Genomic DNA, 144179 nt, shown 5'->3' with positions numbered 1-144179 from the left:
CAGGGAGGTGGTTGCATGGTTTCTGAGTGTGGTAAATGTTGCCGGTTTTCACTGCTGTGCTAGTACTCCTATGCGTGGCAATGGCATGCAAGACACATCTTATTGGACACATTCACAGTGTCATGCATGCATATAGTCAATTGTGAATGGTATTCGTGACTCACAGAGAATCAAAACAATGTGTGGATGATGTCTTAGTCATCCATTCCCTGGCCCTGTCTTCTGCCGGTGAACTTGGAGAAACAACAATGTCAGTGCATTGACACATGAGCCCGTCTTCCACACAGGAGTAGATGTGGATGGCCAATAGGTGTTTAAGAGTGTAGTACATTTCACATTTGGCGTGCCAATGGAGCAGTTGCCATGCAAGCATGCATTGGTCATTTCAATGTCATGTTCTCCTCGCACATGGTTGAGATGCATGTGATGGTGACCATCCACATAGCTGGCGGGTGACAATGTTGCGATGGTGATTCGGGAGATGCTGGCAACACATATGCCAGCATGCAGCCAGGGTCAGCAGATTGGCAAATCAGGTCAGACTCTCACATGTTGCATTTAGCCAAGGTCAGAGTGCTCAGATGATGCATAGACCTCCATCCATCCACTGGTGGGAATCACACTCACAATCACGTCTGTGGGCCTCATTACAAGGTTGGCGGTCTGGTAGAAATGATACCGGTAAGACAAGACCAGCATCGATTACCAGACCGGGCCATCACGACCTGCAATGCTCATCACTTGGCTGAATCCATGTACAGCCATCTCCTCCTCAGTGCTGTGGGCACCAGCCACATGTTCAGGGGAGCACCGTGGTGTGTCCTGCATGCTAGGGGTGTGTTGGCCATCCCCCAACATGGTAAGTCCTGCAGTAAGCTCATCTCCAGGCCCATCATCCTCCTGAGCGCTATGTTGTGCTAAGGCTGCCACATCGCCCATGGAACTTGTGGCCATAGAATGTGTACCCTCCACATCACTGGCCACTGTAGTTGGATCATCATCTGCAAGAGTTGTCTGCTCGGCGGCCAGTTTCCTCATTGGTGCAACCTTTCTGGCTGCTGCATCTTTATGTAAGTGGGCCTTGATGGCACATGTGTCTCCGGCATGATGCTCCTTTGCGACTATTGCAGGTGACTGCTCCTCCTGGTCTTGGGGGTGTGCACCCTGTTGGGCACTTGTGCATGATGTAGGTGTGCCAGTCTCACACGTTGCAGCCCTAGAGGTTGATGGACTGGTGGCATCATCCTCACCCCTGCCCATTCGTGCAGGTGTCTTACCTGTTGATGTGGCGTGTTCGCTGTCTGGATCCGTGCCTTTGAGGGATGGAGAGGCAGGGCATCAGTCATGGGAGAACGTACATCTGCATGCATCGATGTTGGTGCAATTTGTGTCATGTGCATTGTAGTTTGCATGTTTGAGGGGCACACATGGTGCCTGCAGGATAGGGTTGTATTAGCAACCTTCTGGTGCTGCCATGATGCCCATGGTGCCTGTTGGGTGCCCTACAGGTGTGTTGTGGCTTCTGTGCTGTAGCCATGGCTCAGGGGCTGTGTGCCATGTGCTGTTTGGTTGTGTATCACATGTGTATTCGGTAGTGGAGAGGCATGCAGCAAGCAACTTAAAGGGACAGTGGTGATGCCAGCATCACAACAGGGGTGTGTGTGTGCATGCATATGTTGTTTGTGTGTGCAAATGTGTGGTAATTTTGTTTGTGGCATTGGGTTTCCTTGTGTGTTTTTGTGGCCAGGATGTGATGTTTGGTTTAGGGATGTGTTTAAGTGGGGCTGATGGGCCATGTATTTGCTCTCATCTACTTCCCTCTTGGAGTACAACTTTGTACTTGGGATATCAGGTGTGTGTGGTGGCTTCTGTATTGCGCAAAGGGTCACTCACCCTAATTGTCCGATGATGGGACTCCTGTCTCTGCATGGCCGACTCCTTCAATTGCCTCCATATCCATCACAGAGCTACACGTCTCCTCCCACTGTGCCAACTTCAGGGGCTAGGCAGGTTCACCGCCTGTTGCCTGCCCCTGGCTGCGGTTGGCGGGCAGAATGTTTCTGACTCGCAGCCGCAGGTCATCCCATCTCTTCTGACAGTCCTTCACACTGTGTGGGGTTGCCCCCACAGCAGATACCTTCCTGGCCATCTACTCCCATATGCTTTTTTCCCTATTTTGCGCTGCATGGCGCAGGTCAGCGCAAAACAGAACATCAGAATGCTCTACGAGTGTATCTGCAGGCATGTTCAGTTCATCATTGCTGAACCTGGCTTTTCGCAGGTGAGGTATACCTTTTCTGGTTGCCTTAGCTATGATCTGGCAGGTAGGGTAGTGTGTTTTCTGATACAGGTCCTGTCTGCAGTGGATGGCAATGGATTGTGTTTTTAAAGATGGCTGCCGGCGCATTTCCTGTTCCGGCGCAATGACGTTGCTTCCTGTGCCTTTAATACCGTTACCGGTATCAGCGGTACCGTTGTGAATGATGTCGTTCTTAGAGGAAACCGCGATGCCGGTGGAGGTCTCTGCGCATTTAATGATACCGCTATCGGGGCCGGTAAAGACCTTACAGGCATGGCAGCGCTTCTGTTACCGGCATGCCAGTACCCATTGATTACGGGGGCAGAGCAACACGGACCCGCTAGTACCGGCATGCCGATAATGGCTGTTTCTTACCGTCAGACTCGTAATGAGGCCCTGTGTGTATGTATGTACTCCTCATCCTATGAGCCATGCATGTCGAATGGCCTAATTGGATCTGACATGTCTGCGGAGGTCATCGACTGCCATTCATCTGCACCTTTCAGAGTGCCAACTGACAATGTGTGATGTACGTGTGGCTACCAATTTTGTGTCTACATGCACTTTTCTGCACATATGCATGTATTTCCAGGTACTCATACCTTTGAATGTTGTTGTTTGTTCTCAGGCAGGTGATGACACAGCAGATGGGGAGCAGGAGCACCCGGTGGATGATGGACAACTGTTCACCAGTGCTGGCCTGGGCATGCAGCCTGGTTAGAATATCCTACCGCTGCAGTCGGTTGTCAGCAGGACTGCAGATATCTCAGATGATGCTTCTGAATTGGATGTTGAGGACATGGTGAGTGACATGGAGGGCAGCCCAATGGGTGGTTTTCATGAGTCCAATTAGTGGGAGGATGTGAGCCAGGGCCCTTGTCCTGGCAGCCGTAAGGCCCACCTCAATGGCTGACAGGTCTTCAAGATTACCTTCACCCACAACAGCATAAAGCAGCAGGGGCTGGTGTCCAACAGAGGCTTGCAGACCACCAGCCCATGAGGGGGCAACCACTGTGATGGCTCTTGCATCCAGTATCCTGCCATCATGGGCCCTGCACATGTGGCAGACATGTGCATTCTGGATTCTCCGAGTGGGTGCACCATATGCTGCAGGCAACCACCCAACAGGGCGAGTTCTTGCGTGAGTTGGCTATGGACTTCTATCACATGAGCGACCACATCATCTCTTTGTCAACTGCACAGGCTGCAGAGTCTTTGGCCATCAGGCACCATCAGCAGCAGTTGGTGAACACATTGACAGTGTGTCTTCCTGCAGAGAGGGCCGCCTTGCAGGACACTCTTAACGTGCAGTTGGATACTTCACGAGTGAGGTCACATGATAACACCGTGGGTACTCTTGAGGAACAACATAAGGACCTTGTTGCTACTGGGACCCTACTATACACATTCGGGTCACACTTGGGTGACTCCGCTGAAGACCAGACATTTGCACTGCGTGGGATGGATGCACCATCCCGGGATCCACTGCAGGATGGCTGACCCAAGCCACCACTCTTAGCTACGCCCCTATGTCCTTGAGCCCGTGGAAGGTTTCTTATAATTTTACATTTCAGTTCACATATGTGGAAACCCAACACCCCCCTCCAGGGTGAGCACCTTTTTTTTTTAAACAATTTTTATTATTATTTATTACAACCAAACAAATGCAAGAAACTTACAACACACATTGTAGCATTTCAAGATTTACATTGCGCTTCCAAGTCTGCTGCCCCCCTCTCTCCATTCGTGCCTGCTCCATGTATCGCTCTGCACCTGTTCCTAATAAGAGATTCCTCTCTCTGTCTCCTCCTCTGAGTCCTGGTCGGTTGACCAGTCTTGGGCGGGTCCATATAGCGTGGCCAGTAAATGCTTCCAGGCCGTCAGGGTTTCTGCCTCCTCCTCCCCTCCTCTATTCCCGGTTTCGTGCCATACTGCTGTTTCAGCTTCGGTCCATTTTTGTAGATCACTCCACCAGGCTCCTATTCTAGGTCTGTTACATGTTTTCCATCCCATGGCTATTCTGCACTTGGCAAGTATATATGCCTAGTCCTTTAGTTTACTTACATGTTTTAGTTGGCGTGGTCTAGGGAATCCTCCTATCATGCATGCCTATGCTGATTCCACATTTAATTTAATCCCCTTCTCATCAAGTCGGTGGGCTATTTCCTCCCAAAATTTCCCAATTTCAGGACATGCCCAAAACATATGTGTCATCCCCGCATTGTCTTCTCTGCATTTCAGGCATGTTTGCCATTCAGCATTCTTGAATTTGGCTATTCTTTGGGTTATATATAGCTGTATTTGCTGTAACCTAACATTCCTAGATACTTTTTTATGGTATCCTTGTGCCCGCTCCCACATCCCATCGTTCATTGGTTCCGCCACCTCTTCTTCCCAATCCTGTCTCAATTGTGTCACCTCCTTCCCCACTTTGGTCATCAGAAGTTCATATAGCCTAGATATTTCGTGCCCTCCTTCTGCGATATCATATATCGTGTCTATGGTGGCATCAGGTTGCTTCTCTAATGTTATCTCTGACCATGTTTCTTTAATCCGCTGTATCATTCTGTTATATGTGATGTACTGCCCCTTATGAAACTCTGTTTCTTTGACCAGCCCTAGAAATGTCTTAATCTCCTCCTCCTGCCACATATCTCCCATTGTTACAATTCCCACCGATTCCCTGTGCCTCCTAATTGTCTTAATTAATTGCTCGTCCTTTCCGGCTAGTGCAACCAGCGGTATTTGGAGTGAGCACGGTGTTGGGTTCTCCACGACCTGGCAAGCTTTCTGCCATATGTCCCATCCCAATAACAGCATCTTTGAACACTCTTTTATCTCTGCTTTGGGCAACCATATTATTTCTTTTAGGAAGAACGGGGCACATTGTAGTCGCAGCAATCTCGATTATGGGGTGTGGTCTTCCGACAGCCATTTAGCCACATATTGCAATTGACTTGCTAAGTATTAGATCTCGTAGTTCAGCAGTTTTATACCTCCTTTATCATGTGTATTCTGCAACTTCCAAAGAGCAATTCTGTTCCTCGTCCCATGCCATAGGAACCCCCTGCATATGCTCTGTAGCTTCAAGAAGAATCGCCTCGGTATCAGGCATGGTATGTTTCCAAAAAGATGTAATAGTCTCGGCAATACCACCATCTTGAGCAGCGCCCCCCTTCCCATCATTGCCAGGGGAAGTTTGGCCAGAACCTCATGCTTTTTTTGATTTTCTGTACCGCTTTGTCAGTGTTGTTTTGATGTTCCGCCTCTACCGTATGTTAAATGTCTATCCCCAGGTATCTAAACATTTTTGGCTCCCATGGTATTTGCAAGACCAGTAATTTATCGCTTGGGGTCCCTGCATACCTCCCTAGTGGGAATATGCATGATTACCTGGGGTTCACTGCTATACCCGATAGCGACGCGAATCGCTCCATCACTTCCAAAATATATTGGAGGTTTTCTTCAGGGTATCGTAAGTATAGCAGCATGTCAGCTGCGTATAGGGAGATTAGGTGCGGCGTCCCTTTTATTCCAATCCCTATTACCTCGTACTGCTGCCTCAGGTATATTGCCTGGGGTTCCAGTGCTAAAATATACAGCATCGGAGACCATGGGCATCCTTGTCTGGTGCCCCTGCTCAGTTGCCATCTTTCGGATATGATTGCTCCATTTTTGACTCTGGCTAGCGGTGCGCTATACAGTAATTTGACCCATTTGAGGTACCCTGGACCTATCCCATAGTGAGTCAAAGCCGCAATCAGCCATGGCCATTTGACAGAGTCAAAGGCTTTTATCGCATTGAGTGATAAGATCGCCATCTCTTCCGAGTTCTCTTTTGTGTGTTCTATAACCCGGTGGAGTCTTCTGAGGTTGTCGGAAATGTTCCTGCACGGAACATACCCTGTTTGGTCAGGGTGTATTAATTTGTTAATTATCCTTTTCATTCTATTTGCTAATACCGCTGTGAGTATTTTGTTATCTTGATTTAGCATCGATAGCGGTCTGAACGATCCGCAATCTTTGCCTGGCTTGTTGGGTTTTGGGAGAGGAATGACTATTGCTTCTCTTAGGGACTCCGGCAACCTCCCTATTTCGAATGCCTCATTTAGCATTTCAAGTAGCGGGGGTAGTACCTCATTCTTGTATATCTTATAGCATTCGCTGAGGAGCCCATCCACATCCGGGGTCTTACTAGTGGGTATTTGTACCACCACCTCTTCCAGCTCTTCTAGTGTAATCGGGGCATCTGGGTCCTTATGTTCGGCTGCGCTAGTCCGTGGCAATCCTATGTCCTCCAGCGTATCCATTATTTCCCCATTATAACTACCTTTTTCATCCCCATATAATTTCCTGTAGTATTCCAGGAACTCTCGATTGATGCCCTCTTGGGTGTCTACCAGTTGCCCTTCTTCCCCTATTATAGCTCTTGTCGTAGGTCTGGGGGTCTCTCTTTTGTACAGCCACGCTAAAATCCTTCCAGGCATGTCTCCCCCCACATGCTGCCTCTCTATATATTTGTTGTAGTTCAGGTTACATAACCTCTCCCAATATTCTGCACATTGCTGTTGCAGTCGGCCTATGGTTTCAGCCTCCTCCTTCGTGCCGCCCCCTCTACTTAAGGCTATCTCTAGTTTGGTTTTGGCCTTCTGCACTCTTTTAGTATATACCCCTGCAGCCATTTAGATTTGGCCATCGCTACCCCTCTAACCACCACCTTAAAGGCTTCCCATGGCGTACCAGCTGACTCCACGCTCCCAGTATTAATCTCAAAGTACTGTACAATTTGTTCTCTTAAGTCCTCTTTAAACATTACATCTGAGTGCTTCAGCTCTGAGTCGCCAGGTTGGTATCTTGGCCATTGGAGGACGAAATTGCCATATTAAAACCAATGGCGAGTGGTCCGATAGGACCCTCGCCTTGTATTCTGTCTGTAGTACTACTGGACTTGCTGCGCAGTATTTATCCACGGCTTAAGCAAGGCAGCCAAACGGCCCAGTGGAGATTACTTCGGTCCACGGCCATAAACTTTCCTGAATTCCACCACTGGCTTTTCTTTCCAGTGAGTCACAATCGTGATGAATTACACAGTTGTTACAAGCGTTTTCAAATATCCGGCTGCTCGCATGAATTAATTCGCCCTGTTATTAAACTGGGCCACAAGAGACAAATAAGGAAAACGTTTTTTTCTTCCTTAAAAAAACAGGCATACATCACGTGAAGCGCCACTTCTGGGAGCACTCACGACGGGATCTACTCCACCCCACCAGTTCGCCAGCCCCTGAAAATTTCAGAGGAGATTTAAGGCTCTCTTGCCACACAAACCCTCCACCTTTGGTTTTTCACCAAGAGGCAACGCAGAATTGGCGATTGCCCTCCTGTCCTGAAGAAGGTTGAATATTAAGTCACGACACGAGGGGACTGTTTCATCCTCGTTAAGAGAACTCAACCGAAACATGTTGACAATGGTTTTCTAAACCCCCTGAATACCAACAGAGGGGCACATTGTGAAATAACTGAGTGCTTAATTCAATAACTGTTTGACCTACTATTGTGATCTAAACAGAACATCACTTTTTTCTAATTCTTTGTAAACATGATGACTGTGTTGTGAACGATTGGTTTTTGAAGGGATGTATTGCAGTTGGTCTGTGGAGCTGACTAATGAATACAAACATTGTAAATATACTTTTTATATGACATATGCATTTGTATAATAAACAGAAAGCTATTATGATATGAATAATAGTTAGCTGTCATCTCTGGTCTAGTTGGTCCAATCTCTTTATTATATTGTAGAATTGCCTGGAGGGCCATAGACATTAATCAGGCTTCCCTTTCTTACCTCTACTGTAGTACTTCTGCTACCACTTCCTGTGTGGTGAACATGTAGTCTAGCCTCGTGTGCAGGTTATGTGGGGCGAAGTAATGCGAGTATTGTCTATCTTGTGGATGGCACACCCTCCATATATCCTCTAGCTGCAATTCCATAAGCAGGGTCTGCAGAGCCTTAGCTGCCGGGGCAGGCCTATCTTGTTTGTTATCCGACCTGTCTAGCTTCGGGTTTAATGTGCAGTTAAAATCTCCTCCCCAGATCACCGCCTTCCCCATGTGCGGACACAATTTGCTCTATGGTCTGAAAATATGTAACAGTGTCCTGGTTTGGGGCGTATGTATTAATTATACATATTTCTTTGTTTTCCACCAGGCCCGTATAACCACCAACCTCCCATCCACTTCAATCATGGATTGTAGTAGTTGAAATGGGGCATGCGGTGCTACCCACGTAATCTCTCCCCTGGTGTAGGCTGAATATGCCGCTCCAATAACAGTACCTCCCCCTTTTTCTGAATCATCTCCAATTTATCTTTTGTGAGGTGGGTCTCTTGCCGTAGGGTTACATCTATTTTTTGCCTTCTCAGGTACATCATGATCTTATTCCTTTTTAGATAGCTATTAAGCCCCCTGACATTCCAAGAAATTACCTTAAGGTCCCCCATGTTCTAGCCTATCCCCACCTCCTTTCGTGCTTCCCCAACTCCTGACCAGTATGCCAGAGCTGCCACATGAAGGCTCGTACCCCAACAAAAACTACCCTCAACTATTAACACTTCAACTTTCCAAACCTCCCCCCCTCCCTTCCCTCCCCACTGCATTCCCTGCCCCAACTCAATTTCCGACTCCCTCCCTTCCCTCTCCCATCCCAATTGTTGCCCAGCTCCATCCCTGGATCTCAGGCACCCCCGCATCTTGCCCGTTTTTGGCCTTCACCAGTACTCAGGGCACAGCAGGGAGATAACGCCCTACTGGCGTCTCAACTACTTTGACTACTAGGGGTTGGACGTCTTCATCTCGTGTCTCCTATTTTGACTATTATTTGCAGCGCATTTATGGCTCATATTTACAATATGCAATTCCATTTTCCAATCCAACGAGTTCGCCCACTGCATTTATCCCTTCATTAATTAGCATCTGTGCCTCCATAGCGCGCTCAGCACCCCCTTTGCTTATGTCTGCTGTGGCATCTCCCCACCCACGCAATGTCAACCATGGCATTGCATCACTTATCCTGTCCTTCTCAATCTTGGTCGTCGCCAGACTCTGGCCATCCATGGGTATCCAGCCAGCCTGTCACCTATTCGGGGGTTTCAAAGAGTGTGCTTTCCCTTTGTGTACGACCTTTACTTTTGCCGGGTACAAAAGCATGTATTTGAATCCAGCAGTCCGCAACCTCCTTTTCACCGCCACATAGCTGTACCGTTGTATCTGTACCAGCATGGTGTAATCCGGATATGCCGTGACTGTCGCCGACGCTCGCGTTATTGTTCCTCCTTTTTGAAAAAATTACAAAATCTTTTTTCTGTCTCTGTAGTTCAGTATCTTTACCATTATAGCTCGGGGTGGGGGCCCGGGTTGAGGCCTTCTCAGCAGGGCCCTATGCGCTCGCTCTATCGCAAAACCCTGGGAGTGCTTGCCTGCTCCTATTTACTGAATGAGCATTTTTTTCCACGTAGTCCGTGGGGTCCTGGCCTTCTTCTCCCTCCAGTAGGCCCACCACGCGTATGCTATTGCGTCTTGCTCTCCCTTCGGCCTCCTCAGCTCTGTTATCCAGGTTCGACATTTGTTGCTTCAATATGTGGATCTCTTTGGCATTGGTAGTGCTAACATCAGTGTTGTTTTTCACAGCACTCTCTAGGCCACTCGTTCGGTCCGCTAACGCTCATACGTCTTGTCTAAGAAGGTTGACCTCTATCCCTACGGCATCTGTCTTGGTTTCCAAAGCCGCCTTGGGGTCTGCCATTGCGGCTCCCCACGAGGATTTCCTTTCCGTGATGGCTGCCAGGATCTGGGGGTCATCTCTCTGCGTGGTCATCTCTTCCACTGTGTTGGCTGTGCCTTGTGCAGGCGTGTTCGGTGCTTGCTGTGTTTTGGTAAAGATGTCCATTGTTGGCTGCTTGCCTTTAGCTTTACCACCCTTGAGAGCCATTGCACTCAGCACTCCGAGTCCTGCCCGTATGTTACACTGGCTGCAGACGTAGCCGTAGTATATTGGTATTTGTGCTGGCCCTCAGCCTTAGCTTCTCAGGTGCAGGGCTCCTTGTGGCCCTGTCTGCATTGTATACTTAGTCTTTGGTGTGCGGGACTACTATGCACAGTTTGCTGTTCTGATCCCACAGCTTCTCAACTCCGGGGCACTTAGGTGTTCCGTAGGGTTTTCAGTGTTACACCAGACTTGTTGATTCCACTGTGGCGCCGTCGCCTTTGGGCCTCACCTCCTTGTATCTTGTGCACGTTTCCCACGCCCAGTCGGCATGCTCACTGGCGCGCTAAGCGTGTCCGGACCCCACCAGGGGCTGATGCATTGGTCTGGAGGAGGTCGTGCCCAGCACCAGTTCAGCTGCCCTGCAGGGGTTAGCAGGGTCTTTTGCTTCCCATCAGGGGTGCCCCTCCCTTCCATTCACCTCTATAGTTGCCCCCAGCTTCGTTCTGTTACGGGGGGTGCTCCGCCTTTGCGGCCGGGTACCCTGTCGTGTGCCTTCAGCTACTGTCTGTTCCACTGTCTCTGTGGGATCTTTGCTGGTCCACAATTCTGTACCTAGTCTTGCCAGCCTTCTCAAGGCGCAATACCATTGTTCATAGGTGCGCTGTGGCATGCATGTATGTTCGTGCCTACTGTATGGTGTCCCTGGATGTGTCACCGGTTCCTTGGCAAAGGCAATTTTCGTGTGCCCACGACAGGTTCCCCGCACCCTGTTTCTGTATCCTGCGGTCCTCGGACAGGGTATGCTGCTACATCCATGCAATGCCCATTATCTGCGAGGGTGGGGCTGCTCTTGTGTTACTTGATATCCTCATTTGGGAGGGCTGTGTTGTTTTGTTCATCTTTATTGGTATGACATTGTTGGGCAGTGCGTTCACTTAGTAATGTGGTCCTTCATAGTCTCTTTGTACCTCCTGTACTGTGTGTCTTTTACCCTCTGTGGCCCCGCGTTCCTTTAATGCACGCTTATATATTACTGTATGTGTCTTTCAGGTGCCTCATCTGCTTGCGGCACGTGTGGCCGCTGAATTCATCCCATTTCCTGGGCGCCTGGTGACCTTGCTTGGGGGCCTCGGGCTTCACAACACGGCCGTGCTTGCCCCTCCGCAAAGTTCCGTCCCCCGTATTCCTCTGCCCGCAGGGTCACTCCTAGCTTCTCCTGTGTCCCAGGTGCTCCGGCAGAGGCAGCGTCACTCTGCCGTTCACTCCGCGTCACTGTTGGATATGCCAGCTGTCGTTCGTCTTTGTGTGCACACGCCCGTGCCCCTGTTGCAGCTATCCCTGCAACCGTCTCTATTCACGCATCCAGGCTCCTTTGTTTAGGTTCCGCTGCCATCTTACTCCCCGGCCAGCGTCATCTGTTTGAGGCTACAAAGTTGCGAGATTCGTGTCTATTTCACATGATCCTGCTGTGGCCATGCTTTCTTTTCACATGCGCTTTCGTGTCTCTATTTAGTGTGCACGGCCGTTCAGTCCTCTTGTTTGTAGCGTTGCGTTACAGCTCATCTGGCTGCTGTATTCAGCCCTATTTCTGGGGGCTTAACATCCGTGCCTTGGGGGGTCCCCAGCTTCACTGCGCGTTTATATTGTGTTTCGCACTCGTTTGCCTCCGTCTGCGTGGTCATTCTTGCTTTTGCCGTGACACAGATGTTACATCGTGGGCACAGCGACAAGGCGCTCACTTCGTTTCTTACTGGGTACCAGCTGTGGCTCGCTCTTGGGAATACGCTCCTATACCCCTACTATAGCGATCTCCATGTTAGGCTCGGTCTGCGTTCACAGAAGTTCCTTTGTTCGGATCTCGCCGCCATCTTTTCGTCAGCCTCTCTTCAGCTGGTGGAGGCTACAAAGTGTCATAACTCATATCATTTCCACTGGATCTGCACGCGGGAACATGCGTCGGATTCTGCCTGTTTTCCTGTTTCTTCATGCTACTTTTCTTGCTATAATAGACGGTTTGTAGGTATGCGCTCATCCGGATCAGTTGTCGGATCCAGGAGCTCACGAAGAGAGCAGCCTATTCCATGGCTGCCAAGCCACACACCCCCAGGGTGAACACCTTCATTTTATCTTTATTGAAATGTTTTGCTCCATCCAAAATGGACATTTCAATTTTTTGATGTCTCCATGCAGGGTGGACTCTCCTTTTGTTATCTTTTTTTGTTACTCCAGATGAGATGGGCTCAGTGTTGTATTTTGGACCCCCATCCAGGATGGACTACTTTTTAATTTATGGTTATTTTCTCCATGTTGAAGGCCATTGCCCTCTTGATGCCATTGGGAGTAGGAGGACTGCACATGTGGCAATGTTCAGTGGAGTGAACATCCATGGTTTGGTGGACTGATGCAGCCTCCTATAGATGCACATCACATCCTACTATATTCATCGAATGTGCAGTCTGTATGACTGACTCCTTCAGCTGGTCCACACCACTGTCCAATGTTGTTTTAGGTATCCTGCCTCATCCTGTGCATGCCCTCCTAGAGGGGTCCACACAGTACCCATTATCCACCCTGGTCCCCATTTCCTCTGCTGGACACTAGCCCTCCATGCAACAATGCAGAGGCACAGTGTTAGGTGGAGGTGGTGAGGGATTCACAGCAGAACAGCTCTACCAGCTGGTGAGAGTGTGCACTCTCAATCATGGTGATGGCTGGTGACATTTGCAAACGAATAGTGGCATGCGGTGGCACATGTAGGGTTTGCATGGATTTTGTGATTTTGTGATGTTTGGGTGATGGTCACTGTTGCTGAAGTCGTGAATTGTCCTACATTTCTGCAACTCTGCATATCACCTTGATCAGTCATGCATGTGCTTTGCGTTACTGGTTGCACATCCACAAAGTACTGCTGACGCCGTAGGCAGTGCGGCACTTATCCTCCATGACATATCTGCAGCCATTGACAATATCAGCCACAGCATCCTCACATACAGATTACACTCTCTAGGCATCCGGGACGGTTATAGGTCAAAGTTTCGACTCAAAAGGGTCGAATGACAAAAGGGTCGAGTCAATTCGACTGAAAAAAAGGGTTGATTCTTTTTTTTTGGGGGGGTCCCTCCCCCAAACCCCTGTTTTCGGTGTAAAAACACATTTTTGTACCTATACTAAAGCAAAAAAAAATATATACATTTTAAAAAAAAATGTGATCCTTTTGTTTTCGGTCGAATTGACTCGACCCTTTTGAGTCGAAACTTTGACCCGACACCATCCCGGACTCTTCATGAATTTGATTCACCTCTTACCTCGCTGACCATTCACAGATCACCCTCCTTGCACCCTTCTCCTCTTACCCTATTCTGTCTCCAATGGGGTCCTCCCTATCCCCCTACTCTTCCACCTCGACCTGAGCCCCCTCCTTGTCCTTATATGCTCACATGATCTGAGTCACTACATCTATGCAGATGACACCCATATCATCCTCAAGGTCCCCAAAACCCTGGCTTCACCACATCCTGGCCTTGCCCCATGCATCACTAAAATTGGACATTGCCTGATGGCTGTCCACCTCCACCTCAATCCTGGTTACTCTGTGATCCTTATCTGCAGTGAAATAGCACTCTGCGCCCCAATCCGCCCGCTGGACATCCTCCCTTGGCAACCCATCCACAGCATCCAACTCAGTAAAGTACCAGGGATAAACCATGGATTCTGATGCAACACTCACTCACCACGTGAACGCTGTGTGTACATCCTGTCATCTACACCTCCAAATCCTTAGATGGTTCTTCCATTGCCTCTCATGCACTCAATAAGTCACAGCACTTTTGGGAATCATCCCCCCCACCTACAATATGCCAATTCAGTTTATCTGTGTGTACCTGCCTATCCCCTCATTGAACTCAAACATACTGAGAACTCCACAGCTAGGCTCCTTCTTGCTCATGGCCACTTGTTCACATAAATCATGCCTTTCAGGTGCTCCATTGGCTACCCATAGGCCAACACACCATCTTGAAGGCCATGTGCATCAACCACTGTTCCCTCCACTAGCCAGGCCCTGACTTACTGCAACAATGTCTCACAAGCTACCTACCCAACAGGAACCTTAGATATGCCTCTGTACTACCCCATGTGGCTCCTACCTTCAATTGAAGTACAATGGAAGGGCCCTCATTCTCCGTCCAAGCTCCTATACCCTGGTACTGCCTCCCAACAGCATCTGCCATGTAGAGGATCAACATCGCTCCCTCTGCACCCATGCTGCTGTACCTGCTCATCCCAGGTCAATGCACATGAATACACCCAACACAGTGATAACATCCCTGCCACCAATGACACCATACCTTGTGATCCCCTGAGCTCCATGAACAAACCTGCACAAAGTACTCACCTGGCTGCCATCTACATTATTTCTCCCAAAAACAACTTCTAAGCTTGCATAGACATGCAATGCGTGAAAGAAAAACAATTCAACAGCCTTGAGGTGTCCCGTATGGAACAAGGAAACCTGACAGCTATGATCTACCCAGTGGCACCAAATGGTGGGGTAGCATGCCTGACCATCCAGGCCCCCCCCGAATGCCTTTCAGAGTTGCCCTCCAGAGTGTGCTGTGTCCCCTATGAGGAACTCTGCTGAGTAATGTCGCTGGTGTGCTGTATCAGCGGCTGGTGCACAATTGTTGGGTTAGCACCCCTAGATGGCCAGGGCAATGGCTGGGACACATCTGAGCCATGCCCTCTGGAGACTCCTGGGCGGAGCTTGTCAGACAGGGAAAACAAGGGTACCTGCTGAAAGTGGTCTCCTCTGTCTCCCTCTCCCCCCAACTCACACGGTCAGCACACCATGGCAGGCAACCCAGGAACTGACCAGGTCATTGACCACACACACCTATATATATATATATGCACGAGCCCCTCCCAACTTGGGAGTGGAAAAGTAGTTCCCGGCCCGGAGGCTGCTGGGAGTTGTGGTCCGGAGGGCCTTTTGTCTGCAAAGGGGGCAGAGAAGTCTCCTATAAGGCTGGAGGCTGGTCCTTTGGGTTGTCTTGTTTTGTGGTTGGTCTTTCTACGTCTGGGGCCCCTCTTTGAGCCCTGGTTCCCCTTTATAACGCCCTGCACCCTGACAGTACTCCCCCTCGCACGGAAGGACTCTGGCTTGGGCTTCTCTGGATGATTTTTGTGGAATTGTCTCACCAATCTAGGAGTATGCACATTGTGTGATGGCTCCCAGGAATGCTCTTCGGGACCATATCCAACCCAATCTATTAAATAGTACAGCCCGTCTGGGCGACGCTGTGCGTTCAGAATGGCTCGGACCTCATATTCAGGATGTCCTTGAACTATGATAGGTGGTGGTTTCTCTGTGCGAATGGATGGTCGGGCTGGTTTCAACAGGGACACATGGAAAGTTGGATGGATTTTCATTTGTGGAGGTAATGCCAGCCTCACTGCCACCGGGTTAATCACATCCGAAATAGTAAATGGCCCCAAAAACCTCGGCTGTAGTTTGCGAGGTCCGGACAATTTAATATTTCGGGTAGACAACCAGACCCTGTCGCCCTGTTTGTACTGGGGACTTGCCCTTCTTTTTTCATCTGCGGAATGTTTATATGATTTTTTGACGGTGTCCAGATTTGCCTGAATGTCCCTCCAGACCTGCTGCGCGTAAGCTTGACACCCCAATAGGGTGGGTAGGTTTGTTGAATATTTACCCGGTGTTGTGGGCAATACTCGAGGATGGTATCCATAAGCTCCAAAAAAGGGCGTATGCTTGGTGGAGTTATACACGGTGTTGTTATATGCCACTTCAGCCAACCAGACATACTGGACCCATGATGCCTCGGTATTTCCTGCGTAACAACTTAGGTACTGTTCTAGACCTTGATTCACGCGTTCGGTTTGACCATCCGTTTCCGGGTGATAACCGGAGGATATGCTGACCTCCATCCCGAACAATTGACAAAATGCTCGCCAAAATCGTGAGGTAAATTGAGGGCCTCTGTCCGTGATGACACATGTAGGCAAACCGTGAAGACGAACCACATGATTCAAGAATAAGTCTGCCAGTTCACATGCAGTGGGAACTCCTATACATGGAATGAAGTGACTCATTTTGGTGAGAGAGTCTACAACCACTAGGATAGAGGTGTACTTTTGCACTGGTGGCAAGTCCACAATTAAGTCCATTGTGACTGTATGCCATGGGGCTGGTGGGGTCGGCAACGGCTGGAGTAAACCCATCGGTTTCTGATGACTAGCTTTTTGTCTGCTGCAAGTGCTGCATTCTGTTACATAAACTCGCACGTCACAAAGTAACGTAGGCCACCAAAAATGTCTGCTCACGTTCTTCTGGGTTTTGGCAATACTGGGATGTCCGGCTAACGTGGTGTCATGACACCAATGCATCACTTCTTTTCTGAGTGCTAATGTAGGCAAATATAAAGCCTTAACATAGTATGGGATGCCGCCTATTAATGTATGTTGCGGGCCTCTTGAGCACCATTCCTGCAATTCTTGGGCAGTCATGGCCTTTAATATGTCATCAAAGATGTTAGCCTACCCACTAGTCCCACTATCTGGGTGGTCGGAACTATCGGACGAACCTCGTCCAAGGTTTTGTTCTTTGGTTCTGGATATCGAGACAAGATATCAGCTTTCATGTTGTTGGTTCCTGGGCGATATGTAATCAGAAAATCGAAACTCGAGAAGAACATTGCCCAACGTAACTGGCGGGACTAAGTGTTTTTGCGGTCTTAATGAATTGTAAATTCCGATGGTCAGTCATGACAGTGACCGTATGGCGGGCTCCCAATAGGTAATGACGCCATTCGTCAAATGCTGCCTTTACCGCCAATAGTTTGCGGTCGGCTATGGTGTAATTAATCTCCGCCGGTAGTAATTTTCGGGAGTAGTACGCCACAGGATGCAGTAACCCTGTCTTGGGGTCTCGTTGAGGTAGAACTGCTCCTAGGGCATAGCTCGAGGCGTCCGTTTCAACTAGAAACGGCTCGCTCAGGTCTGGATGTCGTAGCACTGGTGCAGACGTGAAATCTGACTTTAACCGCTGTAAACCTTGTTCGGCGGCTTCGTCCCAAACAAACACCTTCCCTTTTTGAGCAAAGTTGTAATAGGCGTCACCAGGTCGGAGAAGTTTTGTATGAAACGCCGGTAAAAGTTGGCAAACCTAAAAAGGATTGCACTTCCTTCACGGATGTTGGAGCCGGCCAATCCACCACCGCCTGTACCTTCCTCTGGTCCATCTGCACCCCTGATGGGGTCCGGAAGTACCCCAAGAACTCTACTGTGGTACGGTGAAATTCGCATTTTTCCAGTTTAGCGAATAGATTGTGTTCCCGAAGCCGTTGTAACACTGCCCTAACGTGTTTAACGTAATCCTGCATGTTGGTTGAGTATATCAATATATCATCGATATACACCACAGCGAAAACATCCAGGTACTCACGAAATACTTCATCCAAGAAGTGCTGAAACGCGGCCGGGGCCTTATACAACCCGAAAGGCATCACCTGGTACTTGTACAGCCAGAATTTGGTCCTGAATGCGGTCTTCTATTCATCTCCAGTCCGCACTCGCACCAGGTGATAAGCCCCCCGGAGATCTAGTTTTGTGTACACCGTTGCATTTCGTACTTGATCCAGCAGCACTGGAATCAGCGGTAAGGGGTACCAATTTTTTATCATAATACGATTTACTCCCCTATAGTCAATACATGTTCTCAAGTCACCCGTTTTCTTTGGTACGAAGAACAACGGCGATGAGACAGGCGAATTAGAATGGCGGATGAAACCATTTTTCAGATTGGTATCAATATATTCTTTAAGATGTTCTGTCGCCGCCTCTGTTAGGGCATACACGCGACTACAAGGTAGTACTGCTCCAGGTTCTAAATCTATACGGCAGTCAAAAGGCCAGTGGGGTGGCAGAGTTTCAGCCGATTTTTTGCTAAAGACATCCATGAACCCTTGGTATTCTGGCAGCAAGTTACTGAGATCTAGTGTCTCTACATTGGCAATAGTTGGTTCCCGGACTAAGGATAAAGACTGAACCACTGCAGTGCAATGGGAACGACAGTGCAGAGAGGACATGGATACTATACCCCTGGACCAGTCCACCAGGGGATTATGTTTTGCAAACCAAGGTAGTCCCAGGATAACGCCAAACTGTGGTGCTGCTATAAGATCAAACCTGATTGTTTCTCTGTGGCCTTGTTGACAACAGAGTGTCAAGGTTTGAGTGCCATGAGTTATGGGGCCTGAACTCAAAGCAGTTCCGTCCACCGCCCTTACTGGTTCTGGTGTCCTTTTTTTACACAAGGGCACCCCCAATTTACCAGCATACGAAACGTCCATAAAGTTACCAGTGGCACCGGTATCTAAGAGTAAAGCCACCCTTACCTCACGCCCCAAGAAATGTAAAACCCCTGGCAGAGTGATGTGGGGGGCATCATTTTCCAAGTTTGAGTCTGGGGTAACTTCTTTCACTGGGCTCGGCTGTAGTACCCCTACAACCGCCAAGCCGAAGCGTTTCCCTGTGCTTTAGGTTTCGTAGGGCAGTCCTTGACAAAATGTCCTGTGGTTCCACAATACAAGCACAGCCCCTACTTACGCCGTCGTTCTTTTTCGTCTTTAGTAAGGGGACCCAATCTGCATCAGCTCATCCCTGCCTGACTTTTCCGGGGTACGAGTCAAATGAGTATGGTCTAACCTAGCTATGGGACGAGACTCCCCTCGTTTCTCATCCCCTCGCCGCTCGGCTTGGCAATGATCTAGACGCAATGCTAGATCTATCATTGCTGGGCAATCTCTGGGTTGAGGGTCGACCTGAGCAATTAGGTCCTTTATGTCGTCACGAAGACCCTGATAAAAGAGCTACATACTTTTCTCTCGGGGCCACTCTGTCTCTGCCACCAGTCGATTGAATTGAGTCACATATGTGACTAATTCCTTATTGCCTTGACGTAAGGTGAGTAACTCCCTATCCTTACACATACCGGCAGCGTGACGATTAAAGATCTTACCAAACTCGGTTTGAAATTCATCCCAGCTATATAGAACTGCATCATCCCTTTGTACTAACGGATTTGCCCAAGTCGCCGCATCCCCTGTAAGGTAGGAAATGACAAAGCCTGTTCTGGCCTGGGTTGAACAGAAAGCCACAGGTTTAGTGAGAAAGTGGAGTTGGCATTGAGTTAGAAAAGTTTGGTATTTCAGCGGGTCACCTGAATATCTTTCTGGGGGAGCTAAGGGGACTATGGACTCTGGGGTCACACTCACTTGGATGGGAGTGGGTGCGGTAGCACCTCCTGGAAGGGGAGCAGTTTGGGCTGTTAGAGAACGCACTTGGGAGGCCAGGGTAGCATAGTCCTGTCTGGTGGAAGTGAGCTCAGCTTGTAAGTCCTGCAGGACCTTGGTTAGTTCCTCTATAGCCTAGCTGGGTTGTGCCACTCGGGCACCTGTAATACTTGGGCTTGTGCTTCTGTCACGGCTCCAAAGTCCAGGTGCAGGAGTGGCGCGAACCAACTACCCCCACTACGGTCTGGGCACCTGCAAGACTATGCTTATACAGGCCTCCGAGACCCCAGCAGGGAAAGAGGGTTAGGATCTCGTTGGTTGGATGGGTCTCGAACAGCGGGTAACCGGATAGAGGGTTGGGAAAGGGAAAGTGGACAGGCAAGGGAACACATGGGAAAAAACAACCGTCACAACAATATCTTTACATACTGTCCCCCCACATACACACAGTGCAGTACAATAACTTTTGATGCAAAAGGCACTTAGCTCTGTGGTTGAGTGCTGGCCTCCTGCCTGCGCACTCTCAGGTCCGGAACTCGGAGCAGTTCGAATTCTGCAAGAGAGTTTAGTATTAGTGGCCTGTGTTAACTCACAAAGGCGAAATACAACCACTACAAACCTACATTAGTGACGCATGCCACCTTGAGTTTGGTTAGTGCTAGCACATGCACATTACACCTAGTTGGTTAATCTGCTCTCTGAGCTTAATGGTGCCCAACTAAAGGGTTGTTCAGAACATGCGGCCCAAGTTCGCCGCACCTGGCTTAAGGGAATAAGATCCTTCGTGCCGCCAAAATTTTGCCGCACGTGGCCTAATATCAAGCACTACGTGCTGCCAAAGTTTGCCGCACATGGCTGTGGGCTCCCCGTGCTGCCAAAGTGTGCCACACGTGGCTGAAGACTGGTTGGTAAACAAACGCTGCGCGCGTTAGTCAGTGAAGCATGCGAGCTAAAATCGCGTCGGTTAAATGCTATGGAGCTGATAGGCACTTAGCTTTTCCCTTAAGCAGGGGATGTAGTATGGGCGGGCGGTGCCCCCTGCGTGTGCCCCTCAGAGGATAGGAAGTTCCTATGCGTCCCCGCTTCTTCCGCGCTTTTCCCCGTAGCTGCGCTTTTAATTCCCAAGTGGGGTTGGGTCGCTAGGGCTTTGCTGTGCTTATCTCGTATATGCGAGGGGCCGGAATGGTGATTCCTTGGGGCGTGGCCCCTCACGTGATCCCAGTCAGCAGGAGCTCTGGAGGATGCGTCCGTTCCGGTCGGGAGCTTTAGCACAAGCCCCGTGCCTTCGTTCTTCACGCGTGCGTGTGCCTGAGCCCCTCCCAACTTGGGAGTGGAAAAGTAGTTCCCGGCCCGGAGGCTGCTGGGAGTTGTGGTCCGGAGGGCCTTTTGTCTGCAAAGGGGACAGAGAAGTCTCCTATAAGGCTGGAGGCTGTTCCTTTGGGTTTGTCTTGTTTTGTGGTTGGTCTTTCTACGTCTGGGGCCCCTCTTTGAGCCCTGGTTCCCCTTTATAATGCCCTGCACCCTGACACATGAGGTTGGGAGGCTGGTGGGCCATTGCTTGCAGTTGTTGGCACAGTTTAAAGTGTAATTGGGTGCAGGGATGTGTTCCCTGCTCTGATCTTGTGTTTTCCTTTCTCTGAGGCATTCTGCAAGGAGAGAGAGTTGCTGCTTCACAAGGACACAGGATTGTGGAATATCTGCATGCCACACCTCAGGCAGTGTAGGCTGGTTTTTGGCCCGTCCTGGGAAGTGTATTGGTACATGACTCAGGACGGATGGAACAGACTCTCAAGGGACAATACAGCCATGTGAGATGGACATTTTTATTGGACTTTTCTCTTTTTGTATGACTATTTATATGGAGATGTGTTTTTTTTTAGTTGTATTGTTGGCAGATAATTAAGTAGCCAATGCACCTGTATATTAGTTTGTCAATTGCCTAGAGTGGGGAGAGTAGTCCTCACAGGCATATGTTCCTGTTTACATTATATGTGGTGCCTTTCTACTTCTGTTGTCCTGTGTGTTGTTGGTTGTCTGAGTGCACAGTTACTGGTGGAGAGCATGTCAAAGTGGTAACAGGTTTAATTGATTGTGTCGTAATGAAGGTGCTAGTTCAGCGCCAGACAGGGGATGCACCAACACATAGTGGGAATAAGGGGGCGGGCCTGTACACACCCCTAGGATGAAACAAGGGGGGACACTCTATATACAGCACAATATGCACACAAGGGAACCTGCCACAAAAAGGCAAGGGAGGCTGTTCCTTTGAGTTTGTCTTGTTTTGTGGTTGGTCTTTCTACGTCTGGGGCCCCTCTTTGAGCCCTGGTTCCCCTTTATAACGCCCTGCACCCTGACACATGAGGTTGGGAGGCTGGTGGGCCATTGCTTGCAGTTGTTGGCACAGTTTAAAGTGTCATTGGGTGCAGGGATGTGTTCCCTGCTCTGATCTTGTGTTTTCCTTTCTCTGAGGCATTCTGCAAGGAGAGAGAGTTGCTGCTTCGCAAGGACACAGGATTGTGGAATATCTGCATGCCACACCTCAGGCAGTGTAGGCTGGTTTTTGGCCCGTCCTGGGAAGTGTATTGGTACATGACTCAGGACGGATGGAACAGACTCTCAAGGGACAATACAGCCATGTGAGATGGACATTTTTATTGGACTTTTCTCTTTTTGTATGACTATTTATATGGAGATGTGTTTTTTTTAGTTGTATTGTTGGCAGATAATTAAGTAGCCAATGCACCTTTATATTAGTTTGTCAAATGCCTAGAGTGGGCAGAGTAGTCCTCACAGGCATATGTTCCTGTTTACATTATATGTGGTGCCTTTCTACTTCTGTTCTCCTGTGTGTTGTTGGTTGTCTGAGTGCACAGTTACTGGTGGAGAGCATGTCAAAGTGTTAACAGGTTTAATTGATGGTGTTGTAATGAAGGTGCTAATTCAGCGCCAGACAGGGGATGCACCAACACATAGTGGGAATAAGGGGGCGGGCCTGTACACACCCCTAGGATGAAACAAGGGGGGACACTCTATATACAGCACAATATGCACACAAGGGAACCTGCCACAAAAAGGCAAGGGAGGCTGTTCCTTTGGGTTTGTCTTGTTTTGTGGTTGGTCTTTCTACGTCTGGGGCCCCTCTTTGAGCCCTGGTTCCCCTTTATAACGCCCTGCACCCTGACACATGAGGTTGGGAGGCTGGTGGGCCATTGCTTGCAGTTGTTGGCACAGTTTAAAGTGTCATTGGGTGCAGGGATGTGTTCCCTGCTCTGATCTTGTGTTTCCCTTTCTCTGAGGCATTCTGCAAGGAGAGAGAGTTGCTGCTTCGCAAGGACACAGGATTGTGGAATATCTGCATGCCACACCTCAGGCAGTGTAGGCTGGTTTTCGGCCCGTCCTGGGAAGTGTATTGGTACATGACTCAGGACGGATGGAACAGACTCTCAAGGGACAATACAGCCATGTGAGATGGACATTTTTATTGGACTTTTCTCTTTTTGTATGACTATTTATATGGAGATGTGTTTTTTTTTAGTTGTATTGTTGGCAGATAATTAAGTAGTCAATGCACCTGTATATTAGTTTGTCAAATGCCTAGAGTGGGCAGAGTAGTCCTCACAGGCCTATGTTCCTGTTTACATTATATGTGGTGCCTTTCTACTTCTGTTCTCCTGTGTGTTGTTGGTTGTCTGAGTGCACAGTTACTGGTGGAGAGCATGTCAAAGTGGTAACATGTTTAATTGATTGTGTTGTAATGAAGGTGCTAGTTCAGCGCCAGACAGGGGATGCACCAACAAATAGTGGAAATAAGGAGGCAGGCCTGTACACACCCCTAGGATGAAACAAGGGGGGACACTCTATATACAGCACAATATGCACACAAGGGAACCTGCCACAAAAAGGCAAGGGGGGCGAAATTGCAGGTAAACCCACTTTATGGGGCACCACAGGTGGGTCTCACCCAGTGGGTCAGAGTTGAACACACGGCCTGTGCGCCATGGCTGAGGGAGTGTAGATGCAGAACTCAGGCTGCTTGTCTCAGCAGACCACAGTCACTGGAAACAGCCCCGGGTGATGTAATCAAGGTCAGCAAGCCAGTCCCATGACTACTCATGGGAGCTGGGGAGAATGGACAAATCCAGAGAGGCTCTCTCATGGCTCTGAGGCGGTTTCAAATCGCCTTTTGGCCAGTGGGTATGGGAACAACAATGTCGAATGGGGGGCACTCCAAAAAAGAGCCAATCAGATAGTAAATCTTGGTGTCGCTGGAATGTAAGAAGCCCACAGAGTGTCCACAATAGTGTTTGAGAAGGTTAACACCCAGCAGGTGCCATGTGAATGACTCCCTTCCCACTAGTTCAGGGTGTCTCGCTTTCCTTTCTTTCTGGTGATGGCCAATGGCAGACAAATAAAGATCTGAAGGTCAGCACAATTATGTTGCAAATTGTTTGTGGGGAGTAGCAGGAAGCAATGTGGTGCCACAATGGGGAGGGGATGAGCCCAGACAGGGCAGGTCTGTTTGCTCCACTCATGTCTAACTACGTATGTCCAACTATAACGGTGTGACATCGTTTAACCAGTCAGCTTTGTGAGAACTGAGAAGACGTGAAGTTTGAAGTGAAACTGTTTCTGACTGCATACATATTGTATTAGCGGTATACAAAGTACTGACTGCTGTGAGCCAGTTTGTCAGCTCTCATCAACCAATTATGTTCCACTGTATTGTTTAATTTGTGCTTGCCCAGCTGTAAAAACAGTGTTACTTCTTGCGTGATGTGTGTTCCTTGTTCGACTATTACTGGTAACTTATTTATTGCAAGCACTAGTCGACCCATAATACTGTAATGCTCACCTGGTATCCACAGGGACGCTGCCCAATCTGGCTGGACTGCTTCCGACCTTGGACCCACTCCCTTGGACTCTTGTTCGGCTGAGGACCAGGTCTTGATTTTTGGTATGGTGCGCTCTCCGTCCTGCTGTTCTGTGCAGGGGTCCATTCTGGATGGGCGCATCGCAACCTAGTTGCTTCACTGGTGCGGGCCCCTTCAGAGTCAAGACCTGCTGCGACTCAGTTTGTCTGGTAAGTCTGCTGTTTTGACAGCTTGCCCTTTATTTGTAATTGCCCCATTAATGTCTTTCCTTCTTTTTTAGGTGCAGAAGGAGTTCTGGTGATGCTGTGCTGGCTGGGCTGTGCACGAGATAGTAAGTGAAAGCGCGGAGCACAGCGCTATGTGCTATTTTTGTGCTAACTTGTTTGTTGTCCCTTTCTTGCAGGCTGCCGTGAAGTTCCAGACTGTATATTGCCGAGAAGATGGAAAGCGGTGAGTAAAGTGTTGTTCGAACCACCTTCTAGCACTTATGCGTGTTGAACAGCCTTGTCTTTCTTCTTGAGGTCGTTGAAAGGCCCGGAATAGATGTGGACCAAAAGCAAGTCCAATTCAGGTAAGTGTGCAGCTTTTGATTATTTTTTAAATGTGAAGAATAAACGCTTACTAATGCTGCTTCTCTATTCTCCCCAGGTTGCAGCTTCCAAGAGAGAGAGCGAGCGTTCACCGAGATGCTGGATGTTTGGGATTCTGGCAGGGCTCGCTAATAGGTAAGCGAATACTAACAGTGTTCTTGTTTTCTTGTTCTTGCAGATATCGGGCCCGGAATGCAGAGGAAAATCTGGCAGACCGTGGTGAGCGTCACGCTGCGGCCAGCAGAGTAATGCGAAGCGTCTTCTCCAGCTTGGGCGTGGCTTATATAGCCTGCAGGTATTCCAGGTGCCCCCAGGCCTGGCCACACCCTAAATGCTAGACCGCATGGCTCAGTTCTGGAAATGAGCCATGCAGGGGCATCCATGTTGCGAAAATTCCATTGTGAGTTCCAGTTTTCCCATTTCCCATATGAGCCTGGCACCAAAGGCGCCAGGACTGACTCCAAGAGAGTCTTGGGGGACATGATGGGGCCCTTGGGGCCATGATGGAAGACCGTGGTGCAGCCCAGGTGGCCTGACTGCCAGGGACAGGGGCAATACAGTGCTGTGTGCTTTTGTGTCATCAATATGGATACTGTTGTTTCTACTTGCTATGACTGTGTCAGTTGATTTGATATCTATGGAAACACAGTTTGCCTCTCTCAGACACACATTCTCAGGGTGTTGTTATGGGCAAAGTGTATTAGCCCTGATTCATCACTGAAGGGCATCATGGATGTGGCTTTGCTGTGTGTGTTCCACAGGGACTGCTATTCAGGTGAAGTAGGTTTGCATGACCTGGTTGCGTGCATCCTGTCCCTGTGCCCTTTGGCGTGCCAAGGGGAAGGATGGTACCCATGGCTTAGGGCGATGTCCCTACTGTAGCTCTACTGGTATGCCACGCTGTGTGGCAACATTGTGCAGGACACATGCCTCAGCGATCTTGCAATGATCTTGCATACTACTGGTGGGGCATATAGAAATATGCCACCTGAGTGGTCAAGGGAGCGGAAGAGTGACTTAAGCACCCTGAAAATGCACACCACAAAGGCTCTATTGGCTATGTGTGCTGCGTTACCTCACATGGGCAGGGCAGGATTCCTCAATGGTGTGAGCAGGAATGGTGAGAGCGGGTAGGCACTGTCCCCTGAAAAGGTGAAAATGGTTGTTGCTAGCATTGATGGTCATGGCCAGTTATTCTGTTTGTCATGTGTAACGTTCCTGCTAATTATTTTTCTCCAAGTGTGGAAAGGGTTGGCTTTTCGTAAGCACTTTATTTTCCATGTGTGCAACTAACAATTTTCCCTTCCCAACCACTGCAATTCTTTACAAATCAATGTCAAAGATACATCTTACAACACGTTTTCCAAACATGTATGCTACAAAGAAAATATTTTATTTTTGATTATTGGAAGAGCTCAAAAACCAGACTGAGGCTTCAAGATCTGCCATAGTCATAATTCCTACCAAAAGTACTCATGTGCAAAGAAAAAAAACAGGTATGCACAAAAAAAGCATTATATGCTCAATATAAACAATAGGTTTAGTTGTGCCTATTCATTAGTTGACATTGCTCCGAGACAACGCAAAACATGTTTTATACCAGTGGGAAAAAAGTTTGTATTACAAAAAAAACAAATATTGCTTATCACTGATGCAGTGGTAAAACAAAACAGGCAAGAAACAATATTTACACATGGAATAATGACAACTTAAAGGAATGTGTCAGACAACCTGCCAAAAGAAGTTAATGTTCCACTGCAATTAATGAAATTCAGGGGCCAGGTGAGCATACCTCTCATAATTGTTGTACGATAATTCCATCAGAATAACTGGACCTCAGAATATGATGATCAGAATTCCTGGTTCTCTGCTTACTATCCACATTACATTGTCCTGTGAGTTGCGACAACATGTACTCAAAAGCAGAGATTCACCTTAGAGGCATATACGCCATCCATTTTTACTCCCTAAAAACAGGAAAATGCAGCCAACAAAAATGGGATACAATGTCCATATAGGAGCCTACCCTCTGATTCTCTTCACAAAGCTCCACTGATATTTTTTCAAAGCCGTGGCCAGCATAGCATTCACAAGCAACTGCAATGGAAGAAACTCTAATATCTTTTAATATGCATGAAGTATTCCTACTGGCAAAGCTAATTACTTTTTCACTCCCTCAAACATCATATGATTCCAAGTAGGGAGTGCAATCTTATCTGAGCCCTTCTTGTAACCCAGACATAAGAGATGAAAAGACAGTGCATATGATACAGCTTACAGTTTGCACCCTTCCTCACCACAGCCTAGACAAAATTCAGCAAGAGCCTTACTGCCATTTCTTATAGAGACCTGTTGAAGGAAATCACATATTTACCTTTTAATTCAATAGCAGCAATGCTCAGAGGATGTAGTAATATATATATATAGCGCTTTATAATATTTATAGCGCTTTAGAGTATATAGCGCTTCAATAAATGTGATGGCATTTTGTTGCCAGCAATAATGTGGCACACACATATAGCCATTTTTATGTTGCCAGTATAACATGTGAATAGGTTGCTGGTGGCATGCAAGGTACAGGATTCATAATGCAGAAAAAAGCTCAATGTGAAACTGCAGAGAGTAAAAGTGCACCAATTTTATTTTTCTTCTCTTGAATACCTCATGCATATAAGACTACATTATTGAACATTATTTATATAACTGACTGACTTAATTAACAATTACTAATCACGAATGCTAACCTCTTAACATTATAATGTAGTCTCATGTACAAAATTAGCTGAAAATACATATTTTGAAATTGGTTTTTCAAATGTGCACTGGCATTTTTTTTCTTCTTTCTCTGTGTTTGCAGAAAGCAGAAAGTATGAGTGAAAGGAAATAATAATTGAAACAGTTGCTCACTGAGCAAAGATTCTATTGTGTAAAAGGGAAGGGCGATGCTGCTTTTCAACCTGATTGGAGGAAAGTGTCTGCAGATATATCACGTAGGCAAAGTGAGTAGGTGCAGAGGTCTGCTAAGGGTAAAACTGACAGAGGGGAGTTAGTTTGTGTTGTCTGGGCTCTGGAGATAGATGTTCTTGGTGTCACTGGCACTGGCTTGGAAGTTTCGCCGTGCATCCCTGACACCAAGATAACAGGAACAGCTCATGCTGTTTGGGCCTGTTCTTCGGAGGCGAGTGAAGGAAGGTTGTGTGTGGGAGAGAGCCAAAAATATTTCTGGTAAGCAGACACAGTTGAAGTGAGGTTACTGTGTGCTGTTGTACGAATGACCGATTTAAAAATATCAGGTAGGCAGAGTAGCAAGGGAAATATTCTGCATCTTGATCCGTCATGTGTGTAATGTTAAAAAGCAATTCATATTTTTAAAAAAGAAAAAAGCTTGTTTGCTCTGTTTCTGTATTTTTCTTCTTTTCTCTTTGTTACAGATTATGGGAAAATGCACATGGTAAGATTTTTATTGTGACTTGTATTTGTTTGCAATACAAATAATATATTAAAGCAGATTCCGTAGAGTTTTATTTTTTTACATTGCATTTGGGATTTTATTTGTGACACAGGGGAGATTCATTCTCTTTGGTAATACATTTGTCAATTTGCCCATGCAGATAGAATAATAACCCAGAATATGCAGTGATAAACAGGTGTGTGCATGTGTGTCCTCCTTGCATGTTGTTGGAGGGTATCTAATATAATATAGATTGCTGGAGGTCCATGAGCCTGCCATGCCTATGGGCACCTAGATCGCTGGTGTAGATAAGCCAGTGATACCGGCCACAAGCTGTAGGTGGCACTCTAACTAAAAGCAAGGATAAGTATTACCAAACTAATTCTCATCTTTTAGAAGTAAGAAAATACTGCCAAACCCCAAATTTACACAAAATATCCTACAGGGACAACACATTGTGTGCCTTCTTCTTTAACTAGGGATCCCTCTTCTGCAATTCACTGTTAACATATGCATGGGGATGTTAGAGGCAATAAACACACAAAACATGATTATACTGAAAGCCTTCGGCAGCTGAGCATACAATGAAACAGAAGGTGCTGTTAACTAGACGGTTACTAGAGTTTTCTATCCTATAGCAAATGAAAAACAAATGCTCTCAACAGTACTGCCGAAACATTGGACTTGGTTTTTGAAAGGTGCTGATTTGTTCTTCACCCCGAAGGAATGTTCTCTTGTGCCTTTTCACTCGCACTCCTCCCTGGTTCCTGTGCTAGCCTCCAATACTAGTCGAAAGGGCTATGTAAAAAGTGAGGGATTGTAGCAGTAAAGCACTAACTGGGATCTTTGCATACCCACAATACTTAGTAAGCAAAACATACTTAAAGCCTCACTGTAATATCATGTGCAGTTTAAGAAAACGTCATGAATTTGCATGTGCACAATTTATTTGAAGTGCATACAAGATTCTTTGCAACATACCCCACCCTTCTGTTGTTGGGTTTTACAGGTGCTCAATGAAACCGTTCTTGTATAGGAGCTAGTTATTACACAATTTGTAAAGGTCTATGCCCAATGGAACTCTGAAAACTGGGAAAATATGTAGATTGTGGGAAAAGCATTCTAGCTGTCTGAATATCTGTTTCCCTAATACTATATATGAATAATGCCAGGCATAGTCCATTCCCAGTATCCCTTGCTGGCCAAGGAAATTATATTGCAATGTTGCTCTACTCTTATAGGGCAATGTTAGCAATGCTAAAGTTAGGAAATGCTGAACATGACATTTGCCTACTAAAAATTCTCAGAGGGCAAATTAATATTTGAGTTTTATAATGCCTTAACTTGTAAGGGGATTGCATAAAAGCATGTGTGTGCTATATGTATAAAGAATAGGACGCATGGAAGGATGAGGGTACCATCCAAGAAGCCTGCTTATTTTCAGTCACTATCCAATGTTTGAGCTGACAGTCAGGTTACATAGTGTGGGTGATACTTTTGCTAAGGCACCTCTATGAGTAACAGACATTCTGGTGCTTGAACTGTGGGATGTTTTTACCCATGCATCCTAGCCCTGCTACAAATGGCAATGCTGATTGCCAAAAGCAACCCAGAGCTGTTGGGAATTCATTTTCTTAATGTCAAGAATTTGCTAAAATCATGGGCACAAGACCACTCAAAGATTCAACCTTCTTGTGGGGGGTTCCACATCACCACTCTACTGTAAGGATGCCCATCAAAACAATAGCACAATTCTCCTGTTAAATTCAAGACAACTCCCAAAAATGGGTGCAGTACCGGTTTTGGACACAAGCCGGCGCTAGCGGTCTAAACTCTGACAGGAGTGAAGCCTGGCTTAAAGAGAGTGAATTCTGCCCGGCAACAACCCCCGACAGGATTTGAAACTTGATCAAACTGCATTCCCAGGCCTGGCTGCCTCCTGCTTCCCCACCAAAAGGAGATGACACCTCTCTGATTAGATTAGGGGAGGGGCACCTGCAGAGGGCAGAGCACAGAACAATGCACTGTCTTGGGCTCAGGCAAATGTTATATTGGGAGGGTCGTAAAACAGCTTCCTCTTGGGAGAGGTGGGAGGAGAAGTGCCTCTGGGAGCCACCTGAGCTGGAGGCGGGGACAGACAGAAGCTTCCCCCATGTGCTTTGGAACCTAAACCACGCCCATCTGGGCCAGAGCATAATTAAAAGATGGATAATTCATAGTACGGACTTGTCAGAATTATATAAGTAATATCATTATTCTTGTGATTTTTCTGTGCACGTTTTAAGAGGTGTTAGGAACCTGTGGTGTATTCTGGGGGGTTGCTAGCAGAAAATAGGGTCTTACTCCAAATGTCTGCATGTTAAAAATCTGACACTTTATCAATTAATGTCCATACTCCTTGCGCACATTTGTGTAATTTTTGGTAAATGTCCGATATTGGTAAACCGACCAAAAAGCGCAAAATGTTGTCATTTCTGAATCCCAGCTTGCAGGAACATGGGGCTTGAACAGAGACCTGTCTTAATTCATCTGTAATATGTACATGTAATGTCAACCACTTGTGTATCTGGGAAATATGTATTTGAATCAAATATAGATTTGTGGGCAAATTGACAAGGGGTGGATCCTCTGACCATAAACCTACCTCATCACTCTGACTCACAACTCAGTTCCCCCAATCAAGGGAAAGAGGAGAACTGGGCCAATGATAAGTTGAGAGGGTTGGGCATGCAGAATGAGCCGACCCACCCACTTCCAAAACACATAAAAAAGGACTGCTGGGATAGGTAGAGACATTCATTTTCCATTTCTGCTGAGCATTTTGATGGCCGACATCCCATCCAGACAGAGACCAGAACCAGGGACCCATAGACTACAGAACTTTGAACCTAGAAGGCCCACTGCAAGCAAAAGTATTCTCAGCAGGCCTTCAGAATCCAGCAAACCTAACCAAACTATTCAACAGCCGGGCGAGCTGTTTGAATTCTTTGCCAAGAACTTTTGCCGGAACCGCAGACCAGACCCAGACTGCTGTGAGCAGAACCAGAGATCTGGATCACTGTGAGCAGAACCGGTGCCTGATTGACCTGCCGAGCAGAGAGAACCGCCGCTGGACGTGTTGTCCAGATCCGTGACAAGGCCTATTTCAAATTTATATTGTGAGTACCTAGCAGAACTGTGCAGAACCAATCTCTTAGTTAAAATGATCTAATTCAAACTATTTTAGCCTATTAGAACTGCCTCCTAGAATCGTGTCATTCTGTCATCTTTAAAACTGAGAACTGTCATCTGTCATTCTGAGCTTTAAAATTTCAAATCCGAAAAACTACGTTTAATAAATCGGCCGTATCTCTGGAAGCATTTGTGCTAAGAGTTTTAACTGTCATCTTAAAGCTAAGATTCTAAGCTTTCCAACGAGCCTAGAACCAACTTCCTACTCCTTATAGTGCCTCCGTAATCGCGCTCGACACACGCGACTAAATTTGCCGCGATTTGACATTTTGCTCAATTTCAGCCACGTGTAAAAATATTTGTCCTTGCTTTGCTTGCTGAAATTCGTGTGCAACCTGACAATCATTCATAGAGCATTGCTAAAGTGATCCTGAACTGATTAAAAGTATCTATCAACTACACTGAATCCCCTATAGGGAATTCATTTTTAGCACATTTCTCACTTCATTGTCATCACATTCAAAGCATTTTGGGCCTGTGTTTCAAACTTCTACCTGTTTTCCTCTAAGCTTGCTGGGGGGGGACTGAATTTCGTATTGTATTTGATTGCATTCCTGAGAACTGTGTGCTCCTCTTTCCATCTCCTTATATTGTATAAAGGGGGGGAGTGAATTGTCAAGGAAAAGTGATTACATTGTCTTTTGTTGAAGCCATATCAAGTTATTTTCTGTACTGCATTTCATTCATCATTGCGTTTCCTTGAACCATATAAAGCATTCTTTCCCACCTTATTCTTCTGTTCCTATTCATAAGTCACCAAGAACTGTGCTACTGTAGGATTACCTCTTGCTGATTAATGCTCATATTCACAAGTGCACTATCCATTATCAATTTATTTATAGAAGTGTGATATATATATATATTGTTTAATTTTTTCAAATAAACCTTTTAAATTTGCAAAACAAATCTACTTCTTGGCTCAGTGGGGTCAGGGGGATTCTAAGAGAGGGGTGTTATACAAGGGTCGTCATCCAGAGTACTGAACTGGACATAAAAATACATCAATAAGGGTTTTCCTCAGCATCCCAGACTAGGCATTGACTTAGCTGTAGTGTTGATTGAATATCGCTTACAGAACGTTATTCATATTATAACAAACATAAAATGGTTACATGTGATTATAACAAATCCAAAATAACTAAAACCATAATAATGAATACCATAATAACCAATTCCAAAATACAATCATTTTCCGTAGTTTTTTGGGGGGTTCAACCCCACAATCCCTCCCTTTTTTGTTCTTAATATTTTTCCCCCACCTACAAAACCACTATGCCCACTCCCAAACCCTTTTTTATTTTTTTTCCAAATTCATTATTTTGGAATTCGTTATTTTAGTTTCGTTATAATGGTATCAGTTATTTTGGTATTCGTTATAATCACTGCGTACCATATAAACTAATTGTATGTAGGCACAAGTCTGTTTTGCAGAGCCAAGGTAGGCAGAGTCATAGTTGTCAGTTAAATTGTAAATGTGGACTATTGCGTAAGTTAGAGTCATACAGTATAAGTGTCGTAGAGTCAAATATAGTCAAATATAGGAGTCATGGGTGGGGAGGAACGATTATTTGGTTGATGTGTGCAGGCATATGTCACTTAGATCTTCTATTCATGGAGCAATTTTTTCATATTAGTTTTTAACCTTGTGGGTGTATTCTGTTTTTAGGTTTTTAATGTCATGCTTGCATAGAAGATTAATGTAAATAGGCTAGACCAGAATAGCAAAATTAGTTTGTATAATGTAGCTTTATTTCAAGAGAAAACAAATGTTAGGTGCCTGTTGTGGCTTGTGCCTTATTAAATCTTTTTGAATAGTTGGGAATTGTCTGTGTTCGCTGCTGAAACACTTCTGAGTGGCACCTAGAATGAAGCTGGGCAAGCACACATGCGCACAGATCAGAGCAGGGGTCCCCAACCATTTGTGTGCAGCGAGCACAATTGGCATATCAAATTAAATGAAGAGCAACATCAAATTTTCGACAGAACATATCGGCACACAGTTGGCGGACAAAGGATTGCAACCCAAATTACAAATGTAACAAAGTTAAAACTGAGTATAGAACATTTAATTTGCAGTACGAAATAGTTATCTAGACCACGTGTTTTTCTCATCAAGGAAGTGTGCAAGGCTTAACTTATTTTTCATGTTAAGTGGTTATTTACAAGAAATGTTGAAGAAATTGAATGGACAATAGTACATTTTTATACACATAGGACACGTCGAGCTGTTCAAAAATATAGTAGGACTAATTAAACATTACTTTCAGGTTTCAGAGCAAAATATTAGTGCACGTGTTTGGATAATAAAAATGGCCACAAATAGAGCACTGATTTTTCAGGTCTACTTTGGGGTTCGGCCTAGGATTTTATTGGATCTTTAATGGCAAATGGTGCATTCCTATACATACAAGATAGGCAATACTGTTCCACAGTCATGGATGACTGTATTGTGGATTGTTTTCTTCTTCAGGAATCTTATGAAATGTTGCATTTCTTATTAATCAAAGAGTAAACACAATCCTCTTGAGTACATTTTCCAATGACCAGGGTAGGCACCACAAAGAAGATGTCTGACAGCCAGAGAGGCTGGTTGGCGATGCCTACGCTTGAACAGGAGGCATTGGAAAGAATTACTAATTCACAAGGAATTACGATATTCTCTTAAAACTGTTAAACAGTTCAGAGGCCACAAAGGAAAGTGTCAGTTTGTTTGAGTCTTTAGGAGAAACTATCCAGACAAACAATGTCCCCAAGTTCAGGAGTTACAGGTTATAGAAAGGGATGCACCATGGTTCGATGCAGAATCTCAAAAAGAAAACTGAACCATGATTTAATGAGTGGTGTGTACACTTCTGGTCAGATTTATAATTTTAAAATGGCATAAAATAATTGCCTTAAGACAAAAAAAAGAATTTGAGAAACAATGGGAGCTCTTTTGAAGGACACACAATTGTTTTATATTTAATGCTGTTGTCAAGACAGGCATTATGCCATCCCCTTAGACAAGTAGTTCATGGACAACCAGCCCCTCACAGTTATAGGTCAATTCCCTTACTGGACATTGGGGCTCATTACGAGTTTGGTGGCATCTCAACGGTACAGTTACTGCCACTTGGTCCAGCGGTATCACTGCCAGATTCCAAGAGGTGGTTTGGCGGTGTTAGTCCCCAATGATGAGTCCATAGGACTGCAGGGTGGATTCTGGGGGTATTTGATTGATAGAAACATAGTGTGGCATAATTTACATTTTATTGGAGTCTGTGATAAATCTGTGGAGGCTGCCCCTTCTCCCCTTGTGGGGAGACCATTCCCATGGGGCCAGGGTGGTACGTCCTCGGTACAATCGTCCCCATGAGGGTGGTGCAGAGGGAGAGGATCACATGGGAGAGGAAACCCCTCATGGGACTAGGAACCACCCAACCCTGAGAACGCAATATCCCAGCCAATCACCAGACCCTAGACCTCCGTTCCTATAACCCAAAGAACAACCCCTTTCCTAATAGGCTCATGAGTTATAGTCGCCCTGTCATTTCCCTAGATAAGTACTGGGACTCTGAAGAGCACAACAAGGGTAGAAATACTGACACGAGGAAGAATAAGGTAGACTTGAAAGATATGCTATTGACAACCATCGAGATGATGACGATTCATGGAGGAAGGTAGAGTGCTCTGCATAACCAACATGAGCATTCTAGACAACTTGGAATATGTACTGGGATGAAGAGGAGGAGTGGAGGCATGAAGAGTACTAAGAACCACAAGGAGCGGTCTAGTTGGTCAATGCAGAGTAGAAAATGAAGAGAGCCTCAGGAAGAAGTTGTCTAGTCCTCCATGGTGAAGCTGCAAGAGCCAGCACAGTGCAGGAAGATGCAGGGAAGCACACCAGGATGCCAAGAGGGGAGCTGGAAGGACAAGGGCCAGTCCACAGTGAAAGGGTGAGCTGGCAGAGAGAAGCTACCGGTGTTCCTGAAGACTGGGAAACATGTGAAAGTAAGACCACGTTGCCCAGGGAAGATTGACACTGCAGTGTTCCCGGGCAGATCAGAGCCCATTACTAGGCTCCCTGGAGATAGGGGGAGCACTCAGGCTGGCTGGTGGGAATCTAAGAAGGTTCAGTCAGCATCTTAATAGTCACAGTACCTGGCAGGCACGTGAACCAGGTCTGTCCCACAACAAGAGAAACTTAAGGGTCTGGGACCCACCAAACGAAAGCAACATGAGTCCTCTTCCTTGTGGCGGTACTTGGGAGGAAAGGGCTCCAAGTAACTGTACACAAAGAAGAGGTGTCTGGGACTCTGGGACCCACTACATGAAAACCACACAAGTCCTTTTCCTTGTGGTGGTACTTGGGAGAAGAGGGCTCCCAGTTCCCAAACATAAAGAGGGGTCTGGGACCCAATCCCATGAGAAGAAGGGAAACCACAGAGTAATTTACTAAGGACCATATTTGGTAGGGAAGTGAACCACGTTGTCCCAAGCGGAAAGAGGGATAATTGCCCCTAGTTGTGGTCTAAGAAATAGAGAATTGCCAAGAGAAGGAACCACAACAAGGGACTTGTTGCCCCTCGTTGTTGCGAAGTGTCTGCAACAGAGAAATAGCTAAGAACTTTATGGAACTTTGTTTTACATTTAAGTACTTTGGGTTTGGAACCTTTGTTACTTGGAACAATTTGATTGGAACTACAACCTATTCTTCTGAATTAAGAAGACCTTTTGTTTTTTATAGTTTAATTAACAGTGTGAGGAATGGAAATAGGCTTTGGACTTGTAACAGTGGACTATTTACTTTGGACAAAGACATCCTGACAGTTTCTTTAGTTTTGGTTGAGGTAGGGAAACCCCTCTTAGCTTTAGGGAAAGGTAGGAGTTTCCCCAATAACCCACCCTTTTGCTTTCAATAAAAGTATATGGCAATCAACATGAGCCCACTTTGTTTGAGTCCTACTTCTACACTCTTACAGGTTACTAATTTTATTAAGTCTTATCCAACAGTGATACGCAGACATATCAGTAGCTGTCCAATATACAAGATCGTGGAATTATACATTGTTTTCCACTGCCAATAAAGGTGACAAGTAGGGATATCAGTTTGTCCCAATGTATTGCTTTTGGGTGCTGATTCTAGTACTTCTCTTAGGAAAGTTAATCCACCCTCCACCCTTCTTATGCAGAAGGCACAGCTATTTTGGACTTCCCCCCGGCAGGTCTCCAGCAGAGCCTGCTAAACACAAGTTACTATTTTGGGAACTATATTTTGAAATTAGATATGATCAAAACAAAAATGGTGGTGTTCAGGCAAAGGGTGCAACCTTGTAGCTAGTTTGTAAATGAATGTAGAGATGAGTGGGCAGTCTCATTTTTATTTGAGCCTACTCTTCTCAAAGAGCGGTGCTTGCGTCAATCATTTTATGAAGATAGATGAAAAGGCATCTTTAAGGATTAAAGGGCTTTTTTACATAGTTATTTGAAGTTTGGGGCATTCTGATTGGAGAAGTGCCTGGAGGTATATAAGGCAAAGGTATGTTCCATGATATTAAGGCAGCAAAATCTAGGTTGGTTAGAACTTTCATTTCCTGGAGGGGTTGCTAAATAAATTCCTGTGCCAAATAGCAGGTCTCCCTATGAATACACCTGGTAGCGCCTTGTGAGCTGAATTGAGGGTGTTCAATTTGAAAGTGTCATGCCAGTTAAGAATGTTATTTATTTTTTAAAAGTATATCTAGGATGTTCTGCTAATCAGAAAGTGTATTTCAGTGCTAAGTGCGACTGTAGCTTCCCCTGGTGCAGAAAAATACTTGTGGTTATGGGTGGTTGTAAGGCACTGTTCATTTGGATAGTCATGCGTTATAACTAAATTTGGCGTATTAAGTCACCTCAAAATAACTCCAAAAGCATGAGCTTGTCTGATGGAAAAAGAGTCAGATGTCCAAAATATGCATAGGCTGCCCACTTTAGCCTTAAATACAGATTTACGTACAGATATAAGATGGCAAGGAGAAATCTGTGAAATAAGATCCCCTGAATGAAGGAGGCTGGTGGTAATGGTGTGTTTAAATGTACCCACTACTCAATAAATTAAGAAGGTGTTCAGGAGGTAGAACAAAGTGCGCTTGCAAAATGGGAGTCAAATATTTGGTTCATTTTCTGTTAATTTGCCGTTGTTTCTCAGTTTTGCAGAAGCGTGCAATGCAATGTAGCTATGTTTTATATAATTAATTGTAATGATCAAGCTTTTATTTATAGCAAGTTTGAATATGTTAAAGTTGCTTTTTAACTTTGGGCTTGTTCTGTGCGAATTGTATGAAAAAAATGAAACATGTTTTTAAATGTTGCTAACTTAATGGAGAAATACGATCACTTCATTGGGCCGTTTCGAGGTTACCTCCTAAGAATTATTTGGGAATGTTATGGCAAATAGTGTGTTTTAAAGCTCCAGACAGCTGTCACATTGGTGAAAAAGTGCTTAGGAATACACAATAATACCTTTATGAATTATTTGGAGCCTATTTTCTCTGTCCAAAAGGGATTTTACACAGGACTTAGTGGCAAACATTGGTCAGACCTTTGTGCATTTGATGACCAGTTCATGGAGGTGTGTGGAGTATTTGAATTAATTAATTGGCTTGTAAGTTTAAACCTATTAACATTAACTTAATTGGATTGGAATACAGGTCAAATTAAGAAAAATGTGGCATGCATTTACCTTATCTGCCCATTAACCATGTGTCAGATTGGCAGAGTATCAAACAATGACCATTTTACCGCTAGGAATCTATGTAATAATAAATGTAGATGACACCAAAATTAATATTGTCGAGAAATATGCATGTTGGCATCAAACACAAACTTCACTTGTACAGAAAGCAGTGCATGCACATTCTTTAATAAAGGAAAGTTGGTTATGCATACCACCTCCTTGTCCATTATGCTCCTACTAGCTGTACTAAGGAACAGAGTATGAGAATTTTCTCCATGACACAAACATGGTTCAAATATTGTACTCATTAATACATTTATCAGCTGGGCAAAGTAGCTGAAGATGACAGGGCTTTAACAATGACACTACAATAGAAGTAAGGACATTTACTGAAAAATTATTTTCATGGCGGCACCAAACACAAATCTTGCATGTATAAAAATAAGCCAGCTGGAACCACAACGGCTCATTGGCCAACATTCTTGCACAGTCCACGACTCTATCCTGACTACAGGACATTTACTGAAAAATTATTTTCATGGCGGCACCAAACACAAATCTTGCATGTATAAAAATAAGCCAGCTGGAACCACAACGGCTCATTGGCCAACATTCTTGCACAGTCCACGACTCTATCCTGACTACAGTGCTAATGAGGTCTCATGCCTTCAGCACCTTCTTCTAGGCCTCCACACCATGGCCCAGTGCAACTGGCGAGCAACAATTTAGGGCGATGCGAGCAACATGTTGCTTCCGAACTACACATTGGGGATCCCTGGCTTAGAGGAAACATTATTTAAACGGTGGATAACACTTGGTTGAGTATATTGCAGGTCTAGATCAACCTTTAGCTGTAACATAGTCTTACATATATGTGTCCCTAAAGTGGGGGGAAGCTGTGCTCTATTTTATTGATTTACATGTGTAAAGTGTGACATTCACCTTGCAGTATCTTGGTGCTGAGAGGCAGGGTGAGAGTCGAGGGCAACACCTTTTATGGCAAGTGTTTGCTTTCATTTTACTTCTAGCATTTGGGTGGCTGTAAAAAATCGAGTAACCCCATGGAGAGTTCCAACCCATTCACTGCATGTGGTAATCGTAGGAATGGCATATGTGGTTAAATACCCTTTGTTTTTACCTCTACCGCCAACCCTTTTATTGATCCTTAAGTCTATTGAGCCTTGTACTCCCTTGTGGATTGTCATGTTTCCACAAATTTTGAAATCCAGAACTTTGTATTTCAAAATAAACTGAGAATGCCCATTCGCTTTTCTCATCTGGCGGCTGTTCTCGCCAGTGTCTTTTCTACTTGATGTCCCATTGCTGTCAATATGGCTTTTCATTTTCAAAATAATTATTATGCTTCTTTAAAAAGTCCACTTGTGTATTTGAAACTCTTCTCTTTCTACAAAGGGTCTTTAAACAAGCATTGGCAATGCCAATAGTTTGGGCTTTTGCATAGGCATGGTAAAGGCACTTGCCAGGCACTGTTGTAGCGGTAGTAAGTGCCCATTGATTGTAGCAGGTGCAACATGGTATAAGCACCTGAGCATCTAATAGCAGTGCCTGGCAATGCCTAATAATTTAACACAAGCCAACACTAATGGATTTGCCAATGCTTCTGTTTAACAGACTTCAGTGAAGGACACAAGTGCACATTTTGATGGTAAGGCTTGATTAAAGCAAGCTCAAAGAGTTCCCTTGAGGTGTTTTGGTCGGAAAGGGACAGGAACTGGGTGGGAATGGCCATATGGATTGGCATGGCCATGGACAGTCAATAGGTGGGCAAATAACCAAACACTACCTACAAGCTGTGTGTCCCTCCTCATGTGCCATTTCTCCCTGTCTGTACTCTAATGCAACAGTTTCGGCTTATAGGTGTCAAAATAGCTCTGATTAATAATATGCCTTAACTCCTTAGCCCTTTTTCCACTCTGAATGTTTATGCAGTGCATTTTTTCATTTACAGGTTTCCCCAATTAACATACCGCCAAAGTTATTTATCTGCAATTTTTCTAAAAATAATATTTCTGCATTGTTTATTGTGCATCGCTAGCTCTGTCATTTAACATTGTAGTGTTCGCAAAAACGACCTCCATCTTTTGTGATCAAATCTGCCTGCAGCTTCTATCAAGGCATCGTATCACATAGCATCCATAATTCATAAAAACGAATTTACATAAATTGCCGCCGTTTTTTATGCCCCTTTAACCGGGACACAGCCTGCTCTTTTTTTTTTACGATTATTATCATGCTTGCTAACTGAATTCGGTGAGTCTTATTTCTTCCTCTCTGTTCTGCTTCCGGTGTCATAGGAAATTGTAATGCTGCCATTTCGCATATTATACAGTGATTTCCTTCCAACCAGGCAGGACCATGTTGTATGAAAGAATTAAAGCTGGGTCGGACTGGGCCATGAAATAAGGGTAGTCACCAAACAAAAAACATAAACTACAAAAGTCGCCAACATTTGTGAATCGCAAATCAAGACTGTTTGTGGCAAACTATGTGCATATGTCTTGGAGCACATTTTGGGGTATATTTGAGTTAATCAAGAATTTTAAAACAACATGGGCGCTGCAGTTGTCAGGATTCGCAGTTACACAGCTCAAATCCTAAAATAGGTCTCCTTGGTCAACACAATGGATTCATATGAGGCTGCTGGCCATTACCCAGTTGCGGTATAGGCCAGTGTGAACCTGAATGTGGTTATTCCCAGGATTATGCTGTATCGCATGCATGAGCAAGCACACTATCACAGATATGTTTCCTATCTTCATTATTTAATTACATTAGGCAAGTGCGACTCCGTAAGGACCGGATATAATTCCCCACACTGACAGCACTCGCATACCTTTGCAACGACTCCCACAATACCCAGTTAAAATGTTAGCAATGGGACTTTTTGAGTTTTTACCAAACAGTAGGGCATACAAGATGTAAACCTTTGATGGTACTTTCTTTCAATCTAGTGGTGGCATTCATTCAGTGCTGTTGCATAAAATGACTTCCATGTTGTTGGAGATTGAGGAGCACAAGAAGCCATCTTTGCCCTTTGGTCCACAGATACATTTGTCTCAACTCCTCGGTGAATACCAGGTGCAATGTTGACATTTAGGTCTCAACACCACAGACCTTAAAGCTGGCCCAGAATTCCTAAAATGGGAGCATGAAGCTGAGGTACATGTTTCCAGGCCACCACAAAGAACTCTGGGTACAATGCCGATTACTTGTGAATTTCAGGTAATTCTAAAGCTCCAGCTCTTATTTAACCCAGAGGTATGGGTAATTCCTCCCTGGAGCCATTGCACTGCCTCTGTAATAGACACAGCCTAGGCTAACCCGTTTTGAGGGGAAAAGCGCCTAACTTGAAACTTTCTGCTGGATCAGACTTTTGAGACCCCTTCAATAAGGACCAAGAGATAAGGAGAGCCAAGGGACAAATGGAGACAAGATCAGTAAGAGGTACAATTCACCTTCCTTCTAGCTGGAGGCCCCATATACTGCAACAGGGCCACACAACAGGATAGATGTGCAACCATCACTCTTCCTTGGGAGGATTTCAACCATTCAATCCATAGGTGAAACATATAACAAATGTTAGCAGACATTTAGGACTGGGAAAAAATAACACCTACCATATCACCACCAAGCATCTGGTGCTAGCCACCAAAGCAATTGTTGCTATTACCAACCTCAACCACTGTGGTCACGCACTTGACGCTGATCGCATACATTTCACCACTTTGCCTTGGGGCACCAGTATGACTGTGATGCATGCTAGCTTGATGCATAATACATATTTACATGTTTATATTTTGTTTTTATTGAGAGTTATCCACTAAATATAGGAAATAATATTGGAAAATAGATAGTTTAAAAAATGTAGTCCTAAAGAAGCTCAAGGGAGTGGGGGGACATGGTGTGCCACCAAGCAATATAGAGAGATATAGCTTGGGAGCTCTCACTAAAGCAGGATTGTCCTATCTGATATATCCTATTGCCAGCGATATTGTGCCTGGTCTACACCCTCCTCTGAATCTGGTTCCTTGCTGGATCTGCCTGCTGGTGTCTGCGAGCCTGGCGATACTGGTGGCAGAGCACTGGAGGTAGGGAGTTGCCATTGCATTGTGGACCAATGGAAGTTGAAATTATTTGATTTCAATATGGCCAAACTAAAAATCGAACAGGCAGAAAACTGCCAAAATGTTCAAAGGGTTGATTCCCTTCTTGCAACCATTTATTTTTCAGGTAATATATTGGCTAGCAACTTCAGCACCAGGGTTATTATGCCCTACATTGGAGAGCCATTATTATGGTTTCCCCCCTCCCCTATCAAGGGTAAAATGTGTGTTTTTGGAGGGGAGTCTTTATCTGGTCACCTGAATTGTTAAAATGGTTTCACTACAGCTACCACAATTCCTAGAGACTGCAACAGCAATTATATTGGATTCACCTGAACAGAAAGGCAACTCAGCCTCCCTGAAGAGTGTTGGCGACATGAAAGCGCTAGGTGGAGAACAGCAGTGCAAAGAAGGGAATCAACCCTGTGAATATTTTGGCAGCATTTGGGATTTAACCCTGTGAATGTACTGAAAACCTTGGGATTTAACCCAGTAACTTTTTTTCACGTAATATATTGGCTAGGAACTGGAGTGCGCACCTCGCCCCTTCTTGTTTTTATACATAAATACACTATCAGCACGTTTATTATTTTGTCATTAAGCTCGCTATAGCACAGCAGAAACGCAAGAAGCAAAGAAGAACTTGTGTATATGCTTGCAGATGCCTAATTGCAATTAACCCTATGGAAGGACAGGAACACCCGAGGGACCTGACCAGCCATAAAACTCCTTCTATCCAATGGACACTATGAGAACTCCATAATAGAAGCCAGAGCAGGCCTTAGGGAAATACAGTAGGCCATAATGGTCACAGAGAAATCTCAAGCCTCAAGGTGCTGTGCTAGCAGAACAAGCCCTGGCGAGAGCAACATCCTGACAAGGCCACCATGTTGCAAAGTGACATTCCACATCCCGAGCCAAGGTAACATTGGCTGCAGCAAAGACTAGTCCCTGCAAAATACATGTTAATTCGAAGCAATTAATCCTGCAAGACTGGTGTCCAACCATGTGACTCAGTCGAGCTGAGAACGGGGGCTGGGAATGAGCAACCACCCCCACGGCCAGACAGCGGCTCGCAGCATATTCGTTACCTCCAACCATCTTGTACGATGGGAATGGAACACTGTCATGGCATTAGGCTTTCACACACTATTGTAATATGCAGACACATAGTTGCACCTTGCGGAGACATAGTTGACATGTAGCGGGAACAGGTGCCTTGACTTGGGGGCCCGCAGCCTGACCAATCAGGACACTGGAGTCAGGGGGCAGATGGCGGGGGCTATCAGCCAATCACTGGGCTTCCGTACTGTAACATTTTAGAAGTAGCAACTTTCGGGGATGATCCAAGTACACCACTTGACACAGTAACATCCAATAACAATTCTCCTCTATAGGTTCCTATACTGTAACTACCACTTAGGTACCAATGCTGGGCCCTGATAGGTTTTGTGAGGGAGCCTGCTGAGTTACAAAGGTTATCGTCACAAATGTACAAAAATGGCCTGCGAGCCAGATTACGATGAGATGTGCCTGGATCGCTCTGTGCATATGACCCCAGTGCATTTTGCATAATAAACCACAGTAACTCTTTGCTCCATGTGTGGACCTCGACTTCTTTGGGACCAGGGAAGGAGTTAGGGCCTTCCGTGAGCTGGGAGTCCGCGGACGCTTGGCATGGCTCTGCCGGCCCCAGAAACTACCCTAATAGATGGACTTTTAAAGATTTGTTAAGCAGGGTTAATTGAAGTTGCAAGTGTTGATCTAATATTTGCTACTAAATACCAATAATTTATCTCACTTTGTGTTGCTTTACAGTTTGATTTAAATTGCGCTACCTTTTATTCTATTGTGATTTAAAGTGTGCTATCTTTTATTCTACTGTAATATTAATGTGTGAATAGCATTTACTTACCTTACTTTTCCAGCCTTCCTGTATAAAATAATTACTATTCTTATATAACTTCTAGTGTGTCAGTGTTTCCTTGAACTAAGTGTACGTTCTAAGTACTGTGTGCATAACTACAGCCCTGAGCCCTACTTAGACTAAGCCTGGATGCTCAGCCATAGCTACAAAGCCTTTGGGTAGTACAAGCCTAAACTGAAAGGTGTAACCCTGCCACCTAAGGTGGGCTTTTCCAAGCTCTGTCAGCAACTTGTGTAAAACTCTGTAACAATGGGCAATGCACTGATTTCATGGCTGTAACAGTGCATTGGGCATGCTTTGCCACTGGTGGTGGGCAAAGAAAGTCATCAGGGCAGCTGCATAATACTGTCCACCAGTAAGGCACTTAGTGTATACAAGGCTTTGGTTCTAGGACGACGCAGGAGCAGACATCTGGTATAAAGTTAAGCACATGCTGGCAGAGTGGCAAACTCGCTGGCAACAACCATTAGGCTTTGTGGATGCAGGCAATAGCTCTAATGCCATTACTGCAATACGGCTGGGGAATACAAATCATGTCCCATGTTTTGCACATGTTCTCTACTTTGTAGTGAGACAATTTGGCAGCATAATTGCTCCCCTGTCTGTGATATGCTTGCTATCACACAGAAAAGCTGCTCACATTTCAGCCACTAATACAGTGTCAGAAATGCTTCGAATGGATAATTAAACCTCACATCACCTGCTAAAGATTTCTATGCCAACCCGCTGGAATTCAACATTGTACATGCTTGACTGGATGTGTTAGCAAATCAATGCTGTATGTGATTACAAATACAGTCACAGTCATAATTGAGCATTGTATAGTGTCTTCTTCGCTCCAATTCAGTGATGCCTTATGCACAATGTCTGCAGTTTACTAAGGCCCTTTCAAGAGTTCACACATAGTATGAGCCAAAGCTCAGTGTAAATGAGTAAGATAGTTTCATTGATCTACTTGCTCAAAATGGACCTGCCCAAAACAGCAAAGGAACATGATAACTTGAGCGAGCCATACATTGCACAGCTTGTGACAGAACTACAGGCAATCTTTTACGATGGCCCATGTATAAAACACATTGTCATTATTCGCTGATCCCTGATTTGAGGTAAAGTGTCTGCATTCCAAACTGTGGGCAGTATCATGAAACATGCACAAGACATCGTTGGAATGTGCAAGACTGTACCTGACAGGTCTTTGAAAGATATCTTGCTTGCAGAGCAAAGGCTTGAAGGACAGGGAACAAAAACATAATTTTCTCTCTCCTCCCTCTCTCCTGTCACACCTGAGGAGGTCTCTAGACAAGTCTTGTCCATTAAAGCCTTCTCCATACAGGTTGACCCATGCCTTCCTAAACCATCAAGGACAACACTGATTCTCTTTCTACGGCCTTGCCTGACCTCTGCAACCTCTCTTTCACCTCCAGAGTTTTCCTAACTTCTTTCAAGCACTCTCTTGTGCACCTTCTGCTCATAAAACTCTCTGCTGACCTTTCTATCCTGGCAAACTATCGCCCAATCTCTATCACTCCGTGTCTGGGCAAACCTCTGGAGAAATTAGCTATCGCTCAGCTTACCCTCCACACTGAATCTGTTGGTTGTCTCCATGGCCATCAGTCTGGCTTTATAGCATCCAGACGCACAGAAACTGCTCTTCTGAACACCTGTGAAGACCTGCTCTCAAATCTTGACTCTAATTCTCCTTCTGTCTTCATTCTTCTCAATCTCTCTTCTGCCTTGGACACAGTAAACCACAACATCCTAGGTATCGCAGATCTGGCCCTGGTGTGACTTGCCTTTTTCTCTCTGACCGTCCTTCCCATGTGGAACTTGCGTCCTTTCTCTCCTCTAATCATTCTCTCTACTTGTGGTGTAGCCCAGGGATCTAACATATCCCCTTGGTTCTTCAAAGTCTACATGGCCCCTCTGACCCACAGGCTCTCTACCTTCACCTCTAACTTTCATTGTTATGCGGATGACACACAGCTCTCTTTCAGGCTACCCTTGGCCTCTTCCTCCTCCGCGCTCATTCCTGACTGCTTGTCCTCAATTCACTCTTGGTGTGCTGCTAATGATCTCTGCCTCAATGCCAGTAAGCCAGAGATCATCCTCATTGGGACCGTGCTCCTGCTTTCCCAATTTCTCACTGGGCGGCCTACCTTGGCCCTGCACCCCCACCTGCTAGTGAGGCAAAAAATCTGAGGTCATTTTAGACTCCACTCTCTCCTTCTCTTCTCACATCTCGAACATCTCCAAAAGTCCCACTACCAGCTGCACCTTCTCAGAGGTATTCTACCTTTTCTCACTTTCCCCCAAAGGCTCACCATCTCCAGAGCCCTGGCTCTCTCTAGGCTGGACAACTGCAACAGCCTCTTTCTCAATCGTCCTACTTCTACTCTCCATCCGCTACAACTCATCCAGAACATAACCGCAAGATATATCCTTGGCCTCAAGCCCAGGGACTGCATCTCTCCGGCACTGAAATCCCCCCACTGGCTCCCCATAGCTGCTAGGATCAAGTTCAAGACCCTCAACATAGTCCACAAGGCTTCCTGGGGCCGGGGCCCACAGTATCTGTAATGCTCTCTTCCTAAATACTCTCCTTCTAGAGCCCTCTGCTCGTCCTCCTCCAACTGTTTGTGGGTGATCAATTTTTCTAAGCCGAGATTTGGGGGTAGATCATTATCCTCTGCAGGTGCCTCCCTCTGGACTAGCCTCCCTGCCTCTCTCTGCCTTGAACCAAAGCTCCTTAAGTTCCAGAAACTTCGCAAGACCTTCCTCCCCTTTTCCTCTTTCTCTCTCCCTCTCCTCTGCTAACCTCCTCTCTCTTTCTCTCGTGCCTCACTCCTCCATCTCCTCCCTAACTCACCTCCAGAGCCTCACAGATCCCAGGCTCACCCGCCAGTCTTCGCACTTGCCTCCAAGCCTTTGCACTATGTTCAGCAGTGCTGCACTTTCAGAATTTTTTCCACGAGAGGGGTAACCTCTTGCACTTAACCAAGAGCCCTGAGGCACTGGGTGCACATGTTCCCCCAGTCCCCTCCCTTGCACTTCCATCTCTACACTTGTATTAGTTGAATTTACTAGGCCTTGTAAGTTCTGTCATGTCCCCCCTTTGTTTCCTCTCCCTTATCTAGTACGCTACTTAATGTTTTGTTAGAGCATTCGGAAACCTCAAGGCCTTACAATGACTACTGTATTCCCATGCTCCCTTCCCACCTTGAAGTGCATGGAAGCACTTCACCTGTGTATCAGTGCAGTACAAATAAACAATTACAGTTACAATTACAATGGAGTCCTACGGACTCCAAACATGGGGTCTTACAGCACCCTACCAGCACTTGTAATCCTGCTGTAAACCTGCAGGACCAAGTGGTGGTAACACTAATTCCATTTGACAGTATGTCAGCAGATTTACCACCAAAATCACACCAAACGTGTAATGAGATCAATGTCTAAGTTAATGTCATATGATTCAATCCTATCCAAAATAATTCCATCCTGATTTCTGAAGTAGGAAACCTGCTTTTCAAGTTTCTACCCTGACTTAATTGTTTATTATTCACCACCCAAAATCGTACACCAAAATAAATTGAGCACATTTTAACATGTTGATTTTTGGGGTGTTTTTTGGTTTGTAATTTTTTATAAAAATGTATCCTTTGTAATATTGAAATACTGTTTTAAGAGAGGGAAGGAGAAAACAACATAAATAACCCCCCTCAAGAAAGAAAACAAAAAATATTTAGACAGTGCCCCGTGCCACGCCAGCATAGCAAAAAAAACTGCATTTTTAAATACACTTGAAGTGATGCTTCTCAAAGTGATTCTCTGCCCATTATTGCCTTATACACCAATTCTACCTTTTTGAAGACATGCTTGAATATGAGGTACAATATCGCAATCTGTCAGTCTATGTTGTCACTTGCTCAGCCCCCTAGGACAATAGTCCTGTTTCCCACACACCCTGCATTGGGATTTGCAGGGACCTTTGACATTTAGGTACCAGCCCTTTACTGAGTGAGCAGGATTCCCTCACTGCCTGGAGAAGCCAACACTTATGACAGTGTTGCAATTCCCTTTTTTCCATGGAGGTCCCTGCTGCAGTCTCATCATCACTGGCAAGGGTTTGTGGAAGGCGTGACTTGTTGTACACATCCTGGCGCTAGCAACACAGGTGGTTTTGGAGGGTGGCAGTGATCTTCCACCTTCTAACACTCTTTGACCCTGGGTACAAGGTGCACTGCATGGATAGAGTCTCTGCTGCTGATACTCCATCAGGAATCTTAAAGTAATCCCATGCCCAAAAGTATTATGCAACGGAGGGATTGTCTTCCTGCTCTCCCTGTACTTTTGGTGGGATTCCTTGGTCCTGCTTGAACTCTCACTGGGCTTTGTACCTCCTGCTGACTCCTGCAGACCTGGCTCTCCTCCTGGCCCATGCAGTACTGACTGTGCCACCAGCTTCGGCTCATCTACTCTTTGGCTCACCATCAGTGCCACCATGCCTCCCCAGCACTATCATCATCGCACCATCCACTCCACCAGTAACTTCTGCAGCAGCATCATCTGCTGGAGGAGGCAGATTGCCTTTGTGCCTCGGCCAAGGAATGTTCAGGAATTCTCACTCCTCTTCTTTAGGGTACAAGTAGGAGGATAATGGATCTGTGTTTACCAATGAATCAAAATTGCTATAATCATCCTGCAAAGACATCACAAGGCCAGGTATTTCCTCCACAAACCTGACATTTTCCTCCAAAAAGAGATTCTCTTAAACAAATGAAAAAGACATGTTTTCTCAAAACACACACACGTTCTTGCCCCTTAAAATCAGAAGAAATATTCTCACCCGAATGGCCTTATACAATGGGCAGGAAAGCATAACATGTACGACATCTTCCACCATGTAAAGCATTGGAGTCTTTGTTTGAATTGCTCCACTTTTGTTTTTCAGTGGGAGAATATTAAGAGGCCGATTCATGGAATTAATGTGCGCTGAAAATTCCTGCGCAAGCGTGCGAAAGCATGCGAATTGCAGCGCAAGTGCGAAAATCTCAGCGAAACCCACACACAGCGATTCATGGAAGTCCGTGCGCGTGTAAATCCATGGATGTGCGCTAAAATCCTGCGTGGTGCACATTGGTGCACACGTCTTCAAACAGCGCACACAGCAAAGCGCACACAACAAAAGTAGGCGTAACACGGGGCGTAACATGCGGAATGTGGAATAACGCGTGAAAATGTGGGCGTCACGGGGGACGTACAGGAGGCAAATGCGCGGAACGCCCACACGTGCGCCTACAACACGTATTCATGGAATCGAACGGGGCTAACGCGTGCACCAAAAAAGACGCGCTAATTCGGAAACACGTACACCAGCAGGAAGCAGGCTACGTGGACCCGTGCAGCATAAAAGTGCGCGCAAACAACAAACAAGCTCAGATGCCAAGATGAATATACCGTTCCTCGCAGCAGTGGTTGTGGAATACCGCAGGAGGAGGAGGAGAATAGTCAGGGCCAGAATTTTTACACCCAGAACCAGCCTTTTTGGGATGCCTGATGACCAGGTGTATGGGAGGTACAGGTTTCCACCTCACATAATACTCGACCTGGTGAGTGAGTGGGAGGATGACCTCACATCACCCACCCTGTGCTCCCAAACACTGAGCCCCTTGGAAAACTTCTTGGCCACTGGTTCATTTCAGCAGACAAGTGCCATAGTGGAGGGGGTCTCACAGGCCACGCAGTCACGCTGCCTGCACCAGGTGTTGACCATCATGACTGCACGCCCATCAGTCCGCAGGCACATATACCTGCCCAGAACACCTGCAGAAAGGCAGGCTGTCATCCAGGATTTTTACGGGGCGGCACACTTCCCCAAAGTGCTAGGTGCCATTGACTGCACCTATGTGGCTCTACATCCTCCCAGGGCAACTGAGCACATCTACAGAAACCGCAAGCACTGGAATTCCATCAACGTGCAGGTAGTATGTGATGCCAAGGAAATCATCACCTCAGTATATGCCAACTATCCAGGGTCCACCCATGACAGTTTCATTTACAGAATGTCAACCCTAAACAGAGACCTAGAAGCTGGGCGGCATGGTGATACATGGCTGCTTAGTGAGTATAAATGCCCCTGCACATGCATGCATGTCAGATACTGAGTAATGTCACAACCCCACTAATGATACCCATCATCACCTCCCCAGGGGACAGTGCCTACCCACTGAGCACCCACATGATGATGCCATTTCGGAACCCCACCACACCACCTGAGGTAAGATACAACACAGCCCATATTGCAACTTGGGGCATAGTGGAGCGCACATTCGGAGTGCTCAAGTCACGCTTTCGCTCCCTTGACCGCTCTGGTGGTCAGCTGCTATACGCGCCCCCAGTAGTGTGCAGGATCATAGTGGCAGCATGTGTCCTGCACAACGTTGCAACACGCTGGGGTTTGCCGGTGGACATGGTGGTGCCCCTACATCCCCAACCACAAGCACGGCCGCTGCGCATGGGAGGGGAAAGGGCACATGGTGAGGCAGCCCGTACGCAGCTGGTGGCTAATTACTTCACCTAAAATCACACCCCTGTGGCGTGCACACAGCCCTGGCACATACCAGCTGACAATCAATGATGATGACATAAGGGACAGTCAACTGTCACAACCATACCAGCCTTAGATTGGTCACCTGGAATTGTTACATTGTGTGCATCCCTACCTGCCGAAAGACAACCAATGCTGTGTCACAAAAAACACACATTTATGCTGCATGAATGACTACCCCCTTGCAAAATACAACATGAAAATAGCGCCATGTCACCCAACCCCTCCCCAGCTCCGCCACCCAACACACCATGGCATGTCATGCAATGTGAAAGCAAACAAAGCAATGCACAAGACCTGACACAAGTGTCCCAAAGTGCGCTGTCCCAAATGGAAACTGCCCACAGACAATATGCTTCCAGTAATCAATAACAAACAGCACACATACTTACCACCAACACAATACAGCAACACACCATGAAACATTGCAAAAACATGACAGTACTAAGTCAAAGTAGTGGTAGTCTTACAACCTGATTAAGCCAGCACATCGACCCCTTCCAACTGTAGAGTGTTGCTGCCACGCAAATGTGTCACTGTACTGCAAACAACATGAACTCCATCTGCAAAGGAGACGGCCTTGTGAAGACATGAGGAAGGAACCTGCGAATTAGGAGGAAGACATGGATGCACAAGCACATATCAATACACCATGCAGTGTACAATACAACAACAATACCCACTAGGGATGTACACACAGTATTGACTGCAGACTGCCCACACAGCTCATGGAAGCCCAATGTCACTGTGTAGGTCACTGTAACTTGGTCACACCCTTTGCAAGCCCATGGAAACGGGAAGCAGGAGGGGTGTGTGTGTCACAAACCCAAGCATCTAACCCTAACTCAGGACAAGCCTGCATGTGCCCAGCCGGAATGTAGTGGATGCCCATGGGAGCCACACAAGGCAACACACTGTAAAAATAAATAAATAAAAAATGGCCATGTGAGGGCAAGGGGGGGAGGCCGCCCATGAGGTTCAAGGACAGGGTGCACAGCAAAAACCACCTGCGTGGATGTTGCAACAAAAAAAAATACCTCCATGGGCTCATGGCCTGCATGGCTATGCCATTGTGGGAGAACTGCTGTCGCTCTCTTCACCCTCTGCTGCTGCATCAGGAGGTGGTGGCACTATAGGAGGCAGCCCACGCAAAGCCCTGGTATGGTCCTCCATGGAAGCAAGCATGCGGGTCTGGAAGGTCTGATTCTGGAAAATTAAATTGCAGAGATCCCCATGCAGCACCTCACGGGTTGCCTGCACCTCTGCACGCATGGCCTCGCGGGATGCCCGGAGTGAACGTGTGAGCTGCTCCAGCTGCTGTTCTGCCCTAACATTTCGGGAAGCCTCAAGTTCAAGCAGACTCTGCCTGAGGTTATGGATTCTAACGTCAGAGCTTCCCTGTGCCCCTGTGACTCTATTGATATGGATTCGCGGAGAGTCTCCAGTGCCGCCCATCGGTCCCGGTTGGATGACAACATGTCTTCCCTGTGTGATTGGCAAATGGAGTCTGTTGCCTGCTGTTGTTGCTCCATCTGCCTTTCAGGGGGGATAATGGAAGTGGCCACCCTCTCCATTGCCTGAGCCATCATTTCTACTGATGCTGCCTGTTGGGTTGCCATACCGTACATGGAGTTTTCCCATACAATATTGCCTGGTGGCGCACGGCCACCGCGTCGGCGGGCACCACACCTGTTCGGGGCAAGGCGATCTGCACCTTGCTGTGCTGGCACTGCCTGAGGCTGCAGGACTGCATTCCCCCTCTGATCTGCTGGCCCAGGAACAGGATCAGATGCTGTGGATTGTGACCCTGCATCCGTAACCGCCAAAGGCTGACCTACCAACACTGACATCCCCATAGCGGGTTCTACCCCTGGTGCAGGTGGGTTGACCTGCAACAGCACATAAGTGTCATCATCCGACTCAGCACCAGAATAGAGGTCTGGGGAGCTGCACCCAGAGACACCCCTCGACAGTATGGTCTGCAGTACCAAAGTGTTTTCACCCACCACCACACCACGTCCCCCACTGGAGCCTGGTTGTGGCTGAGAATCTTCCTGGATCTGCACCATCTCCTGAACCTCACCAGCATCAAGTGCGTCGTCACCTGCAAAAACATGAAATACAAGAAATGGAAACAGGCATGAGCACCATAGCACACACATAGGCCTGACAAGACAGAGATCCTGTACATGGTTTACACATGTCCGACATGACTATAACACTGGCATGCATGCACTGTCAATGAGTTTGAAGGGGAGTCAAAAAGGCAGACAATGAGGACACCAAGATGGAAAAGCAACACATTCGCAGCATGTCGTGTAGCACTGGCATCACACATCAGCCTGTGAGTGGCATGTCCAATACACATACATGACACATGCCATCACACAGATGACATGTAGCATAGCCATGGTAAATTAGACAACTACAGCGATATGTCAGTGAATGAGTACTGTCAAACATCCATGTCACATGATGAGAAGATTAATGCAGAATAGTGTTTCAAAATATGCATGTGCCACACACTGCAACACATCCAGTGTACAATAGACAGTGATTGTAGGCAGATGTACACATCAATGGTTGGTCACTTCAACATGACAGGAAACAACTATCACTTTCCACATGCAAACAGGCCCTAAAAATAAATTTCAGCAGGCCAATACTCCCTCGCCCTGAATGGTCTAATCATTCACATAACCAGGTAACTAAAGTGGCACAAAGTGGGGTGTAAACAATGACAGAAGCACGTCACATATGTGGCATTAGGGATGAAAAAAGCATATGAAAAATGGGATAATCTAAACAGTCAACCTGAATGAACACAGACAAAATCAGAACAATGTTGTTGCAAGATGATAGTTCAAGTGCAACAGCAGTAATGTGGGGCTAATTGGCTACTGTGGGCAGAAGGGATACTGTCATACCCAAATCAAAGGCACGTGAATGTATTGGAGGAAGCACATGGGTGACCGATAACACTCAGGAGTACACACCCTCACCTGGCACTCAATCAGAACCCGTCACCCAAACAACATACACATGGATTACACACACATGCATGGGCACTCACCGGACAATGCGTCGTAATCAGGTAGCTTTCCCACGCCTTGGATCTGTTCCTCTGTGACGAAGGTCCCAGAAACAGACTCATGTTCAGTGAGTTCGTTGTCCTCTGGTGGAGACCCACCACCAGTCACCAGAGTAGCGGCATGATTTTAGGCCAGCTTGTTCTTTGCTCTGCGTTTCAGGTCATTCCACCGCTTGTAGCAATCATCAGCTGTGCGCCTCACAAATCCAAGGGCACTTATGCGGTCCGCGATGGTCTGCCAGTGTGCCCTACATTGACCAGGTGTGGTCTTGCACCCTGCAGTCACCACCATTTCGCGGCTATGTGCCGACACATAGGTCACAAGTGCATCAAGTTCGGCGTCATTAAAGCTAGGCATCCTTGACGTGCCGGACTGTGTAGCCGTGTCTGGGGTCTCAGCCTGTAGTGCCAGAGCACCCTTCTTCCTTTTTTTCAAAGGTGGAGCGGAGCCTGAGTGGCTTGCGCCGCTCTGATCAGTAGGGTCAGATGCGCCGGTGGACTGGGTACTGGGAGTGTGCGAAGGCACAATGACCATAGGTCTTGGTGCAGGCATTGGCTGAAGTGTGATGTTGGCAGTGGCAACTTCGGTTTGATGGACCAGGACCTACATGCTGGGAGACTCAGAGCTGGGCTGGATAGAGCTGCCCCTGCCCCTGCAGCCTCACCACCCTGCCTACTTGGGGCAGCAGATGACATTGCTGCCCCAGATCCACGTGGCCTGGTGATACCAACTTGCACCGCCACACGTGGCTTAGACTTGCTGACCTGGAAGTCAGCCTGGGAGTCATCCTGTGCCAGGTCAGGAGCCACAATGGGCTGGTCCAACAAGGGCTGAGCTGGGATGGTGTCAGCCACGTTTCCCTCAACCACGGGGGGGAGCATGGGTGTCCCTGATTTGTCCTCCACACATGGGGGTCTAGGGGCACCCTGCAAATCCTGGCCACATCCCCTACCGCGCCCACCACAGCCACCTTTTGGTTGTCGGCCACCTTTGCCTCCCTTACCGCTTGGTCGCCTCCGAACCATGGCACTGATGTTGTTGTGCGTATGGGAGTTGCAGTAAACAATTGTCCTGGGCAATTGGGGGTGAAAAGGGTAGGGTACTAGATGGCATTCGTACCCTAGTGCTCTAGCAAGGCTGTCTTTGACCCCTGGGGGAAGATGACAGGTCACGCAACGCACAGGCACCCTGAAAACAAAAAGTAACGTGCACGCAAACCCTCGTAGAACACGTGCGTGGAAAAATGAACCCGCACTAATCTGTGGCACCCAGAAACACAAAAATAAGCATACACGTGTTACAGACAGCCTACAATGACCTCTGAAGGGGTACGCGACACACGGGGCAAGCACAGTTGGTAAATGCGTGTGCGACTCACCGTCTGCCTGGAAAAAGAATGTGAAAAAAACGCACGTGTGCGCGTTGGCAACACCCCCGTCAAAAGAAGAATTGTACGCTGTCTGAGGAGACAGGACAAAAGAAGTGGTGAACACTGTTTGAGGAAACAGGGCAAACAAAAAAATGAACACTGTCAGAGGTAACAGGGAGTACGAACTTGAAACGCTGTGAAGTAATCGCGTGTGAACCGACAAGAAGTACAGAATTCAACCACTCGCTCTCCACGAAAAGCACGTACAAGGAAATGGGGTCCTGCACGTACCTTTTAAAGTGGCCCACATGTACAGCGTCACTTACGCCTGTATGCGCTCAGGCCCTTTCCTCCAATTACACGAGCTGACACTCGGACGTGCAGTTTTTGGACGTGTACGATGAACATGCACCCGTGTTGATGGAAACGCCCGTGCGCGTCACATCACAGACGCATAGGCCCTTTCCTCGGATTACATGCATTCACAAGCGGACGTGCAGTTTTTTCACATGCGATGAGCCACGATGGCCACGTCACGAGGGAAACGCCCGCGCGTGTTATGTCACAGACACGCTTACGCGCTAAGGGCCTTTGGTCCAATGAAACCCGTACGTGTGCTGACACGCTTACGCGCTGATGGCCTTTCCTCGAATTACACGCAGACGTGCAAGATTTTCATGTGCCAAATCACTCTGTATCAAGCTGGCCACGCAACAACACACGGAAGACCACGCTCCTGCCCAGAAGGCTGAATTACTGCCCCCCAGAGCCCCGAGCACACTCCCACCTGCCATCTGCTGCTGCCTGCCTGCTGCCCACGTGCCCTGCTATTTGCTGCCTGCACATCATCCATCTGCAGGGGTGCCGTTGTTGTGACCACCTCTGCTGGAACTGAAGACTCCCGACTGGGATACCATCGCTCCACAGCCCAACCCCAGGACCCAGTTGCCCACCCACACCTGCCTCTGGGGTTGCCATGTCGGGCACACCACCATCTGGCACCACTGACAACCCCCAGCCAGAGAGGCAGAGGGCCACCAGCTTCAGTGCCAGGGAAGTTGGTGTCCTGGTGGAGCAAGTCCTGGGGCAGTATGATGCCCTCTTTGGAGGTTCTCGCACTGACTATGAAGGACGGGCCAGGATCTGGATGGACATCGTGACTGCCATCAACGAGGAGGGGGTGGCAGTCCGCGACTTCAAACATGTCAAGAAGTGCTGGGAGGACTTCAGGTCCACGACCCTCGACGGCCCGGCACCTCTTGAAGGCAGCGGATGCCAAGGGGTGCCGGGGCCACTTGTCCGACCACCAAATGAGGGTCCTGGAACGCATATGCCCAGTGCTCCACGTCCAGGTCCTTGAGAGGCAGACCCGTCTGGAGTCGAGCGGTAAGTGTACATGCATACTGATTGGACGCTGCCAGTAGTGTGCATGTTGCACATGTGTTTTTGTAGGGCCATGTATAGATGTGTATGTACAGGGGCGTGAGGCTGACACATTGAGTCCTGTCATGTGTGAGACCCATGGATGGTGTATGTGTGGGTAAGCATGCAGGCCAAATGCAGATTTGGGAGCACACATGTTTGAATTACTGTGTATGTACGTTGGCATGGTTGTGGTGTCACACATGGATGTTTGTTCCAGCTGCATGTATCTGCACTGTGTACATGTGCATGTGTGTGTATTTGACAAGTGTGCAACTGTGATGCAACATGGATGCATGTGGCACTGACATGTAGAAGGCTGAATGCCAGATGTGACATTGTATGGCGATCTCATCACTCTGACAGTTGGTGGACATGCACACATGCATTTAAGTTTGTTGGTGTGTGTGCATGTGTTGTGTACTCCCCGTGTTTCATGTGACGTCAGGCTCACCTTCGGATGCTGATGCTGTTGTATGTGTATGGATGGTGCTGCCTGGTGCAATATTGCTGTGGAATTGCTCATGTGTGTGATTAGAAATGACATGTGTGTCAGGGAGTGTGATGCCATGTCTGAAGTTTGACACTGCCACTCATGTACAACTGTCATGTGTGTATCAGTCCATTGTACAGTGCCCTGATGCCTGTGTTCTATCTCTCCCTGTCTGCAGTGTCAACTGATGAAGAAGGCGGAGAGGGTGCTGTGGAGCAAAGCGGCAGGGATCGCACCACCAGCCGGAGACTCAAGGCCCGGCTCCCCTCCCAGATTGTCATCTCTTCGGGGAGTGAGGAGTCTGGTGCCACGTCCCAGGCTGCAGCTGCCCAGGGTAGGTCACAAAGGCGGAGGTCGGAGATGGACTCCTCGGCAGCAGAAGAGGCAGCTGAGACCCCACAGGGTCCGATGGAGGAAGATGGCATGGAGTCATCCAGGTTGGTGGGGGGTTTGGAGGAGGAGGAGGCCGTGGAAGGGACACAAACGGGGTCTGGAGGTGGGGATTCCACTGGTGCCAGTGGTGCAGTGCAGGGGCAGGGACAGGAGGCAGCACAGGCCGCCGCGGAGGTGCCTGTGTGTAATCCTGTCCCTGATCCTGTGACTGCATCATCCAGCACCAGCAGGATGCCTACATCCAGACCCGTTTTCTGGGAGGGGATGGGTGCACAACAACTGGCCTTCCTCTCCCTGCGGACGTGGCTATCCGGGACCGTGTTGAGCCTGTTCTGGCTCGGATAGCGTTGCATCAACGGGGCATGCGAGTTGACCTGCAGTGTTTTCGTGAAGACACTGCATGTCATCTCGGATGCCTCTTTGACTGCGTTGACCTACTGGGATGTGTCACCAATGCTGGATTCCTCCGTGTGCTGGACCTTCTTGCGACACCCTCCTCACCTGAACCCCCTACGCACCAGTCTTCCTCCATGCCATCTTTCCACCCATGTATCACCTGCGTACCCTGTGGAGCTGCCTCTGACCCAGCGGCCAGGATGGTGGAGGACACATCCCCGCCACAGTCGTGAGTCGACGTCCAGCAGGGGTGGCCACCACGACAACTGCACCCCAGCTGGAGGAGGATGTGCAGGCAGCAGGAGCCAGGGCGCAGGCACAGGTACAGCAGCAGCAGCAACATGGTGGGAGCAATGATGACATTGAAGGGGCAAGCATCGGCCAGGACGGGAGGACCCAGGATTGGAAGTGTCTTCCGTGTGGCAGCGGTTGGGCCACACCATAGATGCGGAGCGGCAGCAGGTGGAAGAGACACGGCTCACAATGGTCAGGGCGGAGAACTCCATGCAGAGGGCACTGAGGTGGGCTGAGTGCCTCGAGGCAATTCGCAGGGAGTTGGAGGCCAACATGGCATCATCCCTGCAAACCCCCGGGGCCATGGAAGTGGACCGCCTCCAAGACAGTGAGCGGGAGTTCGATGATGCCCTGGCCCGGGACATCCAAATGTGAGCTGTCAGACTAGCCCACTGCCATTGGAAATAGTTAGTTAGTGTTAGCTTTCATTTGGGTTTTCATTTTTTTTGGGGCGCCTGGACAATACGCCACATTTTTGTATATAGTTCTTCATTAGTTAGTGTATTTTTGTAGGTTTCATTTGGTCAGTTGGGCTCATGGACCCAGTATTTCATCCTTGTAAATAGTTGGAGTGTGGATTTGTCGGCATTTTCTTTTTTGATTTTTCCATGGAGCAATGGATTTTACTTTTTCATTTCTGTTTGGATTTCCTTTGTTGAAAGGAGACTTTGGAGACATTTTTGATCTCATATATTTTGGATTATGATTTCCTTTTTATCATTATGTGACATTCTGCATTGTTTTCCTTATGTCCATTGTTTGATATTTGATTTTCTTTCACCACATTTTTTGTTCAATACATTTGTTCCCGTACTTCAATGTGTGGTATTCTCTCATTGGTTTCATGCATGTCACGATGTGGGTTTTCACATTCACTGGCACCCATTGTGTGTGTGTGACGGACATGTGTTGATGTACATACATGCCATTTGGGTTGTTTCATGTAATGGGCATTTGAATGTGGGGTATATGTTATGCTTGGTGGTTATTTGGGCAGGGGTGGCGTGCCGTGGGATTTTGGTGACCATGAGGGCCATGATTGTGGGTCTTGTTGACATGTTGGGGGGGGAAATGAGTGGGGGCCTGCTGGCAGGTGCCCCTCACTGCAGGGGGTGCTGGGGGACATGAGTGGGACATGAGTGGGCACCTGCTGGCAGGTGTCCCTCACTGATGGGGGGTGGGGGTTCTGGGGGACATGAGTGGGGGCCTGCTGGCACGTGCCCCTCACTGAGGGGGGTGTGGGTGCTGGGGGACATGAGTGGGGGCCTGCTGGCAGGTGCCCCTCACTGATGGGGGTTGGGGTGCTGGGGGACATGAGTGGGGGCCTGCTGGCAGGTGCCCCTCACTGATGGGGTGGGGGTGCTGGGGGACCTGAGTGGGGGCCTGCTGGCAGGTGCCCCTCACTGATGGGGGGTGGGGGTGCTGGGGGACATGAGTGGGGGCCTGCTGGCAGGTGCCTCTCACTGATGGGGGTTGGGGTGCTGGGGGACATGATTGGGGGCCTGCTGGCAGGTGCCCCTCACTGATGGGGGGTGGGGGTGCTGGGGGACATGAGTGGGGGCCTGCTGGCAGGTGCCCCTCACTGCTGGGGGTGCTGGGGGGCATGAGTGGGACATGAGTGGGGGCCTGCTGGCAGGTGCCCCTCACTGATAGGGGGTGGGGGTTCTGGGGGACATGAGTGGGGGCCTGCTGGCACGTGCCCCTCACTGATGGGGGGTGGGGGTGCTGGGGGACATGAGTGGGACATGAGTGGGGGCCTGCTGGCAGGTGCCCCTCACTGATGGGGGTGGGAGTGCTGGGGGACATGAGTGGGGGCCTGCTGCCAGGTGCCCCTCACTGATGGGGGGTGGGGGTGCTGGGGGACATGAGTGGGACATGAGTGGGGGCCTGCTGGCAGGTTGGGGGACATGAGTGGGGGCCTGCTGGCAGGTTGGGGGACATGGGTGGGGGCCTGCTGGCCAGTGCCCCTCACTGATGGGAGGTGGAGGTGCTGGGGGACATGAGTGGGACATGAGTGGGGGCCTGCTGGCAGGTGCCCCTCACTGATGGGGGTGGGGGTACTGGGGGACATGAGTGGGACATGAGTGGGGGCCTGCTGGCAGGAGCCCCTCACTGCTGGGGAGTGGGGGTGCTGGGGGACATGAGTGAGACATGAGTGGGGGCCTGCTGGCAGGTAACCCTCACTGATGGGGGGTGGGGGTGCTGGTGGACATGAGGGGGGCCTGCTGGCAGGTGCACCGCACTGATGGGGGCTTGGGGTGTTGGGGGACATGAGTGGGACATGAGTGGGGGCCTGCTGGCAGGTGCCCCTCACTGATGGGGTGTAACGCTCACCTGATTCCCGCAGAGGCGCCGATCTTGACTGGGTGAATGCCGTATCTTCAAAGGTGATGTGTAACACACGGTTGGCTCTTTAGGCTGGACCTCTGTGCACTGTATGTCTGACTCGATGAGTAATATGTCTGCAGATAGAAAATATGGGATTAATGAACTGGGGTTATTGGGTGCCTCTCTCCTCTTCCCTTTCTCTTCTCCTGTAGAACCCCAAAGGTTAACACCCTCACCTTAGGTAAGTGAACGCCGAGCTCTCCATCTGCCTCGGGGCAGGGTGCCGTAACCAGTTTCTTCACTGGATAAGGGTGCAGGCCTCTTGACCTCAGAGGACTGCTGTCCGTCGTTAACTGCACGAACGGTAAGTTCTGGGCACTTCAAATGTCTTAAAAGTCTTTTGTAATGATATCTCTTGTTTTGCAGGGTTCCGGCGATGGCGGATGGCGGGCTGATGAGAGTTGAGGATCGAACCCGCGTGAGGAACAGAAGCGCCTGGAAGCACGTAAGTAAGCGCTTTTAGCCTGCTTCACGATGCGCACTAACTGTCCCTTTTATCTTGCAGGTACAAGTTCGGAGCTTTAGAGAAGCTGAAGGGTGCTGGAATACCCACTGGATTCGGCGTGGGAAGGAGTAATGGCACGTGAGTAATAAAGTTGCCCAATGTCTTTAAACGCACCTTCTTTTGTCTTTCAGATGCGGGATGCAGCGCCGAAGGCCTCCGGAGCGTGCGAAGAGCTGGTAAGCTTTTGTCTTTCAGATGCCGGAATGCAGTGCGAAGACCTCCGGAGCATGCGAAGAGTAGGTAAACCTTTGTCTTTCAGATGCCGGAATGCAGCGCGAGGCGTTGGTGACAGCCGATGGACCAGGTAAGAGATGTGCTGCCACTGAAGACCGTAGTGCTAACTTGTTCTTTCTTTGTCTTTACAGGTGCTGCTGAAGACTGGATTCCAGGATGGTAAGCCTTTGTTCCCTTAGGCCCAGGATCAGAAGCAGAAGACACGATGAGCGTTCTGCTGCAGAGAATGCAGAATAACGCAAAGCAAGATTCATCCATCGGGTGTGGTTTAAATAACCTCCTGTAGTGCTTAGGTGTCTCCTTCCACAGCCACGTCTAGGTAAGAAAAGAGTTCCTGCTTTCCAGAAGAGTTCCAGTGTTCTGAACCTAGGGAGTGGCTCCTGCCCCACCCAACAGAAAAAGTAGTCCCAAACAGAAGAGGATCAGGGGTTCAACTGGCAGGTAAGTAAGCAGCATGGTCTGCTGCAGGTAAGTCCACCCAAGCATTATGAGCCCGGCGCTTCCAGCGCTGGGACTGGGCATCTTTATGAGCCTGGTGCCACTGGCGCCAGGACAGGGTCCAAAAGGTCCCAATTGGGACTGGCTGGCACTCGGAACCGGGGTTATGGGTCTGCTTCCAAGGGAGTCGGGCAAGTCCTGATCTTTTGGAAGCAGAGATCATGACAGCACCCCCCCTCAAGGCCCCTCCCAAACCGGGCTTCTCCGGGGGTTTGGGCTTGTTAGGAAATGTTCGATGAAATCTTTTGATTAGACGAGGCGCGTGGACATATTCTGCAGGTTCCCAGGATCTTTCTTGGGGACCGTAGCCTTTCCAGTCAATCAGGTAAAATAGTTTAGATTTGGAGATCTTGGAATCCAGGATGCTTTTGACTTCAAACTCGAGTTCTCCATCAACTAGAATAGGTTTTGGAGATGTAGTTAGTCGGGTTTGAGGTTGCACGGGTTTTAATAGAGAGACGTGGAAGACCGGATGTATCTTCATGTGAGGGGGCAAGTCCAACTTGACCGCTACTGGATTTACTATGGTAGTGATGGAATAGGGACCAAGGTATCTTGGGTCGAATGTGCGTGGTCCTTTTAGAGGTAGATATTTGGTGGATAACCAGACTTGATCTCCTACTTGATATTGGGGGGCTTCCTTCCGATGTTGGTCTGCTCCTTTCTTGTATTGTTCTTTAGCCCTTTGAAGGTGAGAAACGGCTTCCTTAAAGGCTTGGGTGATTGTACAATGCAGGTGGTCTACTGCTGGTGTTCCAAGATCTTGGAGTGGATCCAACTCCGAGGTTGGCTACCGTATAAAAGAAAAAACGGGGTCTTCCCAGTTCCCGAGTGGACAGAGTTATTGTAGGCATATTCGGCTATCCAAAGGATATCTTTCCAAGTTTTTTCAGTTTGTTGTAGCATGCAGCGCAAATACTGTTCCAGAGTTTGATTGGTCCTCTCGGTTTGTCCGTCGGTTTGAGGGTGGTGGCTGGTCGAAAGTCTCACACCAATTTGAGCCGACCGACAGCAACTTCGCCAAAAATGAGAAATAAATTGACTACCTCGATCCGAAATTAGAACTGAAGGAAAACCGTGCAGTCGGACGATGTTTTCGAGAAATTCTCGGGCCAGAGTTGCTGCTGTTGGTAAGCCTTTGAGTGGAATGAAATGCGCCATCTTGGAGAATAGGTCCACGATTACCAGGATCGTATTGTATCCGGAGCATGGAGGTAGATTGGTGATGAAGTCCATAGAAAGCGTATGCCAAGGGCAAGGCGGGATGTCAATAGGGCGTAAGAGGCCGGCTGGTTTTTCCTTTTGACTCTTGTTTTGGGCGCATACTCCACAGGACATTATAAAGTCTCTGATATCTTTTTTCCAAGACGGCCACCAGAAGTAGCGCTTGATCTTTTCCGAGGTCTCGGTCATACCGGGATGTCCTTCCATTAAAGAATCGTGATAACAAGAGATTACCCTTTTCTGTAAATCTGTGCTGGGCAGGTATAACCGTTCTTGGAAATATAATAGGTTGTCCTTCACCGTAAAGTCCTTTCCCTGCAGATGTCAATTCTGTATGTCTGCTGGAGTTACCAGTAGCCTGGCTTTATCCTTAACTTCCTCTATCGATTGCGTGGCGATTACACCTAGAATTCTTTGTTCGGGAATGATAGGTACAGGTTTAGGATTGATCAAATGTTCTTCCACTCCCATCCGAGAAAGGGCATCAGCTTTACCGTTTTTTGTACTAGGTCGATAGGTAATCATGAAGTCAAACTCGGCAAAGAATAGTGCCCAACGGAGTTGCCTAGAGGATTTAGCTTTTGCAGTTTCAAATATTGCAGGTTTCGGTGATCTGTAATCACAGTAACGGTGTGTCGGGCCCCCAGAAGATAATGCCGCCAAGCCTTAAAGGCGGACTTGATAGCTAGAAGTTCCTTATCAGTAATAGTGTAATTGATTTCAGGAGGCGAGAATTTGCGGGACCAAAATGCCACGGGATGCAACTGATTGGTTACTGGGTCCTTTTGTGATAGAACTGCCCCCATGGCAAGGCTCGAAGCATCAGTTTCAACGATGTAGGGGAGTTCTGGGCGAGGATGTTTTAAGATCGGTGCAGAGATAAATCTAGTCTTCAAATTCTGGAAAGCTTGTTCCGCCTCGGTAGACCATTCAAAACGTTTGTTTTTCTTTAACAAGGCGGTGATGGGCTGGACTATTCGAGAGTATTCGGGGATAAGCCTGCGGTAAAAGTTAGCGAAGCCTAACATGCTTAGAAAACCTTTTACGGAGGATGGCGATGGCCATTTGAGAATTGCATCGACCTTCTTTGAATCCATACGCACTCCGCTAGGTGATAATATGAATCCCAAGAATTCAACTTCAGTCACGTTGAAAACACATTTTTCCAACTTAGCGAAAAGTTTGTGTTGACGCAATCTCTCTAGGACCATTTTCACGTGTTTCCGATGTTCAGTTTCCGATGAAGAATAAACGAGGATGTCGTCAATGTAAACAACAACACACACATCTATGAGCACTCTGAGGACATCGTTCATAAAATATTGAAAGGCGGCCGGGGCATTGCATAGTCCGAAGGGCATGACCTGATATTCAAATAGCCCATACTTGGTGCGGAAGGCCGTCTTCCATTCATCGCCCTCTTTTACTCGTACCAAGTGGTAGGCTCCTCTAAGATCCAGCTTTGTATATATGCATGCTTTTCTGACTTGGTCCAGGAGTTCAAGGATCAAAGGTAACGGATATCTATTCTTAACGGTGATCTGGTTCAGGGCGCGATAATCTATACAAGTTCTAAGGTCCCCTTCTTTTTTTGGAACGAAGAACAAAGCTGAGGAAGCAGGGGACTTGGAAGGACGAATAAACCCATTCGCTAGGTATTGATCCAGGTATTGTCGGAGGTGAAGATTCTCAGGCTCGGTGAGGGCATAAATTCTACTACAAGGAGGAGTAGATCCAGGTATCAGGTCTATCTGGCAGTCATAAGACCTATGAGGAGGTAGAGAGTTAGCCTGATCCTTCCAGAAAACATCTTGGAATTCTAGGTATTCAGGAGGTAACTGGGGAGCCTCCGAGGAAATTGCTGCCAATGCAACACCAGGTCGAGGGTGACAAGTAGAGACACATTCTGGAAACTGAACCGTTCTTGCTCGCCAATCGATCTGAGGATTGTGCTTCTCTAACCAAGGAATTCCTAGAATAATCTGGAGCTGAGGGGCCTTGATCACATCGAACACGATCTTCTCATGGTGTCCATCTTGACTTACTAGCGTCACTTCTTGGGTGGTATGCGTTACTGGTCCGGAGGCTATCTCCGTACCATCCACCGTAGTAATGACGTCCTTTACAGCCTTTGGACAAAGAGTCAGATTCATCCTCAAAACCATTTCATGATCCACATAATTGCCGATGGCACCGCTGTCGACGTAAGCTTCAATCGCATGTAATCGATCTGGATGTTCAGGGCTAATGAGGACCATAGGTATCACGAAATGCGAGGTCACGGAACTGGTTTTAACGCTCGGCAAGAGGACCTCTATTCTTGTCGGGCGAGGTCATTTCCCTGCTCAGAGTTTGTGACCCTGGTAACTGCAGCTCCTACTGCCTTCTTGGCTGGTTTCACCGGACAGTCTCGAAGAAAGTGCCCCGAGATTCCGCAATAGAGGCATAATTGCAGCTGTTTTCTCCTTTCCCGCTCCTTTTGTGTTAGTGGTCCTTTCAGGCCCCCTATTTGCATGGGTTCCCCGGAGTCTACTCCTTTGGTAGGAGTTGGTGGTTTGGAAAATACTCGAGCATCAAACTTGGATCGATCGGCCTTCCTGTTCTGCAGTCTGTGGTCAATTTGAACGACTAAGTCAATATAGTCCGAACAGTCTTGCGGGGGATTCACTACTTGGGCTAACACATCTTTGAGCTCTCCACGTAGACCTCTATAAAACAGCGTAATCCTTTTGTCCTTAGGCCATCGAGTTTCCACTATCAGTCTGTTGAAAGACGCAACATAAGTCAAAAGGTCTTGATTACCCTGTCGCAATGAAAGGAGCTCATTGTCCAAGGCCTGCCCCTGTGAATGTCTTGCAAACAGTTTTTCCATACTGAGCTGAAAAGCTTGAAAATCATGGAGAACCGGATCATCTTGATTAACTAGAGGGATCGACCAGTCTGCCGCATTGCCACTAAGGTACGAAAGCACGAAAGCTACCTTAGCTTGATCAGTTGGAAAGGCTGCTGGCCGGCATAAGAAGTGCAACCGGCACTGATTAATAAATACTGCAAACCTCTATGGGTCACCAGAAAATCGTTTGGGCGGAGCCAGAGGTACATTCCCAGGTAGGTTGATCTGCACTGGGTTCGTAGAGGATGTTGAAGGAAGATTTGCCCCTGATGCGGGTAACGGAGTTTGTCCGGCTTGTGACTGTAGCAATTGTCTAGCGAGATCGTCTGTTCGCTCCTTGGAAATAATCAGTTCCCTTCTTAGAGCATTTGTTTCCTGACGGGCTGCATGCACTTCTGCTCTTAGTACCCCAAGTAACTGGGCTAGCTGGTCGGTATCCGAGGTTTCCATAGCGCCTGGGTGGGAGTTTTGCGATAGGCTTTGCGTTCTGTAACGCTCACCTGATTCCCGCAGAGGCGCCGGTCTTGACTGGGTGAATGCCGTATCTTCAAAGGTGATGTGTAACACACGGTTGGCTCTTTGGGCTGGACCTCTGTGCACTGTATGTCTGACTGGAAGAGTAATATGTCTGCAGATAGAAAATATGGTATTAATGAACTGGGGTTATTGGGTGCCTCTCTCCTCTTCCCTTTCTCTTCTCCTGTAGAACCCCAAAGGTTAACACCCTCACCTTAGGTAAGTGAACGCCGAGCTCTCCATCTGCCTCGGGGCAGGGTGCCGTAACCAGTTTCTTCACTGGATAAGGGTGCAGGCCTCTTGACCTCAGAGGACTGCTGTCCGTCGTTAACTGCACGAACGGTAAGTTCTGGGCACTTCAAATGTCTTAAAAGTCTTTTGTAATGATATCTCTTGTTTTGCAGGGTTCCGGCGATGGCGGATGGCGGGCTGATGAGAGTTGAGGATCGAACCCGCGTGAGGAATAGAAGCGCCTGGAAGCACGTAAGTAAGCGCTTGTAGCCTGCTTCACGATGCGCACTAACTGTCCCTTTTATCTTGCAGGTACAAGTTCGGAGCTTTAGAGAAGCTGAAGGGTGCTGGAATATCCACTGGATTCGGCGTGGGAATGAGTAATGGCACGTGAGTAATAAAGTTGCCCAATGTCTTTAAACGCACCTTCTTTTGTCTTTCAGATGCAGGATACAGCGCCGAAGGCCTCCGGAGCGTGCGAAGAGCTGGTAAGCTTTTGTCTTTCAGATGCCGGAATGCAGTGCGAAGACCTCAGGAGCATGCGAAGAGTAGGTAAGCCTTTGTCTTTCAGATGCCGGAATGCAGCGCGAGGCGTTGGTGACAGCCGATGGACCAGGTAAGAGATGCGCTGCCACTGAAGACCGTAGTGCTAACCTGTTCTTTCTTTGTCTTTACAGGTGCTGCTGAAGACTGGATTCCAGGATGGTAAGCCTTTGTTCCCTTAGGCCCAGGATCAGAAGCAGAAGACACGATGAGCGTTCTGCTGCAGAGAATGCAGAATAATGCAAAGCAAGATTCATCCATCGGGTGTGGTTTAAATAGCCTCCTGTAGTGCTTAGGTGTCTCCTTCCACAGCCACGCCTAGGTAAGAAAATAGTTCCTGCTTTCCAGAAGAGTTCCAGTGTTCTGAACCTAGGGAGTGGCTCCTGCCCCACCCAACAGGAAAAGTAGTCCCAAACAGAAGAGGATCAGGGGTTCAACTGGCAGGTAAGTAAGCAGCATGGTCTGCTGCAGGTAAGTCCACCTAAGCATTATGAGCTCGGTGCTTCCAGCGCTGGGACTGGGCATCTTTATGAGCCTGGTGCCACTGGCGCCAGGACAGGGTCCAAAAGGTCCCAATTGGGACTGGCTGGCACTCGGAACCGGGGTTATGGGTCTGCTTCCAAGGGAGTCGGGCAAGTCCTGATCTTTTGGAAGCAGAGATCATGACATGGGGGGTCGGGGTGCTGGGGGACCTGAGTTGGTGATCACTAGTGCAACGTGACACGTGGCCTGGCTGGGGGCATGGCCATTGTGGAGGGGCTGCCTGCGGGACATGGCCAGGGGTGCATGGTAGTCCCCTGTGGTGTGGAATGCCTGCAGGGGCCGTGGAGGGGGTTGAGGGGACACCTGGGAGGACCCACACTGCCAATTCACATGTAGGACTCCCCGTGCACCACACTGGATACACGTAACCCTCTCTGACAACAAAATCGCATGTGAAACCTCCCACGCACCCCAGTAATACATGTACCCCGCTCGCACATGGCCAATCACGTGTGAAACCTCCCGCGCATCCCAGTAATACACGTACCCCGCTTGCACAGGGCCAATCGCGTGTGAAATCTCCCGCACACCCCAGTAATACACGTACCCCGCTCGCACAGGGCCAATCATGTGTGAAACCTCCCGCGCACCCCAGTAATACACATACTCCACTCGCACAGGGCCAATCACGTGTGATAGTTCCCGCGTACCCTGTAACACACGTACCCCGCTCGCACAGGGCCAATCACGTGAGAAAGTTCCCGCGCACCCCAGTAACACACGTACCCTGCTCGCACAGGGCCAATCGCGTGTGAAACCTCCTGTGCACCCCAGTAATACACGTACCCTGCTCGCACAGGGCCAATCACGTGTGAAAGTTCCCGGGCACCCCAGTAACACACGTACCCCGCTCGCACAGGGCCAATTGCATGTGAAAGTTCCAGCGCACCCCAGTAACACATGTACCCCGCTCGCACAGGGCCAATCGCGTGTGAAAGTTCCTGCGCACCCCAGTAACACACGTACCCCGCTCGCACAGGGCCAATCGTGTGTGATCGTTCCTGCGCACCCCAGTAACACACGTACTCCGCTCGCACAGGGCCAATCGCTTGTTAAACCTCCCGCGCACCCCAGTAATACACATACCCCGCTCGCAAAGGGCCAATCCTGTGTGAAACCTCCCGTGCACCCCAGTAATACACATACCCGCTCGCACAGGGCCAATCGCATGTGAAAGTTCACTCGCACCCCAGTAACACACGTACCCCGCTCGCACAGGCCCAATCGTGGGTGAAACCTCCCGCGCACCCCAGTAATACACGTACCCCGCTCGCACAGGGCCAATCGCGTGTGAACGGTACCGCACACCCCGGTACACACGTACCCAGCTCGCACAGGGCCAATTGTGTATGAAAGTTCCCACGTACCCCAGCAATACACGTACCCTGCTCACACAGGGCCAATCGCGTGTGAAAGTTCCCGCGCACCCCAGTAACACACGTACCCCGCTTGCACAGGGCCAATCACGTGTGAAAGTTCCCGCGCACCCCAGTAACACACGTACCCCACTCGCACAGGGCCAATCGCGTGTGAAAGTTCCTGCGCACCCCAGTAACACACGTACTGCTCGCACAGGGCCAATAGCGTGTGATAGTTCCTGCGCACCCCAGTAATACACGTACCCCGCTAGCACAGGGCCAATCACGTGTTAAACCTCCCGCGCACCCCAGTAATAAACATACCCCGCTCGCACAGGGCCAATCGCGTGTGATAGTTCACGCGCACCCCAGTAACACATATACCCCACTCGCACAGGGCCAATCACGTGTGATAGTTCACGCGCACCCCAGTAACACATATACCCCGCTCGCACAGGGCCAATCGCGTGTGAAAGTTCACGCACACCCCATTAACACAAGTAACCCGCTCGCACAGGGCCAATCGCGTGTGAAAGTTCACGCACACCCCATTAACACAAGTAACCCGCTCGCACAGGGCCAATCGCGTGTGAAACCTCCCGCGCACCCCAGTAATACACGCACCCCGCTCGCACAGGGCCAATCGCGTGTGATAATTCACGTGCACCCCAGTAACACACGTACCCCGCTCGCACAGGGCCAATCGCGTGTGAAACCTCCCGCGCACCCCAGTAACACACGTACCCCGCTCGCACAGGGCCAATCGCATGGGAAACTCCCCGCGCCGGGGTGTACATGTATTTGGAGGGGTGCGCGGGGAGTTTTACTGGCGTTTTCGTGGTTCAGGGCCTGTGTGCCATGTACAGGATTTGTGCACTGTGCATGGCGCACGGGGAGGGGTTGGGGGCGTAACTGGTGTTGCTGCAGGGTCCCTGCACCACTCTGCGCCACGGCTGGTTTTGGATGCTAAAATCCATGAATACGCTGTGCGTGGAAATGGATTTTAGCGCACGCGGCTGGCGCAGAAAGTCGCACGCGCACACTGTGCGCCAGCCGCGTGCGCCACTTGTGCGCTGAATTCTATGAATTACCCTGTAAATCTATAGTTTCGTTATGTTAAATCTGAGTTTCGTTATTAAGGAGCTCCCATATCTTTGTGAATTCCAGTGTAAAAAAGTCTTGCAAACCCTCATACTTATATGGTCTGACATTGCACCCTCAACTTCACAAACTCCTGTTCTTCCTTTTATGTGCTACAGAGTTCCTGGAGTGTAGATTTGCAAATCCGTTTCGAATTTACGCTCATCAGTTCTGGGTTTCCTAAGCATGTCCCTAGGTACAAGGTAATCAAATGTTTTATAGCATACCCTAGATAGGGAATCTTTTTTGCCACACCACTTTTAGTTAAATCGTCCAAAATGTTCAGTCTTCAAGAAGCTTGGGAATTAGTCCACACTAAGACCATAAATTTGTTTTAGCCTTATATAATCTGATAAGAACATGGCTCCCCTTTCAATATGGGCGGAGAACATTAGGCCCCCTTGTGGCACTCCTGGTACTTTCTTTAGGAAATCATGCTTACACCATTGCAATGGATCAGTCCCGTAGTAGTGCCAAACACAGCCCCATATGCCACCTTTTTTTATCTGTAAAGACAATGCATTTGGTTCACAGGGGAGTGCCCAATGTTCTTTGTAAAGCAAAAGATGGAAACATTTGATTGCTTCATGAAGGCAGACGCCTTTTCAAAATGATTCCCTTCTTAATGTCATATAGGTTATGACAAAATGAACATACATGATCTTTTGGTGGGCTGGGAACCTGAGATGTGCTGCTGCTGTTCTTGTAATACATCACGAGTAGCATCTGCACATATTTTGGTGGGGGCATTCATGTGAGTGTGGTGTGGATAACAACCAGTACCTGACTTTTAAAGGCTGTTTGTATTTGTGATTGTGGTTTTTTTGTATTGTGTATACTATCAGCTGTTGCCTGATGGTGGTTATGACCGGGGAAGCAGACAGCAGGAGAAATGTGTAAATGAGTACTTTTAATCTGTAAAGTACATTGTGCCTATTTTTTGTGATTGGTTTGTGATGTGGGTTTTGTTATAATCAGGGTCAATGAATAGTGGGGCTGGGGGGCAGTTGCAGGGCAGGTGCTGGGTCCTCCTTTGGCTGGCCCTGTTGTTGGTGTTGGTTTAGTGCAAGCATGAAGCTCTTTCTTAAATGGTTCACTAATTTAGGACACTGGTGAGTGATGCTGTGGTTGCTATCTGCATTCACATTCAACTTCCAGTCTCAGTGTTGTCACGAAATGATAATGATAGAATGGTAACATAATTTTCGGATTCAACAAAGAAAAAGGCCACACTGTTGTGGCTGTGGTTGTGCCCGTGGGCTAACGTACCAGTAAGAGGGCAAAGGGAACTAATATTAACACAAGGTACTAGTACGTATGTAGGTTGGCCTATAGGAAGGTGTGAATGAATTAAAGTCCTGCCCCTGGTCCAAACTTAAGTACCCCATTTGGGGTAATGGCATCTAAATATAATTGGTATCCATCATAATACAACACATCAAGGATAGTCATGCAGATTATTGTAAGTTAAAGACAAGACTTTATGTGCAAACATCCGTGCAAAAGGTGAAATCAATGCCCTAAACCATGAGGGCAAATACAATCAATAAAATATTTTCGAGGTTACATACATATAAAATTCCTTCTAAACATAAATCAGAATGCAAACATTGTTAAACAAAAATCATGAATATTAGTTAAAAAGAAAAGAAGAAAAAATGGAAAGGTCAATGAAACATAAACAGAAATAAAGGAAATATTTCTCCCAATGTAGTGGCATCAACAATGTAAAAAGGTAACGAATACTTTTTCAATATTATATGGTCATGATAAGTATCAGTGAAACCCCAGTGTGAATATTTGTTCATGCACCAATGGGGTGGGGTCTGCCAACGCATGAGGGGGAAGAAAAGGAAAAAAGAACAATGCTGATGTGACAAGAATGAATAAGGCTAATTCAATAGACAGTGATCTCAGAAAAACAACTGAGTTACTGAACAAATGTTTCTGTAAATCCAGGCTAACTGAAGGAACAACAAAACATGTATTGTTATAGACGAGAGGTCCAATATAGATCAGATGTTATTCTGAGGGACCTTCAATCCCCTCTAGACAATATTGCGTTTCGGCGGTACCAGCTCTGCCTTCATCAGGGCAGTAATAGCAAGACCCTGTGGGAAACAACAGAGAAAAAAAGAGGAAGGAATGTTTTAGTAAAAAGAAAAGAACTGAATTTGATGGAAAACAGAAAAAAGAGAAACAAGTGTAAAAAATGATGAAGAGAATGATTTATGTGGAACAAAATTATGTAGATGAATCGCTAGAGTCAAAAAAATGCAAAGTGCATGATCCTAGTCATGTTGGCAACTCACATCATGCCAAAGTCTAAATTTCCTAACGTGTTGGGATCACCTGGTAACATGCTAGTGTGACCCCTCCGAGGAGAATAAAAGGACCTGGCCAGAAATCCCCTTCTGTAAACAAAAACGCAAGGGACTTGGAACACACCACCCGGAACCCGCCCCCCCGTCCGGGGGGAGGGTGGCGTAAGAGTGAAGGGGCAAAAAGAGAGTCCAATTAAGATTAAAATTGAAACCCCAATTTGGGCATAAGTGGATAGTCAAAACAAGAAATTGCCATGGAGATCGTAAAGATAACTTACCAAAGGTGATGGTAAAAAAATGAAAAAAACCATGGCATATAATAAACCGTTCATGCATCCAAGGAGTGCATGTGGCTTCTCTATAGAGAGTTGGGAAAAAATATTGGTTCCCAAAAGAAAACTTTCAGTCAGTAGCATCCGACCGTGTTCCCCATATCTGTGAATCTAGAGAGAGAAAGTATGGTAGGGTATAAGCATATCTGTAAGCTTGGCCCATATGGAGGAGAGGAAAAATTAAGCAAAGATTATTACCTTGAGCGTGATCCTATGCTACGCTCAACGAGAAAGGTGAGCCCATTATTGCTCATTGGAAAGTGGCTAAGTCCTGTGTGATGTCAATTGAATGGGCGGCTGCCTCCCAAAGGAGATTATATCACCAGATGTATGCAAGGTCTGTTGAAGAAACCAACCTGGACAGAAAGAAAGGAAACAAAACCCAAATAAAGGGCAGTTAGCCTTCAAAGTTGTGAAACCCAGGCGAAAAAACTTGTGTGTAAAGAAGTTGTAGTGCAGGTGATTCAGTACCTGTTTATAAGGTGTAGCTGAGTTCCATAGTGAAAAGCTTAGGCAGATAGGGAATGGAGGGAAAAACAGCCTCCGGCTGGCGCCTATACCGCACTGCAAATTTCGCTGCGACTGGCTCCTGGAATGCGGAAAGGCAGCCTTTCTATTTGGAAGGACGCCATGACGTGTGGAGGAGGGCGTGTGGGGCCGGTGTCTGGTAATGGGCGGGGCATCCAATCAGGACCCTGTATGTCCGCCGAGTGGTAGGGGGGGTATGTCCAGCCTAGCCTATCAGCTAGGATAGAGAGTCCTGGCCGGGTTGTGATAAATACAACGCGGCGTCAAACAAGCAAGTGATGGATGTTGGGGCCGGCATCCGCCTCGAGACATAAAGGGGATCGCGTTTCTTCGTGCCGCCTCTGACTAATTAGAAGCCCAGGGGTATGATGGTCTCCATGGACCAGTACCAGAGGGGACACCCCCTTATGCCAAAATATTGGTCGAAGAAAACTGTGCAATTGAAAAGAACAGGTTCTTGTGCGTTTGAATACGCCAGGAATAAACCGTGTGAGGTGGTTCTGGGACCCGAATTGCACCCGTATTGTTAGGATCTGTGTTACACCCATGTTGTTAGGACCCAAGTGACAGGGACCTAAAACTCCTGACCGGCTCCCAAGGTATCTAGGCTCTTGTGCAATGGGAAGTCTGACTGGACATGGAATTCTGCCAGGTAAGGAAGAAAATGATGGGTGTGCATGTAAACAGTGTATGCATGCCGGGACTGAATGGTCTTGTGGAGGCAGTCCCGGGTGTAAATGTACGCAGCATGTTAAATGAACTGGAAGTCCCTATCTAGGGATAATATGGAAGACAATAAAACCATAAGAGAACTCAGCTCAGAAAATTATTATCTAACAAGAGTCTCTGTTAACGGTGAAGGATTCAGGAAGGAGGTAGCTCATTGAGACCATTGTCCAGGGAGTCCAATCTGTACACCCATCTCTTTTCCGATTCGAGAAGTCTGTGCTGTACATTTTGACCTGTATGGATCCTATCAAGGACCCACCACAAGATGTCATCAGGGGTATGGGAGTTGGTCAGGTAATGTGTGACCAACGGAGATGTAGTTTTCTTACACCAATAATTCTTACATAATTTTCGGTACACCGGTAAAGAAAAGAAAGCAGATACCAGATGGCATATTTTAACTGCTATTTGTTTAAGAAATGCATTTTAAAGTAACATTTCATATTTTTACTTTAATGAATAATGTTGTTGCTTTGTTTGTTTTGTAGAATACTTTATGTTTTAAAGTAGTTTGATACCCATTGGTGTATTATCTCTGTAATGTTATAGAGAATATACATTTGAGCTTGCTTGACTTTTGGTTGAAGGAATATTATGTTGCTATTCTGTAGGTTTTCAGGTAATCTTTGTTTTTGTGTAACATAACTATTGTTATATTCAAACCAACCACTTGTGTGTTTCATATATTCAGTATAGCGACCTAAGGTTTTTGTCGCACATTTATGGTGTATTATGCCTACTGTGGTGAATGTTTTTCCACCACGAGACACTTGTCCATATGTGAAGTTGGTGAGTTTACAGTTCCATCTGCTCTGTATCTTAGAAGCATTACAATAACATACTCACTATGTGTGTAGTTGAAAGTCTGATTTGCAAAAGGACAACAACACGCCATGATGTGCCTTAGTTAGAAGTTATTGAAATGGTTTACTATCACAATTTGGTAAAGATACGTTCAAAAATCATTAATTTGGAAAATTGGCCTGTGAAACACAGTTGCAGAGAGTGCTTGTATGTTTCCAAGTCTATGTAATGTGTAATATTTCATTTATAAAGATTTACAAATAAGTTCTCTCTCTCTAGACCTTCTATTAAGTGCATGCAGAACTCTTGTGATCATCTTGAGTTGTGTTTATGGTGAATTTAACAATTGGAACACATTGATCGACAACTTTTCTTACACTAGATACAGTGTAGATTATGTGAGATTATTTGTGGCATTTCCATGCAGAGATTGTGTTATAAACATTGCTGTTCTTAGCCAAGTAAAAAGTGTTCACAAGCGGTGACAGTTGGAAAAGCAGATTGATTGCTTTATTTGTATAGCAATTGACTCTGGTGATATTCGGACATTTATAAGGATCATAGGATGTGGAATGGGGTGGGTGTGAGGTCTGTGAATTGTGTTTTGTTTGATGGAGATTATAGGGAGATCTGATAGAGTTTTATTTTTACTAGCTCTCTTACTAAATGATTTATTTTTCAGGTACAAGGCACCTCTCCAAGTATGGAGTGTACTATTTTCAGAGGATGTGGTCTGTAATGCTGTGCATCTGACCAAATCCAGTTTTGCCATCTGATCCGGGGCCTCTGGGAGTGATGAAAGAAATTTCGTCTGACCTTCTAGGTCAGTAGTGAATTTCTCTTTCCAGTCGGGGTTCATCCCCCCTAAGCTTAAAGCCGTCATGGTCATCCCCCTTCTGAACAAACCTTCTTTAGATGCTTCTATACCTTCACATTTTTGGCCTATCTCTCCCCTGACTTTTCTGATGAAACCTTTGGAATCACTGGTCTCCCCTATTCTGCCTTCCTTTCAGGAATCTTCCAATTTTCTTGACCCGGCCCAGTCCGGTTTTCGTCCAGGCAGTGTCATGATCCACAGAACATGCCCCTTTTGGACTTCCTGGTCCCTATCACAAAAGGGCTTGCACTCCTTGGTGCTCCCAACATGGCCGTCTAACGTGGTACGCCTTCCACCAGTCTCCACGTCAGACGTAGCACATTCTACAAATAGACCACGCCCCCTCGGCCCCTCGCGTCTCAACAATATCGCTGGTAGTGGCTAGACATGTGCTCTGTAGTTCACTGAACTATTCTCCTGTTCCTGGTTCCCGGACCCTCCAATTCCCATCTCCCTTCCTCCCTCTTCTCCCTACCTTGCTTTCCGGATTTCGTGTGCCGTCTTCGTGTACACCTTCCTCGTTTCCTGGACTTCCCGGAGCCTCCGAGTATCCCGGAACACTGAACACATGCTGGAGCCAGAGAGGCTCGTGCGGGCTTGTACAAAACCTGATCTGTGTGCAAGAAGACTCCTTCTAAGAAATCCTGCAAGGATCGATCTCAGGTGAGAAAGGGGGAAATCTGTGACAGTTTGAGACGCCAAATGACCGAAGTTGAATTTAACATGGAAGCGGCCGTTCAGGATCTCATGCGTGGCATGCAAGAATTAACGACCGAGGTGCAGAATTTAAAGGCGGAAAACGCTGCATTAAAACAATTCGTTTTGTCCCGTGATTCTGCTACAAAGGACAGCGTACTACTGGGCGGCATTGTAGACAACTGCGATGGGTCTGCAAAAACCCTTTGTGGATTCCTTGATCCCTGTTTAGTCCACTTTACCTTTAAGCCCTACTACTTTTCAACTCCCAGGGCTAAGGTGGGCTTTATAATCTCACACCTCTCTGGAAATGCACTAACCTGGGCTACACCTTTGGTCAATTCTGGAGATGCCCTCCTGGATGATTATGACCGATTTATACAGGCCCTTAAGACCATGTTTGACCGCCCAAAACAGGTCTATAGTGCCCAGGAACGTCTACTTGATTTTCAGCAAGTATCCCAGGACATGCTTACGTATGTAACTCGATTCAAACAATTGGCTAAGGAAGCGGATTGGTCTTCAGAAGCAAGTTTTACTCTTTTCCGAAGGGGACTAAATGAAAAGATAAAAGACGAATTAGCCAGAGTGGCTCGCCCAATTTCATTCCCTTATGGATCTTGCCATGCAGATAGACTTTCGTATCCAGGAAAGGAAGGCAGAGAAGAAAAAGTCCAAGATGCCCTTCTAGAAGGTGTCCTTTGAGACCTCATCGAAACCTGACCCTACTCCAGTCTCTGTCAACGATCCAGAACCCATGCAAATAGGGGCTTTCCGTGGACCCATATCCCCGCAAGGGAGGATGAGAAGGATCCATACGGGGTTATGTATGTATTGTGCCTCGGATAAACACCTAGTTAGAGAGTGTCCTTTAGCCCCTCCACAGCGTTCGGGAAACGCCAGCTCCCGATCATACATTGAGCAAGGCTTCGGGAGAGAGATGTTTGCTCCACATCTATTCCATCCTTGAACTCTCCTGGACAGAGCAACCTAGTGATTCTACAGGCCTTCCTATCGCCATCCAAGAATGAGACCTACCCCATGTTGGCATTGGTGAATAGTGGGGCTATGGGAATATTCATTGATCAAGATTGGGTCTTTAACCACCACATTCCATACGAAACACGAAGCATCATGCAACCTGTGGAGGCGATCGACGGAAGACCTCTCACTTCAGGACCTATAACCTTGCAGATCAAAGAGATCCACCTCTCGCTAAACCATCACCAAGAGGTGATAAAATTTGACATCATTAAGTTGGCTCATTACTCCATGGTAGTGGGCATGCTCTGGTTACAGAAACACAATCCATATATCAACTGGGCAGCATGATCCTTGTTTCTTGGTTCTGAGTTTTGCATGTCTCACTGTCTATTCCTGGATTCCTCCTTGACATCTTCCGAAAACACGCCAATCAACCAGCAAGGCCCACTCATGGTTTCTAATATCATACAGGTTCCTAAGGCCTATCAGGAATACGCTGATGTGTTTTCAACTGCTATAGTCCAGGCCCTACCCCCTCACAGACCTGAAGACTGCGCTATAGATACAGAACCTTCAGCAGTGATTCCTTTTGGAAGGATGTTCATTCTATCCGAACCAGAAAAAAAGGGCCCTTCGAGAATACTTGGGTACTAACCTTGAAAATGACACCATAAAACCATCTAAATCCCGAGCTGGAGCTTCGTTGTTTTTTGTTCCCAAGAAAGACACTAAAGAGCTTAGACCTTGTCTGGATTATCGTAGATTAAATCAATGCACCCTCAACAACTGCTACCCCTTGCCCTTAATCTCTGATATCCTGGAAGCGGTGAGAGGAGCTGTAATCTTCACGAAATTGGATCTCAGGGGTGCCTATCATCTGATCCGTATTAGGGAAGGAGACGAATGGGAAACAGCCTTTAGAACACCATTTGGTCACTTTGAATACTTGGTCATGCCCTTCGGACTTGCTAATTCCCCCGCGGTCTTCCAACGTTTTATGGATAGGGTGTTTTCTGACATGCTGTTCCTCTTCATCATCGTTTACCTGGACGATATCTTGATTTACTCCAAGGACCTTCTAAAGCATGAAGAGCATATAAAGGCAGTCTTGCAACGGCTACGTGAACACAAACTCCTAGCTAAACCCGAAAAATGCCTTTTTCATGTCACTTTTGTTCATTACCTAGGATTTGTCCTTAGTCCAGAAGGAATTGGAATGGACCATTCAAAGGTAAAATCCATACTATCTTGGCTGGTTCCCACTTCCGTGAAACAGATTCAATCCTTCCAGGGGCTTGCCAATTTCTACCGGAAGTTCATACCATCCTTTTCTGAGATAGTTCAACCAATCATTGCTCTCTTGAAGAAACATACTCCCTTTCTCTGGACCTCAGTTCAAGACAAGGCATTCCAACGATTAAAAACAGAGTTTACTCAAGCCACCATCCTAGCTCAACCCGACATTAATCGACCATTCCTAGTGGAGACGGATGCCTCTAACTATGCCATAGGAGCAGTGCTAAAGCAGGAATTCGAGGACAAATCGGAGCACCCCATTGCTTACCTTTCACGAACCCTAACTCCCAGTGAGACTCATGATTTCATCTTGGAAAAGGAGCTGTTAGCCATCCGCCAAGCATTCACAGAATGGCGACATCTACTTCTGGGAGCTAAACATTCTGTCCAGGTCCGTACAGACCATCAAAATCTCCAAGTTCTACAATCTTTGGAGTGTAGGAACAGTCGTCAAGCCCGTTGGGTCTTCTTCTTTGCCCAGTATCAGTTCCAAATCCATCATGACCCTGGATCACAGAACATAAATGCTGACGCCTTATCTCGACGGCCTGATTACGAAACTCTTGAAGATCGGGCCTACCCAAAGATGTTTCCCCATACAATCTTTGTAGCCCAAGCAGTCAGTCTCCTGGAAGATATTCAAATGCAAACCCAGTCCTTTGAGATCTGGAAAGAATTCACGGGGAAAAATCGGTGGAGTCTTGGAACTAGAGATGAGTACCTGTTCAAGCACAATGCCCTGGTCATTCCCACACAGAGACTGCAACTATGAATCATTAACCTCTGTCATGACACTCTTCACTGCGGGCACCGAGGTTTCACCAACGGTGTCTAGTCAAATGGTCGACAGACAAATGGTCGACACAATTTGGTCGACAGGACAAATTATTGATTTTTTTTTTAGTTATATATATTTTTTTAGGTTTTCGTTTAGGGAAAAAAAGGGGTTTTTAGCAAAAAAAGGAGGTTCGGGGGGACCCCCCCAAAAAAAAAAAAATTTGAAAAAACCAAAAAAAAACATTTGATCATTTGACCTGTCGACCTTTTGGTGTCGACCATTTGTCCTGTCGACCATTTAGATTCGACCAGTTGACCTACAACCGTCACCAACACCCTCCGTCAAATACAAAGACAATTTTGGTAGCATAAAATGAAAATTGACGTTCAACGGTACATTCCAGCCTGTGCAGTCTGCAATCAAAACAAGCATGATAACAAGAAACCGGCAGGTCTCCTATTTCAACCTATGTTACCTTCTAGGCCCTGGGAATTCATCGCTACAGACTTTATCGTGGAATTACCACCATCTAGGGGCTATACAACTATTATTGTCACCATTGATTTATTCACCCACATGGCCCATTTTACACCCTTATACAAGTTGCCATCTTCCTCAGAACTCGCGGGCATATTCCTGGAACATATATTTCGCCTTCATGGACTCCCTTCCAAGATCATATCAGACCGAGGACCTCAATACGTCTCATAATTCTGGAAACATCTATGTTGCATTCTCGGAATCCAACGTGCCCTCTCATCAGGATACCACCCACAGACTAACGAAGCTACGGAACGTGTGAACCAGACCCTGGAACAATACCTTTGTTGTTTCGCCACCAAGGTACAGGACGACTGGTCGCTCCTTATACCCGTGGCTGAATTCGCCTACAACAATTCTGATCACTCGGCAGTCAAGACCAGCCTTTTTTATTGCAGCCAAGGATCCCACCCGTCAGTTCTACCTTCCATTCTTCCACATCCCACAACAGTACCAACCATCGACTCCTGGATTGAAACTCTCATCAACATACACAAGGAAGCCAAAGAACATTTAAAAAAGGCCCGAACACACACTAAGCATTATGCGGATACCAAAAGAAGACCAGGGCATTCTTTTGCCGTCGGTGATCAAGTATGGCTGTCCTCGAAACTACTGCCTCAACATTTATGACCAAACAAACTGGCCCCCCGATACTATGGCCCCTTTTCCATAAAGGAAATCATAAACCCAGTCTCATTGTGGCTTAAGTTGCCAGACTCCTGGAAGAAGATTCATCCAGTTTTTCACACTTCTTTTTGAAAACCTTACATCCGTTCCTCCCGGAAATCCTGCAGACCCAACCCTGTGGTTTTGGACGACCAGCTGGAATATGAAGCTTCTAGAATATGCTACTCCAGGTATAAACGGGGTCAACTCCAATACCTGGTCGAGTGGAAAGGATATGCTCTGAGTGAAAGAACCTGGGAACCAATTTCTAATCTGAATACCCCTCGATTGCTCAGAAGGTATCATCTCATACACCCGGGCAAACCTGGTGGAACAGGTTTTCGGAGGAGGCATGCTGTCATGATACACAGAACACGCCCCATTTGGACTTCCTGGTCCCTATCACAACGGGGCTTTCACTCCTTGGTACTCCCAACATGGCTGTCTAACGTGGTACACCTTCTACCAGTCTCCACGTCGGATGTAGCAGATTCTACAAATAGACCATGCCCCCGTGGCCCCGCGCGTCTCAACGCTATCGCTGGTAGTGGCTAGATGTGTGCTCTGTAGTTCGCTGAACTATTCTCCTGTTCCTAGTTCCCGGACCCTCTAATTCCCATCTCCCTTCCTCCCTCTTCTCTCTACCTTGCTTCCCGGATTTTGTGTGCCGTCTTCGTGTACACCTTCCTCGTTTCCTGGAATTCCCAGAGCCTCCGACTATCCCGGAACACTGAACGCACACTGGAGCCAGAAGAGGCTCGCGCGGGCTTGTACAAAACCCGATCCATGCGCAAGAAGACTCCTCCCAAGAAATCCTGCAAGGATCGATCTCAGGTGAGAAAGGGGGAAACCCGTGACAGGCAGGGGCATGGAGAGTGTCCTTGTCTCTGTCCAGGACGACATGGCCAGGCTGGTGGACATGGGGGGTGTCGGTGCCCTGATTCTACTAGACCTCTCAGCAACCTTTGACACTGTGGACCATGCTACCGTGCTCACCCGCCTGGGCGAGATTGGCATTTCAGGACAGGTATTGGTCTGGTTCTCTTCTTCTCTGTCTGATAGATCCCAATCTCTTTCTCTTCCTCCTTTGATTTCTAATTCTTGTCACCTCAGGGGTCTTCTTTGTCCCCCATTCTTTTAAACATTTATATCTTTCTATTGCTTCGTCTCATCCGCTCCTTCGGCATCAGGTGCTATTCGTATGCTGATGACACCCATATCCTGATCCTTCTAGATCTGAATAATTCTGAGGTGTCGTCGTACTTTCATAAGTGCCTGGCGGCTGTAGGAGAGTGGATAGGCCACAACTGGTTAAAATCAACTGAGGACAAAACAGAGGTGCTGGTGGTGGGTACTCCCCCTTATCCTTCACTCTGGATCACCTAATATAGCCTTGTTCTTTGGGTTTGCTCCCTGTGACTTCTGCCAAGGTGAAAAATCTGGGGGTGATCATGTCTGCCACTCTGTCTATCGACACCCAAGTGTCGGCTGTATCCCAGACTATGCATTTCCATCTGAGAATTCTTAGAAAGGTGCTCCATCTGATCCCAGTCTCTCTGCGTCCTCCGGTGGTTGCTGCTATGATATTGAGTTAGCTGGATTATTGTAATTCTCTTCATCTCGCGCAGCCCAAGGGTTTGGTCGGCCGACTTCAATGTCTTCAAAATCTGGCAACTGGGACACTGTATGGGGCTCATATTTCCCCTGTCATGTGCTCCCTGCACTGGCTGCCAGTAACCCAGCGTATTCAATTCAAAGCGCTGTGTATTGTCCATCGGGCTCTGCACAATGAGGGAGCAGAGTATGTCCGTGTTAAGTTTGTGTGCTCTATTCTTAATCACTCCCTGCGTTCTGCAGCAGCTGATCTGCTGTGTGTGCCGTTGTTTTGTCATGCACACCTGGGGGCTCGTGCTTTCTCCATTGCTGCTGCTCAGCTGTGGAATGATCTTTCACTGTCAATGAACATGCTGTCTAATACCTGTTATTTAGGAAAGCTTTAAAAACGAATTTATTTTGACTTTGAAACGATTTTGGCCTGTTTTGTTCTGTTCTGTCTTCTTAGTTACTTGCCTCTCCAGCGCCATGATGCGCTCGGGCGACCATGCGATATAAAAGTGAACGTAACATAACATAACAATGTACATAGCCTGTTATAGTGTACAATGCAGTGAATGTCTGTTATGACTTTGTTTGCATCAACATTCAGTAAAATAAGACCTGTAAGTGTACACACATGTGACAGTGCTACAGAACCATACCTTCTTTAAAGACTTTATTGGCAATGTTTACATGGGCAAGGTCAAGGGTTAGACCTTGTGAATTGTGATGTGTACAGAGTGTGCAAGAGACAGACGTGTTCTCTGTCTACATACATGTCTTCAAAATCCTGTAAAATTATTATTCATGTTGTATTGCAGGGAATTTATTTTTAGTTTCTTCTAGTTTGTCAAACGTGATGAGGACAAATTGGATATTATTTACATTTGGATATGAATGTAAATCAGCAACTGTTCCCATTGCTCCATTAACTAAACCTTGGACTAGGTCAAAATTAGCATTGCTCTGCAGTTGAGGTAGAGAATTAATACTGTTTCTAATCAAGCTGTGTTTGATACAGATTTCTCTTGGTGATTTAGGTGTGAAGTGGCTTATTGACACATAGGTAGTGTCATACCATGAACTTGTAATTTCTCTATGCTATGATGTGGACTATGGGTTGTCTTTCATGTTGAATTATTGTTGATTTTGATGTGTCAATTGATCCATCTAAAATACAAATAAGGCCCCTGCCCACCTCCCATCCCCTGTCCCAACTCCCTCCTGATGCAAACCTTTGACTCTTTCTCCTTGATCTCACATCAGGAGTTCCTCTCGCTGCTAGCACAAAGCCATCCATCAGGATCCCGTAAGGACCCTTGCCCACCTAGCCTCCTCAAAAACATCCTGCTCTCAACCTCGGCAGGCAGTATTTCACGCTCAATGCTTAACCAATCCCTTACATCAGGAATCTTCCCGGAAGCATTCTACATCAAACTCCCCATCCATGCTTTCTAGAATGCAGCTATGACTTTGGAAATCCGGTCTAGCAGCTCGCATAGCCATCCATACTAAAACAACTAACGTGCCTCAGCACTTCTGCCATTAGTATACAGTGACAACCTATGTAAAAATGTAGTCTAGCTGGGATCACATTGAGTCTCCTGGACTAGCACTCTATCCTAAACCGCCAACAGTACCCACCCACATGCCTGACCTCAGGGCTGCTTACTGGGTCCCAGCCAGCCCTCCTAAATCCTAACCTGGCAGAATGCACACACACATCTTGAAGTTAACTCTGTATGAGGCCATACAAATGGTGAAATGACATTATATAAATGATGACTACAATACAACACTTGAGGATCTGATGTATTTTGTCCATACAGTTAATGTAAAAGTCTACTTTTTAAGGAGGTTTTTGCCTTTTTCCGTAAGTACACCAATTCTTCTGCTCTTTAGAATTTGAGCAAAGGTTGGTGCCGCTGATTAATGCGTTCTCTGTAGCAAAAGTGATGCCATAGATTTACATTCCCTATGTTGATGTGTATTTTATGGCATGCTATGGCATTCCTTGTAACTTAGTGTTTTGAATAAAGGTTGGCCTTTGACTGGTGTAAACTGTAAGAGTACGCCTCGGAGATCACCAAATACAATGATATGTTTTCCTCCAAACAGTTCTTCAAATCCAGCCTTAAGGGTTTCTTGGATTGTGGGGCGAATTAAGGCTAGCATTAAGTTAAAGAACACGCTAACCTCATCTATTACGAGATCTTTCATTCGTCACAGAATTCGACCAAGTTCAAATGCAGCCTCTGGAGCCAATTTCTACAATGATTTCTAAAACTCCAATTTGTTCTGATGCGCAACTGAAGCTGAATTTTCTGTAATGCATTGAATGTCTACATAAGCATTCCAGATGGATACAATGATGGGATTGTGATAATGTATCTACTTGAAAGCTTCATCTCTTTTTTAACGCAATTTTATTTTCATATACTTCATCATCAAACTTTATTCGGCGTAAGCCATAAAAGGTATATACAAAAGACTAACATATGATTACACTTATTATCAATCAATTGCACATAAAAATACACACAAACCTGTTAAAAGATAAAAGAATAAAATTAGGTTTAAAACTCAATACAGCCTAAATGATCATTACTACATTTAGGACAGATCAGCAAACAGCAGGGGCCAGAACATTTCTCATTTTGCCCCTCCACTCTGTGCACTACTTAGGATAGAGACCACAGCTAGGTGGCTAGAATGTGTACAAAGAGCCAAGGTAATTTTAACCTGCCGAATACCAGCCTGCTTAAACAGCGGGACTAGATATTTCTTTCTAAGGTCCTCATAATCTTTACAAAAAAAGTAAATGGATGATGGACTCCTCCATAGCACCACACGCTGGGCAAGCCGCACTGTAGGCTCCAGGGCAATTCTGGGTAAACAAACCTACTTTCCGTGTATTGATGCAAAGCTCAATGAAGAGAGGACATGCAAGACGAGGGCTGAGCATATCCAAATAAGATTCAAAGCCAAAATCAATCTTGGTTCTCAAGTAACTTTGGCCAGTGCTGAGTTTATCACAAGCTGCCTCCATTGTCCCCTGGAAAACTCAACACTTGCCCGTTTGACTTGCCCCTTCACTTCATTCATCATGGCTTCAGGACTTGACCATAGGCAAACAAGATTCAGCTTTATCAACCATGTTTTTAGATGCTTAAGCAAACAAAAGGGACTTTAACCCCTCCAGAGACACCATGTGCTTCAATACTTCTCTATAACAAGCTAGGCCCAGGGAGGACCTCAATCTAGACCAATATAGTAATGGCTTCAGCTTAGTGTAATTTTCAACTGGTTGCACTGCAAGTCCCCAGAGGTAACATAAGCAACATTTTCAAAGGAATTGTGTTTTGCAATGCTCATGGACTGTGTGCTGGAGGAACCCCAAATCTCAGCTCCATAAGAAGCTGAGGTAAGTGCCTGTAACCAATATAAACGAAGGACGGGTAATTACACTACTACTACGACTATGATTGAATCGTCTAATACCCCCACTATACTTCTTCAAGATCACAGTAGCCTTTACTACTTGTTTGGTCCATAACCCATTTTCAGAGAACTGAATCCCAAGATGGTCAGAGGTGGAGACTTGTTCAACTAAAATACCTTCCACACCAGCATTCATTTTAACCGGCCTGGTCAGTCTATGTCTGAAGACCATTGTTTTGGTCTTACCTTTGTTCAGTTCGAGGCACAATTCCTCACATTTTCTTGGAAACATAGCTAAGGTAAATTTGAGCCCCATTGGAGATGCTGCCAACAGAACTGCGTCGTCTGCAAAAAAGAGGGAAGGGAATGTAAATGTGCCCTTTTTTGGAGGATCCAGACCACACACCACCAGTTCTTCATTGACCTCATTAATGTATAGGCTAAACAGGAGTAGTGCCAATATGCACCCTTGCCTAACTCCTCTATGTATGCCAATTGGCTCAGTTAGTTCGCCTCCAAGGCCCCATCTGACAGATGCTTTGTTGGACGTATACAAAGATTGAATAAAGGAATTTCTTTTAGGAGACTTGCCTTTGACACTGTTTCTAATAGCAGACATGCAAATACTTATGTGACCTTTGGTGCAAACAGGTGTGGTATTTGCCGTTGCTTCTATATCAATGACAGTAATATTTGTTGCACTTATGTCTTTGGACTTTTCTGCTTTTTATACTCTGCTTGTAGTGAACCAAACTTAAAATAGGGTATATTCCACTGAGTTCACAGTAAGCACTTTTAATTCAATCCTGATATGATTTCTTAGTGGGGGAGTTGTTTCCTATATTTTGTAAATATTCTGCAGACTTCAGATTATACCAAAGAGTAAAAGAGAAACCTGTCTTGACATTTTAATTTCTAAATGGTCCTTCGTGGGGCTATTGGGCGTGTTACTGTAATGATGGGCCAGCTAGAAACAAAGATGTTTCCTGTATTTTCTCGAATACCCAGACTGCAGGTGCATGTAAGCAAGCATGCCTGAGTGCATAGGAAGCTTGCAGCTATTCTTCGACAGTGACTGTGAGAGAGATGGCATTGCACTGGGAGAAGGGGAGCGTGCCAAATGTGGATAGCTCTTCTGAACAAGAAGACATTGCTCCATGTGAAATAATGCTCTTCATCAGTAAGAGATGAAGAGTGGCCTTTTGAAATGTCTCTGTGCAAATGCAGGAGCTATATCCCATAATAGTTCAAGGGGTAGACAATGCGGCTGACGGGTTGGATGACATGGAGGCCGATTGGCCTCATGTCCAACTGACTGGTCAACAGTAAACAGCATGGCGATGCAGACCCATGCGGTAGCAACGGGAGAACCTGACACATGACCTCACAACAAATGCAATCAGAGACATCGTGCTCTAACATACTGGGCCAAAGAGGGTTGCCAGTAAAATATACTGGTTCAGGAACCTTTGGGCTTCTTCTCAGGGAACTCGCTATTTTGCCTTTTAACCCTGACACAAACTGAGAGGTGGAGTGTGTCACCAGCCAATGCAAGTAGAGCAACACTACTACAATTCCTCAGTGTTTTTCGAGTTGAAGGGCTGCGTTGGACTTTTGATTCTGGTTGGGCCGTTCCATGGTTATCATGGAACCTTTGAGGATATTGTGATTCATTGACACTGATCATTGACTGACTTTGTACCCTCCTTGCAATGGCCCTCCCAACCCTCCTGCCTTCCCTACCCCTAACCCTCACCTATGCTACTGGTGCTTTGATGCCTGCTGGGTTTGCACGCATTATAAATGTAGAAATAAACAAATAAATAAATTCATCTTCAGGGCGCGCCTTCTGTAGAGCAACTTTGAGTTATACAATGTAACCAATGAAGGTTCATGAGGTTTGATGATAAGGCAACAAGCGGGACTCTTAGAGCACTCACAAGCTTGTTGCTTTTCAGGATACTGTGAACATATTTTGCCAAAGGTATCCAAATTGTACACACCAGGGATAGAAGGAGTTCAGGGGCAATACACGCCATGTGCATCTGGGCCATCCCACAAAAAGAGTGATCGTGCTTCAATGCTTGCACATCCTATCCTCTCATGTGAGATGTGTATTTGGGCTGGCATCATGGAGCCCCACTGGAAATCCTGCTTGGTTTAGCATGGTGATAAAACACATGAAAGCCTATTTCCACACTGGAAGAAATGGAGGAGGATGTTTTTTTCAAAGTATTGAAATGGCTGAAGGATTAACAAGCAACAATTTAACTTTTATGGCACATTGAGACAGACTAAACCATATATGCACTGGAGAGTCCACCAAAGTCACGCAGTGAAGAATTGCCAACAATCTTTGGATTTGACGTTGACTATACATTGCTAGCTCATGCTCCCCAAAAAGCGAAGGTTGTCTTTCTCCTCTCCTCAGTACACTATGTTGTGATGGTTGGTGCATAAGGAGTCTTTAAAGCCGAATGCAATTGTGCGTTACAATGCCACCAAAAGTGGGGCAATAACTTTGTTCACCTTTTGATGAAATACACTGCTAAATATTAAATGAACAGGTGGGCAATGGTGCTTTTGAGAATGTTGAACATTGCAGCCATAGCTAACTGTGTATTGTGGGAACTCATACATCCTCAGTGGAGGAGTAGATTGGCAAATCAGAGACGGTTCAGTTTCCTCACAGCTCTCAGGAAAGAAATGATATAATTGAGGTACAGCGAATTGTGTAATATAAATCAAATCTTAGTGTGAGCATCAGGTCTGATGAACATGCTCTTGGTTGTGTACCTCAAACTTTGACTCCATTTTTAAACTCTCTTGTTCAGAAGGAGGCTGTCACGTCTGCGCTAGAGAAGTAGCTAATAAACCACCAGACCGTGCACCAGGTGTAGCAGACCTGCATCACTAAAGAGAAGTACTCTTTGTGCCAGTAGTTTGGCACAACCTGATGCCTTTCTTAAGGGACATTTGCATCACCAGAGACAGTTTTGTATATAGGCCGTAGAAAAATGACCCCCCTAAAGTCGATTAACACTAGTGTTCAAGAAGTGCATGTGTGTTTTATTCTCTTTTCATGCCAGTTAGTTTTAAGGTTCTTACATCGTTGTTTTAAAACTGTGTTTGCCTTGTTGCTACTAGAAAATTAAATGTGGGATATTTGATAATTCAGAAATATTGTTGGGTACCCCATATAAAATACTACTTTGGGGAATGGGGGTCATGTGTATTAAAAATTAAAATGTGATCTTATGTATTTGTGTGTTTCTGGATCTGTGTGTTTTGGTATTTTTTACCCACTTCATTATGATCAATAAAAATAATTGTTTTATTGTGGAGTGCTGCATTTTAAAAGACCAACTGTTTTGCAATTCAGGTTGGTGTGTAAAAAGACAGGAAATAAGACACGTCTTAGAGTTGTCCATATGCAGGAAGAGGGTTAAATCAGCTACGGTTCCTTGCACTACCCCATTTTTTATTTGAAATATTATGGCAAATCTAGAGCTTATAAGCCGCAATTAGCACTGACCTCCTGGGATGCATGCATGTATCAGGCAAAGACCAAACCGCGATCAGCAGGCTGCTTGGGTAACGTAGATACCCATTAACTATGATGATGGATTCACATTTCTGCCTGTGACTCAAAAGACGGGGAAAACATGTAAAAAGTTGAAAATATTTTGGGGTGTCAGGTTTGACACTAATGTTTTTGTTGAGTCTGCACTTGTCGGATTTATGAAGGTTCTCGGTTCATGTTTTTGCTTTTACACTCTGAGTTTTAGTAATGGCATTCCCAACATTCATCTTTACCACTCCACACTGATGATGCCCAACAAAGCAGACGCACGTATCTACTTAACTGCAAGGTTAAAAAGCAACGTTATTAACCCCTTAAGTGCCAAGGACGAGTATGCTCGTCCATAGACTTGCATAATAGCCTGGCACTTACACTAGATTGGGGCCCTTTCTCCGATTCATTGCAGAGTTGATGGCATATGGTTACCAATTGACCTATAGTCTGTTTATGTATGGGCATTTTACCAACTTTTAACACTAGACCGTAAGTGCCCAACAATTCCTAGACCAATGAAAGGGATGTTATATCAGATCAAGACACGCCATGTCTCCTTAACTACTGCCTAGAAACATATGATCTATTGGAAATTGTCCTATCTAGTGGTGACACATCACTAGTAGATGCATACTCCAGTAGATGGCTGGAATTCTAAAATAACATGCCTGTAGGTTCTGAAATTGTTGCAGACCTTTTTTTTTCTTGCTTTAAAATGAGCTGAATTCCTGGAAAATGTGGGAGAACAATGGATAACGAATTGTATCCTTCGGAAGATGCGGAAACCGGGAAGTGGTTTTTGAAGGGGGTGGGGGGAGAGGGAGGAGGGAGGAGAGAGTTCTTAAAATGTTTAATAAATGGCAATAAAAATAATTAAAAAAAAACAAAAAAGTATTTGATGTTTATATGATTATCATAGCACCCTTTCCCATTTGTATGGCCTCAATGCGCTTTGTGGTTGGAACGCCCTCGGGAGCGTAGTCCATGCGTGGTAGATTCTAAGAGTTGATTTATAAGATACGAGTGTGCATTTTGACAGGTTAGGACTTAGGTGGCCATGCTAAGCTCCATTAAGCAGCTCGACAGTCAGTGCTGTTTGTGGTTTAGGATAGAGTGCTAGTACAGGGGATTCGAGGTGTGCCAGCTAGACTGACATTTTTCGTAGGTTGTCGCTGTATACTAATGGCAGAGGTGTTGTGGTACGTCAGGGGTTTCAGTGTGGATGGCTATGCGAGCTACTAGACCGGAACTGCATAGCCATAGCTGCATTCTAAAGTTCATGGATGGGTGGCCTTGCATGCAGCCTATGTCCACAGACGTGGTGCAAGGTATACATACCTTAAACATGGATGGGAGTTCTTCTTCGATGTTGTGTTTCTAGGTCCAACGTGATTGGCTGGTCTTGCCTGTTGTGGTCTCTCTAGATTGAAAGCCTGAGCAGTGGGAGAGGTGCCCGGAGGGACGTGGAAGTGATTTATCATCGTCTGTGGGAGAGGGGATGAATTATCACTGTGTGCCGCAGTGAACACTTAGATTTGGGATACCTGGGTAGAGTGAGAAACCTCTAAAATGTGGGCACAATAGTACATGCAGTAACACCTAGGTTTGGGATACCTGGCTAGATGGAGAAATGCCTAAAATGTGGGTACAACAGTAAATGCAGTAACACGTAGATTTGGGATGCCTGGATAGAGGCAGAAATGCCTAAAATGGGCGCACAAGAGTAAATAAGTAATACCTAGATTTGAGACACCTGGATAGAGGCAGAGGCACCTAAAATGGGGGCACAACAGTACATGCAGTAACACCTAGATTTGGCACACCTGAATAGAGGGTGAAATGGCCCAAATGGGTGCACAATAGTACATGCAGTAACACCTAGGTTTGGGATACCTGGCTAGATGGAGTGTGGGTACAACACTAAATGCAGTAACACGTAAATTTGGGATGCCCGGATAGAGACAGAAATGCCTAAAATGGGGGCATAACAGTAAATGCAGTGACATCTAGATTTGGGATACCTGGATCGAGGGAGAGACCCCTGAAATGGGTGCACAACAGTAAATGCAGTAATACCTAGATTTGAGACACCTGGATAGAGGGAGAGACACCTAAAAAAGGGCACAACAGTACATGCAGTAACACCTAGATTTGGGACACCTTGATAGAGGGTGAAATGGCCAAAATGGGGGTACAACAGTGAATGCAGTAACACCTAGGTTTGGGATATCTGGATAGGGGGAGAAATGCCTAGAATCGGGGCACAACCGTAAATGCAGTGACACCTAGATTTGGGATACCTGTATAGGGGGTGAAACACCTAAAATGGGAACCCAAGAGTTAATGAAATGATACTTAATGTTTGGTGTGCAGCAGTGATAGGACTATTTCTTATTAGCTAGCAAACCTTGATAAGTAATGTAGGTGACAGTGGCGGTAGGGCTTTCTGGAATACAGTAATTGCTGTATTCCTCACCCAGACCACTCTTATCTTATCAGTTGCTGCTGGTTGAAGGTGGCAGTGTCAGTCTAGAAAAAAGGATACCTCTACTTTGTGACCGCAAACTTATTTTGGTGGCCGTGGGCCAACTGTCTCATGCACGATATGACAGAATATAGGTTTTCGAGTTTGCCAATGAATGGCCATTTTGATGTAACAAGAATCGCCATTTTGTTTTCTAACCATTGCCCATTGCTTTCTGTTCCTATTGCTTCGCAGGATATTTTCCGCTTGCACTGCTCGACTGTAAAACATTGTCGTCTGTATGTGATAAGGACAAGGCCGCAGGGCGGAGAGGATAACAAGAGTTTGTTGAAACACAAACGTAGGCAGTGCCAGGAAGAATGCCCGGCTCCCTCCCGAATGTAGCCTTGAAGCAGAGCTGCAGGGCATTTAATCATTTTGCAGCTGCCAGCCAGTCTCGTTATATGGTAGAATATGATAGAATAATACAGCTAAAGGCTTGAATTATGCTTTTCTTACGGCCCCCCTTTTTGCGGAGCCCGCTAGAGCGTGTCGGCTCCCAGGACACGAATAGCACCTAATAGATAGTAAGGTCCGGAATGCAACTCTTCCCCCCCGTATGTAGCTCGCTTCCAAGAACAGAAGCGCTGTGTTCTATTCAACAACTGAAAGATGCCTTCGCACTCACAAATTGCAAATCGTTACTAGAATAGATGTTTGAAGGTGTCATAGTAGTCGGAGATGTTCATCATCACACCAAGTTCAAAGAAACCAAATAAAGGGGGGTGTTAAACATGCCATAGCTGATTGTTTGATATGCATTTTGTATATATGTAACTGATGTACGTAATTCACTCTCTTGCGTCCCTCGAGGTCTAGAGATACACGTCGCGGGGCGTGAGACCGAGTTGGCCAACTGAGACTTTTTGCTTTGCAATAAACCCTAGCTTTGGGAATACAACCTCGTGTCTGGCGTATCTATCGTGTGTGGTGACTCGCCTTGTTTCCATAGACGTCAGGGTCCCCTAGGGGCCCCTTTCAGCAGGCTTCCCTGCCGAACACGGGCAAACACGGATTGGAGCTGCTTCTTTAGGAGCTGCCCTTTGCATTTGGATCCTTAGACAGGCTGCCCAGATAGGGGCTGCCTGGGGGGACACTGTTAAGATGGACCTCCCTCTGAGGAAGACCCCATCAGGGGAAGAGGAGGCTGGCGGGGCGGGAAAGAGAGCAGGGCAGAGATCACCAAAGAGAGTCAGGTGTGATAGATGTCTGGTAAGGTGAAAAAAGGAGGAAGAAAGATGAGAAAAGGGTAGTAAAAGAGCAGTAGGTGGCCAAAATGGAGGCAGAGGCCTGGAAAGTTGAAAAAGGAGGAAGAAAGGAGAGAAATGGGAAGAAAATGTTAGAAAGTGGCAAGAATGGAGGCAGAAAGATGGAAAAGGGAAGAACAAAGGAGAGAAATGGTGGACAAACGGCAGAAAGGAGCAAACATGAAGGCACAAGGAGAGAAAAGGGAGACACTCACCTCACATGGGCCAGGATGCAAGATTTGCTTTTATTGCCAGATATTCCAGATTGGATGTTGTGTGTCCCACTATTCCACATCTAAAACAGTTACTCGTTAATGTTGTCCCAGCTAATGTACAGCCTTGTGTAACCGATGGCTGCTTTCTGTGCACCACTGCAGCCACAACTTCCTCTTCCTCTGGAGGTTTTATTGCCTTAACTTTCTTTCCATTATTCTTGTTTGTTTCCTACATTGCCACATATCGAGCACATATTTTGTTCAATGCTATACTCCTTGCTATTTCCAATGCTTCTTCTGATGTAGGAATCTTCACCTGTCACAACTTCTCTTGTAATTTTGAGTCATATGTGTGTAAAACTAACTCGACTGATATATGGCCCTCTATTCCCAAAAAATTGCATGATGCCATTAGTATTCTCAGATCTGCTACATATGTATCTACATTTTCCGTTGACATCTGCTTGCGTGAAAAGAACTTGCATCTAGCCAGCACTGTATTTGTTCGATGTCCATACTGCTCTTCCATTTTCCGTATGGCTCAATTGTACTTGATGCTCCTTGACAGGCCAGGGGCCCCCACTTTTTTTCTGAGAGAACCGGGTCTGGGAAGTGCATTATAATTCTGACAGCTTCCTTGCCCAGACAGTTCATCAGTGTGGCATGCTTCCATCCAATCCTCTGAGCACTTGTCTCCTCCTATGCCTATCAAGTAGAACTTTAATAAGTCCTTCTATTCATCCCATTAGGTTACAGGTTCCCCTGGAGTTCCAAGATCTTGGCTGGCGGTCTTATGCAGAGGTTCGCCATTCCAGATTTTTCGCCTTATACACGCTTTATTTACTTTTGGTAGTTCTTTTTATTTTTTGGGGGAAAGTTTTTAATGTGTTGGATGCATTTGTCTTTGCCTTTAAAACTTCCTGCTTCTACTCAGAAAGTTCACTTTATGCTGGCTGCATGCTTCTCTAGTAACACGTTCCTGGCAACATAATCCTGATGAAGGCTCTTGCCGCAGCTCAGAATCAGGAGGACAAGCAGAGCTAATCCCTCCATAACTCCGGTACTAAGCCTAACTCTATTCAAATGAAGGTAAAAAAAGAGTGGTTGTCAGTCTGGCAACATGGTCAAACGAAAAATGAAATCCTTGGTGCAGAAATTCTATTCTAACCTACCTTCTCTTCCTGCTGCCTACTCAAAGGTAAATATATAACAATTAAACATAGTTTTGGGCCTTAGCCAAGGGAAAGGGATGGGCTGTTGACGTCTGACCTCCACCCATGTGTGTTTACAATAGGCCCTTACACATGTTCCGAGTAGTAGTAGTAGTATTAGTAAAATCACAGTTCTAAAACCAATACATCTTTTATTTATGGAAAATACAATTTTATAGAACAGATCTCAATCTCATTATTTACATTTGATAATTCACCTTTTTTACATTATATACTCTTCTCGTTAGTCATATCTTCCGAATCGTGAGATCCTGTGAAATAGTGCAGATTTACCTCTATGCCACGGCCACTTTCCCAAATCAGACAACACTAATTCACCTCATGTATACCACTCACATTATTCTTTCAAACAAAGCAAACAGTAAACAATCCTAAAATCAACTTTTAAAACTTTTTTATAAAGCCTGACTTCGAGAAACGCGTGGAGAACACTGAATCAAGAAGCGTTCCTTCAGATCACATGAAAACCTTATCCAATCAAAACAAACCACAATGCAACCACAGCTCTGCCATGAACACATCTGAGTGATACACTTTTAATGTTTAGTGTTTTTTTCTCGATCAATGCAAAACGCTTGAAAAGAATACAATACTACTCTATCCCTTATGCCCCAAACCTTCACCAATCATCCTTTCTCCACATACTCCCTGGCCTCAAAACTACCCAATTTACACCCCTTATATTATTTTCAAACACTTGCCAATGTCAATTTGCGACGTGACTCTCACATCGCATATTGACCTACTTTCGGAACTGAGAAATCTTTCCACCAGCAATACATCATGGAAGATATAACTAACCTTTCAGCTATAGGGGCATCCCACTCCGTGCCACATTAAAAAAATACTCCTGTGTGGATTGATGCCAAAATAACAAAGGATCTCTTTTGAGCACTTTGTACCAGATTTGTTTCTTATGTTGGCACAAATCAATCCAGCTGTTTGGGCTATGCGCGTGAATATAAATGGGACATTTCCCCATAAAATGAAAAAACACCGGTTGTTGACCCTATATATCTTTTGAACCGTCAGGGATTTGCCCAAAACATTCCAGTCCTGGAGGGCCTGGGATAGAAATGTCAAATACCATGCTGATCCTTCCTATGGCTCAAAAGTAATTAATCATAGAATCTTCACTTTTCCTATGGATGATAGGTTTCCCCTAAACTATAGGGCGGCTATCAGCACCCTGTAATATCAGTATGGATGACAGGAGTCTCTGCCTTCTGGTTGGGCACTCCAGGACTCGGGGGCACCTGATGGTGGGCAGAAGACATTGGGGCCATGGGGCATTGTGCGTCAGCGTGCCCCGATATCTGGTGGTGATGTCAGACCAGATGCACCCAAAGGGGTGCCTAAATTATTACCAGAAAAGGAACTGTCACCAGTTTGCCAGAAGTGCAAGCAGGAGAACTGCCACTTTCAAATGTGTGAATGGTGCTCCATGGCATAGAGCGACTTTCACACAGTACCTCAGAATCCCTGAAAGGGAACACTCGGCTTCTTAATCTACATATGCAGGAAAAAGTGCTCTGTGCCATCACAAACTTGGTTCTGAGAGTATTGCTATATTTATGTGATTATTGATGAGTTGTGGCACACAAATGAGCACACACAGAGACACACACACACCATAGTCATATGGACACACATATTAAGTGATACGGTTTGTTTTCTGATTCTCCAATTAGCCTTTGCTTCATAGAGAACGTGTGTTCTGCAAATTGGACTTTCAATTTGTAATTGAAAAACAACATAACTGAACCGAATTGCGTTATTCCAAATCTTTATTCTAATCTTTTAAGCATTAATGTGCACATTGACAACAGGTACATGCTTACGACTGCAAATAAACGATGCAAGAAAAGCGCCTTGGCACCTCAGGGTTTTGGCCACTATGTAAGAACAATAAACAAATAAATAAATAAATAAAATGGACACAAGAGACACAACGCTGTAACACCTTCGGGGGTTCAGAGATCTAAATTGTTGATTCCATTTTGATTATTATTGATATTTTTTGAACCTCTGGGATTTGCAGGCAGCTTTGGCACTCCTACCCAACTGTGCATAAAGACTGCCTTGGGAATCTAGTAAAAGCAAAATTACACTTTAGAAGATGCATTTAACTAATTGTTTTGATGGAGTGTTGCCCGCTGTAAAAAAACAAAATGTAATTACATTGATTAAAGGAGATGTGTCACTAAATGTTTATTGGAGTAGCTGCTTCAAAGCCTGCCTTCCATCAGCCGTAAGCACGGTAGCGCCGAGCGACTGAACAGTAGAGTTCTAAGGGTGTCTTGATTGTTCAATAATGATAGCGTGAACCCGTTCACACGACGCGGAATGCAGCACCAGAAGGGAAGGCGAGCAAACACAGTCCAGACCTCCCCAGTTCTAATTCTTATCCTGATTATACACAAGAATGTAAAGGCTACATTCTTCTAGCTTATGCTGTGCGAACATTGATGTATGTAGCATGCAGTGCATAAGATAAATACGCTTAGCCAAGGTAGTAATGTGTAACAAAGTGCGTTATGAACCGAGTTATTACACTCCTGCCCCTGAAGCTGGGGGGTATGGTCCGTGCTGAGGGAGAGGACATTGGTTTTCAAGCGCGGGAAAGAGGTGAGGTGAAGTGTATGGGGGGAATTGACTCTGTTCCTCTGAAGGTCCGGCCCTAAACATTACAGGTCTGCCAGCAACGTGCTAAATCCATTTGCAAAGTATGTCATGAGGGGAATACACACATGGATTTGTGGTATTCCCCATGTGAATCCATAAGAGAGCCGTGGAATGTTGGTGCGCGTGTGCAGTCAGCTGTGCTCCAAGAGTGACAATTAGTGAACATTGGAGAAGCTGTTATTGCCAATGGTTGCCTACAATGGAGACTCTTATCGTGTTCCTGTACCTTCTGCTTCCACTGATGTGAAGGCAGGTTACTTGAAATGTCCATCACAAACATTGTTGGACCTGAATCTAATCTAAACTGTAACATCTGAAAGCCCAGAAACAGCCACACACCATGACTGACTGGTCTTTCATCAAGACTTACCCACAAAGTGTGTCAAACGTACCAATGTCAGGGTCTGACACTGAGATGCCCCTGCCACTGACAATGCCTTCCTTGCAAGATGTCTTGTATTGGAATTGAGAGGCAGGTGCTGTGAGGCGCACATCTGGGACTGGTGTATGAAGCAGCACACGTTTGCCACAGAGGATGGTGTTGTTATCTGATGAACAGGATTCTATTTGTCCTGCCCTGTTTGTCGAAGTGTGGTGTTTGGGCATCCCTCCACTGGCATTATTCTGGGGCTTCTGAAGTCTACGTGCACCTGCACCAAAGTGCCACTTCTGCTTTCTGGTGCTGTGCTAGAGTCTAATTTAGGCATGTAATTAACCTAGCGCTACAATGCACTATATTATCTTTTTAGATTATTTATTGTAGACATTCTTTTGATGCATTTTTTAGTTGTGGCTGATAGGTGGGGCTAAAACACCACCGGTCATCTAATAAGATTTCATTAAAGTACAGCTAGGGAGTAATGGCAAATGAGGAGGAACAACAAGCTTGTAGGTGTTGTTTGGCTATTTACCTACCCATTGACTGCCCATGACCATGCTAAACCCCTATGGCCATTCCCACCCACTTCCCGCGGCTCCTGGCTCAAAACACACCCTCCTGGGATCTATTTGAGGTAGTCTATCAAGTCTTACCATCATACTTTGTGCTCAAAGTCCCTGCCAGCGTTTTTTCAAAGCAGTCATCTGAGAGTTAATGACTTAATTGAAGCTGTAAACATGCTACTGGTTAACTAATATAAATGTCTTGACCAGGTCTGCCTTCAGCCACTTGATGTTTAGGCACGCCAGCTAAAAATAGGTTTTGGCAAAGCCAACAGTTTGGGTTGGTGTATATGCATTAGGCATTTGCCAGGCACTCCTAGTATATGCCAAGGCACTCACACAATTTTGCAGCTGCTACCATCAATGGCCAGGTAATACCATTATGGCATCGCCTGGCAAATGCCTTTCCCATGTCTACACAAAAGCCAAAACTGTTAGGATTGACAATTCTTTTTTAAATTATATTGGGATTGCACCTGGCTATGTTTTTCCCTTTCAGGTTTCTATACCACGTTTTTTACAGTTTTTTTTGTCACAGCAGATTACTGGTTTAACTTCTTTTATCGCATAGTTTGTGTATTCCTTATATCAGCCTTACCATGTGTTTTGTACCCTATTTATCCTGTTGCCATACTAGTTGTTTGAGGGTATTTTTTTGCATTTGTTTCTCTTGCGCTGTTTTCATGTTTTCTCATGTCAACTAGCTCACCAAGCAGTGCACGTTTTGTTTGCACTAGGGTTACATTTTGAATTAGATACTGGAGATGCTTTGTGATTGGACTTGCATTTGAGGTTGTGTCTCTATGGTCATTGCGAGTGGGCATTTATCCCCTTCCCCACTCTGAGTGAATTTCACTGGTTGCTGCGAATGGACATTTATCCCGCTTTTTGACTTTCTGGACCGGGACGATCCCTTGTTTGTCTGGCGTATGTGCTGATTTTTTCTTGGAAATGTAATTCTTGCATGCGTACATGTGGTTTTTATGCTACATTTATCCTTTTTTGTGGTACCTTATCATATCTGTATTTTATCAGTGTGGATCTGGAGCTATTGACTCTATGGGCCTCATTACGACCCTGGCGGTACGGGGTTAACGGCGCCGTAAAAGGTGCCGGCGCCGTTAACCCCGTACCGCCTCATTACGAGGTCCCCTCCCGGGACATGGTAAGCATGCCTGGGAAAACCAGGAGTGCTTACCGGGTCCCGCGAGGGGAAGAGGGAGCAAACAACGGGTCAACTCGTAATGGCCCGTTGTTTGCTCCCTCTCCCATTCCCATTTGAGCCCTATGGGGGCTGAAATGGGAATGGGGAAGGACCGGGTCTGGGTCCTTGGAGGGAGGAATTACCGGGCCTTTCCGAAATCGGAATGACCCGGTAATTCCTCATTCTGTGGACCCGGACCCGAACGCGATTTCGGCGGCAGCCATGGCACCAATAGCGGCATGTCTACCGCTGAGGTCGTAATGAGGGCCTATGTCTGCATTTTGTCATGTGAGAACTTCCTTGTGGTGCGCGTTTGTCTTGGGTGTGATCTTCTGTCTGGTAAGTTGGTTTGCTCTCATTCCCCCTGTATTTTCTCGTGTGGATGGTTAGTAGTTTGATTGGCTGTTCACTGGGTGGCTTTGCAAGTTGGAGGTGTGATCGGTTTCTTAGAGGTGATGTGGTATGTTTTCTTTGCAGAAACTGTGGGTTTATTGAGCGTTGTGGCTCATTTGCGGGAGATGTGGTTGGATTGCGTGTTGCAGATCAGCAGATTGTTCATTCTTAGACACCCTGGGTGTGGTCGTAACAGTACAATTGTCTGGCACATGAGGTTACTGTTTTTGGTATGTTTGTTGGATAATTGATTACTATTTGTCAGATGAGGTGTGCAGAGCTATAGCCAAGTTTTTCTAACAAGTGGGGCATGAAGCTAACGTAGTTGGGCCCACCGCAGTGACCTCAACATCTGTACATGCCCACAAAGTGCTGCTGAGTGGGCATTTACAGATTTTTGGTGGGTCTTGCCCACTCAGGCCCTACCCAGTCCCCGCCCCTGGGGGTGTGTATGTTTCCTGGGTGACTGCTATTGGCTGGTGAGGTTTGCGTGCAAGGCTGCTGCTCCGCGTGTGGGTACCGTGCTTTGACCCGGTCCTTGTCTATAGGTAGGGTGGAGTGGAGTTTCGTGCATGCGAATGCATGAGAGAGCTTGTGGAATGTTTTTGTGTGCAATGACAGCTGTGTGTGTGAGTTTTCACACTCCTGGTAGGCGCCCCCTGAATCTATGGGCACATGGTCTCTGCTGAGGGAGAAGATATTGGGTCTCAGCAGCTGGAAAGTGTTCAATGATTGAGGTGGCAGTGATGAGGATGGAGCCAATTACCAATGTTCCTGGTTCCAAACTTTGCATGGCTTTCCCACTTGAAAACTCACCTAGTTCCTTTGTAGTCAACAATTTTTAGACCTGTCACTCATTCTGTTGCAGATCCCATTTCTCGGTGGTTGCATAAAAGTTACTATGCATCAGCGTATGATCTGAGACAAATTGGAGGCACAGAGAGGGCCCAAAAAGGCATTTGTTGGGGAACACCATTCTGGGTGCATCAAAAGAAACAGAGTTTCTGTCATTACGCCCACAGTCAAGGTATTAAGAGACGCTGTTCCAGTTTTACTGCTTAGCCAAGCCCGCTGACGGGCTCAGGGAAGCGAATTGGTGGGCAGTGTACTGGAGACATGAATTACAATCAATGAAGAACAAACCAGCAGTAAGTCAATGTTCCTATGGGACCTCACAAGTAGTATTTGGCAGACTTGCAGTTTCCCTTAAACTATTCTTTATCACTCATTTTGAATTGTTTATTAGCCCTACCACCTATATTGGTTTAGGAGGAGGGAAACCCTTTTTTCTGTAGGATAAAACTGTGTTAGACGGGGATAAAGATAAATGGAAGCCGCGGTTGAATGTTTCACCCCTGTTGTCACCTTATTTTACTGTTGTTGTTTGCAGGAAAATATTTACTGTAGTCCTGTTTTAGATACAACCTCACACTTGTCATGTGATGAGCGGGGCTTGAGTGGGACATTTCAGGGAGTGATCCCTCTTAGCCTAAACAAAGCCTAATCAAATATCCTGATTTCTTTACCTATTTGCGGGCACCGAGGAAGCTGTGGACTGTTTCATGGGGCTGGGATTGTGCTGGTAGTAAAAGAATGGCCTTGCCAGGCTCGGGTGCATCAAGGGCAGGCCATTCTCTGAGGACTGCAATATGGTGCCTGCTGTTGTGCCTGTTTGATAGCCTTTGTATCGTTGGGGATCCCAATGCTCTCTGGGGTAGGTGCGATGTGCTGCAGCGGTTCTGATCGGTAGTGCTGTGGGGCCGGTGGTAGCAGGAAAGAACTTCACTGACTGCAGAAGGCCTGGATGGTGGGCGAGGAAGAATGCCCAAGTGCCAGTCTGTGACAAACAGGGTGACTATGTGATAAGGTAACTGTGCCCTGGTGGATCATGCAGAGTGCAGATAGAGGACGCTCACGCTTGGTCTCAGTTAGAAATACTCCAGAGACATTTGAAGCATTCGGGCTCTAAACAGCGTGCAGACCCAGAGCACAGGTCGCCTATTGAACTGAGAGAGAAATTGATTGATTGGTTTGCTAAATCATATTGATATAGGAATATAAATAAGACAATGGCCCTCATTCCGAGTAGGGAGGTAAGGGATACCGGGCACCGGTAAGGAGACCGGTGCCGGTAATCCCTTACCGCCCTACTACGAGGTCCGTTAGCCGGTCCCTTCCTTAACGCCTGATCTGACCTGGCGTTATGGATGGGACCCGTTAAGAGACCTGGGCGCAAATAACGGGCTTGGCATACGCCGGCCTGTTATTTGCGCCCTCCCCATTCCCATTGAGACCTATGGGGGCTCAAATGGGAATGGGGAATGGTTTGATGAATGGGGACTTACCGGTCCCGACAAGGTCGGACTAGATTGGTAAGTCCCCATTGCACCAAACCGGACACGGTACCGATATTGGTGACAGTCATGGCGCAAATAGTGCCATGACTACCACCAACCTCGGAATGAGGGCCAAAGTGTAATTTTAGGGAACCAGAACTGTGAGCAGAAATTAAATGCACTTTCACAGAAAGACCTAGATATGAAACACAGAAGTGTATAAAAGAGTCAACTGAAAGACATGACACACACATGCATGCAGAGTGTACACATTCAATGCATGATGCCTGTGACACCCAAAACTGAAACACAACAGTATATAAAATGAAAAATATAATTGCAATGAAAAGTTCCAGTTCACTAATGACTGCAATCCCATCATAGACCTGCTTTGGAGTGCCAACATTAATGTTCAGTATGTAGCAGATAACAGTGCTGCTGTTTCCTGGTATGTTACAGATGATCTGACCAAACCTGAAAAGAGTGAATCAAATGAAGTTTGGGCTGATTTGACAGCTGATAAGAGCTTGGGTTAGATGTTGTTCAGTTTTGGCATCAAGATGCTCTCTCACCGTAAGTGTGGTGCTAATGAAGCTTCTGACAGATATACTAGCACTCTTCTTTATGGACAAAGTATCAATATTTTGTGGTTGAGTATTGACCTGCCATATCTAGGAAATTAGTGATGAAACCACTGTCTGGAATTGTGGAATTGCCCAAAAAACATCCTTAAAGCAAGGATATACTTAAGAACAATTTGATTGACACATTTTAATCAAATACGCCTAGTGTTATGGGGAGAACCTGTGCTTGTATGAAATACCAGAACAATACTCATACTCATATCACAATGTGGATGGCAGTCGAACAAAGGGACATTTCAAGTTACGTGATTGCTTAAGTTGTCTAGTCAGACATGAGAAAGCATGTCCCATCAACCACACAAGGCTGTTTTGGGAAACTGCTCTACTTTTATCTTGCAGTTATTTTTACTAAGGCATAGTAAGCAAGAGTTGCTTGGTACTTTTGAATCTTATCAAGCAGCATTTGAGAATATAAAAGGGAATATCATTTAACCCAAGTTTGAAAGTGACTAAAGGAGGCTAGAGAAGGAAATTTGCCTGGAGGAAAAGGTGGCAGCTGAAATTGCAGAGGAAACTCCTAAAGGAATTCAAGATTCTGTCAATAAAAGTCAAAATGCTCTTGGACAAAGTGCTATGGAAGAATTGGAAAATGTATTGCAACAAACTAAGGATTCTGAGTTTCAGCTTCCAGATTTAGTAGCAAAAGTAACCAATGTGCAGGAAGCAAGAGGTTAACAAGCAATATTTCTCATGGTCTTGACCATGACCAAACAATGTGCTCATGCTTATATTGTCGTCCATTGTTGCTGTACTTTAGTGGACAAGAACTTGTAATCATTTTTTAATGCATGCCTTGTGAGCATTTGTCCATGAAAAGACCAGCTGTTCTCTATCTTGTGTAGTGACTGCTCTCACTCGTTTGGCACGATTTAATATAAGAAGTGATACTCTGCATGCAAGTTGGAACTCCAGAACCTCTCTGGAGAAGATGCTCATATAGTTGGCAGGCTTCTGTGGAACATTTTCTAAGTGTAGATGAAGTTAACATGGGGTCCAATCTCATGCTTTCTTTCACACATTTGATAATGCAGGAGGTGCTGAAGACAGACTATGAGGTACTGTTTGGAGTAAAATTCATGACTGTTTTTGGCACTCTCCTGTGCTTAATTCCTGTGAAGGGCCAACCTGTTTTTAAGACCATGCATAGTAAAGATACTCAAAAATGCATTGGCAGTATGGGGAATGAAGTCATCTGAACATATTTCCTATATCATGACTGCACTGTCAACATGAGACAGTCCTCCAATCTTGAATACGCAGATATGTTGAAAAATGCTTGCACAGGGGTGTTGAACATTGGTGCACATAAGGCCTTACAAAATAGACTGATTTACAACATATACCACAAATGATGCACTGCTTCTGAGGTTATGTTGGATGTACAACTAAGAAAAGTAGAATGTGTTAGCTTGTTTTCTACTATTACATAATATAAGCTATTTAATTCTGTAATGAGGGCAAATGAGAATTAAGGAATTGGAAAAATAAAGTCTATAAATGTTTTGGAAGGCTAAGCAATGTCACTAGAACTAAATAGGAAATAAAAGGCACATCTGGTTGACTTGGAAAAGTCAATTTCACGAACAGCACGATTAGAATCAACTTTTAAACTGTATGCCAAATTCCGGGTTATATTAAGATGTAACTTGAATATAGAGATTGGACTACAACAGAGCAATGTGAAAAGTAGTTGGATTTTTGCCTTTTTCCGAGAGTACTTGAGTACAGTTCATTCTTGTACAGTTCAAGTACCGCAGTTGGTAGTGGGAATGTCTGCATGCTTTCCACTTTTTAAAGACTTCCATGTCCAAAGAGCTCAGTTTACACTATGCTCTGCCTATGCCATCACAGTGCACAAATCTCGAGGTTTATGTTTAGATGTTTCACTGATGGATATTGGACATACTGTCTTTAAGGAAGGCACATGTTATGTGTAAAATGTTTACTAGGATTATATTTAATACTATTTTAGGAGTCTATTTAGTGCAAAAGCAGAATGTGCTGTACAATATAACCATTTACCTTTACAGTATGCTCCTCAGTTGGGTGCACTACCAGTACCTTTAAGAGCTAGTTTTAAAACAAAGAGGACAGGCGCTGTTAGTGAAAGACAAAGCAAGCAGATTATGGGCCTCATTACACGGTAGGCGGTGAGCCATGGCGCTATTAGCGCCATGGCTCATGCCGGTAAAATACCGGCACCGCCTTGGCGGAAAGGGGATTTACCGCCCCATTCCAAGGTTGGAGGGGCGGTAAATCCCCCTTCCGCCATTGCCCTTCCCCATTCCCATTTCTGCCCCATAGGGCTCTATGGGAATGGGGAAGGCGCTAATTACGGCACCGCAATTTTGCGGTGCCGTAATTAGCTCCGAGGTCCCTTAGCGGGTTGGTTTTTAACGCCTGCAAAAAGCAGGCGTTAAAGCACCAACCCGCTAAGGGACCTCGTAGTAAGGCGGTAGGGATTTACCGGTACCGGTATTTTACCGGTACCGGTAAATCCCTACCGCCATCCGTGTAATGAGGCCCTATGTTTGTTAAAAAGCACATATTGGTGGAGGAACAGAACACTAGTATTTATTTTCATATATCTATGGAATTGGCATTCAGTAACACTACAGGTGTTGGATGCTATTGCAATTCAACATTAACTTTGCTGTTTCAGATGACACCCTTAATCGAAACAATAAATATTCTTGCAGAGAATTCCCTCTGTGGATGATTAACTACTCTCCAAAAGTTAATATAGCCAGAACCAGAGGAAGTGCATTGTGCATCTTCAATTTGCCATGCAGTTGCAGCTGCAAGTGGATGTCCATATTTTTATGAAATCTCTCAACAAGATGCATATGGGTTTCTTATGTTGATCTTTGAGGTTTTAGAAAACAAACAAGTTCCTGTGGATTCTTTTGTTGATTTGGCTACATGTTTGCTCAGGTTTTCATCATCGAATTGTGGTCAAAGAATCTTTCGAACCGTTGGTGTGTCACGACCCTCACCCCGAAGCCCCCCTAACCTACCCATGGGCCAGGGGGAGCCTTGACCCCAGTCCCCACTAAATCCCAACCTAGGCCTTCTTGGGACCAGTCCTGGTGCCTTTGGCGCCAGGCTCATACTTAATAATGAGTTTGTGCTAGGAAACTACTTTTTGTTACTGTCATTCAAGGTGGAAGCATCCACAGAATCAGGCTTCTTGGAACCTGGCTTGCAGAAGGATGGTTTGGGTGTGGCACCTTGGAACTCTTTCACCTGGACTTCTTTCTTGAATTTTTTTTATTTTTTTTATTTGTTTTTGGTTTATGAGAAAACCTTTACAAAGAAAGAATATTAAAAGTTCCAATTTCATACAAAAAGCAGTTGTTTGCTGCGTATTTAAGAATACAGGAAGCGAAGGAGTAAAGTGACAAAATAAAATAACAAGGCAAAATACAGGCTCAGAAACCAGGGATTTGACTAGACAGACTGATCCCCTTGACTGGAGAGTTCAAGAACATGACTAGTCTGTTGATAGTTCCTTAAGATAGTAAGCTTCTCCAAAATGTTTACTATCTCAGCAGTTAGCATGACTTCTTGGCCAGAGATCAGTCTATCCCAAAATGCGTCCTGAACTAGGCTCTCCTCTCTAGTTACAAATCTCCCCAGTGATGATACCCTAATCGCCCATGTGCCTTCGCACTCCAGCAGCAGGTGTTTGAGGGATTGTAAATTCGGAGAGGCACAGATCTTGCAAAAACGTATTGCCTTCTCACCCTGGTTTCTTTGGTCCAGTATTTCACCCGTGTGGGCTATATTCAGTCTGAGTCTGAGGAAATTGTTTCTGATTCTTTGGTCTGGGAATTTTTCCAGGTAGCGCGGGATGGTGCCAAGCTTTCTGTCCGCTGTCAGGAATAGGTTTGGGGGGTTAAGCCTTCTGATTCCGTCGATCATTTTAATCCAGTCCTCCGTTTCTAATATTTTTTTGACTTTCTTAGGATTTTGTGTGAGAGTTTCTGTTGTTAATTCCAGCCTATGTAAAATGCAGGCAATCTTTTCTTCCAAGCCGTGGAGTTTTTTTGATTTTGACTTTTTTAGATGTTGATTTACGTCGAAGAAAAGGGTGGATACATTAGCTGTAATTATGTTACGATAGAGGGACAGTAGCTTCCACTCTGTGCCGCAATTCAGAGAGGTCAGACCCAACTCAAATCTCAGACTAGCGAGATGAGTGCACGATGGAAGATGAAGAGAAGATTTCCACAAAGAGCCCTCAACTTTGCTCCAATCATAGTTCCACAAAAGAGGCTTTGCCTCAAGGCCGTAGGGAAGGACCGGGACAACTTTGCGCAATTATAGAAAATTTGCAGAATCTTCCATTCAGATTTTTCATTTGTGCAATAATTTTTGATTTTTTCCCCATAATGGAGTGTATCACCTTGTTTAAGGTAGAGTGGGCAAGAATTTCATATCCCAGGTATGTTAACTCGTCCACCCGTGGGATTGCTTTGCTGTCCAAAACCCAGTTTCTTGAGGTCACCCTTTTTTTTGCATGTTTAAAGATGAGGACCTTAGACTTGAATCTATTTAAACCACCCCGACTGGACGGACACGCTTCGCGTTAGTTTGCAATTCTGCAACGTGATGCTCACCGCGTTCAGCTTCAGCCACGAACCTCGGTTGAACAGCATCTGCAGAAAAAGAAAGAAGACATCGTTAGAAAAGGTTGCAGCTTACCTGAATTCCATCATTAGCGGTCCTCAGCTCTTCCTACTGGCATCCTGGAACCAGCGCTCCTTTGGATCGACGGACCTGCAGAAAGGGAAAGACAAGGCATTAGACATTTTGCACAATTAACAAACTCCGCCAAAAGGCTTGCCTTGCCACTCGCACTTCATTCAGCAACATCTCTGGAATTCTACACTCCGGCGGAGAACCGCGACCTGGTAAGACAAAAGATAACAGGTTAGCAAAGGCAAGGCACCTTAGCGCTGCGTTAAGCGGCTACTCGCCGCTCCAAAAACGCCAATACTTACCAGCGAACCCCGAATCCAATCTTCGCCACGAATTGGACTTCCACGTACCTAAGGAAGAGAAAAAAGACATTGTTAATTCCAGAATGGCATGCTAGGACAGCAATAAGACCTACCTGAAAGACTCATGTCGGGCCGGCATCAGGGAAGTAACTCGACCACCATAGCCCGCAAAGCACCACACGCCCCTGCCGAGACAGCAGGACGGAGAACCCGCCAACATCAAGAACAAGGTGAGAGGAAGCCCAGAGGGACCGCAGACATACCGGGTGGTGGGAGGCTGTTAATCCCAGTTACTCGGTCCTAAACATTGTTTACCTGTATTTCTGGCAGGATTCTTCTGCTCGTCACTACTGGGCATCACAGGGAGGGATACCTGGACACCGATTGCTGGGTGGCGCCCCCGTGGAACCAGGTGAGCGTAACAGAACGCAAAGCCTGCAAACTAAAATCCACCTGGGTGCCATGGAACCTCAGAACTAGACCAATTGGCCCAACTGAAAGGAGAATTACGCGCCGAGGTTCATTCTGCCCGTCAGGAGACTAATGCTCTCCGAAGAGATTTAATTGTGACTAAGGAGCGCACAGAAGACCTTAACGGCAATACTTGCAATCACGGGCAGGCCAGACACCTCTGCCGGGAGGCAATCCAATGATGCAGAACCATACACTGCCTTCCACTTCTTCAACTCCGGTGCAAATTACCCTACCAGGAGCAGTTCCTTTAGCAACACCGGAGCGATTTACAGGCGATCCACGGAAATATGCCTCTTTCATGACTTAATGCTGCCTTCACTTTCTTTGCAGGCTAGGAGCATTTCCAAATCACCAAGCTCGGGTGGCCTTTGTTCTATCGTATTTGAGCCGTAGCGCAGCAGATTGGTCAGTACCATTAGTGACCCATGATGATCCTATATTACAAGACTTTGGGGGATTTCAGAGAGAGATGGAGAAACTGTTTGCCCGTCACACTCGAGAACAAGCAGTGGACAATGAACTCCTTTCCCTCCGACAGGGAAATCAGGATTTGGTAACGTACATCGCAACTTTCAACAGACTGGTCGCTGAAGCTAGGTGGCCTGAAAACAAGAGAACCACGTTGTTTCATCGGGGGTTAAAGGGAGAGTTAAAAGACATTCTAGCTCAAGTAGTGGACCTTCCTCGAGACTGTTCGGAGTTCATAAACTTAGTCGTGCAATTAGATCACCGGCTGCAAGACCGAAAAGCAGATCACTCCAAAATGGATCCACGGGCAGTGTATGTTCGGTCAAGAGACAATGGCCCTCATTACAAGTCAGGCGGTGGACCATGGTGCTATTAGCACCATGGTCCATGCCGGATTCCGCCATGGTGGATGGCGGAATTACCGCCCCATTCCAAGGTGAGTGGGCGGTAATTCCCCATTCACCATTTGCCCTTCCCCATTCCCATTTTGCCCCATAGGGCATAATGGGGATGGGGAAGGCCCTAATTACGGCACCGTAAATTACGGTGCCGTAATTAGCACCAAGGTCGCTTAGCGCCTTGGACTTTAACACCTGCAAAAAGCAGGTGGGTTAAACCCTTAACGCCTGACTTGTAATGAGGGCCAATGTAACTCGTGCACAAGAAAACTCTGTGGAGCCCATTGAACTTGGTGGAGTGCGACCCCCGTTAACCAAACAAGAACGAGACAAAAGAAGGCAGCAACAACTGTGCCTGTACTGTGGAAAATTAGGACACTTTCTGAAGGACTGCCCAGTAAAACCCCCTAGGAAGGTCGTCGGGGCCACTGAGAAAGATGAGGAAAAAGAACCTAAGTCGGAAAACTACCCAGCTCGACAAACGTAGAGGTCAGTTTGTGGAGTGAGAGAAAGGAGCCACCGACCTCACACTTTGCAATACCAGTGATCCGAATCAACAACCAACGGTCCTCAAGAATGCATGCCATTGAGGCTTACATCGACAGTGGGGCAGTCGGAAATTATATTGATCAGGATCTGGTTTCAGAGATGGGACTCCCCTTATGTTCCAAGCCGACTACTGATAAGGTGGCTACAGTTGATGGAACTGAAATAGCTTACCCAATGCACAGCTGAAATAACATTGCTGTGTCAGGATGGGCATAGCGAACTCATTTTGTTTGACATCATCAAAGCGCCTCAATTCTGGCTTATACTAGGGATGCCATGGTTAGTCGCTCATAATCCTTTGATTAACTGGCGAGACAGGAAATTAACCTTCCCCAGTGACTGTTCTGTAACCTGTTATTACCAAGAACAGAAGACAGCTTGCAGTAGTTCAACAACTCCCCGAGCAACGACATCTGTCTTGGGTGCAATCAGTAATCTGCCTGAGGAATACCTCAATTTCCAGGATGTATTACAGAAGGACCAGGCAAATACCCTGCCACCCCACAGGCCCTATGACTGTCAAATCGACCTTGTCCCTGGTGCCCAAGTCCCCTGTGGGAGAATCTATGCTCTAACTGAACCCAAAAACCTTCACCTGAAGTCCTATTTAGACCAATACCTCGCAAACAGATTAATCCGTCCGTCGAAGTCCCCTGCAGCCAGTCCTTTGTTCTTCGTACCGAAAAAAGAAGGGGACTTAAGGACCTGTATTGATTACCGCGCATTGAACCAGATCAGTGTAAAGAACCGTTACCCTTTGCCACTCATTCCGGAAATGCTGGACTAGTTCAAAGATGCTCAAATTTACACCAAATTGGATCTTCGGGGAGCATATTACCTGGTTCGGGTCAGAAGCGGTGATGAATGGAAAACTGCTTTCCGTACTAAATATGTTTTTTTTTTCGAATATTGAGTTATGCCCTTTGGGTTATGCAACGCACCGGCAGCATTCCAATACTTCATGAATGACGTCCTGAGAGAGCTAATTGATGTCTGCGTCTTAGTGTACATTGATGACATCCTGGTGTACTCAACTTCCAAACAAGACCATGTCAAACATGTCTGTTCAGTCCTCGCCAAACTCTGTGAACATCGTTTATTTGCCAAGATGGAAAAGTGCCATTTTCATGTAACCGAAGTCGAGTTTCTAGGCTTCATTCTTACTCCCGGAGGCATCAGGATGGACCTGCACAAAGTCGACGCCGTTCTGAGATGGCCATCACCAACACCTGTAAAAGGAGTGCAAACCATGTTAGGCTTTGCAAATGTTTATCGCCGCTTTATACCAGACTTCTCCCAAATCGTACACCCAATCACTGCATTACTGCGAAAAAATAACAAAAAATGTGCCTGGACTGCAGAAGCAGAAAAGGCTTTTCAGGAACAAAAAAAAAGATTCACCTCAGCACCAATCCTGCGACATCCACATCCAGACCTCCCTTACATCGTGGAAAAGGATGCTTCCAGTATAGCAATTGGAGCTGTCCTCTCTCAAAAGGATCCCGAAACTGGCCAGCTACATCCCGTGGCCTTCGGGTCAAAGAAGTTCTCACCCCAGAAATAAATTATGCAATGACAGACAGAGAACTCTTGGCAATCAAGTCCGCCTTTAAAGCCTGGTGACACTACCTTCTGGGAGCCAGACACACCATTACAATAATCACTGACCATCGAAACCTGCAATATCTTAAGACAGCCAAAGCCCAATCTTCACACCAGCTGCGATGGGCTCTCTTCTTCGCCGAATATGATTTTGTCATAACGTTTCGACCCGGCGTCAAGAATGGAAAGGCTGACGCACTTTCTCATACTGACATTAATGACTTGGTTTATACGGCTCCAGATCCAGTCCACATCATACCAGTAGACAAGATCTTAGGCCTCACTACTGCCTTAACCCACACGGAATTGAAAAAAGAAATTCAACAGAGCATGAATCTGGATGCCTACCTTGTGTGGCAAGCGCAAGGAGAACAGTATTCCGTCCAAGACCAATTGCCATTCTTCAAGGATCGCTTATACATAACCACCAAGAACTTACAACAACAGGTTATTTCAAGTTACCATGACTCTCTAATCGAAGGACCCCGGAATTACCAAAAATTTAGCCAAGGTTAAAAAGAACTTCTGGTGGCATACCTGGCGAATAGATATCATCCAATACATTCAGTCTTTTGGAGTCTGCGCACAGAATAAATCGCAAAAGCACAAACCCTCTGGCCTTCTGAAACCTTTGGACATTCCTCCAGCGCCATGGCACACTCTTTCCCTCGATTTCATCACTGAGCTACCTACCAGTCAAGGGTTTAACACCATTCTTCTAGTTGTCGACATATTCTCAAAAATGGCCCACTTTATTCCGCTCAAGGGTCTTCCAGATGCATCCACGTTAGCCAAGGTATTTCTGGACAATATTGTTAAATTACATGGCTTTCCGTCAGTCCTGATCTCCGATTGAGGTAGTCAGTTTGTTTCTAACTTTTGGAGGAAGTGATGTGCTATGGCACAAATTGACGTTCGGCTATCCACTAGCAATCACCCTCAAACAGACAGCCAGACCGAAAGGACCAACCAGACCATAGAGCAGTACCTGCGGTGTATGTTACATCACGAGCTAAGAGACTGGAAAGAATTGCTATGGATAGCCGAGTACGCTTATAACAACTGCTTACATTCCAGCACGGGACAAACGCCCTTTTATACTCTTTATGGCAGACACCCGCGTACCTCGGAATTGGACCTCCCAACCAGCTTAGAAATGCCCGCGGTGGTAACCCTTCACACCAACATCACTCAAGCTTTTAAAAAGGCCAAAGAACATCTAACACACGCCAAAGACAAACAAAAACAATTTGCCGACCAACACAAGGCTACGGCCCCCACTTATCAAGTAGGAGACAAGGTCTGGTTAGCCACCAGATTAATGCCCATCAAAGGAACCCGGACCTTCCAACCCAAGTATGTGGGTCCCTATACTATCAAGGCAATTATCAATCCAGCGGCCGTCAAATTAGATTTGCCACCCAATCTATGTATCCACCCAGTATTCCATGTGTCCCTGGTAAAACCGATGCAACCAGGCACACATATTGGAGCAGCACCTAAACCCATTCTTGTCGACGGGGAACCAGAATTTGAAATTAAAGGTATACTGGATTCTAAGTACTCTAGGGGCAAGCTATACTATGTAATAGATTGGTAGGGTTTTGGACCCCAAGATAGATCCTGGGAACCCAGCGAAAATGTTCACGCACCACATCTAATCAAAAGGTACCATTGAAACTTCCCGACTAAACCTGGACCAACAGAAGGAACACCTTGAAAGGGGCCTTGGGGGGAGTGCTGTCACGACCCTCACCCCGAAGCCCCCCTGGCCTACCCATGGGCCAGGGGGAGCCTTGACCCCAGTCCCCACTAAATCCCAACCTAGGCCTTCTTGGGGCCAGTCCTGGCACCTTTGGCGCCAGGCTCATACTTAATAATGAGTTTGTGCTAGGGAACTACTTTTTGTTACCGTCATTCAAGGTGGAAGCATCCACAGAATCAGGCTTCTTGGAACCTGGCTTGCAGAAGGATGGTTTGGGTGTGGCACCTTGGAACTCTTTTACCTGGACTTCTTTCTTGAAGCTATTTAAACCACACCCGACTGGACTGACATGCTTCGCGTTAGTTTGCAATTCTGCAACGTGACGCTCACCGCGTTCAGCTTCAGGCATGAACCTCGGATGAACAGCATCTGCAGAAAAAGAAAGAAGACATTGTTAGAAAAGGTTGCAGCTTACCTGAATTCCATCATTAGCGGTCCTCAGCTCTTCCGACCGGCATCCTGGAACCAGTGCTCCTTCAGATCGATGGACCTGCAGAAAGGGAAAGACAAGGCATTAGACATTTTGCACAATTAACAAACTCCGCCAAAAGGCTTACCTTGCCACTCGCACTTCATTCAGCAACATCTCTGGAATTCTACACTCCGGCGGAGCACCGCGACCTGTGAAGACAAAAGATAATAGGTTAGCAAAGGCAAGGCACCTTAGCGCCACGTCTAGGCGCTCCAAAAACGCTAATACTTACCAGCGAACCCCGAATCCAATCTTCGCCACAAATTGGACTTCCACGTAGCTAAGGAAGAGAAAAAAGACATTGTTAATTCCAGAAAGGCATGCTAGGACAGCAATAAGACCTACCTGAAAGACTCATGTCGGGCCGGCATCAGTGAAGTAACTCGACCGCCATAGCCCGCAAAGCACCAGGCGCCCCTGCCAAGACAGCAGGACGGAGAACCTGCCAACATCAAGAACAAGGTGAGATGAAGCCCAGAGGGACCGCAGACATACCGGGTAGTGGGAGGCTGTTAATCCCAGTTACCCCGTCCTAAACATTGTTTACCTGTATTTCTGGCTGGTCACTACTGGGCATCGCAGGGAGGGATACCTGGACACTGATTGCTGGATGGCGCCCCCGAGTAACCAGGTGAGCGTAACTGGTGTACCTTTCAGTACCAAACCAAAGCCATAACAAAATGGCTTGTCTGTAATAATTCTTTGGTTTCTTTCAAGCCTATATTGCCTAAACATCTTTAGAGTGCTCATTTACTTTTAATGAAACAAAATCTACAATGTATTGGTTTCAAATAGATATGCCCTAAATATGTTCCATTAACATTTATTTAAACAATCATTCTTTTGCACAGTTATGTATTTTTTAGGTACTAATGCACACAGGTAGTTGTGGGTACGCATATGGTCATACATGGATATACGGTTAAATTAAATGTAATAATGTTAACAGTTGATTGTTGTAATTGTTTCATTGTAAATTTTAGCAATTTGAATTACTAGAGAACTAAAAATATTTTGCAATCTTTTGTTTATCTTTTTTAGGTAAAATGTGGTCTAAAAATCCATACTTGTAGTAACATTTTCGACTAATAGTTAGGTTGTGCTTTAATTTCCCTGCTGCATTATTTCTGGTGTTAGTGCATTTCTCGTGACAATGTATTTATTCATAGGTAAACATTAAGTTGAATTAATAGGAAAAGATAAGAGGCACACTGGTTTTAAATTAAAGTTCAATAAGTGTTCAACCTCCTGGATACACAAAATGGCTGTTTCCTTAAATTTAGTTGACACAGACATTTATAATGGAAGAGGCTAGTTTTCAATATGTAAATGTGGCCAAGTTGTGGATGCACGCACTAGTAGATTAGTGGTTTTTTAGCTATTTATCATTACACTTTTGTGTAAGTGAGTCCTTGCTTGTCAACTTTAATTTGTCAATCAGAGTAGTCTTAAAAAAATATAGTTGTTGCACGTGTTCTTTTTTGTCAAATATGTCACTAGGTCATTATTGGAACTGTAAAATGTCTACCGTTTTATAAGTAGCTCTATTATTTATTTGTACATGATGCATACTTTTTGCTTTTGTAATCTACCAACTATTAAAGTAGTATGTAATTGCGTGTGTAATTAGCATCCTCTGGTGGCTATTTAGAATTCCACTTCCTTTTAAAGGGTTGGATGATGATTAGAAAATGTAGCTATTTGCGTCTAAATCATGGTCATGACGTTTTAACTTGTTCTTCAATTTAATGTTTGGAAATGTATGGATGATTATAATGTTTATGCTTTGTACTATACTTGGTAAAATAATATTGATGCAAATAATAAATCTAACAATAATTCTAAGGCTGATGAATACATGTTGAAAAGAATAGTAGTAGTAGTTATAATTTTTTTGTATTTGAGTAAGGAAAAAGAGTATGCATCAATCTTTCTTTTTTTTTAAACCTATACTTCTAACTTATACACATTTGAAAAAATATGTTTTTGGTATTTTTGAAATTGAAAAATCTGGAGCAAAAAATACACACAAGTGTAATCCATAGTTATCAGGTCATATTCTTATACTGTGTTATTTGATGTACCATATATTATACTAAATTAGTTTTATATGCTGTTTTCAAAGTTGCTTCATACCATCACAGTTATATTAAACATTCACAAATCATTCTATTTAAATCTGACATATGTGACAAATCAAGGAAATGTGTCCCTTATTCTCAAGGGGAAGCTACCCTCCTTGGCAGTAGGGAGGTGAGTTCGCTATGCAATTCGCATCCTAAGGGTTAGGGTAAGCGCGATCCACTGGGGGCGACCTGCCTGGGCACATGGAAAGCTCGAGTCAAGGTTACATCCCACCTTCCATTTCCCTTAAAAGTTAGTGCTTGTTGGTTACATGGGAAGTGACCCTGTTGATAACATACTGGGCCCCTTTCAGGTGGATGGCTTGATGACGGACCTCTGCTCACTCCTACCTCCGCGGCAAGCCAAAGCCAGTGACCAATTAACTTCTCTTCTTAGTTCTCGGGGAGGAACTTAAAGTGCAGAAAAAAGCAAACCAACGGGTGAGGACCCCAGAGCAGCAACCCAAGCACAGACTTGGAATACAGAAGCAAACCCTTTGATAAAGGAAATAGAACCACACAGAGGAAGTGGGGGGCAGAGAGCAAGGGCTCCACAGGGACAGCAGCTGCTTTGATTAAGGAGTGGACCCCAGTCAGTCCGTGACCACTGAAGCAGGAAGCCCACGACAACAAACCTGAGTGATCGCCTACAGAAACCCAAACGCTGAGTTACCAAAAGGGAAGAAGAGGAGCTGGAGAAGCAAACACACAGACTGATATGAAGCTGCAGAACTACCAAGGCCGAAAAAAGCTATGCCTACTGCAAGCCCCACCATAATGGAGAAGGGGGGAAAGGTTGGAGGCCAGTATGGCCAACGACAGTTAGGGAAGTGTGATGAATCTGATGGAGTGACCAATGATTCCCCGTTGGTGACCTCCCCACAGGGAATAGCAGCCACTACCTGATCCTAACCCTGGGCATGGCTATATGAGGGAGGATCACATGGGAGGAAACAACCTCCGGGGAGATGTCATGGCTTCATCGGATGAGACATTGAATCCCCCATATTCTCTTGAGAAGAACCATCCCATATCCAAGACCTTCATGGCTTATTGTGATACACCCAGTCCTTCTCCCATGAAGAGCAGGGAAATAACCCTCTTCAATTTCACTCATCAATTATTAAGTACTCATTCACCTTTTAAGAATACTGGAAAGGGTTATTTAAGTTTCCCAAATCAATTCTCAAAAGTGAACTTCATCTCCCAGAATGACCAAAGTACTGGGGCGAAGCAGCTGAACAGAACTGTGAAAATCAGTGAAAGCCAGAAGACCAACGTGCGCTCTAGTGTTTGTGAAAACACACCTATGCCCAGGAAGTTTAAAAGGCAAATGAGGCAGGGAATCAATGTCTTCTGCTGGTGAGAGGGAGTCTCTATGAAAGTGAAGAGACTAAGAAGCAGTTACTGGAGTGGTGGAGCGAGACGGCTTGCCAGATAAGGAAGAAGAGGCTGCACGAGGAAGACCTGCTGTTGGAACGCCAGGAGCTGCTTAGAGACTCCTGGGCATTTGTAGGTGACAGAGAGCAGTGCTTTGCTTACTAGAGTCTGGAGGGAAGAAGAGGTCTGAAGTGGAAGCCACGAGAGATGAAGGAAACAAGGAGAAGCACCCACGAGAAGGAAAAAGGCAGAGACGCTTCTCCAGTTAACCACATTAGAGACAGAAGACGCCAACAAGAGTGGGTAAGTTCACCCAGAGGCAGTGGGGACCCCGGGGAGCATCAGCATCAATGAGGAATCACAGTAAATGAAGCACAAGAGAGAAATAACGAATACATATGATGTGATAAATTGGATTAGACAACAGAAAAAAAAACTTTCAAATAAAAGGATATAGGTAATGTCTGGGGAAAAGCCAAACCTTATAATATATTCAGAGGACAGTTTGACAAACAAAGTGTATAGGCAATTTTGGAGAAGGGCAGAAGCCCTGTGGGAATATAAGAAGTCCTAGCAGTAAAGTATACCAGGTCATCACATGTGCGTGAACAGTAGAACTCCTGGCAGGAGAGCATACCAGACGATCGCCAGTGTGGTTGAACAGAAGAGGTCCTGGGAGGAGAGTACACCAGGGAAGTACTTATTTATTGGTCATTTGTAAAGCGCCTGTACACAAAGAACTAGTGTTTCAAAGTGCTTCAAAGCAGAGGAGGAACAAAGCAAAGATGCATTAACAATAATAATAAACATTCTTAGAACAGCCTGGAGTCGTTCAGAATGGGCAGGTTCCATGCGTCATAATGGTACAGACATATAACATTTTGGAGTGCATAGAGAATGTCCAATATATATATTACATGGCCACGGTAGTAGCCATGTAGTTATGGTTAAGTTGCTGTTTCCATAGGAAGAGCACTTTTTGGGTGGCTTATAACTTCGCTCTCCCTGGACGGATCCTCACCAAACTTTGCAAAAAAAATATTTGGGTCACTCTGAATTTTGCAAAGTTTGGTGAGGATTCGTCCAGGGGGGGCAAAGTTATAGGGGGGTCCCAAAACTTTTTTTTTTCCCATAGACTGAATGGGAAATAAAATTTGCTCGCGCCTACAGCCCAAACCGCTGGACGGATTTCCACCAAATTTGGACCAGGAGCAGCGGCTTGGTTCCGAAAGCGTGCTTTTGCAAATTTGGTGAAAATCCGTCCAGTAGTTTTTTTTAAAATGACCAAAAAGTAGGTAAAAAAAATTAGTGATATCTGTGTTCGGTTCGCGGACACACTTCCCTGTTCGCTCCGCGGACAGTGTCCTGATTGGCCAATCGTCTTGCGTGATGTTCGCAGACATGCAACGTGTTCGCTGATTGGACGGCGTGGAGCGTAAAGAGCGTCAGATTTTTCGGTAGCGCCCGCCATCTTGGATTCGCGGATGTCCGCGGACAGCGCGGTGAAACTTTGTTCAAAATGTGTATTTTGTAGAGTGTGTTGGTGTGTAGGAGTGTTTGGGGAGGGTGGGAGTGTATGAGATAGGATGAAAGTTGTGTTTTTTATGTGTTAGATGTTTTTTTGTGTTTGATTTGTTTGCGGACATCACGGGTGTTCTGAAATGTTCTAAATAAACTGACTGGGGGTGTTCTAAGGACTCAATATGTGTCCGTTTTGTTCGCAAGCAAAGTGAAACTGTTCTAAGAACACTCGCGGTGTCCGGGGAGTGTTCATAGGGGGTGTCCTGAGGACGCTGTCCGTATTGTTCTCTGTCAAGTTGAATGTGTTCTAAGAACACCAGCGGTGTCCTGAAATGTTCGCAAATAAACAAAATGGGGGTGTTCTGAAGACGTTTTTGAGAACACTCCCGGTGTCCTGAAATGTTCGTAGGGGGTGTCCTTAGGACGCTGTCCGTATTGTTCTCTGTCAAGTTGAATGTGTTCTAAGAACACCCGCGGTGTCCTGAAATGTTCGCAAATAAACAAAATGGGGGTGTTCTGAAGACGTTTTTGAGAACACTCCCGGTGTCCTGAAATGTTCGTAGGGGGTGTCCTTAGGACGCTGTCCGTATTGTTCTCTGTCAAGTTGAATGTGTTCTAAGAACACTCGCGGTGTCCTGAAATGTTCGCAAATAAACAAGATGGTGGTGTTCTGAAGACGCTTCTAAGAACACTCGCGGTGTCCGGGGAGTGTTCGTAGGGGGTGTCCTGAGGACGCTGTCCGTATTGTTCTCTGTCAAGTTGAATGTGTCCTAAGAACACTCGCGGTGCCCTGAAATGTTCGCAAATAAACAAGATGGTGGTGTTCTGAAGAAGCTTCTAAGAATACTCCCGGTGTCCTGGAATGTTTGTAGGGGGTGTCCTGAGGACGCTGTCCGTATTGTTCTCTGTCAAGTTGAAGTTGAATGTGTCCTAAGAACACTCGTGGTGTCCTGAAATGTTCGCAAATAAACAAGATGGTGGTGTTCTGAAGACGCTTTAAAGAACACTCGTGGTGTCCGGGGAGTGTTCGTAGGGGGTGTCCTGAGGACGCCGTCCGTATTGTTCTCTGTCAAGTTGAATGTGTTCTAAGAACACCCGCGGTGTCCTGAAATGTTCGCAAATAAACAAAATGGGGGTGTTCTGAAGACGTTTTTGAGAACACGCCCAGTGTCCTGGAATGTTCGTAGGGGGTGTCCTTAGGACGCTGTCCGTATTGTTCGTTGTTAAGTTGAAAGTGTTCTAAGAACACTCACATTGTTCGCAGAAATTAAAAGTTTCCCATAGATCATAGTTGAAATGTTTCACTCTATGGATGTGATATGCTGCAGTGGTTGTTGCCAGGGCATAGAGTCTTGGGTGCATGGCATTTTGGCCATTCACCCAAGACTCTATGCCCTGGCAACAACCACCGCAGCATATCACATTCATATTTGCTTATAACTTTGGGTGAAAAACAAATGTATAAGGAACAAAGGTATTAGATACTATGGATGTGATATGCTGTTATTGTTGTCCTTATTATTGTATACTTACTGTTTGGTCTAGTAATGGGAGTTCATGTTTTTCTTCTTCATTTCTGTGATAAAAGAAAATAGCATGTTAGTATTAGTATTTTGTAATGACTTATTACATTGTATAAGCAATATACTTTTATTTTTTTTCGACCCTCATATTTAGTAGAGTACAAATCAGAGTACTGTGCAATTTTCTCAGTTTCTGATTTTGTTGCTAAAATCATTGGGTCTGTGGGAGAAAAAAAAATCCATGTTGGATTAAAAAAAAACTTTTTCTGTTATGCTACAGTTTATTTGTTTGTTTGTTTTTAGTGTTCACTTGTTGTTTCTGGCTAATGCTTTATACTTTGCTTTGTTGTATTTTTTTTGGAGCAGTAACAGATTCTTCATTTGTTTTGATATTATAAAATTTTGGAGCAGTTAGATACCAATTGGCGTATTCTAACTGTCTATTTTTTTAATATATTTTAGTGGTTTTGATTTATTTATTTGGATATTGTTAAATTTTGGCACAGTTAGATACCAATTGGCGTATTCTAACTGTGATTTTTTGGCCTAATTTAGTGGTATTCATTTATCTGATCAGTTGTTGTGGAATCTTTGAGCTGTTAGATAGCTTTTGGAGTATTCTAACAGTTTATATTTTTTTAACACAAATTTACTTAAAGGTTTAAATACAGTTTATTTATCACATTTTGGTTTTAAGAACATCAAATAAGCGTTTGTAAGATTTGCTGGTAATCTCTGCTTTAGAGTAATGGTACTATCATTACATTCAAACCATCCACATTTCTTTTTTATATATGCCGTGTAGTGCCCTGAATTGGTTGTGGCTCCTGCGTGATAGATTATACCTATTGTTGTGAAGGTTTTCTTACCAAGTGATATTTGACTATGTGTGAATCCAGTCAGCTTGCAGTTGTTTTTGGTACCATCTGCATTGTAACGTAGAAGCATTAGTATTACGTATTTACTATGTGTTTGTATTACTAACGTGGAGGGATTATCTGAATTGCAGGTAGAGCATAATCTACCATGGTTTGCATTTTGTACAAGTTGCTGAAATGGAATGGATTCACAATTTGGTATTGATATATATATGAAGTGTTCATTGGGAATTTCTTCTTGTGTCACATTGTTGCACAGAGTGCATGTATGTTTCCACATGTATGAAATCTGGGAGATTTCATTTATAGGTATGTTTTTGTTTTCCAGTACTAATAGTAAGTACATTAGACATTTTTGTGGATCTTCCTGTGAGTTTATAGTGAATTTCACCATTCCAGCACAGTAGTCCAATTGTCGTCTTATTCCAAAAACACTATATGTGTTGTCAGTATTATTTGCTGCATTTCTGTGAAGTACTAACATTTGCAAACACAAAGGGTCTGTACTGTGTAAGTAAATGTTGTCAACAATTGGTGGTAATTGAAATAGAATATTCATTGCTACATTTGCATAGCAACTTACACCAACTATATTTGAGAATTTAAATGGTCCAGGTAGTTCTGTATCTAACTGCTTTTTTTGGAGTTTGTCTTCCTTCTTTAAAGAAGTACCTGGTTTACTTTCTCTAATTGATTTTTTTTTTGTGTGGTACTTGATGAAGTATTAGTTTCTTTTACTCTCTTTGGAGGATTTGCAGTGACGTCCTGTTGCATTTCTGTTTGATTTAGTTTTCTTTTATAACGTTTTAGTTTTTGTGGAACAGAATATGTGTTTAGATGGGGAGTGTATAGTGAGCGAAGTCTATTATATTCTAAAATGCAAGGAATATCAGCGTTTACTTTACTTGCATCAAAGTTGATTAGAAATAGACCGTCAAGTGTACATAAGCGTGATAGTGCTACGTAGCTCATGCCTTCTTTAAAGACTGTGTTACCAATATCTATCATTGCTTTATCTAGGGTAAGACCTTGTGATTTATGAATCGTGACTGCATATGCAAGAGTTAGAGAAAATTGTTCGCTGCGTACATACATATCTTTGAAGAGAAGGAATCTATCTGTTGAGCGTCCTATCTGTTTTACTTCTGAAAGTTTGTCAAAGAGTATATTGACAAACTGAATTTTGTTGTCACGTGGGTATGTTTGAAAGCCAACAACTGTACCCAGTGCTCCATTAACTAGTCCTTGGTCCACGTCAAGGTTACGTTTAAGCATTACTCTGCAATTTAAGGATAATTTTAACATCTTTTCTAAGCTGCTGTGTTTGAGATTGATTTTTCTAAATTATTTAGTCTTGTTGTGGCTTGGTCACACATGGGTAGTGTGATACCATGTACATCTAGTTTGTCTGTGGCGCTAATTTCCATTATTGGTTGCATTTCTTTACTTAACATTATTTCATTGAATTTGAGACAGCTTGCAAGAGTTGGCATTAAGGCCATACAATTGACATTTTTGTGGGCTAATTGTTCCATAACATCTGTAGCACATGCATTATCGCCATAAAGTGCATTAATGTGCCGGGTTTTCAATGTTGCTTCTGCTTCTTTAGAAAGTATATCAACTCTCAAACTTTTTAAAATGTTGGCATAAGTTAGATCTGCAGATTGGCGTATGTTTTCTGTTAATTCTCTGTATTGGAAATGTTGCCAAAGGTTGACATTTCCAATGCTGCCAACAGTTTTACGGAAGAGTTTGTGCCCTAATGTTTTAAAAATAGGTTCACCTTTTACTGGTGTTAATTGAAGCAGATCTCCAAAAACAATAATGTGTTTTCCTGCAAAGAGCTCTTCATAGTCTATTTTGGGTACTTCTTGTAATCTGAGGTGAATCAAAGCTAACATCAGGTTGGAGACCATGCTCACTTCATCTATTAGTAGCATTTTCATTTGTTTCAATACTCTGCGTAATTCCATTGCAGCTTCTGCAGAAAGTTTGTAATAGTCTAATTTGTTCTGGTGTTCTACTGGTAATAGTAGTAATCAGTGTAATGTAACACCACCTATGTTGTAGGCAGCTAAACCTGTGGGGGCAGTGACAACAGCTGACAGTTTGTTGTTTGTCAATTGTTGAAGGAACTTACTAATGATTTTGATTAGGAATGTTTTGTCAGAACCAGCTTCACCACTGACGTACAGTAGTATAGGTTTATAATTATGCCAGGAACATTTTATATTTTCATGTTTTACACCATGTGCAATTTGTTACTTCTTGAAAATGCTACTTTGCTCATTGTTTAGTTTTGATTGTAGTATAGTTAAGTCTTCCTTATCTTCATACTGACACATGGTGTTTTCTACTTCTATCATAGCTAATTCTGCCTCATTTGTTATTAGTGGTTCCACCAGTGGTTCTTGGCTTCCTGTTACAGAAGGTTGTCTACTGTCAGAAGTATCCTTATCTAGTTGGGCTTGGAGTTCTTCTTCATGTTGCTGTTCATTGTGCAACATTGTTTTGTACTGTGTAAAGTTTACATCAGTTATAGTGCTTTCATTTGCTTTGAAAGCATCCTCATATGAGTCATAGTTATCTAGTAATTGTTCTTCTTTTCTCCATGGTTTGAAGAGTTGTAGCAGGGACATGTAATATATATACTTCTTTATGTTGAGGAGTCTTCAATAACAATTTGATATGATTAATTAAATTTGGTTTAGTGAGTTTAACTAAGCTGCCTTCACAGTCTGTCACTCTATATTTACCTTTTTTTGTCATCAGGTTTCATATTATTTTTGTATGTGTAGTTTTGGGCTATTTGGTATAGACACATGTTTTCCAAAGTATTACTTCTGTTTGGGTAGTATGTGTCTAATAAATTGTTTTTTAAAATGTCTTGGCTGTTGGGATCATGTTTGGCTATTGTTTCTATATCTTCATATGATTTTAGAACTCTTTTTCTAGATTTAGCTGGACCAAGACTTAGCCATACTATATTTTCAGATTTACCATACAATGAAGTACCAGTAAACTATCAGCTGCTTCATAAGATCCACATTCTCTATGGGTGAGCATTTTTATGCCCAAGCTGTATAATTTCTGAGATACTGTTTTATCTGATGACAGGTCATTCCAGAGGTCTTGGAGCTCTGTCTTTTCTGCTTTAGTTAAGTATGCTGTGACATATCGTGCAACTGCAGTAGAATTGTCTGCAATGTACTGCACATCTATGTTTGCATTCCATAAGTGGGAAATGATTGCATTATAATCATTGATATATTTTTCTTCTTCTTTTCTTTTTATGTAATATGTATTTTTAGGTGACTTACCTTTAACACTATGTCTAACTGAAGACATGAGGTTGTTTACTTGACCTGTATTTGTAACTGGTCTAGGGAAACCAAATCGGCATTTGGTGTAGTATTTGCCTTTGTTTTTGTATTTGCGACGACAATATTTTCCACATTTGTGTCTTTGAAATTGTAAAATTTGTGCATGAAGATCACTATTTGTGGCTTCTGATGGAATTTCACAAGTGACATATTTTTCAATAAACTGTAAAACAGTGGCATCACTGTCTTGACCAAATTTAGGAGCATCTTTAATCCATAAAAGCATGTGGATATGTGGTGCTCCTCTGGCTTGGTATTCTTTTCTCCAAAAGAAGTGTTGCACTTCTCCAAGGGGAGGAACAGTTTTATTACAAATAAAATGTAGCATAGCAATGAAGCGATGGTGAAAATATCTTGAAACATTAACAGGATCCAAAGAACAAAGTTCTCCAGGTGTTAGAATATCTATGTTTGTTTTGTTTTTATTTGATATGCGTAGGAAATCATGTAAATCTTCCCATGCATATTCTGCACAACTTAATGTAACAAACCAAGTGGGTGGGCCAAGGTTTCTGATCATACAACGTACATCTCCATGACGTCGAAACCAGTACTCTTTAGTACCACGCATATTTGCTAATAGATTTGTAATATTTGATTGTAAAACCTCATCCTTTTGTTGCACTTTCTCTAATAATTGTGTAGCTGTCATATTTTGAAAGTGTGATCCTGATTTTAATATGTGTGCAACTCCGTTACATAAAGTTGCTAGTTCACTTTCAAAGAGTAGGTGGAATATGTATTCCACATTTTGTCTAAATCTGGGATCTTCAGAATACATCCGTAATGAGCGGTATTCTGAAGCTGATATATGAATAGGTCTATCATCATACCTTCCTCCTTTGCCAGTAGGAAAGAGTAGAGGAAAAGCATGTGCTTCTATACTTTTTTCCCATATACTGATTGCCGATCCTTTTGTTTGACGCATTTGGTAAGTTTCCAGTACATCTTGTACGGTGTCATTACAGTGCAAAGGATGAATTGTATAATGGTCTAAAGTATTTGATATTGTAGCAGGATCTAGTAGCTCAAATTGACCAGCTTCTTGTGTTTCTTGAATTATTTCAGTTGTATCTTTCAAGTTTTCTTCAATATTAATTTCTTTGTAATATTCATTATTCTCTTTAAGATATTGGAAGGCTTGTCTAACTTTATATAAATCTACCAGCTGTTGCCATATTTTTTTGTCTTTTGTAGGTACTCCATTTACTAATATAATTAAAGATTGCTGCATTGGACGTTACACTCCTAGAGTATGCACATTTTCTTTTAGATTTAATGGTAAAGAAACTACTTTTCCGTGAATGCCTTTTACCAATTCAGAGGGAGGTAATTTTGCTGTTTTTGGTTGAAGGCGTATTATTGCTTGAAATGGGTGTACTGTTTGAATTATGAAGCTCTCATATAAATTAAGTTGTTGTAGAGGTTTTGGTACTGGGTATAATTCCAAATTATTTGTGATAGAACGTGAAGGAGTTTGGTTGTTGTCAAGTTTTGTAGTGCAATAACTGCAAAGTATTAAGGGCTCAGTTATTTCATATTTGTTTTCTGCTACAAGGTAGAGAGCTAATTCAAACCATTTAGAATCTTCATTGTCTTCTATTTTGTATGATAGGTCCACAGTTTTTGTGTTACTTTTATAAAAAATTCTACGGCAACATACACATACATGGTTTGGTACTTCAGCTGATGTACTTTTAAATTTTAGTAGTTCTTTTTTGTATGTGTTTAGCAAAAGGTTGCCATGTGTAGAATTGTTGCTTAATTGGTTTAAAGCTATTTCATTCTGTAAATGGCTTTCACGTCCAAAATATTTTTTCTGGATATAGTGAATTTCTTCAAGTAGGTCTTTTGCTGTACCATGTAGAAGGATGGTATTTAACTTTGCTAGTGCTAAAGCAGGACTTCTAGCATAGTACAGTTTATAGACTAGATTTCTTATAGTTGAATGATGTGTTGATATCCTTTTTATATCATGGAAAGTGGTTTTACAAGTAGGTCCTGTAATGCAGGCCAATGAATGTCCTTGTAGTCCTGTGTACTTGCGCACTGGACAGGTATCTATATTTTGCAGTAATTTAATTTTGATTTTGTCTTTGCTTTTTACATATTTATTGAGGAATTGGCGTAAAGATTTGAAACATTGTTTGGGAATGTTACACATTGACGTGCATGGCCATTTGTACACTAGACGTTCTGATTCAGTTGAATGGAGGGGTAATTCTAAGTTTTCAGGGCATATTTTTGTAAGAAGTACTTCTTGTTCCATTATGGTATTATTCACTTTTTCATAACATCGACCACTGCTATGTATGGCAATTGTATTTGTTTGCTTTTGTTTTTACGCTTCTTCATTAAAATATGGTTCTGTGCTTATAGTGTGATTCCATTCACCTCCGGTGATACTTAAGAAGTTCTTTCTGTTGATATTTCGCTTATTGAGAAGTCTTTTTTGTAATTTAGTTATTAGTTTTGTTAGTGGTTTCATTTTGTTTAACAGTAAAATAAATAAACTTCTTTTGAGAAGAATTGCACTGTCCATCAATGCTTCTAAGATTAATTTCCTACGATAGGTTTTAAGCTTTGAACCTGATTTCTCTCCTGTTTTTATAAGATTTTGAAGGACTTTGTGACAGTATATTTTGGCTAAAATACTTTTCTTGGTATGCTTACTTTGCACTATATTAAAATTTGAAGAAGTAGTTTTATCTGTACTGATAGCTGATGTTCTGTTAATTGTTTTTTGGTTTCTTTTACATTTTTATAGAGGAAGCAAAGTTGTTGTACTTGAAACTTCTTGTGTTTCACTAAATGATTGTATTAGCTGTTTTGTTTCAACTTTTTTTACAAATTCTGCTAGAGATGGATGCTTATGTTGGACACCTTTATTTTCATTTGCTCTACTTTTGCGTTGCTTTCTACGGACTTGACTTTTGGTAGGCATTCTTTAGGGTCTGTTGAAAAAAATAAAGAAGATATGGGTTGGGGTGTTCTGGAATGTATGTGTGCTGTGTGCATGAGTGTTTGAGTAAGATGATAAAGATGTATGTAATGGTGTGTGATTGTGCTTTGGGAACTAAAACTAGTAGGGATAGGTATTCTTGAATTTATGTGTTACTAAACTGGGGTTCAGATGACAAAAAAAAGTAAGCTAGTGGTGTGGAAATGTACAAATAGTAAATCTAATGAATACAATTAAAACAGTTGTTTGTTCTATAATATGAAAATTGTAGTGGTTCAGTTGGGTCATTTGTGTGTCCAAAAATAGAAATGTGTGGGCCATTCTGGCTGTAAATCGCTGTTTAAGACATGGACATTTTTGGACAAAATGGTACAAAATCTCTATTTTTAGAAACCAAAATAGCTCGTATTAACGTTATAGTATATTTGATTAATAATACAAATATTATGGTGATATTTTACTTACTTTTTTTTAAATTAACAGGTAACTTCTTAGTTTTTCTTTCTTCTTCGAATTCGGCTGCTTCTTTTCAGGAAACTGGTCTTCACTGCAATTGTAAAAGCTTCAAATTAGTAACTTTGTTTGTATATAGCACTGTTTTTAATTTAGATATTGATTTTTTTAATTGAAATCCTCAGTGCCTTCTGTAAAACCATTAAACTAATGTATTTACATAAGATACATTGCATCAGTTCAGTACATATGATATGTTCTTAATCAACAAATTGTATTGAATGACTAACTGTAGCAAAAAAAAATATCTTTACTATGTCTTGTGAAATTTATAATATACTAGTGAATACCACTATTTCTGTAAGTAAACTGTTCTAGGTAATAGCGCCTCAATGTCATGTCTAATTTAAAGTAATTAAGTAAATAAATAAATAAAAACAAAAAATATGAAATTGTACAAGTATTTTTATAAAGGTTTAAACATAGGTTGTGTTTGCATGCAATTTTTTTTGAATATATTTAGTCTATATATTTCATTTAAAAAATTTTAGTTTAACATGATTTGAGTGTGTGTGTATAAAGAAAGTAAATAGTATAAAGGTTTATAAGTGATAGTTTATTTTAGGAAATTGAAAAAAGTACAGTAAATTCATTTTACAGATTTTACAAGGTAAAAGTCTGTTTGAAAATGTGTTCATCTACTATACAGAAAATATGCATACCTGAAGTTTGTGTTCATGCATATGGATATGCATGGAGCTGCAAGTAGAAATCTTGAAGACTTGTACAGTATTTCTGGTAGATGCTGCTTGCCAATGATATGACACTTGTACTCAGAGAGATTCAGGGTACATTTGCAGTGCTGATCTATGATGATGCAGTTAGATGTAAAGGTCTTGAATGTGATTGGTGCATGGCCATGTGATTTTTGAGGTACATCCAATGAGGGAATGGCAGAGAGAGTGTAGTGGAAATGGTAGAAGGGCTGTTCATGTTACGATATGTCCGCGGACATGGCGGTAGTTTGCGGACATCGGGAGTTACATCCAGGGATTTTTGGGTTTAGAAGTCATGCAAATGAGAATAAGCACTGAAAGGGATTGGTCAGGAAAGTTTGGTGGGTGTGTTCTGCCAGGAGAGATTTTCTCAGATACTCTTTTTGCTGAGAGAACAAAAGATAGCTATGGCTGTGTGTTTCAGAAAACAGATTGTTTGGATTTTAGGAGATTCGTGGATACATTGGTTGAAGGTGCATGCAGAAAGCTGTGGAGTAGCTGTAGATCTTGGATTCCCACATGTGGAAGTACACTGGCATGGAGTACGTGGAATGAAGTGGTTGGACTTGCTACCTCTCTGTGCTACTTTGGAGACAGAGCAACATCCAGACATAATTGTGATTCATTGTGGAGGGAACAGTTTAGGACATGTGACTGGAATTTTTTTGCAATTTGCTATGAAAGAAGGACTTAGGAAGGTTATGGACATGTTTCCTAATTCTCAAGTGATATTTTCACGGATTGCGCAGAGACAAATGTGGCTTTGTTCTTCTTCATTTGGTCCACAAATGGAAAAAGCAAGGCGCAATGTTAATAAGGCTGTTTGTGCCTTTCTAAGAGATTTTGGCATGTCTTCTTTTCACAATGAAAATATTATGTTTTGTAGTACATACATTTTTCGCAGAGATGGAGACCATCTTACTTATGCTGGCAATCACATTTTTCTGAGAAATGTACAAAATGCATTGCGACCTTTTTTGGAATTACAACAACGATTTTGAAGTAGATGTTAAGCATTTACAATGTTTGACTTAGAGCCACCACTTCTTTCCAGAGAAAATTACAATGTTTGTGATGGAGTAGCAACTCAATTTTTTTAATGTTCGCGAACTGTCCGCAAACTTCTAAAAAATACAAAGAGCCCTGCTTCATTTATTTTCACTTCTATTTTTTAACTGGGAAAGGCGGCTCTGAAAAGAGCCTTATTTTTTTTTGATTATTGTAATTTTGTATTTTTTTTGGTTTTTCAAACATGACACACTAGGAGAGGAGGGTAAAGGTGGTTAAAGGGGGGACACCAACCACAGGGATAAGAAAGGGTGAGCTGAGAGAGGAAGATGTAGAGTGGGTTTTATTTGGGTAGTGAGCAGGTCTTCTCGTGCTCTGAGACGATAGTCTCAAAAGCACTCCGAAGTCGCTCCCCCCTGCAGAGTAATGTGTCACAGTACATACATACAACTGTGACCCTCGAAAGGTAAGGGTCATCAGCATTCTGTATGGCCTGTGAGGCAGCTTGAGGAAGACGCTGTCCCACAGAGGTGGTCCTTGTGGTTACAGGATCAGAAACAGAGGATGAAGTAGAGGAAATCAACCTGCTACGCTCTTCGCAAGGTACAACCCTGCGAATAGCCCCAGAGTGAAATGACCTCAGGTGCCGCTTCATAGTAGTGGTCCCAAAGCTGTACTTACCGTGCTTCCCGCGACTGAGTATCATTTTGCACTCATTGCAGGTAACACGGTTCGCACAAGCCTTAGGAACATTACCATGAATGGTAAATAACCGCCACACCCAAGACTCACGCCTAGTGCGGGTAGTAGGGTTTTCCTCTACCTCATTCTCATCATCCTCTTCTTCCTCCTCCGCATTGTCACTCCTGTTCCCCTCTTCAGGCCCTTGGGGAGGTGGTGGTGCTGGAGGGGGTGGGGGTGGTGCTGAAGCAGGTGCAGCACCAAGTGGCAGTTCAGCAGCCAAGGATGCCATCTCGATGATGGTGTAGTCTGCAGGTGGCAGCAAAAATCACTGTGTTCTGAAGAATAGCCAGAAACACAACGGGAATAAGCTCTCGGGGTGTGGTCTTTTATAGGGGTGCTTGTGCGCGGTTCGCGGACATGCGCACTGTCCGCGGACAGATCGAACACAAAAAAAGGATCGGAAAGTTTCAAAAGGTATATAGAAACTCAAGATTGCTATGTGGGACTTGTGCCATGGTGATATTTTATTGAAAAATATTATGGATTAACTGAAAATGTACTTTTAAATTGTTTGGGGACACGAACAGTGTTCCGCATTTCAGGACACACGATGAGCGTGGGCGCGGTCATATGATCCGTTCGCAAACTAGTCCACGAAGGAAGCACCTGTCCGCAGGACACCAAGTGCACGGAGATTGGTTAGCGCATGCGCATTGATGTCCTACGGACACTGTTCGGGTTCTGAAGTAATTAAAAGTGTGTCACACGTGAAACGAACATTTCAGGACACCACGTGTGTTCTTAGAACAGTTTAAACTTGGTAGCGAACAGTAAGGACAGATATAGTGTTCTTCAGGACACGTGTTATTTCGTTTACGTACCAACATTTCAGGACACCAATAGCGTTCTTAGAACAGTTTGAACTTGCTAGCGAACAGTACCGCACAGGTATAGTGTTCTTTAGGACACTTAATTTTTGTTTGTTTACGAACAATTCAGGACACCGCATGTGTTCTTAGTACAGTTTCATGTTGCTAGCGAACACTACGAACAGTTGTACTGTTGTTCAGGACACATCATTTTCGTTTATTTACGAACATTTCAGGACACCAATTGTGTTCTTAGAACAGTTTTAAGTTGCTAGCGAACACTACGAACAGTTGTACTGTTGTTCAGGACACATCATTTTCATTTATTTGTGTTCTTAGGACAGTTTTAAGTTGATAGCGAACATTACGGACTGATATAATGTTCTTTAGAACACTTTAATTTTTGTTTCTTTACGAACATTTCAGGACACCACGCGTGTTCTTAGAACAGTTTCACCTTGCTAGCGAACAGTACGAACAGGTGTGGTGTTCTTCAGGACACCTCCATTTTCGTTTATGTACGAACATTTCAGAACACTCGCACTGTCCCCGGACACTTTTATTGTTTTTAAAAAAAAAACGGAAACTATTCACAATACAATATAAAAATTAAACTTTATTTAACATATATTAATAATTTATGACAGAGAAGGTGAGGCAGAAACAGAAACAAAAACAGGAGAATTTGGGGTTTCAACATGATTGGTATTAGGTGAAGAAGGGATGGAAGTCTCATCAAAACGTTTTGGATTGTGGAGAGGGTTTGGGGATAATTGACTGGGTTATGGTGAGGAGGGACAAGTACATGTGGGGCAATGGTACGAGGTTTTTGGTTTGAAATGATTTTCTACAAAAGTTTTTAAATTATTAAAATTAGCCAACAATACATCCATTTTCTCTTCTATATTGTGAAGACTGTTATCCATAACAGGGTTTTCTGAAGTTTTTTCTATTTTGGTATGCTCTGTACAAAAAAATAATATATATGTTAAATGTATATTAAAAAAAAAATAAAATAAATGGTTTATATTATAAAGTGTTTACCATTAGTTTCACTATCTTGTGACATTTCTTCATGTGGTAAATTGTCCTCTAGCCATTCCAGAGTAATAGACATTTCTGTGAGAAAAAAAAAAAGATAATATATTTTTAAATCTAATACAGAACGTTTATAAATATATGAGTAAAATGAAGTACACTTACTATTTCTGGTAAGATAAGTCCTATGTATTCAGTGGGTCTGGTCTTGTTCTCAGTTCTGTTGTGTCTGTGAGGTAATTATGTTGGAAGCCAATTTATCTTCTTGTGGTATATTCCATTTCAGAACATATTGTATTTAAATGAATGGTTAGTGTGTTACATATATGGGTTACATTTCTTATGTATTACTATATATAATGTGTTTGTGTGCTGCTTTTTGAATTTGTTAAATGTTCCTATATTATGATATAACAATCAAACATACCCCACCCCCCCCACAGTTTTTAGGTAGTGGTACTGTTCTCCGAACATGTCCGCGAACATTAAATAAGTTCGCGGGCATCAAGTTCATAAGAAGAGATCTAGTCAGTTCCATATGACATGTATATAAAGTCAAAGGGCCTCATCACGACCCAGGCGGTAAGTTACCGCCTGGGCCGTGACTTTACCACCATGGCGTAAACTACGTTTACGCCATGGTGGTTGGCGGACTTACCGTCCCATTCCGACCTTGGCGGGGCGGTAAGTCCCCAATCCCCATTTACCCTTCCCCATTCCCATTTTTGCCCCATAGGGCATAATGGGAGTGGGGAAGGCGTTAATTACGCCACCGTAAATTACGGTGGCGTAATTAACTCCATGGTCCCTTAGCGCCATGGATTTTAACACCTGCTAAAAGCAGGTGTTAAAAGCGCCATGGCGCTAAGGGACCTCGTAATTGGCGGTAAGGGGTCGGCGCAGCTAACGCTGGCGTAAACCCCTTACCGCCAGGGTCGTAATGAGGCCCAAAGTCATTATTGTTAAGTTGTGCTACTAAAAAACTATGAAATTCAGTGAAAAAACTTTGTTAAAGGGACGTTATGGTTAAGTTGCGCTACTAAAAACCTATGAAATTCAGTGAAAAAAACTTTGTTAAAGGGACGTTATGGTTAAGTTGCGCTACTAAAAACCTATGAAATTCAGTGAAAAAACTTTGTTAAAGGGACGTTATGGTTCCAAGTAAAACCAAAAAACCCTTGAAATTCGCCAGTTATGGTAAGCTAAGCAACCATAACTCGTGCCACCACCGTGCACTGCTAAGACTAGCACCCAGGACATCAAAGATGACATCACAAATGTCATTGATGACATCACTGATGACATCACATGTCTGGCTCACTATTTTTTCTTTTGCTGACATATCTAGGCCACATGGTTTTCTTCAGTAACAGTCAGAAACTAAGAATTTTATTTTATTTGTAGACATATCCTTCTAGTAGGTTCTTACAGTAATTCCCTTAGAGTACAGTCACATCATATGAAACATATACATATGGGAAAACACAAGCTTGAAAGACAGCAATCCTTTTTGTGCATAAAGATAATCACTAGACTTATGAGCACTTTCTGATAGTTCTGTTTTTTTTTTATGGCTGTCCTTTCCCTGTATATGGTCATATTTGTATACATTGTACTCACACTACTTTCCTTAGGGTCCAATCAAAGTTTTTTCACTGAATTTCATAGGTTTTTAGTAGCGCAACTTAACCATAACGTCCCTTTAACAAAGTTTATTTCACTGATATATATATATATATAAAACAAAACAATAGTACGGCCCTGAGGGTATTTCATATAGATAAGAGCTAGTAACATAAATGAGGAATGAAGGGGGTGGGAGGGACGGACAAACTGAAAACTGTTGTGTGGACCTGATAACATTTCACATAGGTAAGAGCTTGTAACATACATGAGGAAAGAAGGGTGGGGGGAGGAGAAGGGGAGTGACAGACAGGACGATGGTAAAGAGGGTAGGAAGAAGAAGGCAAGGGGGCAGGGTGACTAGCAGTTAGGTATTACATTAACCAAAGGCAACGCTATGCAGAAGGTGCAGGATATAGGAAGTTCTAAGCCAGATATGAGCAGATAGAAGCACACCTAGATTTGAGTTTGGCCAGAAGCATGACAATCAATACAAATGGACACGTTTACAGTAGGAGGGGGCACACTTAGATTTGAATTTGGCCAGAAGTGTTTACTGGGGAAGAAGGCAGGTGGTTATACAGTCTCCATAGTGCAGAGAGTTAACATACAGGGGCCAGCAGGAGAGACGCCTCCCTGTGCCAGACAGGAGCCTTAGTGTGGGCCTTGGGAGGGGCCGGCAATCACCTGTCGGCACCGTTGTTATCCAGGAGGAAGTTGGCGCAGCCAGCCAATGGCAGGCTTCCACCGAGCCTAGCCAGGCAGGATCAGCTGTTTCAATTGCCACATGCGGTGGCCATGATGGAAAAGTAGAAGTCCTGGCAGTAGAAGTCCTAGCAGGGGAGTATACCAGGCAATCACCAGTGAGTGAAAACAAGAAGCTCTGGTAGGAAAGTATATCAGGCAACCATAAGTGTGTGAGAGCAAGAGGCCCCAGTAGGGGAGTATGTCAGGTAACAATAACTGTATGAAACAAAGAGGTCCTGAGAAGAAACATCAGGATTAGAATACAAATTGCATTGCCCCGAAGAGAAGAAGCACCCCCCCTGGCACAAAAGTGTACCCAGTGTTCTGAAGGAAAAACTATTGCAAGGTCAAACAAGTTTTTATGTCAATTGTTGTGGGCTTAAAAAAGGCACAAAGACCTGTTGTGTGCGAGACTTTGGAGAACAAAGAGAAATCCAGGGGAAGGGAACCACGCTCTGAAATGAGGATCAAGTCTCTATCCTGGAAGAAGGTTTTTGTTGGAGCCATTTAGTCTTTGTTATCCCCTTTCCAAACCTCCCAAGGTTAAAGACATTTCCTGTTTCACCTTAGAGCTTAGTTTTAGTGTGAGGGTCAGAGTAGAACTTTGAACACAGGACAGTATTGATTTTGACATCCTGACAAAGACAGATCCTTCATTTTGGTTTAGGTATAGGTAGGGGAATTCCTCTTAAAGCAGGGTCAGAGAGGCCTTTCCTCAACCCCATTTCAATAAAAGTCTTTAATCAAAAACATGGCTGACTTGTTTCCGAGTTTCATTCCTGACTCCTCACAGCAGAGAAAGCCCAGCTTCTACTGGGGCTAAGAAACGTAAGACCCCACAGGGGGATATAAGCAACCTATTAACCCAGGCTGAGAAAACCCAGAGCCCACTGGGGCTGGGAAAAGCAAGAGCCAGGAAGGGGATATATAAGAAACCTACTAACCAGTGTTGAGAAAGCCCAGAGCCCACTGAGGAACAAGAAAATCAAAACCCCATAAAAAGGTAGCAGAAAGCCACTAACCAGGAGAGCGAAAGTCCCAAGCCCACTTGGTGCTAGGTAGGAAAGACCCAGCAAGGGATTAGAAAAAGAGAGCAGATCTGGGCTACCAGAGACCATAGCCCACCTGGGGCTGAGAGAATCGTTAACACAGAAGGTGATGAAAATGGAACAGATTATCGCTGGGCCAAGAACCCACTGGGGCTATGAAAGTCAAGACTCTGGAAGAGGGTAGCAGAAGCACAGTACCCAGGTGTTAGCAAACCCCAGGCCCACTGGGGGCTGAGGAAGGAAATACCCAGCAAGGGGGTTGAAGATGAGAGCTAATCCGGTGTCATGGCCATAGCCTCTGACCCTGGTACTCAGGGTCTCTGGGTCCCATCACAGTGTTCCTGCAGGGCTCCAAGGGCCCAATCATGACCCTCAAGACTCTCCTGGAGTCAGTCTTGGCGCCTTTGGCACCAGGCTCATATGGCAGATGGAGCTTCCAATGGGAATGGAACAACATGGCTGCCCCGACATGGTTCAGTTCAGAACTGAACCATGCGGTCTAGCATCTATGGTGTGGTCAGCCCCGAAGGCACCTGGGATACCTGTAGACTATTTAAGCCACGCCTGTGCTGCAGCACATGCTTCGCATTGCTCTGCACTCGCAGCGTGACGTTCACCTTGATCTGTCCTCATCATTCCAGGCCTTCACCTGCAAAGGAGAAAAGAAGAAGAGCACCATTAACCATCCTTACCTGCTTGGCAATCCAGCTCCTCGATCGCTCCAGTGTCACCTCGGAAGCTCGTCCTCACTTGAAAGCAGCATCCTGGAGGAGGAAAGAAAAGGACAACATTAGTAAGCATTTCGCCTTCCTCATTCAAGCATCCTTCAGAAGCGCGCTTACCTAGCGAAACTCTTTGTTTGTACTCGACCGCTGTCCGGACATCTTCCACTCAACGTTCTGCATCCTCCCAGCCGTTCTTCATCCAAGAACATCACGGCGTCCTGCAAGAGAAGAATAATACTGGTTATCCAGATAACAAAAGCGCACATAGCGCCGTGCTTCGCGCATTCACTTACCATCTCAAGCATAGCCCTCTCCATCAGCTCGACGTCTTCATCATCCCTTCTGCACCTACGAGAGAAGGAGGACATTAACCAGGGCAATTACAATTATGGACACATTATTTAAGAACAATAGACTTACCTCAAGAGCGGAGTCGCAGTAGGTCTGGACTCTCGGGCCCACGCCAGTGAAGTAACTTGGCAGCAAGGCGCCCATCCACGACGCACCCATGCACAGAACTCCAGGACGGAGAGTGCACCTATTCGAAACACAAGGTGAGGAAAACTCTAAGGGGGTTGTTGGGGTTCACACGAGAGGCGGGCCCAGAGAGAAAGAGATTGTGGGCTAAACCAGATCTCCTGTCTTCCAGACTAGATCCTTGGCAGAACGAGAACCCGGGGAGGCGAATCCAGGTCGGAAGCAGTCCAACCGAGTCGGGTGGCGTCCCTGTGGATACCAGGTGAGCGTTTCAGAACACGAAGCCTCAACATTATAATCCACCCGGGCACCCATCATGGAAACCTCCTAAACCGACCTGTTAGCTCAGGTGCTGGGGCAGTTACGCGCGGAGGTACATTCAGCCAGACAGGAAACCAATACATTGCGGAGAGAGCTAATAGTGACCAAAGAACGTTCTGAGGATCTAAGTAGACAACTCCTTCAATCACAGGCCAGACAAGCCCCTTTGCCTGGGATCAACCCATCAATGCCAACCCCTGTGAGTAACCCAGTGCAGATCACCTTTCCGGGAGCAATTCCTTTAGCTCCACCAGAACGTTTCTTGGGGGACCCTAGAAAGTATGCGACTTTTATGAATCAGTGTCGCCTCCATTTTCTTTGCAGACTTAGGGCGTTTCCTAATGACCAGTCGCGAGTGACCTTTGTGTTGTCTTATCTGAGCAGTAGTGCTGTAGACTGGTCTGTGCCCTTCATTAGCCGGGATGATTCACTGTTACACGATTTCGGGTGCTTTCAGCAGGAGCTGGAAAAGCTCTTCGCCCGTTGTTCCCATGGGCAGGCTTTAGACAATGAACTCTTGTGCCTCCGTCAAGGAAACCAAGATCTGTTGACATACATAGCTACCTTCAATAGGCTCGTGGTCGAAGCAGAATGGCCGGAGGACAAAAGGACCACAATATTCCACCGGGGCTTACGAGGGGAGTTAAAGGATGTACTTGCCCAAGTAGTAGATCCGCCCAAGGACTCGGCTGAGTTTATTAACCTGGTAGTTCAACTTGATCATAGGTTACAAGACCGAAGAACGGATATAAGTAGACCAGATGCACGCCCCATGTTTGTGCGTTCCAAGGACCATGTTCAGCGGGGGACAGAAAGTTATTTGGAACCAATGCAACTAGGAAGGGTCGGACCCCCTTTAACAAAAGCAGAAAGGGACAAGAGGAGGGAACAGCAGTTATGCTTGTACTGCGGAAAGGCAGGTCATTTTCTCAAAGAATGCCCAGTAAAACCACCAATAAGGACCGTAGGAGCCACAGATAAGGAGAAATCAAGTGAGTAGTCGGAAAACTACCAAGCCCGGCAATTGTAGGGGTCCATTTGTCGAGCGAAGAAACCCAGTTACTGACCTCCCATTTTGTGTTGCCTGTGATCCTGATCAACCACCAACAGCCGTCAAAGATGCATTTGTTAGGAGCTTACATTGACAGCGGAGCCGTGCGGAATTACATGGACCAGGATTTTGCAGCAAAGATGGGGCTTCCACTCTGCCCTAAGTCCACCACTGAGACTGTAACCACTGTAGATAGCACTGAAATCGCCTACGGCCCCGTGTCAGAATATACCACTGTTCTCACCCTCTTATGTCAGGATGGTTATCGGGAATCAATCACTTTTGACCTTATCAAAGAACCTCAGTTCCGACTGTTCCTAGGGATGCCATGGCTGGTCGCACATAATCAACGAATTAACTGGGGGCTCGAGAATTGTTTTTTTCTCTGGATTGCACACACATCTGCTATCATAAAGGAAGGAAGACATCGAACACTTTCTCATCTGTTATGGAAGGAGCAACAAGTGCTTTAGGTGTGGTTTGTACCCTGCCAATCCAATCTGAGGACTTTCACGATGTGTTTCAAAAGGAACACGCTGATACCTTTCCACCCCACAGACCCTACGATTGCCAGATTGACCTGATACCTGGTGCACAAATTCCTTGTGGCTGAATCTATGCACTCACAGAGCCCGAGAATCAACATTTGAAATTATACTTGGAACAATATTTGGCCAACAGTTTCATCCGCCCCTCAACATCACCTGCAGTGTCTCCCTTATTCTTCGTACCGAAGAAGGAAGGAGATTTGAACCAAGTCACCGCCAAGAATCGTTACACCTTGCCCCTGATCCTGGAATTGTTAGACCAAGTCAAAGATGCCCAAATCTACACAAAATCGGACCTCAGAGGGGCCTACCATCTTGTTCACATTGAAAAAGGGGACAAATGGAAAACAGCGTTCTGTACCAAATATGGCTTATATGAATACCCCTAATGCCATTTGGCCTTTGCAATGCCCCCAACGCATTTCAATATTTCATGAACAAAGTCTTGAGAGAGCTGATTGACATTTGTGCTCTAGTGTACATAGACGATATCCTAGTGTATTCAGCTTCAAAACAGGACCATGTCAAGCATGTGTGTTCCGTCCTTACCAAGCTTTGTCAACATCATCTCTACGCCAAACTTGAGAAATGCTCATTCCACGTTACGGGGGTAGAGTTCCTGGGGTTTATCCTCACTCCAAAAGGAATCTGAATGGATATGCACAAGGTTGACGCCGTTCTAAATTGGCCAGCCCTAAGTTCATTCAAAGGGGTCCAGAGCATATTAGGCTTTGCAAACTTTTACTGCCGATTCAACCCAGGATTCTCTCAAATAGTACACCCAATCACGTCTTTATTAAGAAAGTGCAAAAAGAAATTCCAGTGGACAGAAGAGGCTGAAAAGGCTTTTCAGGAACTCAAGGTGAAATTCACTACTGCTCCAATCTTACGGTGCCCTCGCCCAGATCTTCCGTATGTGGTAGAAACAGATGCCTCCAGTATGGCTATGGGTGCTGTTCTATCGCAAAGGGACCCACACACCGGCCAGTTACATCCAGTAGCCTTCTGGTCGCGTAAGTTCTTGCCGCACGAGCTCAATTATGCCATCACTGACAAGGAGCTCCTGGCCATAAAATCAGTCTTCAAGGCCTGGCGACATTATCTGCTTGGGGCCAGACATACTATCACCGTGATAACAGACCATTGAAATTTACAATACTTGAAGAGTGCGAAGGCTCAGTCCTCTAGGTAACTACGCTGGGCCCTTTTCTTCGTGGAGTACGACTACGTAATAACGTTCTGGCCTCGAGTCAGAAATGGCAAGGCTGTTGCCCTTTTGCGTATGGGCACAGATTAACTCGTGTACACCCCCCCTGATCCCGTGGCCATCATCCCGAGTGACAAACTCCTAGGCATTACAACCACCATGACTCAAGACGAATTGCTGCAAGAAATCCGACAAGTAATGACTCAGGAATTACTACGTGAATGGAATTCGCGGGGAGAACATTATGCAGTTAAGGACCAACTACCATACTACAGGAATCGCTTATTCTTACCCAAGAAAGAGCTTCAGGAACAGGTCATTTCGGAGTATCATGACTCTCTCATGGAAGGTCACCCGGGAATAGCTAAAACCCTGGCCATGGTGAAGCGGAACTACTGGTGGCCAACGTGGCACAAGGACGTTATTCAGTTCATCATCTCTTGTGGTATTTGTGCACAAAATAAGTCATCAAAACAAAGACCAGCTGGGCTCCTTAGACCATTGGACATTCCGCCGGCTCCATGGCATACTTTATCTCTCGACTTTATCACCAACCTACTCTCTCGTCAAGGATATAACACCATCCTAGTGGTCGTAGACCTGTTCTCTAAAATGGCCCACTTCTTGCCGTTTAAAGGACTCCCAAATGCATCCAGCCCGGCTAAAACATTCCTAGAACACATTGTACGGCTCCATGGGTTCCCGTCAGTACTGATCGCGGACTGGGGTACCCAATTTTTATCCAAATTCTGGAGGAAATTGTTGTTCAATGGCCCAAATTCACATTAGGCTATCCACTAGCCACCATCCCCAAACAGATGGCCAAATGGAGAGGATGGACCAGACGCTCGAACAATACTTGCGCTGCATGCTCCATCAGGTGGAAGGGGATTGGAAACACTTGTTGTGGATTGCCGAGTATGCCTATAATAATTCTCTACAAAGCAACACTGGGCAGACTCCATTTTATACTGTGTATGGCAGACACCCACGCACGTCTGAACTGGACATTCCCATGACTCTGGAAATGCCAGCCATCAAAACCCTACACGCCAACCTTTCTCAGGCCTTCACAAGGGCCATTGAGCACTTGCGTGAAGCCAAAATTCGCCAAAAGAAATACGCTGACCTGCATCACGAAAAGGCCCCCGACTACCAAGTAGAAGACAGAGTGTGGCTAGCATCCAAGCATGTACCTCTAAAAGGGACCCGGACATTCCGCCCACGATATCTAGGGCCATTTGCCATTGAATCCATCATAAACCCAACTGAAGTTAAACTGACTCTGCCAACCAACATGCATATCCACCCGGTATTCCATGTGTCCCTTTTAAAACCAGTTCAGCCTGGGACTCGAGTAACCACACCACCAGGACCTGTAATGGTCCACAGAGAACCAGAATTCGAGTTCTAGGACATCTTAGACTCAAAGTACGTTAGAAGAAAACTATACTACCTAGTGGACTGGAAGGGATATGGTCCACAGGACAGAACATGGGAGCCCAGTGATTACATCCATGCACCACGTTTTTTTTTTAATATATTTTTATTTTATTTTTTAAGGTCAAACAAACACACTACAACTGTCTCAAAACACAGAAAACATCATATTCCAACACATTTTCAAACTCCCCAGCTCCCCGCTCCCCCCTTAAACTAGAGCCGGTTTCTCACATATTGTTTGCGGGAACATCATTAGGTGGCACACTACCTAGACAGCCATCAATCGGGTCCTCTGTTTCGTTGTCACCCTGGTGAGGGTTTGCCAACGAGGCCACCAATTGCCGCCAGGCCAGCAAGGGCCCTGCTTCTTCTTCGCCCCCCCCGGTGACCGCTTCAAACCAGACTACAGATTCAGCTTCCGCCCACCTCAAGAGGTCTGTCCACCATAACTCCACCCTAGGTCTGTGGGCCGCCTTCCAGCCCATGGCAATCTTATGTTTGGCCAAGACATAGGCCAGGTCCTTCATCTTGCTCATGTGTTTCAAATGCCGGGGTCTAGGGAATAGTCCAAGCATGCATGACCAGGCCGATTCCACATCCAGCACCACCTCCCCGCCAGCCAGTCTCGTCTTGACCTTGTTCCAAAATCTGTACACCTCCGTGCAAGCCCAGAACATGTGTAGCAGTCCCGCGTTCACCTCCCCACACCTGGGGCATTGCTGCATAGTTGATCCCCCAAACTTTGAAATCTTCCCGGGGGTTAAATAAGCCCTGTGGGTAACATACAATTGAAGCTGTTGGAATCTCGCGTTACGGGACACCTTTTTATGGTACCTCTGGGCCCGTTCCCACTGCCCATCCGTCATGGGTCCTCCCACCTCCTCCTCCCAATCTTGTCTCAACTGGAGCAACTCCTTCCCTGCCCTTGCTCGCAGGAGCTCATATATCCTCGATATTTCGTGCCCGCCCTCCGATACATCATACATGGTTTCCAGGGAGGCATCTGGATCCCCCGCGAGCACTGTCTCCGGCCATCTTTCTCTAGTCTTTTTCACCAGCCTAGTGTAGGTTATATATTGGCCACCATGTACTCCCGTCTCTTCCTGCAGCCGCTGAAAGTCCACCGCCTCCCCTTCCTGCCATATGTCCCCGAGGGTGGCTAGGCCTACCTGTTCCCAATATCTGCGGACTGATTCAAGTAGTTGAGAGTCGCTCCCACACAGAGCCGCCAAAGGGGCCTGCTGGGAGTATGGTTCCGAGTCCCCCCCAATCTTCCATGTCCTGTGCCAGATCTCCCAGCCCAACCTCAGTAGCCGCCCCTTACCCACCAGTTTATCTCTGCCCAACCACACCACTTCCATCAGAAAGTATGGGGCTGTATCTTCGCGCAGGAGCCTGCCTTCCGCCGAATCTTCAGTCGAGAGCCACCTGGCCACGTACTGCAGCTGCCCCGCCAGGTAATAAAGTTCGAAGTTAGGCAGGCCTATCCCCCCCTGTCACACGGGTTCTGGAGCTTCCACAGAGCCACCCTATTCCTAGAGCTGCCCCACACAAAACCCCTACACACGCCGTGAAGTTTCGCGAATAGGCTCCTAAAGAAGTGCAAGAGTCTAGGCAGGACCACCATCTTGAGCAAGGCCGCCCTCCCCATCATGGTTGGGGCAATCTGGACCAGAACACCATACTGTTCTTAAACCCCTCTATCGCCTTTCCGTGTTGTGCTTGTGTTCTGTCTCGATCTTGTGATAAATGTTTATTCCCAAATACCTAAATGTTATGGGCTGCCATGGTATTGGCAGAACAGGCAGCCTCTGCACCGGAACATTCCTATATCTACCCAAAGGGAACAGGCTGGACTTTCCAGGGTTCACCGATATACCAGAGAGGATGGCGTACCGTTCCATCACCTCTAGGATGTACTGCAGGTTTTCTTCTGGGTAGTGCAAATAAAGGAGCATATCATCTGCATATAATGATATCAGATGCTCTCCACTGGCAGTGTTTATGCCCACCTCCCCATATTGTTGTCGCAGGCATATTGCCAGCGGCTCCAATGCCAGTATATATAGCATAGGTGACCAGGGACATCCCTGTCTGGTCCCCCTGCCCAGTTGCCAAGAATCTGAGACCGTGGACCCTGTCTTGACCCTCGCCATCGGGGTGCTGTAAAACAACTGTACCCATCTGAGGTATCCGGGTCCCACTCCGTACCCCTTCAGGACCGCTTTCAGCCAGGGCCATCGTACCGAGTCGAAGGCCTTGACCGCGTCTAACGACACTATAGCCAGCTCGCCCGTGTCCTCCTCAGTTTGGTCTATGACATGGTGTAGCCTCCGGTGGTTATCGGTGATGTTCCTACCCGGAACATATCCCGTCTGATCTGGGTGTATCAATTTTTTAATCACCCTCTTCAGTCTATTAGCCAGCACCGCC

The sequence above is a fragment of the Ambystoma mexicanum genome, chromosome 7p (assembly GCF_040938575.1).
Source record: "Ambystoma mexicanum isolate Mex_15411 chromosome 7p, UKY_AmexF1_1, whole genome shotgun sequence".
Classification (NCBI taxonomy): Eukaryota; Metazoa; Chordata; class Amphibia; order Caudata; family Ambystomatidae; genus Ambystoma; species Ambystoma mexicanum.
This window is presented reverse-complemented; position numbering follows the sequence as displayed.